Genomic DNA, 144,179 nt, shown 5'->3' with positions numbered 1-144,179 from the left:
ACCTTTTTTTTTTTTTAAAGACTTTTTATATGGCTTACTATATGATCACATTTTATAGAATTCCTTGAAAAGAACATGGGTTCTCTGCCTGCTGGTTCAAATTTCTATGCTTCTATTATATGAAGCTTGTTAATTGTGCTATTTGAATCTTCTACACATTTCTTTCTTCATTTGATCCCTTCATTTTTGAGAAAAGTATGGTAAAGACTTGCAGTATGATTTTATAGGAGTAAATTTCCTGCTCTGCATCCGTCTTTTAAAATACTGTTGTCAGGTGCAAAAAAAAAGTAGTCACTATTAACATTTTCTTGTAAATTATACTTTTTATTAATATGAAATATTGATTTGGCTTGTATTCAATGTAGTCTTCTATTAACATTATTACCACAATGGCCTTCATTTTTGACTCGCTGCTGGTCTTATGTCTTTATTTCAGTCTTTGTGTGCCATTTTTAAATTGTACCTCTTGAACATGATAGGTATTTGCATCGAAACAACTCATTCTGAGCTTCTGACTTTTAACGTAAGAATTTAATGCATTTACATTTCTTTTTCCGCAGACATGATTTTATGTTTTTGAGTTACCATGCTCCTTTCCGCCCTTTCCAGACTTTTACTGAAAAGATTGGGTTTTCTTTGTTCCATTCCTTTTTCTTTTCCTAGCATTTGGAAGCTCTGTGTCTCGTTCATATCTATTAACTTTCACCCCTTAACCGCAGTGTGTATATTTAAACATATAGCCCTGGCATCACTAGAATGGATATTTTCCTTCCACACAAGACAAGAACTGCTGTTGATTTGATGTGTATCCCCGCAGAGCCTTTCCTGGGCATTTATACACATGTGGATAGTCTCCTACGAGGTAGACAGACGTCTGAGAATGACCGCTAATCACCCTTTTCCTATATGCGCCTTCTGGCCTGCGATTGAAACCCGCCAATATGGTGAGCTATCATTCCTACAACTGTGTCCCCTTCCATGACAGAGGGAGGTTACCAGGGTGGATCTAACCTAGTTACGTGAGCTTTTAAAAACAGAGTTTTCTCAGGCCAGTGGCAGAAGACAGATCTGAGGCACAAGAGGGATTTAATTTGCTGTAGCTGATTTGAGAATGGAGGGGACCCCTGGCAAGGACCAGAGAGCAGCCGCAATGAGCTGATGTGACCTCCCAGTTCAAGACAATAAGGAAATATGGGTCTTGGACTAAGAACCATAAGGAACTGAATTCTGCCAATAACAGAAATAGCTTGGAAGAGGACCTGAGCTCCAAAGGAGAAGGCAGCAGGCCAACACCTTCATTTCAGCCATGAGAGACCCTGAGCAGAGAGCCCAAGCATACTATGTGTGACATCTGACCTACAAAGCTAACTTCTTCCTTCCTCCCTTCCTCCCCACTTCCCTTTCTCCTCCTCTCCCTCTCCTTTTCCTTCCCTCCCACCTTCTCTTTCTTCTTTCTTCTTCCAAGGTCACATTACATAAGACACCTAGACCCCAAGGTGCTATTAAAATGCTCACAGCTTGGGAGGGGAGGTCCCAGAAGGCACACTCAGGTGCCTACATTAAATGGTACAAGACAACATCCTCCAGCTTCAAAGCAGGTGGGCCTTGACTAACCAGGAGTGGGGAATGAAGATTCTGGTCCATTCAGTGACCTGCCTTTTGGGTGTATCCATCTGGTAGAACCACAATACCAAAGCACTGCACGCTGGCAGCTTAAGCCACAGAAATGACGTCTTCCCGGTTCTGGAGGCCAGAAGTCTGAGATTAAAGTGTCAGTACCAGAGAGGCCTGCAGGTGCTCTGGGATGGCTGATGCTGCTTCCTGGGGTGGGCGTTCGGTGCCGTGAAAAGCTATTTGAGGTATGGTCTCCTGGAAGACACATGGCTGACCCGTCTGACTCTCTGTCCTGGACCCCCGGGGACTGGCTTTTGAGTTGTTTTATGGTCCCTTCTGTTGAAGAAATACACCCAATGTTATGTCCTTAATAAGGATGCTTCTAAAGAAAGCTTTGAGTAAGGACGTTCTCCTCAGATCTGAGCTTCCTTCTCTCCCTGTCAACTTCAGCTCTTCAAGTAGGTGGATAAAGGGGGTTTTCCTGAAAGAACAGGACTCTATGAAAAAACAAAGCCACTCTTTGAACACTTTGAAGATCTGTCTGGGGCCAAAGGCAAGGCTCTATCTTGACGTGAACACGCAGAGGTGTGTATGTGTGTGGGGGTCATGGCCAACCCACTTGGAAAAGTCGAAGTCCCAATTTTACAATTTCTCTGGTGCGGGTTTTACTTTTGAGAGTATTATACGTGAATAAACTGACATACAGCGAGGAACTAATAAGGAAAATGAGGTAAATTAACATAAAAGATCAATTCATAATAGGCCTCCATTTCACAATAATGTCTACGCACAAAGGCCCCAGGTTAGAGCATTCATTTTGAATTTGTTACTCAATAAGAATAACCTAGATGAGGCTTGAATAATTGAAAATTCCCAATTACAGTTCCGACGAGTGGGGTTTTCCAGCCTCTCGTGAGTGACGTGCGAGACAGTCTTGCTAAGCCCGGTCGTCGCGGGAGAGGGAGATGCTATCCGTCCTACCTTTCTTCCTGCGAACAAAAGCCATGATGGCTTTGTCAGGTCCCACTTGGAAACACAATATCAATCTTGCCTGATCCATGTTATTGATGGGTTGTGGGTATTCTACTGTAATTATGTCAAAAATGAAATATTTCAACATGTGATTGGCAGGCTGATTACAATAATGCATGTGATTAAAGCCAGGGCTTGCTTCTGTAACTAAAGGGAGACTGTCAGTGGCAATTAACTGTATTTTCTTTAAAGTTTGCCAAGATTTCTCTTGTTTTTCATTGTGTCGTTGGGAAATAACCCACCGAGGCACCTGGCGGTAGACACACTCAGTATTCTTCCTTGGAAGAGCCAATGGGATTGGAGGCAGCGACAAAGGGACTCCTTAGCTCCTGTCTCCGTCCGGAAACTTGTACAGCCTCAGGAAGGGACTAGAACCAGGGAAAAAGACCATTCAAATTCCCTCTCCATCTCTCTCTCTCTCTCTCTCTCTCATTCTCTGTCTCTCTCTTTCTCTGGGTCTTCATTTCTGTCTCGGGCTCTCTTGGAGTCCATCTGTCTCTTTCATTATCTCTTTTCCTCATCTCTTTAGTTGGAAACCCTTGGAAAATGTACTCACTGGGTTTATCAGTGAGTATAATGCATCAGGTCCAGCTGCCCGCCATTTTGCATGATGCACCATCTCCCTCCTACTCTCGTCCATCGCATTGGCCACGGATGCGTGGACGTGATGAATAGGTCCACAGCTGGCAGGAAGGAGCAGGTGGTCTTCGTGAGCTGTGCAGACACTCCTAGGCCCCGTGGAGCCTGGTGACCCCGGGAATGGGCTGGCCTGGAGTTCAATTCTGCTCTCATTTCTGTTCAGGAAACACCTTCAGGGAACCTACCAGGTGCCAGGTTCTGATCTGAACGCTGTTGGGCTTAGAATCCATGTGCTACAAACCTTCCCTGCCCCAGGGAGTTCATATGGAATCGTGAAATCACTAGGAGTCCTTGCTGACCTTCTCCAAGCTTCCAGTTGTTCCCTCTGCTAACAGGAATCCCTGTGTAGAAAAAGGATTCTTGTCTTGGATACATCTTGCCACTTGAGGTTTTATCTTGAGATGGAAGAGCATGAGTGAAGTGCCAGAATCCTCCAGGGGAAACATAACAGTGGGCCTTTTCAAGTGGGGAACCTGTCCCTCACAGCCTGACGGGTTCCTCAAATCTGCTATGTCACTTCCTCGCGGAGCCTGCCCCGACCCCCTGGGCTGGGGGAGGTGCCTCTTCATGGCCACTTTTGCACCTGAACTGGTTTTGAACTTAGTGTGTGGCCTTGGGATGAGGTTTTCTCTTTGGAAGGCCCTTGAGTGCAGAGGAAGGGGTGTGTCTCGGTTGTCTCTGTGTATGAGACCTGATGTGTAGAAGAAACGGGGAACACAAGTTTATCAAATGAATGGCCCATTGTATGCGTTTCCTCTGGCTGCCATAACAAAGTACCACCCACTCGGTGGTGTACAACAATAGAAACTCACTTTCACGCTTCTGAGGCTGGGGCTCTGAGGGCAAGGTGTCTACAGGGTCATGCTTCCTCTGAAGGCTCTAGAGAAGGATGTGTTCTGGGCCTCTGTCCCAGCTTCCTGTAGATCCTTGGCTTGTGGCAGATTAACTCCACTCTTTATGTAGCATTCTCTGTGTGGTGACTATGTGTGCATATTTCTGCTTGCTTTCTTATTTTCCCCCTTCTTCTCCTCCTCCTCCTCCTTCTTCAGTAAGTAGGCTCCACACTCAGTGCAGTGTGAACTTGAACTCATGATCCTGAGATCAAGACCTGAGCTGAGACCAGGAGTCAGATGTTTAACTGACTGAGCCACCCAGGCGCCCCCATACTTCTGCTTTTCTGCAAGGATACCAGTCACATTGGCTTAGGGGCCCACTGCGCTCCAGTATAACCTGATCTTAGTGTAACAAATCACCTCTACAATGACCCTGTTTCCAAAAAAGGCCATCTTTCTAGGTACTGGGAGTTGGGAATTTTTTTTTTTTTAAGATTTATTTATTTATTTGACAGAGAGAGAGAGATCACAAGCAGACAGGGAGGCAGGCAGAGAGAGGAGGAAGCAGACTCTCCGCAGAGCAGAGAGCCCGATGCGCTCGATCCCAGGACGCTGGGATCATGACCTGAGCCGAAGGCAGAGGCTTTAACCCACTGAGCTACCCAGGCGCCCCCTGGGAGTTGGGACTTTAACATGAATTTTGGGAAGATGCATTCCAGCCTGAACAACCCTTAAGGAAGCTGATCTCAAGGCTCCTTGTCCTGTACAGAGCGTTTGCAACCTTGCCTCTCTGCTGTGTTCCCACAATATTCCCGAGACAGGTAAACAGCTGTCATGTTACAGAGACCCTTAGGTTCAGAACCAGAACCTGAATTCAGCTCTCTTGATCACAGAGCAGGGCCAGGGCCTCTCTGGGTTTGGCCTGGTAGGGAGGATGTTCTCTGCAAGGTCCTCTGGGACTGTGCTTCTCCCTCCTGCAGAGGTTCCCCACCCCCCTGCCCCCAGTCCCAAGGCCTCTCTCAGCCCCTGCATTTCCAGTACAGAAAGCCAAGGTGAAGCTGAGCTTTGCCTTTGGCTATGCTAGGCTGACTTTGAGCCTTGGGAGGAGATGAATGGCTTGAAATTCCCCCAAATACCTTCCTTGAAGGGAGGTTTTTGCTGGCTTTGCACTGAGGTCTTGGATTTGACCCAGGAACATAAGAAAGTGCTGCAGAGATGATCTCACCGCCCCGACTGACATGCTGTTCTTGCTGGGCTCCTGGAATTGCACTAAATTCTTATCAGCGAGATCCACCTACTAATAACACTTTCCATATTTACATTGTGTTCCTTGTCCAATTGGCCACCGTCCCTACACCTTCAGAATTGTGGCCACAGAGAGACTCATGCCGGAGTGGAGGTCAGAGCAAGAAGGAACTATGACATAGGAGCTGTGTCTGAGAAGTGTGAGTACATATGTGTGCACGTGTGTGTGCACATGTGTGCACTACTTCCTATTTGTTTCAGGATATATATATGTACATATATATACATGTATATATACACAGGATATATATACATGTATATATATGTACATGTATATGTATATGTACACATATATGTATACATATGTGTGTGTGTGTATATTATTTTACTAGATCTGATGCTTTGAGCTTGTCCAGTGCTCTATTTAGCTCTTGCTGTGTAACAAACCACCCCAAAACTTAATGGCATAAGACAATAGCCATTTAATTAGATGCACAATTTTGTGGGTTAGAAATTGGGGCAGAGAGGCATGCAGGACAGCTGGTTTCTGCTCCACGGTGGCTCGGCCTCAGCCCAGAAGACTTAAGCAACTGGAGATCGCTGAGCAGCTTGACTGGGGCTGTGGTGCTTGGCCTTGGTCCTCCCCGCTGGCTGGGTTCCTTTGGTTCTTCACTTTGTATTTACTTGGGCTGGATTATCCAAGATGGCATCTGTCCTCACATGTCTGATGACTGGGCTGGGGTGACTAGAGCAGCTGGGGAGGCCGGCCATCATGCTCTCAACACACAGCTCCCCACGTGGCTAGCTTGGGCTTCCTTCCAGCATGGCCGTCCTAGGGGAATTGGACAGCTGGTCTCCCTCCAGAGTGAGTATTCCAAGCAGGCTGAGTGGAAACACCAAGGGCTTATAAGGCCTAGACTTAGAATTCACATGCTGTCCCTTCTTCCATGTTCTATTGGCCGACCAGTCACTAAGGACAATCCTGGTTCAGGAATGTAAATGCCCCCACCTCTCAGTGAGAGGATCGACAGTGGATCTGCAGCCATCTTTAACCCCTCAAGCACCCCCTACCTATTAGCCATTGTCCAATGCTTTAGTTGTCTTTCCAAGCCCTTCTCCATGGGGTTTCAGAGCTATCGTTCTTTTTTCTTTTTTTTAAGATTTTATTTATTTGACAGACAGGGATCACAAGTAGGCAGAGAGGTAGGCAGAGAGAGAGAGGAGGAAGCAGGCTCCCTGCCGAGCAGAGACACCGATGCGGGGCTCGATCCCAGGACCCTGAGATCATGACCTGAGCCGAAGGCAGAGTCTTAACCCACTGAGCCACCCAGGTGCCCCAGAACTATTGTTCTTAATCACAGATCTAATGATGTTGTTCCCCTGCCCCTTCACACACACACACACAGACACACACACGCACACACACACACGCACACACACACGCACACACACACACACACACATGAGCACACACACTCATAAATATGCAGCTCTTTACTTCCTCTGAAGGATTCCCACGCTCCCTGGCACACATGCTAAGAAAATTCTTCATGGTCTGGCCCCTCCTTACTTTTGTACTCCTTTCCCCTCCTCCTCTATTCTCCATCCTAATTTTATTACTTGTCATTCCAGAAATCCCTTTATCTTCCTCCTGGGCCTTTGCACATGCTGTCTTTGCAGTATTCCTGCCTCCTCTGACTGTTTCTTTGGGCAGCAACTCATTCAAACAACACTTTCCTGACATCCGCCCTGCGCCCTATCCCACCCCACAAGGTGCACATTTATCCTATGGGACTTGCCACTCTGCATATAATTATCTGTTCAGGTGTCTGTCTTCCCTTTTAGACAATGAGTTCCTTGGAGCCAGGAGCTGAGTTTGGAGGGTGTTCTCTTTGCCTCGGAGACACATGGGAAGCCGAGAATGCTCTGTAAATATGGAATACACATGTGAAAGAATGCTTTGGGAATGGACGGGTGGTGTGGCCCAAGGAATGGCTTCATAGCGAAATACCTGAATGAAGTATTGGCGGGGATAGCACAACTAAGAAATAGCAGGAAAATTCCATTTCTGCTCCTGAAATCTTGGAGCCTTGCTCCCCAAGTGTGCTCTGCCCTCCATGAGTGCTGTGGATCGGTGACAGAGGTTCCGTGGTGGAGTTTGGGAAGCCCATATTAAACAAAATGAATTTTTTCCCTTTGACTATAAAAGCTAATTGGAGATCTCACAGAAAGTATAGCATGCCATGCTTCCCAAACTTATTTCACCCTGGAACCCTGGAAGGGCCACTGGTCCGTACTACATTCTCCGGGGAACGTTGTTCAGTTGCTCCGACTTCTCGCTGCTCTCTGACCACAGCTCCTCTCGGGGACACCCCTGCCTTTAGCCCCTGACAACCAGGGAGTGAGCCAAACGTCCCTCGTGCTCAGCTATTAGCAAAGCTCGGTCAGTGGCCGAGAAGTGCTAATCATATTCCTCTTTTCCATGGCAGGTGAGTGAGCTGGAGGCTCTCATGGAATCATGGGTGCAAGGGGCCATATTGGCCCATGCACAGCACGAGTGACCATCACGATTCTGTGACATACTCAACTGTCCCTTTACAACAAGGAAGCGGGGGCTTAGAGAAGGGAATGACCTGCCCAGGGTAAAGCTGAGAGATTGGTGGTCTCTGGGCTCCAAGTGTGGGGTTCTTTCCACTACACCATGGCTCCTGGGGGGACTAGGGTTAGGGTTAGGGTTAGATATTGAAGAAAGCCTCCGTTATTGAAGAATCACACCCAGCAGGACAGGGACCCCACATTCACAGAGCACCTATCTGTACCAGGCTTCTTAGCACCTGTACTCAACTGACCGCTCACGGGGACACTGGGAGCTGGTCCTGCTAAACTTACTTTGTAGATGAAGTGACCCGGGGAACACACTGGAAGTGAAGGGGACTGAGAACTGGGACTCTGGGCATTCCGCATGGCTGGGTGTTTTTAGCTTGAGCACCGTGCTTGAAGAAGCTCATTACGGTCCCGCCAGAATGGCTTCAATATCTGCAAACGGGCGCACGGGAAGTGTGTCTCACTCCCTAGCTGCAGGTCCAGCCCCGCCATGGGATTTGCTACCGCATGGGCTGCTTCCAGAGCGGTCTTCTGGGGAAAAGGATCAATGGCAAAATTGGTGGATCCAGCAAGGCATTTGCAATAAAAGCTCTTTATGCCTCTTGTTCAAAGCGTTTAAGTGCCTTTTAGATCACAGATTGAACCATCGACATTATCAAGTGGAGCCTTTTAATACCAAAATACACTTCCAGAGTAAAATTCCATTATGGGAAAAAGCATTTCACGGCACCGGGCTAGATAATAATTCTCTCACGTGTAATAGGATGTATGAAATGTTTGATGATAAACAGAGTTTCTCAGCATTGTAATAAGACGGCTCACACAGCAGAGTGTGTGTGTGTGTGTGTGCGCGCGTGTGCGTGCACGTGTGTGTGCGTGTGTGTTGTATACACATAACAAGACATGTCTCATTCCGGATACCATTTTCTTTATCTGTAAAGAGTGGAATTGGACTTGATGGGTCCTGAGGTGCTTCCTGCTGTCAGATTACAAGGAAAAGCCACTTTCCACTCCCAGCTTCCATTCCTCATCCTTAAAATGAAGGCTTTTGTATCAATCAGGACACTTAGTTGCAATGACAACTTAAAGTGGCTTCAGACACCACGTGGGGACTAAGCAGCTCTTGTAACCACGAATCTCGGAGGTGTTGTGGGTTCAGGCAGAGGTGTGTCAGATGCTCCAACAGGCGTCCCAGGACTTGGTTTCCCTCCCTCTCTTGACATCTCAGCTCCTCAGACACACAACCTTGTGCTGCCCTCCCTTCGCTTCAGGCTCACATTCTCACGTGAGCAACACCAGCAGAAGGAGAACTTCTTTCTCTCAGTATTTTCAATAAAAACCCTGGGACTGGATCTCACTGGCTCTGATAGAACCACTCCTGTCCCTGAACCGCTCCCCGTGTTCAGGGTGCAAACTGCCCCGAGAGCTCAGACCCAGGTCACAGGCCCACTCGGGGGCAGAAGCAGGAATGGGGTCAGTCCCTCCCCACCGTAAAGTCAAAGTTACAGAGAGCAGCTCCCCCTTGGAAGAGAGAGGGGCTGCCCTCAGTGGAAGGGTGAAAAGTTGACAGACCCAACACCGGACACCTGCTGGGGAACTGAACCAGGTCTATTTGGCCCTGAGGCTTGCACACATTCTAGAAGCTGATGAACAACAAGGCAATTTTGAGATGATTAAATTCAACATTTTTGTTTCAGCTTGAGGAGACTGAGGGAAGACGTGACCTGCTCAAGGTCACTTGTTTTTTTTGTAGCAGGCCTATCCCTAAGACTCAGGTCTCTAACCCTCAGTTCCTGGCTCTTTGCTTCTCCTCTCTGAACTATGCAGGGAGGGAGGCCTTCTGGGAAGGGTCAGCCCAAGGGAGCCTTTTGGCCGAGTCTGGCGAGGACCTCGCTATTACCACTTCCTTCCACCAACAGCAAACCTTTGGCACAGCCAACACAGGATATGCCAAACTGGATGATGTTTCCAGGTTTTCTTGTGCAGAATCAGGACTCCTGGCTGTGGTTTCCGGTTAGGCTGCTGAATTGCTGCGTATTTTTGCTCAAGGCACTTAACCTCTTTATGCATCGGTCTCTCAATTTGCAAATTTACCCTCCTCCATAATACCTCTCTCCCCACATACACACCCTGGGATCTCTTGTGTTCTTAAAAAGGTGAAATATGCATCTCTACAATCTGGGGTTCTACAAAGGCTTGTGTAACCTCTGTCAGGAAGTGTCTGCATTTTAGCAAAGCGGTTTAAAGAATATGGCGACTCTCAGGATGCCTGGATGGCTCAGTCGGTTAAGGTCTGCCTTCAGCTCAGATCATGATCTCAGGGTCCTGCAATTATATCCCGCGTTTCGGGCTCCCTGCTCAGCGGGGGGGTCTGCTTCTCCTTCTCCCTGTGCCCCTCCCCACTGCTCATGCTGTCTCTCTCTCTCTCTCAAATAAATAAAATCTTGAAAAAAGAGTTGGGTGACTCTCTAATAATAGGAGTGTTTCAGGCAGTATGGCATGGGATCTCGCTGGCTTTGGAGAGGACATACCTAAGGTCAACCTTGACTTCAGCATGTGTGTGACCTTGAGCAGCTGATTTAACCTATTTGGCCTCTGTTTCCTTCTTTGGAGAGTGGAGACCTTGCAGAGTGGAGGTACATGAGCCCCTCCAATTTGGGGAGGATGCGTTGCAGCAGAACATGCCCAAAGCACCTGGGGGGGGGGTGGTCAGTGGGCAATTGTCAGAGCAGGCTCCTGTCTTGATTCCATTAAAGGGACTGATGGCAGCAACATTGGCCATGGCTGTTGTAGTGGGTTCAACAGTGTTCGCCCCACATATATGTCCAAGTCCCAACCCCCTCCTGGGATTGTCACCTTGTTTGGGCATAGGGTCTTTTTGCAGGTGTAACCAAGGTAAAGATTTCAAGATGAGATCGTCCTGGATTTAGGGTGGCCCTAGGTCTGATGACTGGTGTCCTTAAAAGAGGAAGGAGAGGTCGATTTTGTAGACACCGAGAGAAGGTGGCCATGAAGACAGATGCAGACATGGGGTCTATGCAGCAGCAGGCCAGGAAATGCCTGGGGCACTGGGGGCTGCTAGAGACGAGGAAGGATTCTCCCCTGGAGCCTCCAGACGGGAGCACAACCCTGCGCACACTTTGATTTGGGACTTTCGGCCTTCAGAACCGTGTGAGAATAAATGTCTCTTAGGTCACCAAGTTTGCGGTCATGCACGTGGCAGCCACAACCTGTTTATGATAAAACAGGAACTTCAGAAGTTCTGTAGCATTGACTCAAACTGCCTTTCTGACTACCAAAAAAAAAAAAAAAAAAAAAAAAAACTTATCTCTGTCTGTCTCCCCCCCACTCAGTCTCAGCATGCCCTATCTTTATGTTCAGTCTGATTACCCATGGAAATTTTCCCTACTGAGCTGATTAATCAAAATACTGAGTCATTCCTATTACGCTTAGAAATTCCTGATTGTGCTTAAAAATAATTGGTAGCAGATATGTACAAATAAGCCCAGCTACAAACCAGAGTGTTTATTGGTGATTTAATTCACTCCAGGATCATAAGGGGGTGTGTGAAATTACATGGCAGGAAGGCATTTTTAATCATATGTCTTCACTAATAACAAATATATTAATGCATTATACACATGCAGGCTTTGGTGAGTCATTTATGTGTTCCACAGGTACGTGTTGGACAATGTGTCAGGCGCCTGGCCAGCCCTCTGCTTGTAGGGAGCTTTGGTTCAGTGCGAGGGACGCTTAGCGATGTCATCGGGTGTTGAATTTGGTGACGAGTGCTTTAGAGGAAGGACGTGGGCTGCTTGGGTTGAGGGCTGAGTGCGTGGTTGAGGTTGAGGGCTTGGGTTCTGGAGCCGGGGCCCCTGGGTTTGAATCCTAGCCCTGCCTGGACAAGCTAATGACACGGTGGGGTCTCTGTTTCTTAGCTCTCCAGTCCTTGAGCCTCGCCTTTCTTCTCAAGTCACGGTCTTTTGTGAATTTCAGTGGGGGGACAGTCTGACATGTTGATCACATGCCGCCAGCTTGGTAAGACTGGAACCCCTGACTCAGTCTCCCCTGTGGTGGGCAGCAGCTGAGATCTCTGCCTGTTCTTCCCGCCTGCCAATTGTGCCCCCCACCTTGGGCTTCTTGGAGTCTTGCTCCTGCAGGTGGAATTCATCAATCAGCCAAAGATTTCAGGGGTCTTTGTATGGGAGTCTTCAGGCTGCCCCTGTGGCTCTATTCTGCCGTCCTTCCCCATTTCCAATTACTCCAGCGTCCAGATTCCATCCTCTGACTCCTCGGGCTCGTGAGATTGCAACTTTCCTTTGGAGTTCTAGCCACCTCGTGCTGTATAGACCGGGTAATGTCCTCAGCGGAAAGGTCAGAAAATAAACACGGATCTTCCTTTTCTTTCCAGGATCACATCCCCTTCAGTTTCTGCCTACTTTTGGCTGCCATCCCGCGGGAGGTTAGTATGCAACAAGCTCCTCCCCATTACCAGCAGAACTGTCTGACTTCCTTCAGTCTATACTCGCTCCTTAGGTTAGTTCCCCTGTCCTCACAAATAACCCATCCTCATTTCTAATGAGCCAACTATGTGCTGGTGACCTCCAAGTTTTTATCTCTACCCTCTGAAATCGGTGTGGATTTGAACAGAATCTCCTTGAAAACTCAGAAATTGGAGCCAAAGAAATGCTAGCAAAAGGCACAGAAAAGAAGTTTTCAGAAAAGGAAACCGAAACCAGGGCCGAAGTGTATTCTAGACACCAAGAGGAGAAAATGCCTCAAGAAGAGGAGATGGCAGGTATGGGGGCACTGCTGTGAGGAGGCCCAGTGACCTGAGCAATGGTCACCATGATTAGTAACATGGGGTCATTGCGACCATCACAAGGATGCTTTTGGTGGCATGAAGGAGGCAGAGGGCATCAGAGAGGGGTCAGAGAGAGGGTCAAACAGGAGATGAAGGAGCAAAGACATAGATGTAGAGAGAGGGCCACAGGTAAGGAAGGTGTAGTCCATGGAGCATCATAAGACAAGAGTAGCTTTTTTACTGTTTCTCAAAAGCACCAAGCCTCATACTCCCATGCCTTTGCATATGTCCTTCCCCCTGCTAGGAATTGCCCTTCCCAACACTGTCTGCTTGATTCATATCTATACCTCCTTCAAGACTTCATTCAAGGACCCAGGGATGGCTACTGTCCTACTCTCCCTGCTTGGTTAGATATTGCTATTCATTCATTCATTCATTCATTTTTATTCTCCTTCAGCTCCTCCTGCTTACCCCTGGTCACAACTACTGGAGTTCAGGAATCTAGTGAACTAATGCCCCATTTCTTTTCTTCTGAAATAAATTAAAATATAGACTTAGGATCAAACAGATGAAGAGCAGGGTGCCACCTTTACAATTGGTAAAGCTTCCCTGGAGAATGCGGTTTCACCTGGGGACTTGTGAGCTTCCTTGAGACTTTGGTCCCCAATCTAAACCTTAGCTTGAGCTCGCTGAGCTGCAGACAGCCAGATGCCAAGGGGTGGGGGGTGGTCTCTAGCCCACACCTGTTAGCCTCAACAGAGAGGTTCGTGCTTCCAGCCCTGAGTCAAGAAGGCAAGGCCAGCTAGGACCTGAACCTTCTCCCTCCTTGGTGGCAGGAGCAGTCAGATCAGAGAGAAAGGCCCCGAGCCCTATCTTCGTGCTCAGCGACTTCTGAGTCTACCCATCCGATGAGTCCCTTCTTATTTGCGAGGAGTCAGTTGGGGAGAGGGCTGAAATTCCTTCCTATTGCTGCTTTTCCTGGGATGTGGGATGGAATTGTCCTCATGGGAATTTGAGGGAAGGAATAGCAACCTCCTTTCCTAATGCAGCCATCATTGTCCTGTAACAGTCACTTTGTGTCCATCTGCCCCAGCAGAGCATGGCTTCTTGGGGACAGCAATCTCATTTTGTTCCTCCCCATCCTGAGAACCAACACTGTGCCTAGGACATAGTAGGAGCTCAGTAAACTTTGTTCAACAATGCGTGTGTAATGTTAAGCAGGCAGTTGCATCAAAGGTATGCTACAAATGGACGCCAAATGTCCTGAGTCCTCTTAAAGCTGCTTGACAAATTTTTAAAACACCTGAGTCCTTATCACTGCGTTCACCTAAGACCAATGACAGTTGGGGGGAAGAATGATCACATTCACAAATTATCCTTTGGCTTGTATTTTCATTCCCAGAGATAAATGTTACCACAGTTAAGTCATGCCTTATGCTTCTGTTGCAGGTGTTAGCTTATGAAAATACTGGCTGAGCTCAGCTCCCTGGTGTGAAATGCAAATCCGGGGAAATTCAAACATACTGGTGGATTGCAGCCCGAGCTTCTTTTATTAATGGTCACTAATGGTCTGCAATCAAGCCACACCTGCTGGCACAAAACGATTGGCTTGTTTGCTTGAAGTGAGTATAATCTATCAACCTGCTGATTCTTCATCTCTCTCAAGGCATCAGCCAGAAAAAGAGAAGAAAAAAGTCTACTTACCTCGTTTCAGTGGGCGGTGTGAAGTTACCATAGTTCTGGAGTCAGACCGTCCTGAGTATAAAGCCCCATTCGGTCACTAACTAGCTACAGCCACAGTCAACAGGTCGTGCCTCATGTGCCAGGTTATGATAATCACACCTGCCTTTCAGGGTGGAGAGTAAGGATTCAAGAGGTCAACACCCTCTCAAAGTTTCCCTTAATAGACATACGACGCGTTTCCATTCCTGGGCCCTTCTGCTATTTTCCCGAAATCCTATTTGTCTAGCTTACATCTGAAAGCACACTTGGGCCGTCATCTCTCCCTCCGTTCACACCTTCGGCCTCATAGAAGTTTCCCTCTAAACAGAGCAACAGGAAAGGAAGCACAGGCGCTTGGGTTGGTGGTCAGCGGGGTTGCTGCACCTGCTGGTGCCCAGTAGAGACAGAGCGCTAAGCCCAGAGCCGGGTCCTGGAACCTCAGGAACGGGCAGGAGAAGTACCCTGGTGCTGCGGGATTGGCAGCCCAGCTCTGCAGCTTGAGGGCTTGGTTACAGTGTGTATTCATTGGCTTCAGCTGCTGGAGCAAAACACTGCAGACTGGCTTCAACAGAAGAGATGTATTTGCACTGCAGGCCCAAGATTAAAGTGATGACAAGACTGCTTTCTTCTGACGCCGGCCTCCTTGGCTTGTAGGTGGCCCCTTCTCCCTGTGGCCTCATGTGGTTGTCCGTCCGTGCTTGTCTGTGTCCTAACCTCCTCTTCTTACAACACCAGTCGTGGTGCCTGGGTGGCTCAGTGGGTGAAGCGTCTGCCTTTGGCTCAGGTCATGATCCCAGGGTCCTGGGATTGAACCCTACGCTGGGCTCCATGCTAAGCCTGGAGTTTACGTCTCCCTCCCTCTGCTGTTTCTCCAGCTTGTTTATGCTCTTGCTCTCTCTCTCTCTCTCAAATAAATAAAATCTATAAGAAAAAGAGGACACCAGTCATATTGGGTCAGGGCCCACCCATATGAACTTATTTTAACTTAATCACCTCTTAAAGACCCAATCTATAAATAAAGGCATATTCTGAGATGCCAGGGGTCAGGGTTTCCAAATATAAACTTCTGGGGGACCCCTAAATCAGCCCAGAGCACCATGGAAGCAGTGTCCAAGATCCAACAAGCAGCCCAGGGTTTGGGAGACAAGGTGGGCTCCCATACCTTGAGGCACATCAGATGTGTCCCACGTGGGGTTCTAACACACTCACTGTCTGGGGTCTTGGGAAGGGGCAGGGCACACACAGGACCCTTCTCAGGGACACCTTGGCACCTCATCCTTTCGCTTCCCTCTTCCTTCTCTGCTTCCTCCACCCTCAGTGTTGGTCTTACCTCCGAGACCTTGACCTTTGACACTAAAGAACCCAACCTTTTGAAACTCACAAATCTTTTCTGAATTATATTGCTTCGGCCATGAGTTTCAAAAGTTAAAATTTTAAAATTAAAAAGCTGAGAATTGCTGTCTCCGTTCTCTGGCTCTCTTCCTTGTGACTTTCTGCCCCTGAGGCAGAGGGTACAGAGAGATTAATGGGGGGAGGGAAGAGGAGTAAAGGAATTCATATTAACGACATCCAGCCCACTGTACTCGGTTTTCTCAAAGAGCCCTGGCTCACTCAGATTTCTCCTGCGGCTGACCTTGACATTTACCTCAATGACCAGATCCCAGATTTCTGAAGGTCAGGGGCCCTGTGCCAGTCTACACTATGAGATCCCACATTCCCTTTGACATACAGGAAAAGCACAAGCATTGACATTGTACAGCTGAGTTCAAATCTGCCTCCATCACTTACTAGCTATATGACTTTGGGCAAGTGGCCCAACTTCTTTCTCCAAGACTCAACTTCCTTGCCTGCAAAATGAGTTAATAATGGTACTTACCTCACAGAGCTCCTGGGAAGACCAGATGAGATGGGTATATATTGTGTACTTAGGACCATGCCTGGCACAGGGTAACTGCTAAAATCTTTCAGTTATTTTTTTAAGGATTTATCTATTTTATTTTAGAGAGAGTGAGTGAGCACATGCGTGTGTGCGTGTGTGCAAGTGGGGGAGGAGCAGAGGGAGAAGGAGAGAGAGAATCTCAAGCAGGCTCCCCACTGAGCACAGAACCCAATGCAGGGCTTGATCAGGACCCCGAGATCATGACCTGAACCGAAATCAAGAGCTGGTTTCTCAATTGATTGAGCCTCCGAGGGACCCCATCTTTCACTTAATATTATTGAAAAATATTTGCCTATAGATTAATTGACAGGCTCTGGGTTTAGTTAAAGCAAGGTGGCGGTGATGGTGATGATGTGTGGAAAATGGGAAAAAATGCATTTTCCGGGCAATGACTACATTGGGAAACAAGTCTCTCCAGTTCTTTTGTGATAAAATGATTTTGTTTTGCTCAGGGCCCCTTTGAGTCTCATAACAATACTCACAAATAGTGTCTTTTGTTCTGGAATCTTGGAGCAGCCCTGAAATCAAAACATAATAAGAGTTGGATGGTTGAAAAGAAAAGCAACAATTTGCTTTTGTTTTGGAAGAGCACTCCTTCCTTTCCTAGTTTGCAACCTGGCAGCTGATATGAACATATATGTGTATTGGACTTGAGTCTGTGGCTAGTCACCGGCAATCAGAGATGACAGCCTCTGGCAGGGGTTCCTGGAGGTGGACCTCCTGAGGTTTAGAAGGAGAGAAGTAAGAGAGGGATGAACAGGAGAAGGAAAACAACTTTTAACGAGTGGCCAAGGAGACATGAATTTGGCAGGCACTGTCTCATTCAATCCTGACAACTACAAGCAGTTCCAGGAGAAGAAAGAGGCTCAATAATAATATCTACAAGGTCACACAGCAATTAAATGGCGGAAGGAGGTTCCAGACTCCGCTCTGTCTCAATCACAACACCCATGCTACTATCATCTTACCACCCTGTTTCTCTAAGGACATTTGTCTTCACTTTCAGAAAGTGTGGAGTGGAGAAAGGAGGAAAGCTCATGCCCCTGAGTGTTTGAGAGCGTCAAATTCAGTGTGCGATGTGGGAAGTGGAGTGATCTAGAGAGAAGTTCTAATGAAGCAAGCACCGGATACCCTGGAATTTATTCAAATCCACCAATCATAACATGCCCCATTATTTTATATGGAACTGGTAAAGAAAAAGATGAAATCACTGCCAATTACAATTGGCATTGATCATGAGACATATTCTGGTTTCAGAGATGTTAAATAGTGAAAAGCCTTCATATTAGAATTGATACGAGAGGCCCATTACCAAGGCCAGCTCCTGTCCTGTCTTAAAGTTTAACACAGGACACAACAACCATTCAAGGTATTTTAAGCACAAAGTGGTTTTTTAAAAAGATTTTATTTATTTATTTGAGAGAGAGAGAGAGCACAGAAGGGGAAGGGTCAGAGGGAGAAGCAGATTCTCCACTGAGCAGGGAGCCCAACATGGGACTCGATCCTGGGACTCCAAGATCATGACCTGAGCCGAAGGCAATCACTTAGCCAACTGAGCCACCCAGGTGTCCCAGCTCAAACTGATTTAATACAAGAGGTTAGTGCTTTATAAGATTTCGGAAGGGGTGGACTAGCAGAACTAGCTGGAACTCTGCAGAACTGCCTTGCCAGTTGAAGAGGGGAAGGATGAGGAGGATGCCATTGGGGCTTGCAAGTTTAGATAAAGTTGTGAGTTCTAGCCAATTCATGGTATACTCATGGGTAGGATACAGATTAAAATTGCCAAGGGAATGAGCAGAGTCCAGGATTCCAAGTGTAGAGCATCAGTTGTCCTCTTCCCATGGGATTAGGAAAGCATGGCTTCCCAGCATCAATATGGGATCATACTGTTAGTTTTGCCTACCAGACACCCAAGTCTCAATGTCCAGAGTTCTTATTGGGGCTCAGCCCCAAAGTGTGATCGATGGCCCACATGGCTGATCTCGGTCTCTAAACCTTCTGGGGGTTGACTGATATTGCATGACCCAAGGCACCTGCTGTAAGTTGTGTTGTTGGTACTTCCAACATGACCCTACCCTAAATCATATTGTTGGACCATCTGGTGACCCAAGGCTCCCAGGCAAACAGAGACACTCCTATCAAACGTGGCATTTCAAGGTCTTCAAGATCACCTCCCAGAAGCTGGGATGAAGGTCAGAGCTCTTTTGGGCAAGGTTAAATTCTTTACTACACATACTCAGAACTGTAGCTGCCATCCAGGGATCAGGAAGCTGCTCCTGCCACCAGAGCAACCGCCTTCTGACACTTGTGAAATAAGACACGTGGGATTGGAACGTGGTGGCATGAAATCCCAAGACTCCATGACTGGGTTGATGCCTCACTCTTGACCTCCAAACCTTCTTGAGGAGTCCTACACATTTCGAGGCCTAAACACTTAGGGGGCTGGGCAATGCAGGTTTGAGCTTTGCAGCCTCTGTAGTAGGAAGGGGCAGCAGATGATGGTAGATGTGTCTGCTGAATGTCAGTGACCCTATTTGTCACTCCTCCTGAGTAGGCAGACAGTAACGCATCTACCAGCGTCCTCCACTGAGAGCTGGTGATCCAGGACACTGAGAAGCAGCACAGTCGTTCTTGGAGGTGCACACATTAAAATTTCCTGTACCATTAATCTCTCAGAACTTGGGGAAGACAAATAATTATGGTGTCTTGAAAACTGGCTGAGGAGATAGAAGCACATGAAATAATAAACGGTTGGTGCGCTGCAGGGAGGTGGTTAAACATTCAGTCTTCTGAGTTGGTTGAAACCTTGGCTTAAAGTCCACTGGATCACTCACGAGGTCTGTGAGCGTGAGCCAGTTGCTTACCTTCTCTGAGCTTTAGTTTCCTTATCTCTGCAGTGGGGGAGGGACGGGTAATACTAACCTCTAAGGGCTATTGTGAAGATTTCTTGAAATTTGGTTGGGAAAGTATTAACACAATTCCTGGAAAATGCTTAAAACCATGAATGGAAGTGGTCATCATCCCCATTACCTCCATAGTCATCATCATCAGGATAAAGACAAGGAGGAGGAGGAAGCAATTTCCCAGGCCTTTAAACGCCCCCTTGTCCACTTCTGACCTTGGAATAATCTATAATCATCAATTATTGTGTCATTAAATCCAAAGGACCTGTTTCTACTGTGGTACTCACCAGATTAGTTCAGTAGAGTAACTAAGTCAGTGTCTGTCATCTTGTTTATGGAGCTTGGCAGAACAACGTGCCCTTCTTTCTGTGTTCTCCCTGCAGAGTCTGCGTGCCACCAGTAGTTAGTCCTTACATCATTACCCTTTCCAGTATCAGCAGCTGTAACTGCTATCAGGATGAATATGGAGTCAGACCGCTCTATTGGTCAGCAGCAGTGACCTTGAACAAATCAGTTCATTTTTCTGGGGCTTTGTCTCCTCACCTGAACACTGGGGATCATATTATGCACCTCTCAGGGTTATCGGGGGTAGTTTTCCCACACATAATGCATGCTCATAAAGATTCATGGCTCCTAGAATTTGTAGACATGTCTGGCTTTCCCACTGGATTATAAATTTTTTAAGGAAACTTGTGCCTGGCACATGGTAGACGCTCAAAAGTCCTTGCTAAAATGGCAATAATGGCTCTGGGAACCTGGGATGAATGCAGACATTGAAACCAGGGGCAGGGGACGCAGAAGACCCTCATACACATTCTACCCTTCCCTCTTCTCCCTTTCCCCTCCTCTCAGGAGGTAATATTCCCTGGGGTTGTTGTTAGGTTGCCTATATTAACTAATGATGCCCCAGCAGCTTTGTTCTAAGTAGATCAAAGTCCTCTCAAAGTACTGGGGAAGGCAGAGAACTGGTTGGCCCAGGATGATTATTCCCATCCTACAGATGAAAGCAACAAGGACCAGGACTCATGAACTGACTCATGAGCAGAACCAGCGACTGCTGGGCAGCCTGCCAGGGCAATGTTTCCTCTTGGTGACTATATTTGTTTGAACTTTGCAGACCTTTTCTACCATGGTCTAGCTAATACCAACATTCTCTCTCATCGTCAAAGTGCCCTGCTCTACTGTTACCTTTCTGTGCCTTTGTACCAGGGTTACAAGAGCTGGCAGGTATCCTGGAAATTCAAAAAAAAGGGGGGCAATCTGGGGCATGGCTATATGGCAAATCAATAAAGATCCCATGCCTAGATTTTTGGCTGGTCTCCCTTTGCTAGGACGCTGGAAAATTTTTATTCATTAAGCTGAGCCCACTTACAGGTCACCCTGCTTTATCTATGATGATCTGTGAGCCAGGAATTCTATTAACTGACTATGACAGCTTTTTGTACAAATCTCTATTCCTGCATTGAAAATATTTCTGTCTAAGAAGTTTCCTAATACATACTGGGGCTGTGCATAAGGAGGCAGTGAAAACAATACTTAGTAGATTCAGGGGACCTGGAATAATTTAAAGTATTGGAGATATTTTTCCCCCTTTAAGAACTGAAATAATGGATGTGAAAAAGCACAGTGTCTAACAGGTGATAGAGGCTCCTTAAACATTAGTTAAAACAGAATCCCTAGAGTCCCCAGAGGTTAGCTCATACCCTGGCTCAGAGTAAGAGCTCAGTAAGCATCTGTTTGGACTGTAGATGATTTTTGCATAGATGGGAGGGTTATATTCATGAATCTGTCCTCTCTAGTTCAATTCTGAAGTTCTAAAACCCAGCCATAGCAAGTTCTCATGGGTCAACTTTCTGCGCAGCCCTGATCTTGTTACCAAGCTACCAACTCCTCAGAGTTCAGTGATGTCCCAGGGGTGTATCCCCATCTACAGCATTTCAGACACACTGTCTCCATGACGGCATCTTGGACTGCTCCCTTGCCACGCTCTGTACCGGAAGGACATCTCAGCATGTGTGGGTGGTGTTGGAGGTGTTAGCAACTGCCCTGGAACATAGCTGCACTAGAGTAGCATTTAACAGTAAGCCATCCAACTTCGGGTGACGTAACTACAAGCTCCAGAATAAGTATATTCCATTCTCACCTTGGGACACTCCAGGCACTGCTGCTGGCCTAACTGTGCTTTAAGGCCAGCCAGTTGTGAACCCAGCATGGAAGCAGGGACAGTCCTTCTGTGTGTGTATGTTGAAGTTAGGGGAACATGGTCACAGTGTGACAGATAAATCCTCTTCCAAGTCTTAGTAGAGGAGTGCATGTGCGTGTGTGTGCATGTGAGTGTGTAGAGTGTAATTTTCTCAATAGATTCTGAACATATTGTCTTGCTGGGGAATTCCACACTCATGAGATGTGTGATCTTGAGACCTCTTTGGTGACAAATATTTGAGTGCTCACCTTGTACATGTGTTTCCTTTGGGGTCTCAACAGAAAGCAGATGACACGTTTGAGATAAGATGATCCGAGGAGGGTTAATTTGCAAGGAGACTATTAACAAAAGTGTGGGTGTGGCAACCACAGGGGTGGGACAGTAACTTGTGGCTCAGAATAGTTGTGGTGCTTGTCTGCAGATCTGAGGCACAGAGGGAGGGAGCTGTCATTGTAAGCTGGAGGGGAGGGCCGGGGATCAGTGACCTTCTGCTGAGGCACCCAGCCAACTGGAGGTGCCTTGCCAACAAGGATCCAGGGGAATACCCATCCTCCTCAACAAACCTCCTCACCAATATCCTTCTGCCTATGGCTTTGGTGATTTTGAGCTAGAACATTGTTCCAGTCCGCAGTGAGCTTACAGCCACATGGTTGATGGAGGTTTAGACAATTTATTGTAAATATAAAGGAAACCATGGCCTAAGATAATTATAGATGAGATGATACAGAAGGTTAGGTAGACATTGAAGTAGGCTTTGAAAGACAGGTTTTAGATGTCTGACAGTGGCTGGGCAGAATAATATTAATACTATCTACTATTTATTGAGCACCTACAATGTGCAAAATACTGTCTATAGATCATCTGATTTAATCCTGACAAACAGGAAAGCAAGATTTACAGGGGTTAAGTAACTTGCCTTAGGTCACAAAGCTACAAAGTGAAAGAGCTAGGGTTTGCATTGCGCGGGCTGTTCTCTTCCAGATCCAGGCCCTGGTGCACTGACCCAAGCTTGGGAGATGGTGGGGTAGGGGGGGGGGGCGACGAACCTTCCAGGGTGCTGGAGCAGAAGGTGGGAAAACGCGAGCGCAAGTAGGCAGAGGAGACCCTTAGTCCACGGGACTATAGGGCTTCTTTTACATCCGCCCTTTGCAAACACACTTACTTAACAAATCAAGCAGCTGCGAACACTGGCAAGACTTATATCGATTCCAACAGCATTGGAGGGTACAGTATCTGATTAGGACTGACTCACAAGCTGTAAACCACACTTCCCGGAAGCCCAGGCGGGCGAAGGGACCCGGATCGCCTTGGGCCTGGGAAAGACTCCATTTCCCAGCATACAGTGGGAGCGCCGGCCCACAACTCCCGGCATGCATGCGGAGGCGGCACGGGCTGGCGCGGGCTCCGCCCCACTCCGCGGCTGCCCCGCCTCTCCCGCTCGCCCTCAGCCAATGGGAAGGCTCTATACTGCAGGGTGTGACGGGGCCGACGCCGCCGTGGAGTTGCAAGTCGGCGAAAGCGGCGGGAAGTTCGTACAGTGCAGAAGGCGACGCATCTCCGGCTCGGGGTAGGGAGGCCGCGGGCGGCGGGGTCCGAGAGCGCGGGCGCCGAGCGGGGGCCGCGGAGGGGCGGCCGGAGGCTGGGCCGGCGCGGGGCGTCCGGGCGTCCGTGACCTCGGGCGGCGCCGCGCGCGCGTCCCTTCCTGCCGCTTCCCCTCAGGCCCAGCGGCGGCCCCGGCTTCCTGCACCTGCCAGGCCGCCCTCTTCCCCTCCACCTCTCCCCGCCTGTTTGCTCGCTCTCGCGCGCTCAGACCTGCCTCGCGTCCTGGGCACTGGGGGCTCGGTGTCAGAGCCGGGGACCAGGGGCCAGCAAGGACCGAGGAGGTCCCTCTGGCATCATGAAGTTCACATTCGGGAGGGGAAACACCGAATAGAAGCAAACGCTGCAGTTTGCAGACCCCGAAATCTCCTTTGAAACCAGGACAGGCGATTGGAGGCCAGAGTGATGGGGGTGAGGAAGGGCGTCCCAGAGGAGCTGAGGGTTGACTGGAGAACTGAGAGGGGGGAAGGAGCCTGTGCCCCTGAGGAGAGCGTTCCAGGCCCGGGACACTTCGGGTGGGAGACTGGCTCCTTAGCACCCTGTCAAGGTCCGGGGAGGCCGGGTAAGAGCTTGCCTGGGGGGCGTGGGGCCGGGCGTGGAGCTCCGTGGGTCGTTTACATTCTAAGGGATTTCGTGTGCCTCCTGCCCTGGCTGACCCGGGGCAGCCTTTACTGATGCAGTTGTATCCGAGGGCACCCCACAGTTTTTCCTACCGCCGAAATAGTTTTTGGTTCTAGTCTCAGAGCGCTTAGGTGCTGCAGTTCAGTTCCCCGGACAGGACCAGAGTCGTTGGACTGAGAGGTAGAGAGAGGCGGACACTAGGTTCCTCTTGAGGCCATCCATTTTTTTAAACCTCTTTTTTGTCAAGTCACTCATTTTTGTTTTTCTTTGTATCGACTCTTCCTTTCCTCCCCCCAACTCCCTTTCTTATAACAACTTGGAAATAGCAGTTTTGCTGTTGGAGAGGCGGTTTTAGGGAGCTGTCGAAGAGCCTCCTTAATCCACCCACCCGTCCATCTATCCAGCCATCCATCCTCTCTCCCCGACTGCCCCCTCCTTCCTTCCCGCCCGCCTCCCTCCCTCCCTCCCCGAATTGCTTGTCTGTTGAGTCTGAACGCACAAGAGGGGGGAAAAAAAAGTCATGATTTATTTTTCAGAGTTCAGAATCAAGCCACCTTTTTACCATATGCTGAGCATCTCTTTGGGGAGAATTTAATCTACAATGTTAAAGCAATTTCAGAGGAAAGCTAGGGTTCTTTATGTAATCATTTTATTTAGATTATGCTGTTCAAAATGGCGTGTAGTGATTGGAATTAAATTTCTGGATAGATAAGGTTATGTTCATCTACCCATAGAAGGAATGCGACTTAAGTAGTCACCTAATAATAGCTTTCTCTGCTGAAGCGATCCCAGATGGTTATTCTCTGCGCATCTCAAACATTGCTGATCCGATTCTGTTTTAATACAGTAGAACAACTTGAATTTAATAATAAAAAGCTCGAGTGAAGTATCACTGTAAATGTAGTGCTAGTATCTGTACAGATACCAGGTTTATGGCTTCTTGTATAGTACTGCAGAAATTATGAGAGGGTATTTGTTAAACAAATGGGATAATGGAGTAACGTGTGGAGCATAGAACCTGGCATAGAATAAGTTACTAAGTGCCCAGGAAATGGTTCTGTGGAAAGCTTAGTCTAAGTTCTATTCCAGGAAGCAAGTGTATAAATAAAACCAGCAGTACATTCCAAATGTTGACAGACCTTAACATTTCTTAAATAGGCCACTTTTTTTTTTTTTTTGGGTATTTGAGAACTAATATGAAATAATGAATATATAAGTGAATGCCTAAATGTCTAGAAAAGAATACGGTTTTTATTTTGACAACTGTGTATTTTGCCTTAAAGTCATCGTAGTAACAGTGTACTATGAATAGAATTTTGAATTTTGAAAGGATTTTTGATTTGAAAACTAAAACTTACTGGAAGCTTTAAAATTTACTTTATATCAAATGAAGGGTGATTCCTGAATTTATGCAAATGTGCAAATGCTGATAACACCATATATCAGGCAGTGAACCTAATGGGAGTTAAGTGCTGCCCCTGGTGTGTGTGGGTGAGGCTTTCATGCAAATTGGTCTTCTTGGGTTATGAGAGTGGATTGATAACTGAATAGGACTGGAGGATAGTTTTTGGAGTTGTAGGATATTTTCCACGCTTGCCGAGGTTATTTTTCAGAGTGAGTGGAAGTGGACTCATCGATTCACCAGACATCCCGTACCTGCTCACACTGTATGTCGAGAACTGGGCTAGGAACAGTCTGTTCTTGACATTGGAGAGTTGTGTTTAAACACTTTATTGTTTGTTTGTTTTAAGTTAATAGAGGTCATTTTTTTCATTTCAGTTGTCTAGCATCCAGCACACAAGAAGTTATTATATGTTAATATATTATATATTTTAAAAACTACATTCTTATTGATAAATTTAGAAAGTATGGAATTTTTAATAAGGATATAATTTTAGTTTAGAAGGTGGCAATCTTGACAAAGCACTTAGCTAGGGTGTGTTTGTAATCTAGAATACGTTTGTCCCCTTGACTGAAACGCCTGTGAATATGTTCTTACTTGGCACTGTAAATATGAGAAGAAGGCCAGACCCTTTCATTTTTTCCCAGCTTGGTTCCTGAATGCTGTTTACCTAGCATTGAGGTTGCTGTTTTGAAGTAATTTCATTCACTTTCCCAATTCCTTCTGCCCCACCTCTCCCAGTGTCGTCTTTCATCTCTGCACTCAAACCAAGGACAGTCCACTACAATTCTTTTTTTTTTTTTTTAAAGATTATTTATAAGATTATTTATTTATTTACTTGGCAGGGAGAGAGAGAGAGAGAGAGCGAGCGTCAGTGAGAGAGGAAACACAAGCAGAGGGAGTAGGAGAGGGAGAAGCAGGCTTCCCGCCAAGCAGGGAGTCCAATGCGGTGCTTGATATGGGACTCGATGTGGACTTGATCCCAGGACTCTGGGATCATGACCTGAGCCAAAGGCGGATGCTTAATGACTGAGCCACCCAGGTGCTCTAGGACCTACTACCCTTCCTTCAAAAAGGAACGCTCTCTAGAGAGCCTAGAGAGGGATGAGATGTGTCCTTCCCTCCCAGTAGGAGTTAGATTTTTAATATTCATCAGTAAATACTAATGACAGAAAAACTACTTAATAGTAGCATTCTCCAGTAAATTTATTAAGACATTTGTTAGCCACAGCATCTTTCTCAACTTGGAAAAAATACAGTGTGAATCATATTGTTTCTTTAGTCTTCATGTAGATACATGGATTTTGATGATTCTTTGCAATAATTCCTGTCTCTCCATGGGTTTCTGGCCTATTGGATGGGAACCAGTGCTCTAGGATTAAATTAAGATTGACACTGTTCACACTGGCTGATATTTAGGAGGAATATTAAACATACGCACATACCAAGATATTTACCAATAAAGCCATATACATTAAACGCGATGATGTCGTAGGTGGAGTCATATAATTAAATTGCAGGGTTCTTAGGTGGGAGGTTTAGGAGTGTTCCAACCTCTACCTTTTAAAGAGATAATATACTTTATTGGAAAGGCACATTTGTCTTAGGACCTCACTATCTAGTAGGTCCCACAAGGGACTGAAGAACTGGATAGTCATTAGGAACAAGGACAACAGGCCCCCCCCCATCTCCCACTCTTTCAGGGGAAGTTAGTTCTTTCTGTGCATTTTTTCCATCTCTTTGCAGGCTGGCTGTCTTGCTGCTGTTTGCACGTGGATGTCTCCTCTGCAGCTAGCTCCTTGTTTTAAGAACCCAAAAGAGACTCCATTATCCATCTTTGGCAATTATATTTCAAATTTTAAAAAATCATGAATTTAGAAATTTTACAGCTAAGATAACTATAGCTTTATTTCAGATTAATTGCTTTTTCTCAATTGTTTTACCAAGTAACAGCTGAACAAGTGCCATTGTTTGATGATACTATGTATAAATGCATTGTGAACACATTTCACAATACTAAGAGTTGGAAAGTGCTTTTAAACCTTCAGTCTTCAAAAGCTATGTCTGGAAGACATAGAAGCAAACTTGTACTGTTTCTGTTGGCAATATCGCCTTTTTTTCACTCCTCATTGCAGCTTACTATATAATATGGCAACAGAGCTTGCTAGCAACAAAGGGATCTTATCTAAGTATGAATTTTTTTATGAGAGGTAGTAAAGAAAAGCCTTTTATTTGTGAATCAAGATAAAAGTTTTAAAAATTCATTTTTTACAAACTAAGCTCAGGTTATGACACTTTAGAGGCTTAGTCTTCCTGGTTTTTCAGGCCTTTAGAAAGTATTTTAGAAACTGTGACTTTGCAAATTTGTGTTACCTTTCATGCTGCTGGTAGGAAAGTAAAATGGTACAGCTGCTCTGGAAATGAGTTTGGCAGTTTCTTTAGAAGCTAAACATACACTTAACAATTGCATTCTTGAGTATTTATCCTAGAAAAATGAAAACTTTTTCACACAAAGACCTGTACATGAATGTTCATAGCAGCTTTTCAAATAATAGCCAGAACCCGAGAACAAGTCCACCTGTCCTTCAGTGGGTAAACAGTTCAATAAAATGTGGTCTAGCCATATAACGGAACACCCACTCATAATAAAAAAAGGAACAGTATTGTCGACATGTGACAGTTTGCGTGGAGCTCAGCCGGCATTGTACTACTGAGTGACAAAAGCCAATCTCAGGACCGCCTGGGTGGCTCAGTGGGTTGGGCCTCTGCCTGCAGCTCAGGTCATGATCTCAGGGTCCTGGGATTGAGTCCCTCCTTTCTCTTCCTCCTTTGAGCTTCCTCCTTTCTCTCTCTACTTGTGATCTCTCTCTGTCAAATAAAATCTTAAAAAAAAAAAAAAGCCAATCTCAGAAGGGTGTGTGACTATCATTTTGTTTATATAGTATTCTTTAAAAAAATTTTTTTAAAAAAAGATTTTATTTATTTATTTGACAGAGAGAGAGATCACAAGTAGGCAGAGTGGGGGGAAGCAGACTCCCTCCCCGCTGAGCAGAGAGCTCGGTGTGGGGCTCGATCCCAGGACCCTGAGACCGTGACCTGAGCCAAAGGCAGAGGCTTAACCCACTGAACCACCCAGGCGCCCCTGTTTATATAGTATTCTTGAAGTGATAAAATTGTAGAAATGGAGAACAAATCATTGTCTGTGGGGTCAAGACTGGTGGGGTGGTGTGTTAACTCTGAAGAGGTAGCACAGAGGAGTTTCTATGTAGTAACAATTCTGTTATCCTGATTGTTGTGATGGTTACAAAAATCTTTACACATGATGAACTGTTCTAGGACTATATATACACTCAGAAAAAGAATGTAAAAACTGAAATTCACATAAGTAGTTTAATTACTAATACTGTATCAATGTCAATTTTCTGGTTTTGCTAATAGTACTGTGTGTGTCCAGTATATGGCTCAGTCACATTTCATTTAACTGTTAACCCACTGAAGGAGCTGTGGATTGTTTCTGGTTTTTGACAATTACAGATAAAGCTGCTAAGAACACTGACAAGTTCAGGGTTTGGTCCGTCCCCCCTCCCCCAATTTATTTGAGTATAATTGACACAACGTTACATTAGTTTCAGGTGTACAAAAGTTATGGGACACATTATGGATTCCCTTGCCTGCACCACACATATAGCTACCATCTGTCAGGATGCATCGCTGTTACATTATTAACTATATTCCTTACAATGTGCCTTCCTGTGACTCATTCATTCCATAATTGGAAGTGTGTATTCATGTACAGGTTTTAGTGTGAATTTAAGTTTTTATTCTTCTAGGATAAATGCCCGGGAGTGCGAGTGTTGGGTTGTGGGGTAAGTGAGTGTTTAACTTAAGAAACTGCCAAACGTCTCCACTATAGCTGTACCATTTTACAGTCCTATCATCACTCTATGAGAGATGCAGTTTTGTCACATTCTCGCCAGCATTTGGGGTTGGCAGTATTTTTTATGTTAGCCATGATGATAGGTGTGTAGTACTATTGCATCATGGCTTTAGTTTGCATTTCCTAGTGGCTAATGATGTTGAACATCTAGCTTTTTTGGTGACTTGTCTGTTCGTATATTTTGCCCATTTTTTGTTTGGATTGTTTGTTTTCTTACTGTTGATTTTATTTTATTTAATTAATTTATTTTTTTAAAAAAGATTTTATTTATTTGTTTGACATACAGAGATCACAAGTAGGTAGAGAGGCAGTCAGAGACAGGAGGAAACAGGCTCCCTGCTGAGCAGAGAGCCCAAGGCGGGACTCGATCCCAGGACCCTGGGATCATGACCTGAGCCAAAGGCAGAGACTTAACCCACTGAGCCACCCAAGTGCCCTTTATTGTTGATTTTAGAGTGTCCTTTGTATATTGTATATTCTGAATACGAGCGCTTTGACAGATAAGTGATTTGTAAATCTACTCTCTCAGTCTGTGGCTTGTCTTTTCCTCTATTAATATTGTCTTTTGTAGTCCAAAAGATTTTAATTGATGAGTTCCAACTTATTGATATATGAATTGTGTTTTTGGTATCATGCATGTGTCAGAACTCTTTTATCTAATCCTAGGTCAGAGAGATACTTGGAATTTGATGTCTTACATTTAGATCTGTGATCCATTTTGTGTTAATTTTTGCACAGAATAGGAGGTTTATGACTTTAGTCTTTGTTTTTCTTTTCCTTTTGCCTGTGGATGTCCAACTGTTCCAAAATCATTAGTTGAAAAGACTACACTTGCCCCATTGAATCATATTTTACCTTTATGAAAAAAAATCAGTTGGCCATACACAGTAAACTTCATACCAAAATGAAGATAGGGAGTGAGTGCGCAGTGAAGTATGAAAATTGATACAGATTTGTGTAAGTATGGCACAGCTTGAGTCTTAAGTGTGTACAGGTTTGAGAGGAGCGGGAAAACACTCTGAGAATAGCGTGAGCAAAGACAAGTCCTAGAAAAAATAAGAACTGGCTGTTTTTGCGAGTAGGCAAGTGAAGGGGAGGAAGGAAATGGATAGTTTTTCAGGAATGTAACTGTTGGCTAGATTATAGTGTCGCCAACTGGTTTCATTTGATCCTGTGGGTTCTTGAGCAGGAAAATGATACAGCAGAAATGGCATGCATAGAGGTTGTTGTAGACCCTGTGTGGCGATAACAGGTTCACAAAGAACAGGGTATAACCATGGCCCTTGGCTTAGTGCTTTGTGTCACAGCTGTCTACTGGAAAGCTCGAAAAGTGGTGTAATGTCAGAGTATGAAGTCCCTAGTATTTTCTGGAAGAATCCTGGTAGATTTCAGACTTTTGCCACTGTCTTTGGCAAACAGAACTCTGCTGCACTTCCAAACTCTTTCAAATTAATGCTACTTTCGGTACATTTCAGTGCACGTGGGAGGAAGAGTAGTTTCTATTGACTCATTGTTGACATGGTTGACATTTCTTATCAACCTGAGGGTCCTTGAGGTGAGCAACTGAAATGGTGAAAACAAAGAGTTATTAATAAGTTGGTCCAATGAGGAGAGCTAATGGCACTGCCTTTATTTCATCATGGCAGAGAGGAGACTTGGTTTATTTGGTCAGTGTGTCCTGCCGCTTGTATATGAAGAGCTCTACAGAGAATGAGGGCCAGCAATCCTAAATTACTGAAGGCTAAACAAGGACACGTTTCAAATTGCAGCATCAGGATGAGTTATAGGTCAGAATCTGGAAGAATTTCCAGACGATTAAAAACATTAGATACTTCATAAAAGCGACCCGACAGCTCCTTAAGGTCAGAATAGGAACCTCCCTGTACTTCGGGAGCGTTTTCCTTGAGTCAGGAGGATGTGACAGGGACAGGCCATGAGCCCTCATTTGTTAATTTGTGACCCAGATTACTCAGTTTTTGTTTCTTAGCACCCGTGTCCTTTCTTGATTTCTTTATCTAAACAAATTATACCCCCCCATCCCCTGCCATTCATCTGAGGGAATCTCTTTTGGTTTCTGCTTTCTTTCTTGCATTTAAAAGATTATCTTGGATATTGATTGGACTTCTGTCATTTAAAAAATAATCACCCAACAAATAAATCTTAATCTCAGGCAAATTGCCAAATATCAGTGCATTTCTGCTTTTTTTTTACTTAGAACATGGAAAAGCATGTCATCCCATTTTCTAAAACAATGATGACTTCTTGAGCAAGAATTTACTGCCTAAAAGATCACTGTGACGTGTGTTAATGAAAGATTGGCAGTGTGAAAAGCTTTGGTGCAACCGCTTGTCTTCAGAGTACCTTTCCTGTTTGATTTAATTTCTTTAGTCTGATTTTTTTCTACCAGTCTAGATCTTTTTCCCATTGAAGTGTTGAAATTGACCAAGAATATTTCATTTGTGATTGCAGCCCTTCAGTATTGTCACGGAGGTTTTTTTTTTTTTTTTTTTTTCTTCTTCTTTCTTTTTCTGCAGAAGAGCAAGCTCTTACAGTGCTATGCAAGCTGCCCATTTAAAACTATCATTGCTTGGCACCTATGCCCTAGTGACAGTTTGACCAACATGTGAGCAGGCACACTGCCATCCTGACAGATGGGCGGGCGTATAGGCAGCCAAGAAACCATGTATCTGCATCTAGTGTATTTGTTAAGGGCAGGATTCCCAGTCGGGGATGTTCAAACGTCTGTCCATCCTGAGCTTTCACGCCTATGGATAAAGGGATGTCATCATTAATTTCAGCTTCTGACTGAGATTCCATGGGTATATAAGAGCTTCTTGGCTCTTACAGAAGTAGGCAATTGGGGACAATCAGGATAATTGTTCTCTCCTTCATCATAGGACTACTACAAATAATCCTTTCCTCTTTCTTCTGGCCAGCTAGGTTTGCAGTGAGTACAAACCTGTTCAGTCCCTATACTTCTAGAATATGTGCTATTCATTTATTTTCTAGAGAACAAAAGCTTTGAAAGTCATTTAATATTTGTGCTTTGGACAGCAAGGTATGTGATTGAAGTCAGGTAGATCTGGGCTCAAATGTTAACCCTGTATGACATTAGGGCCACCTGATTTCACCATCAAATCAAGGTAAAATAATACCTATTTCGCCTGGCTGTGATCATGAACTGTGAGATGTGTATTTGAATTACTTGGTATAATGTCTGGCCCACAGTGTGTGTTCGGTCAGTGTTCATCATCACTACCATCATCGTTGCTTTAACATACCTGAGGGAATTTTTCTCTGGAGAATTTTTTGGAAACAGGAAATCTTTTTTTCAGCTTATCTCCCACCATTTTTTAAAGTCATGTATTGGATATTAGTAGATTGGTCTATAATGGAATGCTTCCAATGACAGGGAACTCACTACCTCTAGAGCAGGTTATTCACCCACGGCATTAGTGACATTTTAGGCGGGTCATTCCTGGTTGGGGCAAGGAGTTCTCGGAATTGTAGGCTGTTTAGCAGCATCTCTTGCCATGGGGACAAAATCATCCCAGGTTGAGAATCCCTGCTCTAGAGACAGCCTATCCTGTTTTTTGTTGTTTTTCTGAAGGTTTTATTTATTTATTTGAGAGAGAGCAAGAGAGGGAGAAATTTCAAGATGGGGATCAGAAGTACAAGATCAGAGGGAGAAGAAGACTCCCCCGGAGTGGGAGTGGGAGAAGCCAACGCAGGACTGAATCCCGCGACTCCTGGATCATGACCTGAGCCGAAGGCAGACACCCAACAGACTGAACCACCCAGGTGCCCCAAACTGTCTTGTTTTTAATCAAGTTAGCAAGCTTTTTCTTATATTGAGTGGAAATCGTCTTTCTGATTTCTGCTCCCCAATTCTGTCTTTTGGAGACACTAGAACAAGTGGCGTCTCTGTTCTGTGTAATGTCTTTTCAAATACTTGAAGATGGTCATCAGGTTTGGCTGTGTGAAGTCTTCTTGAGCTGAGACATCTCTAGATCATTAGCTGTTCCTTACAAAGCATGTTTTTGTGTCATTTCACCCCATTGGTGGCTTTCCTTTGATTTAATTCCATTTTTAGACTGTAGTGCATAGGATTGAATGCAGTACTCTGGGGCTGGTTTGATCAGTAAAAATAGAGTCATATCTCTTGTTTTAGATATAGCATTTCTATAAACTTGTATTACTGTGGGGAAGAATAATACCTTTCTTCTACATCCTGTGTTCTGATTATCAGCTATATAATAGCTTTGATGACCACATCAGTCATCGAACTTGGATGATGTTGAGTAGATATATCTAAGCTGTATCTTTAGCCTTTTCTCAGGCATTAGTTTTGGGGTCCAACACAGGAGCTTATGTGTATCCTGTTAAATTTTTTTTTTTTTTCAATTGGATTTAGCTAACTACAGTATTAATTCTTGGTTGACTTGGAAATTTTTTTTTAAAAGGAAGTAGGTGATGATGCCATCAACTAAGATTGAAAATACAGGAGCAGGGCCTTTGTGTTCGCATGTGTGTGCATTTGCGCATGGAGATTGAAAGGGGATTAAGATGGAAGCCTGGGGAACCCTGATACTAAGAGGCATCTGGGAGAAAGGAAGGAAAAAAGGCTACCAAGGGAGAGGTGGGTAGAAGGTAGGATGAAAATGAGAGGAAGGGCGCCTGGGGGGCTCAGTGGGTTAAGCCTCTGCCTTCGGCTCAGGTCATGATCTCAGGGTCCTGGGATCGAGCCCCACATCAGGTTCTCTGCTCTGCGGGGAGCCTGCTTCCTCCTCTCTGCCTGCCTCTCTGCCTACTTGTGATCTCTGTCTGTCAAATAAATAAATAAAATCTAAAAAAAAAAAGAAAAAGAAAATGAGAGGAGTGTCTTGGAGGCTGGAGTGGCTGTGTGAAGTACAGTGGTAGATACTTGAATACAAAATGAATAGGAGTGGTCTGCTTTCTCTGCCCATTGGTATTTGCCCTGTCATTTAACTGTTCAGTTAATGGCATTATCTAGTCAGTTATAGCTGGAAAATTAGAGTCATTCTTCATTTCTTCTTCACACTCTCGCATCTATTTGAGTTACCAAGTTCTACTGATTAAAAAGAAAATTTTTCCCCCTGAAGTATAATATACATACTGGAAAAAGCACACATATTAAGGACCTAGCTCAGTGACTTTTTTTTTAAACAAAGTGAACATACTAAAATCACCACCACTCAGAGCAAGACATTCACTCTTCACATGCCCCTGTAGTGCCTCTTTCCAGTAATTGCTCCCACCCAAGGTAACCAGTAGTCTGACTTTATAACTATAGCTTAGTTTTGCCCGCTAAGTGAGATCTTACTGTATATAGTCCTTTTTACCAAGCTTTTTTCATGCAGCGCCGTGTCTGAGGTTCATCTTTGCTCTGTGTAGTTTGTTGTTTTATAGCTCTGTTGTTCTGGTTATCTTTTACTGTACAATCATTAGTTTTGGTTTTTGATTACTGCATAATGCACCACTCCAAACTTAGTAGGGTGAAACAGCAGCCGTTGTGTTGGCTCACGGATTCTGTGGGCTAGGAATTTGGTGGGCATAGCTTGTCCATGCGCTGCGGTAGTTGCGGTCTGGAATCGGTTAGAAGCTCCTTCACTGACATGCATGGTACCTTGTCTGGGGTGTCTCAAAGATGAGGTTCATGTGGGATTGTTGACCACAACAGCTGCACGTAGAATTCTCCACCAGGCCTTGGGTTTTCACAGCATGTCGGCTGGGTTCCCAGAGGAAGCTTCTTGAAAGTGACTTAGCCTTAAAAGTCATACAGTGTCACTCTGCTGTACTATTGGTTGAAATAGATATAAGCCTGCCTGGATTCAAGAGGAGGGAACATAGACCTCATGTCTTTCTGGGAGAGGTGTCTGAAATTGTGGCCATTTCTAAAAGTCATCACAAATTATATACTACAGTTTATCCACCATTTTGCAGATGAATTTGAGTAATGACTACTTTCGAGCAGTTATGGATAATGCTGTCTTAATAATTCTTACTCATATCTTTTGGTTCACATATATATTCATTTTAGTTGGGTATGTGAGAGTAGAGTTACTGACCATAGTGTGTATGTATTTCAGCTTTGATGAATATATACTGCTGACAGTTTTCCAAGGCGGTTGTACCAATTTCTATTCCTACTGATAATGTATGTGAGATCTAGTTGCTGTGCAGTCTTGCCTCTACTTGCTACTGTCATTTAAACATTTAGAACTTTTTTTGAACCGTTCCTTGGTTGTGTAGAAGATCTTAGTGTGATTTTAATTGGCATTTCCTTGATAGGCGTTTTGCGTACTTTTTCATATACTTGTTACTCATTTGGTTATTCTGTGTTGCAGAGTGACTGTTCAAGTCTTTTGCCCATTTTAGATAAGTCGGGTTGTCATTTTCTTATTGAACTGTTGGAGTTTGCATATGTTCTGGATATAAATTTTGTGTCGAATATGTGAATTGTAAAAAATCTCTTCCCATCCCGTGGCTTGCCATGTCATTCTGGTAATGTGTCTTTTGATGGACTAAAATTCTAAATTTTAATCAGTTCCATCTTACCAGTCTTTTCTTTGTGGTTTGTGCTTTTTGTGACCTGTTTACTTTGGCTACCCAACAGTCATGAAGTTTTTTTTTAAAGATTTTATTTATTTATTTGACAGAGAGAGACACAGTGAGAGAGGGTATACAAGCTGGGGGAATTGGAGAGGGAGAAGCAGGCTTCCTGCCGAGCAGGGAGCCCTATGTGGGGCTCGATCCCAGGACCCCAGGATCATCACCTTAGTCAAAGGCAGAGGCTTAACGACCAAGCCACCCAGGTGCTCCGAAGATTTTTTTTTTATGTTATCTTCTACTGGCTTTATTATTTTACCTTTCATATTTAGATCTGAGTCTCCAGGAATTGATTTTTGTGTGTTATGAGTTAGGGAGGTCAGGATCCTCTCTACCCTCCTCCCCCTGTATATTTAACTATACAAGTAGTAGCCAGTAGCATTGGGTCAGGTGGACACAGCTGGGAATTAGGGTTCCTATATTCCTAGCCTTAACCTACCTTTCATGCACCTTCTGAACTCTGGCTTATTATTAAACCCTTCTGGCCTTAGCTTCATCTGTAAAAGGAAGGATTTGAAAGAAATGTGTTCTGATATTTTTTTCTGACTCTGGTTTATTAGATCATTCTGTGTAGTTCTACAGTTTTATTTAGGCTTGTTAGACTCTTAGATCTGAATTCTATCTGATGTGTTCCTGGTAACTCCCAGCTTTCTGCTATTGCCAGTAGTGATGAGTATGCCATTTAGAGCTTCATCTAAGCTACCGATGAAACACAGCTTTCTGATCATGTTGGCAAGTCACTGCCCAGACATGGTCTTCTGATCTTCTTGGTATTTTTTGTCCCTTGCCAGGAACTCATTATTCTGTTTTAGTAAGCCATGGTTCAGGACACGAGTTCAATTTTTGAAAGCCTTTTGCATATACTATTCCTTATGCTTGTCCCTTACTTCGGTTTCTACTTGAACTTCTAAGAGTCACAGATATGGTGTAGAGTTTCATGAATCATCAGAAGTCATTTGTGACTGGTGAGTTCTAATCTCAACAGTCTCCCTCCCGAGCATCTTGCATATGTGCTTCTGGAAAGTGGTGTGCCTTTGAATGTCAGGTTTATGCACTGTAATTGTGTCCTAAGTAGAGTAGTCAAGAACCACCTGGATGACAGAACAGGAAATCTGTCATTTGCTGGTTCCTTTGTGTTCTTAGGGCACTGCTTTGGGGTAACTTCTACCCTTCTTTCAGGAGGTAAAGTTTTGTTTCTACAAAACAGTGTAACTCCAGTATAGATATATTGTTCCTTCCTTCATTATCCTTGATACTGCATTTTTCTTCTCATTAACTTCTTTAAACACCTTTATTGAGATGTAGTTCACATAACCTACGATTCCCTCATTTAAGGAGTATTGTTCAGTGGTTTTTAGCATCTCCCCAGGACTGCAACTATCGTCATAATCTAATTGTACAATATTTTCATCAACCTTAAAAGAAACCTCCTACCCATTAGCAGTCACTCCATTCTCTCCTCACCCCCCACAGCCCTAGGAAACTATTAGTCTGCTTTTGTCTCTGTAATGCCTATTTTGGAAATCTTGCATAATTGGAGTTGTAAAATATGGGGTCTTTTGTAACTGGTTTCTTTCACTTAGTATAATGTTTTCAAGGCGCATCCATGTTGTAGCAGGTGTCAGTGCTTCATTTTTTATTGCTGGGCAATAGCCCGTTGTATGGGTGGAGCACGTTGTTTTATTCATTCATCCGCCCAAGGGCATCGGAGTTGTTTCCGAGTTTTGACTATTGTGAATAATACTGTTATGAACACTTATGTACAGTTTTTTTGTGGATGTAGGTTTTTATTTCCTTTAAGTTATGTGCCTACCAGTAGACATGCCGTGTCTTGAGATAACTCTATGTTTAACATCTTTAGAAGAACTGCCGATTGTTTTCCAAAGTCAGCTGCACCATTATACACTTTCAGTAGCACTGTAGGTGGGTTCAGATATCTCCATATCCTCACCAGTGCTTGTTACATTGTCTCTTTTTGTTAGAATCTTTGTGAATGTGAAGTGGTATCTCACTGTAGTTTGGTTTTCATTTCCCTAATGACTACCATTGTCCAGCCCCTTTGTGTGTGCTCTTGGCCATTTGTACATCTGTTTTGGAGAAATGTCTGTTTAAGTCCTTTGCCCATTTTTAAATTGGGTTGTCTTTTTATTATTGAGTTTGTTAGCCTTTTAACGTTTAGTTTGATTTATTTGCAACTAGAAATATTCTTTTGCCTTGGTTTTCTTTCCTTTGTTTTTCTTTCATTTTGTTAAGGGACCATTCATTCTTTCTGTAGTAAGGGGAGAGGGTTAAGAAGGTTTTCAGGCCTTTTGCATTCTCTTGGCAGCAGCTTCCCTTGGCAACCTACAGAATTGTGGCCTACCTTAGACTGGAAAATGTACATCTCCTGATTATTGGAATAGATCCTTTATAGTTCATACTGGTTCTAAAATGAACCATGCTTCTTTCTGTACAAATCAGTAGGTACAACTCCCGGCTTAGATTTTAATCCAAGTAATTTTACAGGTGAGGAAAAAAGACCTGGAGAAGTTGGATCATGTCTAGGTCTATCACAGCAGATAGACCTGGAGCATAGCTTTAATTCAGTCCGTTCTTAAGAAAAATCTGTTGGTTTCTCACAAGGTGACACTTCACGTTAGACTTGGGATACCAGGGCTAGGGTCTTTAATTTCCAGATTCTCACAAAAAATGTCAAAAGAGCGTGATATATATACAATTAATGGTAATACAGTGTCATAGTGCTGTGAAATGTGGGGTTAGTGCTCTTTACACCACTCAGTGCTGAAATTTGCATTTACTTTCCTTTGCATGTAGGTAAAATTAGATTTTTGAATTGTTGATTTTGTCTGGACCACCTAGTAAAGAATGGTAACAAGAGTGCCGTCATTCAGATGCTGAGTTTGCGGGAGAAACGGACTTTAGAATGTTTTGGGTTTTACACTGGAATCTGAAGATAGTCTCATCAAGTACAGTGTTTCTATTCATATACCATTAACTTTTTTTTTCAAATACTCTGCAGTGGTTTATAACATTTTCCCCCCCTGAGTTTATGTCAATATTTTATGTTAAAAACAACAACTAAAAACTTCTTTTTGAAGATCTTTACATCAGCGATTTATTTCATTACTACTTTTGTTCTTTTGATCTTTGGAAGTCATTCTTTTTATTCAGAGTTGGGCTGGGTATTTATAGTAACATGTGAATATATTTCTCTTTTATTTTTTATATTGTTTTGACGGTGTTTATAATAGTATTCGGTTTTAATATTAAAGCAAATATTTTACTACCTTAAGACTTCTTGTTTTGCAAATGATTTATTCCGTGGTATGTGCTCTCTTTTAATGCTTGTGTTAAGTAACCAAAAGGCATTTTTGCAAAAATTTTATTTTTTATACACGTGTTTTGAATCTCGGTTGGCCCTCTTAACTTACTGGTTGTAAAAGCCACGGACAAATTATTTAACTTTTCTTATTCCCATTTTGTTACATGCAGTCAAGATAATGCCACCTGTGTTTTGTGGTTATTTTAAGAGTCAGAGATCATGCATTTAAATTAGTCAACATAGAGCCTGCCATATAGGTGCTTAATATTGAGGGTAGCTGTTGTTACATGTTAGTTCATTCCTATGTAGGAACTGTAATTAATGGTTAATTCTTTCTCGTATAGATTCAGTCGTCTATATTTTTACTCATTTAGGATTACTTGGGCAAAAGTAAATGATCATATTAATGTAAGAACTTCATGTCCGTATTCACTTTTGGTCAGTAGTCTTTCAGATTGTGTTGCTCTTTAAAGACTGACTTAGGCTTTACCTCAAAACCATAAAGGTATTGTCTTGTCTGCTAATGTAGGCACTGAGAGTTGTTTCTCTACATAATTCGATTGCTCTGGTTTTAGTTTGAAGCTGTGGCTTGGCTGACTTAGGCAGATTTGAGTACAGGCAGATTCCAAAGTAACAACACTAGAGAGAGCTACTTGGTATTTTATGTAATACAAGTTCTTTCATTATTCATGAAGAATGCCTTAAAAATATTTTAATTGAAAAATAAATGTAGAGAATGAGAAATTTAGACAATATAGGAGGATAAAGAATGGAAATGAAACCTACCATGAAAGCATCTTTCCCCTATTGATTATATAGGGTACCAGTAATATGCTGTCCCCAAGCACGGTGCGTTGTTGCACAAGTCCTGGGCGTGCTGGTCATATATAGTCAAGCATGCGCAGCATACGTTTTTCACTTAACTGTATCTTGGAGGCTGTTCCATACTGATGTATATAGGTTTACCTCATTTTTTAAGTTGCATGTTCATTTTGTGGATATGACATCATTCACTTAATAAGTTCCCTTCTGTTGTAAATTAAGGATGTTTCTAGTCTTTTGTTATATTATGCTGCAGTGAATATCCATGTACATGTTAACCTTAAAATAACATTTATTTTACTAGCAGAAATGGATTCTTTCAGAAGTAATTGTAATTCAGGACAAGCAAACTATGGCAAAACCAGAGGGTAGTTCCACAAAGGAGAGGAACATTTTACGGAGAAGAAAGAGGAAGCTGGCAGAGGTTGTTCTGAGTGAAAGTCCGCTGGAGAGAAGCAAGGATTCTGGGTGCTGAGGTTCCTCATTGGCTGAACTGGGCTGGTGACTATTTCTTGTGGGAGATAGAATGCATGTCTATTCCTGTGGGGTCTGTAATTGATGGTTTTTTCTGTTGACCATTCTTTTGCTGGGTCTCTCATGGACAATTCTTCTAGTAATTGGTGTTGAGTGGTATGGCTCCCCTTCTAGCCCCTGACTCCTCTTCAGTGAGATTTCCCTTCACTAATTTTCACACACATTTGACAGGATGTGAGTGTACCTATAGGATAAATTGCTAGAAGTGGACTGAGCCATAGGGCTGTGTATGTAACATTTTGGTAGCTAATGCTGTAAAGGGATGGGCCTCGTACTCTTGTCAACCCAGTGTATTTTCTAACTCTTTGAATCTGGCTAATCTGATAGCTTAACTATGTGATTTTAGTGCTAAATTAAGTCTTACTGTAATTTTATTTTGCATTTTATTAATGAATGAAGCTGAGCCTATTTGCTATTATCTTTAGGATATAGTGTTAGTAAAAGAAATCGTGATGATAGACAAGGTATATAATATTTTGTCTGTTAACCTAAGACACAGGTGATACAGATAAATGTATTTTACTTGCTGCTTAAAAAGAAAAAATGAAGGATAAACTAAAAACTAATAAAAACAGTTACGTGGAGGGAAAGGACAGGAAGGCTGGGGAATGGAAGAAGATTTCTGAACACACCTTGTGTTGTTTCAGTTTTGGAAATGTAAATGTTTTACAAAATAACAAAAATTTGAAAGGAAGAAATATGTATCAGTTAAGTATTTAGGTTAATGTTTGGAATGAAGAATTTTGACACATGAGAATAGAGACAGATAGAAAGGCAAAGAAGTTAAGCAAAAACCCTTTAATCTTAAATTTGAATAGAATATATCAGTATAAACTTGTGTTGTGTTTTCTCGCTGAACAGAGTTCTTCTAGCTTAGTCCACTAAAAAGATCTAGAAATAATGAGAACCTGAGACCAGTGAATATTGTAGGGCCCAGATTTTGGTTTCCACTAAAATTTGATTGATTTTAGGTTTGGGACAGGAAAATGTGCATGAGGAACCTGGAGCATCTTATTCTAGAAAGCAAGGAAAATATCCAGGACCGTTGGGGTTGAATCAGAAAGATACAGTGGCCAGCTCAAAGGGCTTCCATTGTTCAGTGCAAAAAGGAAAGAGCAGGCCTGGCCGCAGAAGCTGCCCGACATTCACAGACAGGCCATGTTGTCCTTGGGTTAAATGTAAGCAGTCTCACAGAATACCTCAGACAGGGTTTCACTCACGTTATGATAAAATGAAACCAGGCACAAAGCCAAGGTCTCTGCGTCATCCACAAAATTCTTGACCAAAATGAGTGATGGCTACTTCTTTACCACTTACAGCCTTATCTTCATTCTAGTGTCCCCTCCCTGACATAGGATTTATGGAGATACCTTTCATAGAATTACCGCACTTTCTGACATCTAATTTAGGGAAACTCCTGCTTCCTCATATCCTTCCCCAAATTACCCAACCAAAGCCTGAATCCTATAATAGATTCTTTTTAAAAAATTATTCATATATAATATATTATTTGTTTTAGGGGTACAGGTCTATAATTCATCAGTCTCACACAATGCACAGCGCCCAGCACAGCACATACCCTCCCCCGAGCCCATCACCCAAACACTCCATCCTTCCCACCCCGCTCTACTACAGCAACCATCAGTTTGTTTCCCGAGATGGAGTCTTATGGTTTGTCTCCCTTTCTGGTTTTATCTTGTTTCATTTTTTCCTCTCTTCCCCTATGATCGTAGGTTTCTTTATAACATAATCTTACTGAGCCACCCTGGTGTTCCCTGTGGAATGTGTTCTCTCACCTTCTTTCACTCTAGGTGTGTTCCTGGTATTCTTTTACCGAGGGGCTCTGACATCAAATAGATGGCAGAACAGTTTGTGCAAAGACAGTAACAAAGGATAGGGGGGAACACAGTGACAGTAGAGGGACCTAGTTAGCAAAATTCACAAAGGGGGAAATTTTACAAAACAAATGACAAGGGAAGGAAAAAAAAATAAAAGAGGGAGGTGGCATTTGTCCATTAAGGAGATTGAAAGGCTCTTTTGCCAGATGTGGCAAGTAAAAAATAGCTATAAGAAGACACTTCTTGGGGCACCTGGGTGGCTTAGTGGGTTAAGCCTCTGCCTTCGGCTCAGGTCATGATCTCAGGGTCCTGGGCTCTCTGCTTAGTGGGGAGCCTGCTTCCCCCCCACCCCCCACCTCTCTGCCTACTTGTTATCTCTGTCTGTCAAATAAATAAATAAAATCTTAAAAAAAAAAAGACTTCTTGAGACAATTAGAGAGTCTCTGAACTTGGTAGTAGATCACATTACAGAATGATTGTTAATTTTGTTAGGTGTGGTGATATTTATTGACTATATTTTTAGAAAGTAAGTTAGAAGAATTTGCGTATGAAACGATGTAATGTGTGTGGGGTTTACTTTGAAACTGTCTGGAGGGGCGAGTGGATTGGGTAAAGGGAAGAAACAGATTAACTGTGTGGGTTTAGTTGTTGAAACTGGGTGACGTGTATGCGGGAGTTTATCATACCCCTTCTCTACTTTGTATGAATTTGAAAATTCTCATTGTAAGGAGTTTCTAGAAGTCTTTTGTATTTGTTTTTCTGTGAATTTCTGTCTGCACATCACTTCTCCATTTTTCTCTTGGATTTTTGTCTTTTTTTTTTTTTTCCTTAGAAAGTAATCTTTAAATACTAGGAAAGTTAGCCTTTTTTCATGTTTTACAGATTTCATAGGTCTTTCAGGTTTGTTTATGCTATTTTTAACCTGTGGAGTATTTTTATTTTGTCAAATATATAAATTTTCTTTATGGCTTGACTGTTTTATTTTGTTGTCTCAGAAAATCTTCTTGTCTCTGGGAGTCTTTAAAGCTTTTCTTTCATGTTTTCATGAAGACTTTTTTAGTGACTGGACTACACTTCTAAGATGCTTGTACTATTTGGTCATCCTAATTTCCTTTCTGAGTATTTGGAGCTATTCTCCCCTTAAGCCCTGCTGCAAGAATATATAAGGAAAAATGTGCAGTTGCTATCCAGTGTAGATTTAAATGTGAACATCCAGGGAATTAACTCTAAACAAAGCTTGGTTGTTAATTTTGCCCCCAGACCAGAGGACTAATGGGAAATCTATCATTACAAAATTCCCAAACATGCTAAATGCTGTATAAACATAAACAGTATACAGTAAATAGTTCCAATTTTAGAACAGTTTCAGTGTTGGCTTAACATATGGAAGCATTCCTTTTAGTTCCTTTCGTAGGGCCTGTGGCTCACCTACCTTTGAAGTCAGCATCTTCACACTTGCTCCCCTCTTAGATGCCGTGCTTTATTCTGGGCAGAGCAGGACGTTCCCAGCATCTGCTCTCTGTAAGATGAACGAATATTACTGTAAAGTCTTCTTCATGATTGGTTCCTGGAGACCTGTTAGGACTCCCAGGGATGGATCTTCTGACCAGCACATCTAAAGTCAGAAAGAGACCTCACCAGACCTCACCAGACCTCACCAGACACAGCGAGACCTCACCAGATCCTTTGCTTGTCCGGGCAAGTGTTGACAGCAAGGCTTCCTGAACTTGTGTTTGAAATTGGACCGTCCTGTGTATTCTCACTTGAAAATTAATTCTGCAGTTAGTGCTCCTCTTTTAGAACTTCTAGAAATCATTTAAAGGAAATAAAAGTTGAGGAAGTACACTTGATATACTGTATTTTAAACATTTGCTATACTAAAAAATGTTATAGTGTAATGTAAATCAGTTTCTCAATACAAGTAGAAAACATTCTGACTAGGAAGAAATTTTTCTTCTCTGAAAATACCCACTTTCTTTCTCAGAATTAGAAGCGTGAGTCTTCACCTAGTTCTTTCCAGCGTAGGTGTGAAAACCTGACTAGTGTGACAATTGCTTCCAAAGATGGTGTCACAGTTTGAGTTTAGCTTAATGTTTTTCAGGAATAAGTCTATGAATTTATAGGATCATTATCTCTGGAGGTTCACTTCTGTATGCTCATGGATTGTTGTGCTGTAGTTGACTCTTGTTTTGTTAATGTCCTTACAGATACCATACAGCGGTGAATCCTTTTGCAACTTAAGTTGGTATGCCTAGTTCTCAGAGTGACACCTGGGGACTGATTGATTGAGTGTCCCTAATAGGAACTCAACAATGAGCTTTTCTTTGTCACAGGTTTTTATGTTAAATGGTATTGGTAATAAGTATAATTTTATTCCATGGATATCCTTCCAGTTCAGTCTCAGCCATAGGATTTGTGGGAATAAAAAAAGTAAGTATATGAAGACCATTGGTATGATTGGGAAGGGGTTATATAAACTCAAGATGCTGTATTTTAGTTTTTAGGTGATTTCTTCATGGTAATCAAATGTATTAATCAACTTCTGATTAGCTGGCTCATTTGTAAGAGAATTGTCTTTAAATATATTGCTTTGAAATTGTTCCTGAAGTAATTTAGCAAAAGAGGTGATGAAGTTCTTTGTTGACTGATTATCTGTTTGCTTTTATTCTTTGACTTACTGTAGTTTGGCGGGAAGCCATTTATACCAAAACATGTAATTACTTTTTAATCCCAACTAAGTTTGAAGTGTAAATGAGTGATCTTTGATTTGGGATGCGGTGGGAGGGGAAAAGGGTGGTCTTTTGGGGAGCTCCTCTTGAGTCCTTCATTCACTAATTTGTATTTTTTTTCCAACTTCTGAAATGAACCAGAGGGAGCCTTTATTGACATCCTCTAATCCGGTAGAGTTGTGTGTAACAGAGCTAGTGTGTTGGACATGAGTGACTGAATGAAGAAAGGAACATGAGCTGGCGAATCTAGATCGGTGGTCCAGTCTGTGCGTCACCTCTTCTGTGTGGCATTTCAACTCACGGACTCACCAGGGCTCTTGAGGAAGAGGGCCTTTCTGGTGTCAGAGTTCTGCTGGTAATTACCACGCGTAGCCAGGACTGAGAGCTACTCCCTCACACCGTGATACTTATGTAGTTTGAGTTGATAATTTTACTCTGAACTTACTGGCACTAGTTGAAAAAATGAGAAAACAGGTTTCAGAGCTCTTACTGTCTTAAAAACTTGTACCCTACTGGAAGAGGTACTTTCTCCCTGCCCTGAAACCAACAGAGTTTGGTTCTGTAGAGTCTACGACTGCTCACTGTCTCTAATAAATAGTTTTATCAGAGGATTCAGAACATTCTTTACCTGGAGGGCTTTTTATTGATCCTTGTTTGAAGCTGATGATATAAAAATCCTAACTGTATGAAGGTGTTTCTGCATGAAACTAAGTGCAGCTTCTTGAGGCCAAAGGTTGCATTTTATCCATGCACATTTCCAGCTCCACACATCAGTTTTGGAGGTGTTTTGTAAATGCCTTTGGAATAAAGGAGTTCAGATATTTGATATTCTGGTGAACTACTTTGTTGTAAAGATCAAGCTTAGAAAATCTAGAGTAAGAGATGATTAGCATGCTTCCTAGACCATCTGTCACTAATATCAATTGTTTCTACTTGGCACTGAAGACTTGTTTGGGGGTAGGGGGGTGGTAGCTGGTGTAAAGTTTAAAAAAATATAAAAACGTCCTAGGTTATTCTGGACCCCTCTGTTTGGTGGTTAAAAGTCAGTGCAGTGTTTAAAAAATTGACATCCTTATTATCCAGGAAGGATTAATGCAGTCATTGGTTTTTCCAGTAGCAACACCATTGTAATAAGTGGTAGATGTTTCTGCTTTGCCCCCTCCCGATCTGTTTGATGGATTCACCAGAGTGAGCCTTTGGAAAACGTAAGCCAGAGCATGCCACTTCTCTGCGCAAAAGCCTTCCCTGGATTTTGCATCTCCCTGAGAGCTAAAGTGGGTGTCGTTACAGTGAGTGGCCTGTGTGTTGGGTGTGACCGCCAACACTGTGCCCTTGTATATCTGTGACATCAGCTAAAGCTCTCCCCTGGCCGATTCTTCTGCAGCTGCCCCCACCTCCCTGCTACTTTGGCTTCCAGAACAAGCTAGTCATACTCTTGCCTCAGGGCCTTTGCACTTGCTGCTCCCTCTGTGTGGGGTGCTCTTCCTTTAGATCAACTGCATGGCCAGCTTCTCTCACTGTATTGCAGGTCTTTGCCCAAGTGTCATTTTCTCCTAAGGGTTTGTCAGATCATCTTTTAAATTTCACTCCCCTCTCTCATCCCCTCTCCTTACTTTATTTTTTTTCCTTAGCACTCATTACCATTGGACACTGAGCATGTTTTAATTTTTAACAAGTTATCTTTTTTTTTTTTTTTTAAAGATTTTATTTATTTATTTGACAGAGATCACATGTAGGCAGAGAGGCAGGCAGAGTGAGAGGGAAGCAGGCTCCCTGCCAAGCAGAGAGCCCGATGCGGGACTCTATCCCAGGACCCTGAGATCACGACCTGAGCCGAAGGCAGTGGTTTAACCCACTGAGCCACCCAGGCGCCCAAGTTATCTTAAATTTAAAAAAACTTAATGAGGGCTGAATTCTTTGAAAAAGATTTTATTTATTTATTTGACAGAGAGATATCACAAGTAGGCAGAGAGACAGGCAGAGAGAGAGGGGGAAGCAGGCTCCCTGCCGAGCAGAGGGCCCAATGCAGGGCTCAATGCGGGGCTCGATCCCAGGACCCCGAGATCATGACCTGAGCTGAAGGCAGAGGCTTACCCCTCTGAGCCACCCAGGCACCCCGAGGGCAGGAATTTTTATCTGTTTTGTTCACTGCTTTATCCTTGTGTTCAAGAACAGTTCCTGGCACAGAGTATGCTCAACATAAATATTTGTCAGCCAGGTGAATTAATGAAGCAGGCACTATGCATTAGAATAATACAGAATTTCATGGAACTCAGTATTATTTTTATTTGAAATTAGGAGGTGTAGCATGGTAAAAATTTTTGTATTTCCTGTCAAAAAGTTACAAACCATTTACTCTAATAGCACTAGTAAGTTACTTAATGTTAAAGGTAAGGGGAAACTAGGGCTTTGTCCTAGGCTCTACTTTTTAGGAATGGAAGCTGATCCATTATAAACCCATTCCTACCTTGAGGTGGCCTTAGTGACAAAGGCACTAAGATTTTGAATTTATATCGGGCTTACATAGTTTAGCCTATGGATAAAGTGGATTCTGAGAATGGAATAACATACATTAGCAGAAACTACCAAACATATGAAACCTTCGGTGAGAAATAGGTCAATGAGAGAATTCTTGACTCGTGTTCAGAATGTGATTTTTATTTTGATTGAAGTATTGTGAATTAAAGTGCAGGCATAATACATGTCCCCAGATCTTGAAGAAGTACATGTCGCCTTTTGCTAAAGTCAGAGTCCTTAAGTGGACTGCAGGCCTCTGTTGGAAGCATTGCTCCCGTGACCCCTGGCTATCCCCTCCTCCCACCAGCTCCCCTGTTCCCGCGTAAGCCACACCAGAAGCCTTCTTTGTTCCTGTGGCCTGCTCTTACCTGAAGATCTTTGCACTGCTTGTCCCTCTGCCCACAGTATCCTCGCAGTCATAGCTCCTGTGAGTCTGCTCGGATCTCCCCTGCCTTCTCAGCAAGGCTCCTGTGCCCCCTGCCGCCTGCTCTCCCTGTCCTCTACCTTCCTGATCTCTCTTACGCTCCTTTCCGTTTTTTCCCTCTAAAGCACAGCACCTACATTTTATAAAATATAAAATATATAAAATATTATATAGTTTACCCATTATGTCTGTCTGTCTTCCTTTCCTTCCTTGCCCTTTCCCTTTCTTTCTGTCTGTCTGTCCTTTTGCTAGAATATGTGTCAAAAGAACAGGACCTCTGGGGCGCCTGGGGGGCTCAGTGGGTTAAAAGCCTCTGCCTTCGGCTCAGGTCATGATCCCAGCGTCCTGGAATCGAGCCCTGGGCTCTCTGCTCAGCGGGGAGCCTGCTGCCCTCTCTCTCTCTGCCTACTTGTGATCTCTCTCTGTGTCAAATAAATTAAAAAAAAAAAATTAAAAAAAAAAAAAAGCAGGGCCTTTGTTTTGTTCCTTGAGGTCAAGTAAGCATCGAGAACAGTGCTTGGCACATGGCATATATTCAATAAATATTCGTTAAGTGAGTGAATGAATTAATGCAATTCATAGAACAAATTCATATGATTCCCAGTTAGCCTTTATTTACTATTGTGGTAGCTAGTAGATTTCGCTACAGGCGTACCTTGGAAATACTGTAGGTTCGGTTCTAGACCACCACAATCAAGTGAGTATTGTGGTAAAGCACGTCAAATGAGTATCTTGGTTTCTTAGTGCAAATATGAATGTTATATTTACACTGTTCTGTAGTGTTTTAAGTGTGCAATAGCATTATGGATAAAAAACAATTATATACTTTAATTAAAAAATATTATTGCTAAAAAATGCTATCATCTGAACTTTCAGTGAGTTGTAATCACTGATCACAGATAATAAGTAAAATAATAATGAAAAAGTTTGAAATACTGCGAAAATTCCAGGATTACACAGGAGACATGAAGTGAGGAAATGCTGTTGGAAAAATGGTGCAAATAGACTTGCTCTGCCCAAGGTTGCCACAAACCTTCAACTTGTAAAGAAACACAGTATCCCTGAAATGTGATAAAGCAAAGTGCAGTAAAGGGCGATAGGCCTGTAATTAGCATCTGTAAGAACAACCTTTGAAATCACACCAGTTGTAATGCTTTCCCAATTCTGAGTGTGCACATGCAGGGGAAGGGTGATTTCATAGTCTCCAAGAATATATTGGGGTTGTACTATGTCTGTTTTACCTTTTGTGTCTATAAACTCTTCATTCTTTTTTTTTAATTATGGGAGGAAAATAACAACATAGAATCACAAAATTTTCCATCCTATTTTTTAGTGTACAGTTCAGTAGTGTTAGGTATGTTCACACTCTTGTGTAACCAGTCTCCTGAACTCTGTTTATCTTGCAAATTGGAAACTGTACCCATTAAACTATAGCTCCCTTCTTCCCCCTCCCCTCAGCCCTGGCAACCATTCTATTTTCTGTTTCTATACCTTTGACTTCTGTAAGATACCTCATATTAGTGGAATCCTACAATATTTGTCTTTTTGGGGATGGGCTTATTTCACTTAGCATAATGCCTTCACGATTTCACCCTTACTGTAGCAAGTGTCAGAATGTCCTTCCTTTTTAAGGCTGAGTAATACCGCAATGCATGTACACACCACATCTCGTTTATTCACCTGCCCACAGACACTTGGGTTGCTTCCACCTGTAGCTCTTGTCAGTACTGCTGCTGTGAGCAGGGGTGTGCGACTCTCTGAGACTATGAAGTGTTTTCTTGAGATCTGTTAGCTTACAGGAAAGGCCTATCAACCGGTTCTGTTTTTGTATATGCCTCCATCTTCATTTCAAAGCCTTAATTTTATTTCTAAGATCTTCAGTTTTTGAATAACATATTTTTTCTTTTATGTAATTTACTTTCACATTATAAAATGTGTACTTTGGTGTAAGCTAGGGAAGTGTAGGTGGTCCGCTTTTTTAACACGATTCCTCCTGGAAAACTATGTCAAAAAGCAGGACAAACTCCCTGAAAAAACAGGCTGTTACTCATTGTTGTGTTTCCCAAATTACCTAGACTGTGAGTGGCCTAAACCATAGAATGAGCCCCAGGATAGTATTGTGTTGTGAAGCGAAGGAAGAGACTGTTTCCGGAAGGAAAGGATGAACAACAGTGTCACACCTCCTGAGCAGGCAGATGGGAGGGTGTCGTGTCATTTGCACTCAGTGCCCTTAGCAAGAGCAGCAGGAGCAGATCCTGAGGACACAGTGGGCAGGGAACGAAGTTTGGCCCCAGGGAGGAGAACAGAGATGGTAGTAGGGCCACATGATCACTGAGACATTTGCATGAGAGGAAGAGGAAAGTTAGGATGATAATGGGAGAGACTAATTAATAGTGTAAGTCCTGAGAAGGTTGGAGGGGATGGGATACAAGAAAGAGGTGAAGGGCCTGATGTTTGGCAGAGGAACAGAGCTTCCCTGAGTTGTGATGGGGGGACGGAAGATACAGAGAAATGCCCAGGTGGGCCTGATGTGGGGGCAGGTGGTATGCAGGTTTTGGTCTTAGAAAGATAAAAGAATTCCCACTTAAAGCTTCAGTTTTCTCTCTGAACTGGGAGATGAGGTCGTCTGTTGAAATTTATGAGTTAAGAAAGGGAAAGATGGTTATGAGGAACATAAGCAGTGTTGGCATAGTCATCGTAGGGAGTGGGAAGAGATGTCTGCTGCCAGGCTTGTGGGAGGGGGGCAGTGTCCATTGCAGTTGAGGGAGGTACAGTAGGCATAAAGTTAGACATCAGATACTTGAGAAGAAAACCCCTTTTTGCTGTTTAATTTGACACGTTTATTGAATTCCTACCTACTGCATGTGTTGGAAGATAGTTCTTGTACCTAGGGAGCTTAGAAACTTGCAGAACATTTATTACAAAAAAGAAGAGGTGACAACAGTCCTGAAACTTCAGAGATCAGATCTGATTGAAGAAGAGAGAGCTCTTTGGGTTTGGAAAAGACTGGAGTCAGTGTAGATGGGGAGGCTGAGGAAGAGCTTTAAGCCGCTGAGTGGAGAGAAGAGTCCTTAGGTACCGTGTTAATGGATGGAATAGTGAATAGTCCAGTTTGTTCGGAATTTTCCCTGAGTCAGTGTGTCTCCATATGCAGTTTAGAAACATATCAGAGAAGCTTATGATCTAGAGAAGATTCCGTAAAAGTGTGTGGACCCCACTCCCCCCCCAACGCTCCAGGGGAGCTTCTGTGCATATCTGTTGTAAGGGAACGAATGACTAGTTGTCCATGTATGGCAGGCTCTGTTGCTGCACCGTAAATTCCCAGTTTGGATCGGATGAATTTGTAGAGCTCATCAAGTGTAAGTGGTACTTTTCGATCCATTGGAGTTTTTTTTGTCTTGAAAATTCCAGATTGGAATCCAGGACTTGAAAAATGTCAGTTGTCTAAATACAGTACTATATTGTGATAAATATAGCTATTGAAATTAGAAAAAAAAATCTCTTCACAAAACTTTATTTTAATATTCACAGCAGAACTTTTTTGGGAATGTTATCTGAGAAGCAGGACCATTTTATTATCAGAGCTGACTATTAATTAGGGTATTGTTTCAGATATAAAAGTTGATCTGCCACTGAAATTCTATTTGAATATGTATAGTTCCAAGCTTGCTTTGTGTATTTAATAACTTTAGTACCATAATTACTCTGTTTACAATTAAATTTTGGTGAATATGCTAATACAGAATGCGGCAGTGATTTCAGCAAAGGGCAGGGCTGATTTGCATCTTGATGTGCTTTTCACTTGCATCTGCATTTCATTTACTATCACTGGGAAGAGAAATGGTCAGATTATGTAATGGATTTTGTGACAGTGAAGTTTTCCTTTTCTTTGAAACCTGTAAGCTACCACGGTAGTGGATTTGCTCTGTTCTGAGTGGGCAGAAGTGATGCCGAAGGGTTGAGTCTGGTTGAGGTTTGTGCCCTCCAGCGAGCTGTTTAATAGAAACCTAATGTAGGTGCGGACTGCATTATTAGAAGGAACCTGTAATGTATTGAGGTGATTGTAGAATTCACATTCGTATTGTAAGTTCTTTAGGAAAGTCACTGAGGAGCTGAGGCAAATGCTTATGGTTGTAAAACTTAATAGTCTTTGAGCAGGGGCGTCTGGTTTTAATACTTAAAACTCTCTTCTTTTCAGAAATCACCTGGAAAGGAGCAAAGAGATTGAGAAACACAGCTCTCATATTCTCTGAAACTAAGAGACTTCTGTGACCCTGAACCAGGAAATCAGAGGGCTGGCCAGACGCTGTGCCAGTCAAATGCGGGTGTGGCAGGATGTGGAAGGGGGGCGCGCTTGGGGCTGAGACCCAGATCTTGGACCAGGCGGGCGGCAGAGGGGTGTTCTTCAGAGCGAGTGGAATACAACCGGTTGAGGCACAACCAGTAAGCCTTTGTTTAGAAGAACAGGAAATTTGTGTTGGCAGAACAACTTTATATGAAAAAAAGAGAAAGAAAGAAAAAAATAATAACTGTGTATGAGCTTTTTTTTGTCCTTAGTTTACTTTGGCCGTGTGGTATTTTTAAGTGCCTCGAACCCTGTGGATCTCCCTAATGTGCATGTGTGACCGAGGAAAAGAAAAGAAACTGGATAACCATTTGGAAAATCCAGGATTCCTACCTCTGATTATCTTATACCAGTATAAGTGTAAACAAATCAAAATTTTACCAGCAAAATATGAAATAAAGTGCAAAATAACTAAACCGTAATAAGCCATACAATAACTAAAAGAAGACATGATATTTGCAAAGAATAATTTGGGTGGGGACTTTCCAAGGATGACATAAAGTCCAAAAGCTAAAAATAAACAATATCAAAAGACAAACAGGGAAGACTATTTGCAATATCAAGAGCCAATTTCTTCACTAGAGAATATATACGAAGTGCCTATAAATAAAAAAGCAAAAGGCAACCGATAGTTCTTAGAAAATGAGGTACAGATTTTACTTAGGACTGTGTGGGTGTGTGTGTGTCTGTCTGATTGGACAAGCTCATAAAATATGAAAAGATTCTCAGTTTTGGTCCCTTGATGATTGTTAATTATAGGAACAGCAGTTTTTAATGCTTAAAACTGTAAAATATTTCACAATACAGAAGACCTTATTAAGCAGATACAGACTTAATGAATTATAAGGTACTGTTAGAGCCACCACCCATGTCATGAAATAGAACCACTGGTCTGTCCTCATCACAACTTCTTTTACTTCCTGAAAGTAACTTGTCTTTTATGGCAATCACTTCCTTTTCTTCATCTGTTTACCACACAAATGTGCATCCTGAAACACCGTGGTACACATTTGCCTGATTTTGTTCTGTTTTGGCTGTGTTCTTTCAAGTCGTTCAGCATCTGGCTCTCTTCTCCCCCATCTCTTCTTTTTTTCCCTTTATCTGTTGAAGAAATGGCATTATATGTACTCTAGGGTTTCTCACCCTTGGGACTTCGCTGACTGCATTCCTGTGCTATAGTTTATCATGTTCTACTGTTCTTTTCATATCCTGTGAATCAGGACCAGGCTTGATCAGATTCGGAGTCTATTAATTTTTTATTTTTCTTTTTTGGCAAGATTACTTCATAGGTAATGGCATGGTCTTTTATCAGGAGATGTATAATGTCTGGACATCTCTCCTATTTTGATGTTAGTAACTATCAGTGCTCAGTGTCTGGATCCACTAATTCATTCGGAGGGGGATATGTGTTAACCTAAAACCATCCTTATTAGCTGAAATTTTTCCATAAGGAGATTTTTCTCTTCATCTAATATTTGGTTACCCAGTGGTACAATTCATGTAAGAAAGAGGGTAAGTGCTTGATTCTTTTCCTTCCTTTTTTCTTTTCTTTTTTTTTTAAAGCAGCTTTCAAAATTGAGTGGTTTCCTATTATTCTCTAGTGGTGACCACTTAGGTTTTCTGGCTATTATAAACTCTTGGATTTACTTCCATTTTATGTGTTTTAATCCATAGTGGTTATTATCTTTATTGACTCAAATTGGCCCATCTTTGGTCAGTGGAAACACCTAAGTTGGCTTCTTAGACATATCTGACATCACTCTAGTAGTTTTTGATAGCTTCTTTGACACCTAGAAATGACAAGATGTTCCAAGTCTGTCTTGTACGTATCTGGTTTCACATCTGGAATCAGTCCTGTCTTCAAGGAGTCTGGTTCCTTTTACAAGAAACTGTAGTTTTAAGAATACACTTTGTTACTAGAGGTACTCATTACTACTAGGTTGGTTGGTTGTTTCTAAGCTTTTTTGTGGCTCGGGCTAGGAAATGAAAGCGGTGTGTGTGTGCACATGTGCGTGGCGTGCATGTGCATGTATGCTTTTTTAAAAGATAAAATAACTTCTGAATTAAAAATACTTCCGAATAAAGCATTTTTAGCTTTAGCTCTTCTTTCATTTCTTTCCCCTTTCTTTTGTATTTGAATCTCGATTTCTAAGGATACAAGGAGGTAACTGAATTAAAATATCACGGAATTATTCACTTGTATTATTGCACAGATATGTGTACAGTAACCTTAGTTTACAAAACCAAGTATCACTTACAGTGTGACTATTGGAGAGTTGGGTTTTTTGGCATATGTTCTCCCATTTTTTACAGTCGTATTGTATCTACTTCGTCAGAGCATCTACCCATGATGTATTCTGTCCTCTTTTTATAGTCCTTGTTGAGTCTCATTCTACAAATCAGTGTCTGCTTACTGCCCACTACCAGTTCTCACGGTGACGTTTCTTTAGGCATTTCGGATATCTAAGGCTTGTTCTCTGATGGATTCTTAATTCCCTTTTTCTATGTTGAGAACGCTCTGGTCTTTATACTTGAAATTTGACTGTGTATAAAATCTTACGGTTCTTGTTTTCTTTGTCTTAACTATGTTGCTTCCCCTTTCTTTTCTGGCATAAGTGTTGCTGTCAGAGTGATGACAGTCTGATTTATTTTCCTTATAAAAGATGTGTTTTACTCAGCTCAAAGAATACTTCTTTTCCATGGAGTTCTGTAATTTTACAAGGTGGTATTGAAACGTGGGTTGTCCTGGGCTGATTTCTCTGTGTATGGTGTGAGATGTGAGCTTTCATTTTGTAGTTTTCCTTTTTTATTTTGTTTTTTAAGTTTAGGAAAGTCTTCTTAGATTAAAGCATTTTTAGTATTTTGTTCTCTTGCTTTGATTTTCTTTGTTATGTGTTCATTGGCTTTTCTTTTTCTGCTTTCTGAATCTATGAAATGTTTATCTTTTTCCACCCTTTTTGATTTTTAGAATTTTTTCCTTTTCATTATTTCTATTAAGTCACTGTGTTTCCGTTGCCTTCAGTCTGATGTTCTTTCTAGTTTAGTTTTCCTCTCTTAAATGATTGTGAATAGTTATTTCCTTCTACCGCTTAGTCTCTGAGTTTTTCTAATTCTGATCTGTTAATCTTTCTATATAAAAAATTTAAGCTTGTATTGAATTATTGGTTCAGAGCTCTCAACTTTTTGGCAAGCCTGTTTCATGTATTTTTCTGCAGGAACTTTTAAAAAAATTCAGTTTGCACGGGACTAGGTTTTGTTCCTTTTCTGTTGCTGCGTTCTTCAAGCAGTTATTTTTCTTTTATGTGCAATTCGTTCTAGATGGTATAGTTCAAGTTGACTTTATGCCATTTTCTAGAGCCTCCTCTTCTGTTTTGTTTTGGTGTAGTGTTCCAAAACATGGAGGCTAACTTGACATATCTACCTTTGTATTTGAACCTTCTTTTTCCTTTCTTTGTATTTTCTTTGTGATGCTCATTTTAGATTCTGTTCCCAGCCCTTTCTCACCCACCCCGGGAGGTTTTGACCTGAGAGCTTTTCCACTGGTTGGTCCTGCGAGCAGTGGAGGGCAGCCTGCTCCGGCCCCTCCAGCAGAGCCCCACATGAGCTCACGGCTGGAGAACTCAACGGCTGGAGTGCGCACGGCCCTTCCCGGCTTTGGCCACTGTTCCTGCGTTCTCTCTGTGCTTCTGAGAAGTGACTTGGGGTCACTTGGGGATTCTCAAATTCACCAGAGACACCACCCTTGCTTCTGCTGCTTCCCTCACCGCTGCCGGTCGCATGTGGGTCATCTTGCTCTCGGCGACCTCTTCACCCACTCCCATTTTGCGGTTTCGTAGAGAATAGTGTCGCCTAGTTTTGTGGTGGTTGCTGTCCATTGGGTTTGAATCCTGCTCTCCAGTTGTCCTGTTTGGCTTTATGGGGGAAATCTAGGGAGATTAGACGTGTGCACAGCCAGCCCTACCGTCTTCAGTGGCAGCGAGACTTTGGACGCAGTGGTATGTTCAGGGATTCGGCAGACTCACAGTGAGGGCTGACTCCGTGGGACTGCTTTCAGGAAGGAGGAACAGTTTTTCCAGACTGCGTTAATTGTAGCAAGTAGGCTGTAGCAGAAAAACTCAGAGTAAAAGCTAACCACTTAATTTGGAGGAAAAACACACTTTTTGTTGACTACAGTTTATATTGAGTGGAAGGTGAGCTAGCATATTTCTTGAAATATGGTCACTTTGGGAAAGAAATTCCAGTAAAACAGAAAGAGGGAAAAGTTTTTTTTCTTTTCTTTTTTTTAAACGCATTTTAAATTGTCTTGGCTTCTATAAGGAAATCATCAAATAGGAGATTACTCTGGTGATTTGTTACAGTGGGGTAAATTCAGAAGGCATCCGTTTTAGTATTTAGAAGTGCTATGCCTTGGTTTGTTCTTTTTTTTTCCTTCTTCTTCTTCTTTTTCTGGTCTTGGTCATTTCTTGCACTCAGTCTACAACCATAGCTATAAAACTCACCTTGTCCGGTCTGTTGTGGTTTACACTGAAACTCCATTCAGGAAGATTTTACAGTGATTAAAAATACACATTAAGAGAACTGTTTGCTAGGAAGAAATAATAGCCACACTCATTTATTTTGAAGATTTGTTATTTATTATTTATTATTGTTAGAGAAGATTTCAACAATGAAAGAGGATTGGCATTCTATAGGAAAAATTAAATTTAAAAATCCCCAATAAGTTAATAAAGAGCATTTGCATGTATGGAGTTTATGTATGTGGTGTGATAGCGGGTGGAGATTTGCTAACAAAAATCCGCATCCAGTATTGTGTGTGTGTACTTAGGGTATCCAGGCTCCAAAGCAAACCACCTTACGTATTGTAAGTTGTCTCGCCTTAACAAACCTGTCTTTGACCTGATGAGCCATTTCAGGTGTTGCAGACTATAGCCTCTGAGAAAGTATTTGTTTCAGATTATTTATTTGAGAGAGAAAGAGAGAGTGAGAGACAGCACGAGAGGGGGAAGGGGCAGAGGCACAGAGAGGAGCAGGCTCCCTCCCTAGCAGAGAGCCCGTCCCCAGGACCCTGGGATTATGACCTGTGCCAAAGGCAGGTGCTTAATCGTCTGAGCCACCCAGGTGTCCTCGAGAGTGTATTTGTTTTAAATCTTTTTTAATTAGTAGTTGTAGAGCTGAGAGTTCTTTCTCAGGGCAGTTAAAGCCCAGAGAGAAGGGACTTGGTGACGGTCACCAGACTAACTGGTGTCATAGCTGCCCTGGAATCTGGGGCTTTTGCTTCTAGCCCGGGGCAGTTTTCACTACAACACACTGCTTTCTCTCAGTGTCACGTTCAGCTTGGCTGTGAGTGAGCAAGGTGGACCCCGATTCACTGCCGAAAGCGGAGGGGTGAGAGGGGAAGCCTGGAGCGCTGGGTGTCGCCAGCTTTGCCTTTTCTGTGAAGCCAAATGACCGGACAGCCACCATTCCCTTGTCGCTGTTCGGGAACGTCCTCTCCTCCGCTGTGGTGACTTGTAACGAAGGCCCGTGGCGTTGAGGCCGTGGAGTCAGGTTAGTCCTCGGAGCAGGTTTCTGTTGCTTTGCCACCTCTAGGCACAGAGCCTCGGCCAGCCGGCTAAGCTTTGCCGAGCCTTCCTTTCCTCATCTGTGAGGCGGGAGGGTGATGCGATCTTCACGGAGGCGCGAGGATGGCTCGGGGGCTCTCGTGTCGCCCGGCCTCTTCCACGTTTGAGCAGTGCCTTCGTGGCACAGCTTTCCTTAGTGTTCTCAGCACTTCGAGGATTGTAATTCTGAGTGTCGCTTTCTTGCGTTTTACAGTGAAAATGCCTCGCGTAAAAGCCGCTCAAGCTGGAAGACAGGGCCCTGGAAAGAGACGACTTGCGGAAAACTTTGCCCCTGGGGAGGTGATCACGGACATGGCGAAGAAGGAGTGGAAGCTGGGCGCTCCCGTTGGCCAGGGCGGCTTCGGTTGTATCTATCTCGGTAAGCGTAACCGATTCTCAAAATAGTTTCTCAGTTGGGAGAGGTTCCTAATGAGCTGCATTCAACTTAATATTGTATGATTTGGCAAAAACGTATCAATAACACAGGAGTGGACAAAAAGTTCGTTGATTTAGTCACAGTAGAAAAAGAAAGTGATGTACCTGCAGTATTGTGCTTTAGATTTTAAAGATACTGTGTGAACCTGCCCTGGTGCCGCTCATTTTCAGGCTCGTTTGGATCCTCACTGCGGCAGAGACTCTTCTCTGCTGGGTCTTGTCCCTTTGCATCCCCCCATTGTCCACGCTGTGGCTTGAGTGACCTAGCCTAGTTGAATTTCCACAATGGCTCCTCCCCCGCCCCCGGCCCTGGGGATAAAGTGGCAGACACCAGAGAATGGCATAGAGACCCTCCCTCTCGTTGGTTCCTCCGTAGCTTTAATCTTCATCCCTCGCATTCCCTCAGGGTCTGCGCTTTGGCTGTCCCGCTGCCCTTTGCCTCTTGATCTCCATACGTGATGCTTCTCTGGCTTCATGTTTCCCAGGCTCAGGCTAGGGCAGGTACTGTCAGTTTATAGGCCCTTGTGTCAGCCCTTTCACAGTCCTTTCCACGCTGTGCTGAAATTACTTTTCCGTCTCAGCAATAGGGCATCTCTTCTTACTGTGTTCCTAGTGCTTGATGTATTTTATAACATGACGTTTGAATGAATTATCAAGCTTCCTTTTACCCCTTTCCTCATTTGAACTGTGCAGTATTATTGGGATACTATCCTTATTTTGTACACTAAATGCTTATTTAAAAAGTTCTAATCTTGCTGTATTACTAATCAGCCTCTGAATGATGTGTCTTGGAGCTCACACCTTTCCATCTGCCCATGGTAGTTGTTTTTGCGACTTGGTGTTCCTTCTTCTCTCTGAACTACTGTAGCTGCCATTTCTTCAAAATCCTTCTGTTCCCAGTTGGTTGGTGGTTTCTTGTTTTCCTTTGCCGTTCTCCGTCTCTTCACATCTAATGTGAGAATGCCTTAGGACTCGGGCCTAGCGTTTCTTCTTTTCCCTGGTACACTTACACGCCCTAGGGGCTCTTCCAGAGTCATGGCTTTAAATGACTAGTGTTTCCATGTCAGTGACTCTCAAACTTCTTTCTCCAACTTGGGCCGTTCTTCTGAACTCAAGACTTGTATATCCATTGCCTCTTTAGCACGTGAACTTGGATGCTTACCAAGCATCTCAGACGTAAGGCTCGCCAAAGCACCAGCTCTTCCTGCAGCTTCCTCCATCTTAGTAAGTAGCAACTTCCTCTTTCCAGGTGCTGAGGCTGTAAACCTGGAGCCCTCCTTACCTCCTTTCTACCTTTTGCCCTCCTATCCAGTTTATCAACAAATTCTGTTGGCTCTTCTTTGAACATATGTCCACAGTGTGACCACGTACCACCACCTTGACTGCTACCGTGTCTCGTCGTAGCCTGGCTGACCTCCTTGCTTCTGCCCTTGCCCTCTGCACTCCGTTCTCCACTAAGAAGCCTGAGGAATTCTTAATTCACAGTCTCGTCTTGCCAGTTCTCTTCTTAGAACCTTCCCGTGGCTCTCCAGCTCAGTCATAGTGACAGGCTTATGTCACCTGTCATGCTGGTGTTTGGTCCCTGCTGCTTTTCTGATCTGTCCCTTGTTACTTTCCACCTCACTTACTTTTCTCCAGCTGCTTTGGCCTCCTTGCTTTCCTCAGACTTGCAGAGGCTTCCATGTCAGGGTGTTTGTGCTGGTTTGCCTGGAATGTTCTTCCCAGGTATTTATGTGGCTTATTCCCTCATTGTCACCTCACTGTCACAGGGTGTCAGCTCCAGGGACACCCTGTCACATTTCTCTTCGGAGCTTGCAGCACATCTTCCTGCCTCGTTTTCCTGCTATAGCACTTACTACACCATTAAGCATTCTTTATATTTTAATTGTGGTTTGTGTCCTACCACTGAAATGTTAGCTTCATACGAGTAGTAATTATATCTTCCTGCTCGTTACTAAGTCAGTTTCCTAGAAACTGGCATATCATAGGTACTTGGTAAAAATACGTGTTTTATGAATGTGGGCAGTCTTATGTTCCTGACTGGAATACTGATTCCAGGGCATCTGTGCTTTATTTGCATGAAATAAAATGATAGCCATGTGACAGTTATGGTGGGCAGTTCAAAGTTCTAGTGCCAACATCCTGAACTATTGATACAGATGAATTTCCTCTCCCAAATTAGTGCTTCTGGAACTTTAGCTCCCTTTTACCTCCCCTCCGCCCTTCTTAGGAAAGTTTCCTGGTTTGTGAAATTTAAGAAATGTTATCAGTTATCATCCTCTTTGGACTTCACAACCTACATTAGCATATCAAAAGCCATGAGTACGTTTAAATTAAGGAAATCTTTAACTCAGAGTTTTCCATATTTAATTGATGATCGTATTGAAGATACCAGCAATTATAAAAATGCATTCCAATTTCAGACATGTTAAATCATGAAAAAAAAAAGTCTTCAAATTGATGAAATATACTGTAATGATATGCTGAGACACATACTTGGGAACTGAAATTTATTCTATCAAGGAGTTGTAGATATACAAACCTGAAGATTAAGAAAGGGTTAGTAACAGACTAATCAAAGTAATGCTACTTCTTGTTCTGATATTACATATGTCACTTTTTCAAACAGCTGATATGAATTCTTCAAAATCGGTGGGCAGCGATGCACCTTGTGTTGTAAAAGTGGTAAGAAAATATTTTAGCTGACTTTCTTTTTTGTTGAATGGGTGTAGTGTTTATTTTATAAGGATAAAGGATATTTTATATCCTTTTTGATAACTAGAATTAATTAAACATAAGGTCCTACATTTTTAACAGTGTTTAATAAGACACAAAAGTATCTTAATAGTTTTAAATAATTTGAATTCAAAAAGTTCATTTCCTCTCTTTTAAATTAGAGTGATCCTAGTATTTGGGGAAAAAAAATGAACGTAAGTATGGAGGTGTACCAATGTAGAATAAAAATATTCAGCTCATTCTTATTATTTCAGCTGTATTTACAGTAGATGAGATACTTTCTTATTTATATCCCACAAGATCCTACTACTTTAATGAAACTTTACTGTATTTTATCTAGCATTTGCTTCTGAACTTCCACTTGGTCAATCTTTTTTCATTTTATTCCCAGTTTTCTTCCCTTTTACATCCATTTTAGTGAATTACATATTTAATTGTGATCACTTTGAACCTTCTTTTTGCTCAACTAATGTTGAAATTGGTTTGTAATGAGTTAAGGTTAACAGCATCCCATCTGATATGAGCATACTTATACACTTATACAGCTTATACACTGGTGCACTAAAAGGCATTTTAACTACTGTTTTTTGTTAAGAATATATTATGCATCTTTCTGCTTACAAACTTCCATTTCTAACTCTTCTCTCAAAGTTCTTTACTTGTGTGAAGAATATGTTTTTGTTAAATAATAGGAGAGATAACAGGGTCTGTTATTGGGGCAAATTACTATCATAAGTTCCCCATTCGTCCTTTTTTTCTAAGGGCTACAGAAGTCAGAATTATCCTGAAGTTTTGTATGTTGGTTTGTTTTATTTCACGTTCTTTTAAATGAGGAATATATTTGATCCCTTGTGAATTAACTCTTTTGGACTTGAATTGTTTTAGTGATTGTTTTTAATACTTTTTTTTAATTAAGCCATAGTTTTTATAAGGAAAACCATAATAGATATTAAATAATTTGAATACTTTTGACAGGTGCATATACCTGTACAGCTTCCACCTGTATCAAAATATACAGCATTTCTCTCAACCCAGAAAGATTTCTTATATCCTTTTTTGGTCAGACCCCTATTTCAGGGACACTTTGAGGTTTTTGTTTTGTTTTGTTTTGTTTTGGTGCTGTGGATTAGTTACTCTTGTCTAGAACATCACATCATATAAATGGTATTATACAGGGTATACTGTTTTGTTTCTGACTTCTCATGCTCTGCAGAATGTTTAATAGGCTCATTGGTATGGTTGGTATATCAGTCACTCATTCAGTCTTACTCGTCAGAATATTATATAGACATAGTTTTTTTTTCTCCATTTCCTGTTGATTGTCAGTTTTTGGCTATTATGAATAAAGCTTTTATGAAAGTTTTTGTATAGGGTTTTTATTTTTCTTGGATAAATACCTGGAAGAAGAATTGCTGGTTTATAGGGAAGGTGTATATTTAAATCTATAAGAAAGTACCAGACAGATTTCCCAAGTGGTTGTGCCATTTTGTACATCCACCACTGACGGAGGAGAGATCTGGTTGCTCAGATTCTCTGGAGTGTGTGGTTGTCGGGTGGGTTGGAATGTTTAGCCGCCATGATGCTGTGTGTGTAGTAAGGTCTCAGAGTTTTACCTGATGGCTCACTTGGATTAGTTTTTCCAAGTAATTGTGCTTACTGGCCATTCATGTATTTTCCTTTGTGAAGTGCCTCCTCAGTTTTTGTTTGCTTGAAAGACCTAGGTAGTTTTACTTGTTATAATTGAGTAGTAAGAAAGTTGTTCTGGATGTGGGTCCTATTCCAGATGTGTGCATTGTGAATATTTTCTCCCCGTTTGTCGTTTGCGTGTTTGTTGGTTGAATGCTTTTTGTGCACCTTTTGAGGTTGATCATAGGATTTCTCTCCTTCATTCCATTAATGTGGCAGTAATATCGACTGGTAATTTGAGTGTAAGACTTGTATTTTTAACATACACACCACTGAGTTCTGATGTATGATACTTTATACGTAACGCTGGCATTGATTTGCCAGTATTTTGTTAAGGAATTTTCCATTTTCAATCGTGAGGGATATTGGTCTTTGTTTTATCTAATATTTCTAAATTTAAAAAATGTCCAGTCTCATTGTTTGGTTTTGGCATCAGGGTTATTGGCGCCTGGTCTCCTTTTTGCCCTGCAGAACCCTGAATCGCCTCCTTTTGACTCCTTGTGCCTCTGTGAGGAAAGCGGAGGCTGGTCTGGGGCTCACTGTGTTGGTTCTCCCCTGCCTTTTTAAGATGTTATTTATTTATTTACTAGAGCGAGAGAGAGTGTGTGTGCAAGCGGGAGGCAGGGCCAGAGGGAGAGAGTCTCAAGCAGACTCTTTGCTGAGTGCAGAGCCTGACTCCGGGCCCAGTCTCGGGACCCTGAGATTGCGACCTGAGCAGAAACCAAGAGTTGGCCGCTCAACTGTCTGGGCCACCCACATGCGCTGATTTGTTTCCTAATTTTTATTTTATTTTATTTTATTTTTTATTTTTATTTTTATTTATTTAATTTTTAAAAAGATTTTATTTATTTATTTGTCAGAGAGAGAGAGAGGGAGAGCGAGCACAGGCAGACAGAGTGGCAGGCAGAGTCAGAGGGAGAAGCAGGCTCCCTGCAGAGCAAGGAGCCCGATGTGGGACTCGATCCCAGGACGCTGGGATCATGACCTGAGTCGAAGGCAGCTGCTTAACCAACTGAGCCACCCAGGCGTCCCTGTTTCCCAGTTTTTAGAGGTCACAGTCTCTACTGCCTGTTCTGTCTAATGTCTGAAAGGAATGATTCCATCTGTTTGTCCAATTTTTACATTTGTTTGCAGCAGGGGGCTAATTGGCTCCCAGTTACTCTGTCAGGCCTGTAAGTAAAGTTGATACCCTGATCGGTGTGTCCTGGCATTTTGCTTTTCTTTAAGCCCTTTCATTTTGGATTTTTCTCTCTCTTTATGGACTAATATTTCTTTTGAAATATTTACTTGCTGCTCTATCAGAGGAAGGAAAATTCTTACTATTAAATTGGATTGTTTATATGGAAACGCAGAATGTTATCTGCATTTGCCTTTGATATGTCAGATTAAAATTAAAATCTAAGGGCAAGACTACGTTCTTCTTAGGATTTTTAAGAAGTTTCCATTGTGAGAAGAGAGCAAGTCCACTTATATATCTATGACTTCTCATAATCTTGAGGTTCAAAATATGTGGTTGGCTGTGACCACCTTCAGCTGGCTAACCTGCGCTGCCCTCCCCAGGGCCGCACCTTATGGGTAGGACTGGTGGGGCCCGGTCTTCGCTCTGGAGAGCCCGAGGTTCTCCCAGCCATGGTTTGGTTTAGAATGAGGATGCTCTTCTTTATTATGGGTCATTCTAAATTTTTTAGTTGTTATTTAATGTAACGTCACTTGTACTACGTGTCTTACAGAGTCATGAAAAAAAATGGGTAGGGGTAAGTATTTTCTAATTGCTTAATAAGGTAGTAAATTACTCTCTATTTCTAATTTTAAAGGCTTTTGTTATCAAACCTAGTTTAGCGCTCTGCATCTCTCCTGTCTCCTAATTTAGTTCTGTTTCCATTGGCTGGTATTACTCCTTCTCTTTGTAATGAGGACAATGATAAATATTCAGTCAATTTCTCTTTTGCATTTAATATCTCAGTAACATTTTCAGTGCGGTAGTTTGTCTGTGATCCTGGAAGAATGCCATAAACAAATCAGTGTTACTGACGCTTCCTTTTCTCTCTCAGGGAGAGCCCAGTAGCTGCTAGTGCTGATTCCTTTCCGGATCCTCATCCTCTCTGAACTCCTTGAAACTCTAGTAGCATTCATTCTGTTTACATTTATTTTTACCATTTCAGATGTTAATATCCTTCCCAGACCACAGTTGCTTTTAATCTTGGAAGTGTTTTTTTCCTTAGCTGGATTTCAAGTTGTTTTGTTTTGTAAACTTATTTTGTTGTTCTTGTTGTAAACTTGTTTTCTTTATGACGTTTATAAATGCCTGCTTAATTCTGAAAACTTTGTAACCGTAATATCCCAGCACCTTTTGATTTCTTGGGGCCACCCACTTTCATCTGTGGTCTGTGTCTTTTCAAGTAGCATTTGCCTTCACTTGTGATGTGCTATGACGTAGCTCTGTCCACAACTACTCTGTAAGTCTTGGCTCTCAGAGCTTTATAATATTAAAGGTGGAAATGGTTTGTCAAACACAAACCTGTAAAATGAGTGTCAGTTCTTTCCAGGATGAAAATCAACTGCTTATGAACATTTGTCATTTGAAACATTAGGGTCTATTAAAAATCATGTTTACAAAGAACGGGTACTACTCTTTGGGGACATTTCATAAGTAATTACTAAAAAAAAAAAAAAAAGCAAAATACAAAACTATATGTAGTATGGAGGTAATTTTATAAAATAGCCATATCTGTGAAGAAAATATGTCAAAATATTTCCAAATTTTCTAGCATAAGCACATATATTTTCTTTGGAGAAAAATCACCTTAGCAAATGTTATTTTAAAAATAATGGAAGACTGGGGCACCTGGGTGGCTCAGTTGGTTAAGTGTTTGCCTTCAACTCGGGTCATGATCTCGGGGTCCTGGGATGGAGCCCGCATAAGCCTTCCTGCTCAGCTGGGAGTCTGCTTCTCCCTCTCCTTTGGTGCATACGTGTTCTCTCTCTCTCTCTCTCTCAGATAAATAAATCAATAAATCTTAAAAAAATAGTCGAAGGCAAGTTGATTTTTAATGTGAAATTAGACTTAATAATGCAGTGGCATATCAAATCAAACAGTGGTTCTCTACTGAGAAGTAGCGTGTATACCGCAGTGGTAGTGCGCTATAATCAGAATCTCCGAATGCAGAGCCTGGTTATCGGTATTTTTAGTAAAGCTCCCCAGGGGATTCTTTTGTGCCTCAAGGTTGAGAACCGCTGGTAGAGTGTGGTGCACAGAGCACCTTAATTATTTTCCGTGGAATCATGCGTGCTCCTGTGTACCTTTGGGGATCCTTTCTTTCAGTGGAGGCAGCAGGTACCTTGTGCTTCTGTTAGGGCTTCCCCTTCGGGTGGAAGATTTGTCAGAAGACGTGGTGCTGCTAATACGGGGCCCTGCTCCGTGAAAGAGCCTCGGATGGTTAACCCGCAGATTGCTACATTTGGTCTGGAAATGAAGTGATGACAGACATATTCAAGACAGATGTTCAGGTGCATGCTAAGTATTTTCTTTCTCCTACCAAATGACCGCTCCGGTTTTGCTTAGGGCCTTAGTCTGTGTTGACTTGGGGAGCAGCCTCAGAGCCATGGTGCTAAGGGCACCAGAGATGGGAAACTCGCATACTCGGCCCTTAGATAACCGAGACACCCTGTATGTATTTTATCTCAGGAAAGATGATGTGCCTCGAGAAATGGGAAATTGGTAATAAGTTGGATAATGCAAGAAGAAAAAAATACTCTTTTGTGTTTTCTTGTTAACAAATTAGTTTTCAGTTATACTCTCCTTTTGCAGTCACGTCAGTGAGCGCAGAGCAGAACTGAGGGGGAGGGCGGACTTCTGGGTCTTGTACCCCAACAGTTCTTTATATCATGGTCACTTTGAATGGACATAAAGTCTTTATTTCGAAGTTCCGTGGAAGAAGTTTGCAGACTGATGTTTAATTTCTTTCACTGACTTTATGAGAAGTGGCCTGAATTTTCAATTCATATATCATAATTTTTTGGTAGGAAGGGGAAACTTTATACAGCTTCATTTTTAAATGGCAGCCAGTTGCTTTTAGAGGGTGCCATTGAAATATATCACATTTTAATTTTTTTTCTGTTGTCATCTTCATTTTGACACTTAGAAGTCTTAAAGAAACGTTTAGTGATATTCTAGTTAAAATGTCAGTCCCAATTTCTTTTCTAAATCTTGGCTATTATAGAGTTGGCAAAGTATTTTAGATTTGAAATATGTTAATAAAATTTTAGTTATGAGTTAAGGTATTTTCTTCCACAGAAATAGCGAGCTTTGGCCAGAGTGCAATGCCAAGGAAGTAGCTCCTTTATTTTGTTATAATGGAACCTTATTGGATTAGAAAAAAGTATGAAATGAGCTCAAAGAGCCTTCATTGTACTGGGGCTTTCATTATAATAGTCTGATTTATATAGGTTGATTCTTATTATTATAAGTTTAATAAATTATTGCCCAAAGGGAAGCTTGGAAATTAAAGTTGATATGACATAGGTTGAAATGGAATGAATCAGAATTTTATACTGATGGTAATAAGCCAGGATTTGTCTTAGGAAAACCCCTTTCAAACCTGAATTATATTAATAAGCTATTCTAAAAGTTAGCCTTTGGAGAGTAACTTCACCAAAACGTCTTCTCTTGAATTTCCACTACTTTCTTCATTTCTTTCACTGAGACTGCTGCTCCTGCTGAAGGCCTGCTGTGGGTCCTGAGCAGGAGCAGGTGTCTGTCCGGAGAGCATCGATGCCACAGGTTATGGTGAAGCTTGATTACTGAGTCCAAAGATGAGGGACTTGCATTCACAGCTTATGTGTTGGTTAGTTTCTATTTCTTAAGAGGTGATGAGATGCCAAGCCCTGTGTACCATTCTGTTTCAAGGCTGGGCTGACAAGTATACTCACCTGGAACAAGGCACGTTTATTTTCAGGTTCTGGTCCATGTGTTGGTTATGCATGTTGCCTGTTTGCTGTTGACTGCTTGTTCTTAGCTAGTTGCTGCCCAGTTCCTTGCAGATTGGCTGACCCATCTTCCTATACGCACTTTAACTGGGGATTCCTGAAGCTAGTGGGCCTCATGGTCATTTTTTCTAACGTTCTGCTGACCTTGCAACTCTAGCTACACGGCTCTTCTGTCCAAGATAACTTTCTTCCTGTATTTCCTAAAGGAAAAGCAGTCCTATAATTAGTTTAGAAATGTTAGCTTCCTCATTCAAAGGTTTCACTGCTTTTCAGAATTTTCCTTGGGTTCTTGATAAACAAGATAATACCAACAGAAATGATCAACATGACACACAAACCACTTAAAAAAAAAAAAGATTTTATTTATTTATTTGACAGACCGAGAGGGGGAAGGGAAACAGGCTCCCTGCTGAGCAGAGAGCCCGATGCACTGTGGGGCTTGGGATTACCATCTGAGCTGAAGGCAGAGGTTTTAACCCACTGAGCTACCCAGGTGCCCACAAACCACTTTTGATTCAGATACAATTTACTATTTAAGAAGTCCACAAAATTGTAATATCTTTTTTATCTTTCCATGTCTATTTAACAAGGTGCAAAACTCCCAACAGGCTGATATTTCTTGTTTGTCCATGCCTTTTTGTGCTATATATATAATTCTTTACAAATCATTTTAACTGTTAGTAGCCTTTAAAATGTAAAATGAATGTAGTCCGGTAAAGTTGGTGGGAAACCGTTATTACCGAGCCCTGGTTTCCTCTTGACTTTGAATTCTCACGTGGGAAGGTAATCGTGGGGCTCCTTAGTTTGAAAAAGGCAGGAATCAGCGTCAGCAAGGAAGGGATGCCACTAAGTACACGGTGCTTGCTCGGGGCTCTGGAGTTCCAGAAGATTCCCTTTGTGACAAGGTTGGTGTCTGCCAGTCCTGATCAACTAGATACAACTGTACTGAGAAACAGGGAAAAGAGTTGGATTTTGCCACCAATTGGCTAAGTCAGGTATTGGAATTTTATTGGATCTCAGAAACATCTGGTAGCCCCTTGGTTCACATGGTTGCCAATCATTGCTTAAGAGAAAACTTAACAAAGATGAAAATGAGTTTAAAGATTTTTCTTAAACTTCTGCAAAGACGGAGCTGTTTATCTGATTTTGAACATGTTATCACTTAAAGAAATGGACTTTGAGGGACGCCTGGGTGGCGCAGTTGGTTAAACGACTGCCTCTGGCTCAGGGCGTGATCCTGGAGTCCCGGGATCGAGTCCCACATCAGGCTCCCAGCTCCATGGGGAGTCTGCTTCTCCCTCTGACCTTCTCCTCGCTCATGCTCTCTCTCACTGTCTCTCTCTCTCAAATAAATAAAAAATAATAAAAAAAAAAAAAAAAAAAAAAGAAATGGACTTTGAGAAAAATAGAAGATTCATGGACTCCTCTGAGAATATCTAAAACGTTTTGAAAGAGTGTGTGCCATAAATATAGTTACAAACTTAAGTATCACAATTACATTGGAAAGAAACATTGACATTAGTGTTCTTTGAAGTTTCATTGAAAATGACTCCATAATGTTAATGACTGCTAGCGCCAATAACCTCTTATGTTTTAAGGAGCCCAGTGACAACGGACCTCTCTTTACTGAACTGAAGTTCTACCAGCGAGCTGCCAAACCAGAGCAAAGTAAGGAACACAGCACATATATGTCTACCTTGTTCAAGTGACCGCTACTTGTTGTGTGAAGTCAAGACAAGAGCACTGGATCTGATATTATGATGCTTTGTTGTATTTATTTTTCACTTTTTAAGTAAATTTCATTTTAATGAGATTTGTATGAAAGAATTTTGATCTCTTATTGGGTTTGATATGATAAGATTTCATTTATGTTGATATAGAATAAAGTTAGTTACAGGATATAGGATTTAGGAAATATCATAAAAAATTGAGAAGTAATCCTAATTCATGCATGGGACTCCCAGTCTTTTTGAGAATTTTTTCTAAACTTTGGAGAACCTAACCTGGGTGGAGGGGAGATGCTGTAATCCATGACTTAGAACAGCCCGCAGGGAGGAGGGCAGGACCTCTTCAAGCTCCTACCACCCCTTGAGCGTCATTTCCCGGTCACTGACCTTTAGAAATGAGGTAAACAACTTCTAGGTTAGGTAAAGAGTAAGTCTTTCTGGAGAAGTGAGTAACCATTTACATCATTAGAGCTTGTAACGACAACTGGCATGCTGTGGTTGGATTTTCTTTTTTTTTAATGCCTATCGGAGATTTTTCATTTTAAAGACAATGTTTAGAGCACGATAAAATTTTATATGTTAATAAAAATGCTTTGATTGAAAGGTACTTGTTATTTGTTATTATAATGTATTGTTCACTTTTTTATGAAAAAAAGATGAAATCTTATTACATGTACAAGTACATTCTGCTCTTAATGATTTAAAAAATCATGTAGAAGAAAAGTGAAATCACAAGCCTGTGTTTTTAACTTGTAGTTCAGAAGTGGATTCGTACCCATAAACTGAAGTACCTGGGTGTTCCTAAGTATTGGGGGTCTGGCCTACATGATAAAAACGGAAAGAGGTAAAAATTTGCATGCTTTATGTTTCTTCTCCCTCTTTTGAGCACTCACTGTCCACAGTTTACTGAGCACCTGCGTTTCTGCTGGATCTCCCTCTGGGCTGTGGGGCACGCACTTGGCAGAGACGAACAGGACATGAGCCCTAGTCCGGAGGACTTGTGTGGAGCACTGGCACCTGCCTGGAGCCCAGCTGACGAGCAGGAACAGAGCAGATGCACCCTGCGTTTTCTCCTCTTATAAATAAGCAAACAGACAAGAACTCCCATGTCATTTATGGGAAAGGGAGCCCTTCAGGTTTCAGTTTGGCCTTTTGTGTTAGATACACGATCTGCCCACAGCAGCGTCCTCTTTATGATGTTTCAGTGTAGCTGGTGAGAGAAGACAAAGCACGTATGAGACAACTACAGCCACGAAGTGCTACTAAACTCTGTGACTCTGATTTGTTCGTGTCTTAGGAGTTCTGAGATTGGAGAGAGAACATTGCTGGCACTGCTGAGTTGGAGAAAACCTCCCGTGCTTTGGTGCATGATTGACATTTTTAAAAATACTTGCATGAATGAATGGAACTTCCTGGAGTAAGGCTGGCAGCCGTCCGAGGAGTAGATTTAGTTCGGCCCTGGGGGTGTATTGGTTAGGGTGCTTTCAGCTGTAAGTAAAGGAAAACTTTGACTCTGCTCTCTGCTGTGACTGTCAGGGGCCCAGGTTCCTTTATCTTGCCCTTTTGCCCTCCTCCTCTTGGCTTTGTGCTGTATTAATTCTCCACTGTGTGGCCTCAGGTGGCTGCCCCATTTCTGGGCATCACATGCAGGCAGACACAGCAGCCCACGGTAGTAGGAGGTATTGCTTGTTGTGTGTTTTCCTTTCCTGGCAGAGGAACCTCCCTTCCTCTCATGTTTCGTGGTCTGGGTTTTATCGGTGCTCATTGTTAAACCTGCCACGGGCAGGGGTTGAGCGATCAAGTGACTGGCACGGTGAAGCACGTGGCCGTGTGGCAGAGGATGGACTGCTTGGATGCAGTTGCTGCTCCATTGAAAGGGGTGGAGAGGAGAGGTAGTTGCTGGGTGGGCAGCCCGCGCTATTTTACGTTTGGAAGTTCTTATCCTGTATCTGTATCTCTTAGGAAATAGGATGAATTTCCTGAAATGACAGCTTTTTTTTACATATGGTTTTGCTGGGACAAGTCTCTATAGTTTTTATGAAAATTTCTGGAGAAGTAGGATAGAACCGGGAATAATTACACAGATAGCAGGGGTTCTACATCCGAAGTAATTAGAGCAGTGCCGTGTGCAGAAGGCTTCAGTCCATGCTCACTGTTGTTTATGATGGTCATCACTCATCTTAGCCCAGCTGGAAGGGACATTGTGAATGTGGTCTTAGTTTTTACCGATTTATGGAGTGATTTAACCAGACGAGTCAGAATCTGGAAGACTGGATAGAGATAAAAGTGATCCTCAGAGCATACAGTGAACTGTGTTACTGGAGTGAGGTGTTGCTTTTCGGATACACATAGAAATGGCACTTATGGTTGTCGAATGTTGGAATTTGAGTGCCAGAAAAGACCTCAGCACGCATGAGGCCCCACGCTGTCATTCAGTACCTATGGGAACTGGGGCTTATAGAAGTAAAGTGACTCGGCCAAGGTGACATAGTGGGTTTGTGGCAAAAGCAAAAATCTGCCCATTTCCCCAGGATATTTGTTCTTCTTCCTTTGAATATTTAACATACGGCCCCTTTATACCTTTTACATAATTTTATGGAATTGAGTTATTGTGACGGCATCTCTTTATAGTCTCAATTTTAGTAAAATGTTAATACTGCTAAAATGTACCCTGAAAGTAAAGAAAAACAGTCACAGACAACGAGCTAAATGCAGAAACATAAATTAACTTCGGTTTGGGGAAAATCCGTGATACCAGTCTTCCACGGATTGTTTTATCTTTCCTGTGAATGAATCTGCCAGCGTCTTGTCTGTGGACTGATCACCTCCCGTTGACCAGTGTCTCAGGAAGCTCCCTGGCTGCCACCAGGAGGAGGCCCTCAAGGCAGCACCGGGAAACACTCCCAACTCTTGAGATTTCTAGTTGGAAGAAGGGGTTTCACACATTTGTCATTCTTTCCTCCTCTCTCCTTTCTTTCCCTTTCATTCTGCTCTCCCACTAAACATGGCCTTGGAAAAATTACTGTCAAGGGAGACTGGTCACCGCAAAGTAGGTTTTTTCGAGTTCTGTTTAGTTCGTTGACTTTTCTTGTTTGTCTTTAGTTACAGGTTTATGATAATGGATCGCTTTGGGAGTGACCTTCAGAAAATATACGAAGCAAATGCCAGAAGGTTTTCTCGGAAAACTGTCTTGCAGCTAAGCTTGAGAATTGTATGTGAGCTACATTCCTCTTGTTTTAATCCAGTAAAGGCGAGTTGTGTTGAAGCTCGGTCCTCTGCTGGCTGGTGTTAGGTACTGCATTAATTTATTCTATATGATGCTTTCATAGCTGGATATTCTGGAATATATTCACGAGCACGAGTATGTACACGGAGATATCAAGGCCTCAAATCTTCTTTTGAGCTACAAGAATCCTGACCAGGTAGTTTTATTAACTTTAATTTCTACTATTTAGAAGCTGTTGTTTGAAAACAAATATGGTTGCTTTGAACTTTTGAACTTGTGCAGAAGTTTTACTTTTTGGAGTAGATATGGTAATAATAATATTTCTTCTTGACACTTTTATCTAGTTAACATTCTACACTTTTGATGCGATTTGTTGGCACTTTATCAAGTTGGCTATTTTGCCCTAAATAATATTCAGAAGAAGTGCTTGTGATACAAAATGAATTTCAAATAGCTATTTGGGGGTGGAAGCTTAAAATTATATAGTGCACCGATGAATTATGTTTGCCTGTCTGCTTTGTCATTTTTTTATTTCCTTTGTTCAAGAAATCCATCAAATATAAGTGTTCTGTTACTTGGAAAATTTGGTCTTTAACATGTTGATTATTCAAATCAATTGGTTTACAGAAATATCTTAGCTGTCTAAATTTGTATACCCTTAGTGTTTAGAATTCAAATGTGCATTTTTTTTTTTTAGTTTATTGCATTCACTTTGTAATTTTTACTTTTTAAGGAAAAGAGAAAAGCTAATGTTATTATACCTTTATTCAGATCAGTTTAGTTGGAATAGAGGGGTTTATACAATTTTCTTGAAGCTGTTTGCACAATTTTGGTTAAAGTAAGGTTTGGTTGGCACTCCTGGTCAGGCCACTGCATGGGATCGGTCCCATGTGTGTTCTTGTGTCTTATTGATGCTGTAGAAGAAAGGGTTGTCTACATATTTTAAGTGTGTTTATGTTGACATTCCATTTTATTTTTTTCCCTCAAACCAGTCTTTAACTTTGTCTTGCCCAGCTTTCCCTTTTTCCTTCGCCTTCCCTTTTTTTCCTACCATCTCTGGTATTGCCCCCATCCCCTGTCTCTGTCATGCTGGCGGTCAGGGATCTCCATGTACAACAGAGGAAAGTTGCTTACCTCTAGCATGCTCACAGGGAAATCTTACAGGCACTCACAGGACTCCTAGATATCTTGTGTTAGATGTTTTTAAAAAGGTTAAAAGCGAGCGAGCAAACAAACAGGACACACTGAGAACCTGAACCAGGATTCCATTAATTGAAATGAACTGGAGGTATACAATGTAATAAATAAAAATATAGTTCAGTTTGCAGTTAGCTAAAATATGCTGCCTCTTGTTTATAGGAAAATATTTTTGCAGCTCTGTTATCCTTCGGGCATATGCTTTGGATGGGATTATTTTTCTGGTGTTAGATGTGTGTGCTAGATCCATCCCCATATTTTTACTTCAGTTTCCTCTTGTGATCACATGCATACATTTCTGAGACAGTTACCCAGAATTGGAGATGTGGTATGTGACTATGGAGTAGAAGAAAGCCAAATTTACTGGCTTTGTATGCTCATCAGACCCACACGTACATGCCCACAAATATGTGCTATTAAATATTAAAATTTAGTTTCAATTATGAAGCTTGACTTTTCAAAAAAGTTTTATTTATTTATTTATTTATTTGACAGAGAGAGAGAGAGAGAGAGAGAAATATCACAAGTAGGCAGAGCAGCAGGCAGAGAGAGAGAGGGAGAAGCAGGCTCACCACTGAGCAGAGAGCCCAACGTGGTGCTTGATCCCAGGACCCAGGAATCATGACCCGAGCCAAAGGCAGAAGCTTAACCCACTGAGCCACCCAGGCACCCGAAACTTGACTTTAATATATAATATTTAAATGGAGATAAGAGCCTTAGCTGAAGGTTATTCAGATCATTATGTTATCTGAGATACTTTTGTGAAATGAATTGATAAACTGATTATTTCATAAGTGGAGGAGCAGAAGAATAGAAAATAATTAATGTATCATGTGTCATCTAAGTCAGTAGTCTTATACTTGGTGTGGGGCTGTTGTTTTGCAACAAGTATTGGTTTCCTCTGTGCTCAATTGTGTTTTGGACTCTGAAGAAAAAAGTATAAGATTTGTAGACTTTGCTCAAGTTAAGGAAACGGGATTAATTACAAGTATAATATATTTACCTTAAAGAAGTATACAGAGTCAGGTGATATTATCTGGACTATAGTGATGTAGGCATTCAGCATTTTTCTTGAAGTAAAAGGTTTTTCAGAATTGGGTGGCAAAGTCAGTTAATTGTCTGATCTTGGTTTTGGCTCAGGTCATGATCTCAGGGTCCTGAGATCAAGCCCTGCATTGGGCTCTGCACTCAGCATGGAGTCTGCTTAAGACTCTCTCTTCCTGCGCCCCTCCCTGCCTAGGCACTCATGCACCCACTCTTTCTCACCCTAAAAATAAATAAATAAATCTTAAAAAAAAAAATCTTTCAGGATTAAGTATTTGCTATTTTTAGCATATTGGATTTCACTTGTTCGGGGTACAGCGTTGTGGTCCTGCAGAGGAATCCACCCTTGAACGAGAGTATTTTGTCTCTGGGCCATAAAGGAGTGTATGTGCAATCATTTTGACTTTGATTTTTCTTGGTGCTTGGACATTTGTAGGTGTACTTGGTAGATTATGGCCTTGCTTACCGGTATTGCCCAGAAGGAATTCATAAAGAATACAAAGAAGACCCCAAAAGATGTCACGATGGCACTATTGAATTCACCAGCATCGATGCACACAAGGGTGTCGGTATGTCAACAGTGCCTGACCAAGAAATATGCTGCTAACATTTCCGTTGAAGTCCTTCATAGTTCTTAATTTTGTACAAACAAACAAGCAGATAAATCAGAATTGCAGAGGCAGGATAAGGTGGGGAAAGGGTGGGGGCAGGAGGCTGGATCCTGGAGTTGCATAATAGGGCCAACAGGCCCTTTCCCTGGTGGTCTTCTGTCCTCGCCTTCAGCAGGAAAGGTGGTTCGGTCAGCTCACTGAGGATTTCTTTTTGGTTCTGTTTAGCTCAGTCAAATGGAGGGTGTTTTTTTCCCCCCCTTAAAAGTCTGTCAGTTTCTTATGCAGCCACAGTTTTGTAGCAGACAGACTGACTTTGTCACCTCTGAAGTCAGCCTGTTCCTTTAGCAGGTGTTTTGCCTTTCTGTGCCCAGCGCTGTGGAGGAGCCGAGACCCCCAGCTCTCTGGGCTTCTCTGTAGCTTATAGCATTTTAGTGTCTTTGAGCTTTCCAAGGACAGTATTAAATGTGTCTCTGTATAATAATTTATTTCCTAGACCAATAGTCTTAGTTTGCAACTCTAGAGTTTGCTAGTTGGATTTTTAAAGTAAGTCATTAGTTGGATGTAAATTCATATTTTCATATTGCCCAATATTTATTCAATACTTTTATTAAATACAGTGATAAGTTTTGATGAAAAACAAGACTGTAAGATTGACGGTTTTACCTTACTGGTTTATATATATTTGAGACTATACCTCAAAGTGATTTTGGTGTTTAACCCGTTTCTTTTATATTCATAGCCCCGTCAAGACGTGGTGATTTGGAAATCCTTGGTTATTGCATGATCCAGTGGCTTAGTGGCCATCTTCCTTGGGAGGATAATTTGAAAGATCCTAACTATGTTAGAGATTCCAAAATTAGGTAAAGGAAAACTTATAATAGATTATTTTGGGCAAAATCTTGATAAGGTACATGTATTTAAGGCAGAATTTCTTGATGGATACTACGGTTTTAACTGCTCCTAATGTAGAAATAAGAAAGTACTTGCTACATAGGAAGAGTCTTTGGTCTTCTGTTCAGTTTGTTTTAGAAGAAAGTCTGTAAGCGGATTTAGGAGGTAACACAGCGCTGTTTATCGTGCTATTTACTGTTATTAAATATTAATAAATTTCCATGGAGTAAACTTTGAAACAGTGACTCATTCTTTAACTTTTAACAGATACAGAGAAAATATTGCAGATTTGATGGACAGATGTTTTCCCGAGAGAAACAAGCCAGGTAGGACTTCTTAAATGCTCATATGGGTTTCATTTTCTGTGAAAAAAAAGACTAAAAGTCATGATGTCTACAGCATTTCCTATAATGTGAAAGCTTGGGTGTTTGCAAGTGTGATCCTTGTAGCGGAGCTGTTCTCATGACCACAGCAGTTCCCTTTCCAGAGGTGGGCTAAGGGGGTCCTTGAACTTCTTAAATTATTATTCAGCTTTCAGGAGAGAAACCAGATTTCTTTCATTCATTCAATGATTTTTTTTGTTGAGGCTTGATTGTGTGCCAGGGAGCATTCTAGGCACTGGAGATAGACCAGTGAGCAAAATAAAGCAAAATTCCTGTCTTTATGAAACTTGTGCTCTAGTCGGGAGCGAGGGACAGTAAACACGTGAGTGAATTGTGCAGCATATTATGTGGTTAGTACTACGGGAAAGAAAGAAAGCGGGGGTTAGAGTTAGTGGGTGTGGGATGAAGTGAGGAGTAGAGTGGGCGGGAGTTGGAGTTTCACATACAGTGGCCAGGATGGCCTTACTGAGGAGGTGACTTTTGAGCAGTCGGAGATCGGGAGTCAGCTGTGTGGAAGTCTGGGGAACAGTGTTGGAGGCAGAAGGCATATAAGCTCCTGGTGTGCTTGCGGGGTGCCTTCTTTTAGGGCATCCATCAGAAGAGCTTTGGTTTTTACTTCGAGCAGGAGTGTAAGGTTTGGAATAGAAGAGTGGCCTCGATGTCTGCCGGGAAGCAAAATCTCGATCTCCTGTCCTGAGCAGAGACTGCCAAGGGAGGAAGGCAGGTATGAATAGGAGCAGGCTCAGAGGGCCCCCCAGTAATCCAGGCAAGGGGAGTAGCACTGGGGGTCTCGAGAAGTGGTCACTTGTCATATTTTCAATGTGCTTTTAAGCCTTTGCTCATTTGTCTCCTTTTCAGGGAAGTCCACCCTGACCTCATGCTGTTTAAGATTACAGTCCTGCCACCCACACAAGAAATGGCACCGTATAGGCTTCTCAGAGTCCCCCCTTGTGCCTTCTACCAATCACAGGCCTTTCCCGCTGGCTTAATAAATAACTAGCCTAACTCCCAACCCCAAAGATTTGTTTTTGAGCTATGTAAAAGTGGAATCATAGAGTGAACAACATAAAAAAGAATCCCTGTCCTCGTGACATTAACTTCTAGCTCTGTTAGAGTCCTGTTTCTTTTACTCAGTATTATATTTGTCATTGTTGCATGGCTTTTTTAAAAAACATACTTCTATTGACTTTTTTTAACTTTACTGATGAATATAATTGTATACATTTAAAGTGATTTGACTTACATTTATATCGTAGAATGATTAACAAGATCAAGATCATTAACACTTCTATTATCTTACAGTTAGCTTTGTGTGTGTGTGTGTGTGTTGAGAACGCTCAAGATCTGTTCTCAGCCGCTCTCCAGTCTGCAGTACCAAATTACGAACTGAGGTCCCCATGCTGTGCACGGGGTCCTCCTGGGACCATGTTGTTGCACGTTTAACAGGGATGAGTTCGTTCTCGTTTCTAATAGTATTCTGTGGTATTTGTATCCTGTTACCTGTTCTGTTGTCGGCTGTTCCCAGGTTTTGGCAATCACAGACCACCAGTTACACATACAGGTGTATAGCTCCCCCCGTAACTGATGATCACGCCTTACATGAAGAGGGGCTCGATTTCTTCCCCATCCCCATATTTATAAACAGTTGTTTATAAACAGTCCCATTATTTCTAAACAGTTGACCCAGTAGCTTTTCTTGAAAGAAACAAGAACAAAAACCCGCTCTTTCCATATGGTGCTACCTTTGTCTTAAATCAGCTGTGGATCCGTGGATTGGTTTCTGGACTCCTTTCTTACTCTTATTACTTTTGCCCCTTCTTGGGCTGCAGTGTCAGAACGACTCTAGCTTTACCGTGAGTCTTGACCTCTGGTCATGTAAGTCCTCCAGGACTGTTGTTCTTTTAACTTGACTTTGCTGTTTTGCAAATCTTGACCCTTTGGGTGTCTGTATACATTTTCCACGCACATCCCGTCCCTTTCCGGGTTGCTGGAATTTTGAGTGGGGTTGCACTGACTCTAGATCGGCTGACGTCCTTACGCTGTTGAGTCTTCCGATTCACTAATGGGGCATATTCTCCACTTCATTTCTTTCACTGCATTTTGTAATTTTGTCCGCAAAAAAATCTTGCCCGTCTTCATTGTATTAGTTGCCAGGTATTTGATGGTTTTTCATGCCATTGTAAATGATCGTTATTTTATTTTAAGATTTTATTTTATTAGAGAGTGCATGCGCATGAGTGAAAGGTGGGGCAGAGGGGGAGGGGAAGCAGACTCCCTGCTGAGTGTGGAGCCTGCTGTGGGGCTGGATGGATCTCATGATGCCGAGATCATGACCCCAGCTGAACCAAGAGTCAGGGCTTTAACTGATTGAGCCACTCAGGTGTCCCAGAATTTTTTTTTAAATTTTATTTTCCAATTGCTTGTTGCTAGTACCTAGAAAACAATTTTTTAATATTTACTTTGTATCCTGTGACCCTGGTAAATTTACCTATTAGTCCCACTAGTTTTTTATGGATTCCTTAGGATTTTCTGCATACATTGCTGTGTTTTTGAATACATCATTCCACTCTTTATGCCTTCTTTGTTTTCTTGTCTTACTGTACTGACTATTGCACTGAATGGAAGTGGTGAACGTGGATATGCTTCCCTCTCAGAAGGAGACTTTTCCATATGAGACCACATAAGGTGATGTTTGCTTTAGGTTTTCCATAGATTCCCCCTTATCAGGTTAAGAAAGCTAAAGGGAGGGATTCTCATTTCTTTTTTCCCTCATCTTTCTCAAGTACCTAGAATTGTGCCTGCTGCTGAGTAAGTGCTAGTCAGTGAATGAATGGAGGGGTGTGTGTGTGTGTGTGTGTGTGTGTGTGTAGCACTGACGCGATCTCTCGGTTTATTGCATGTGGGGTGTGGGAGGAGATTTCTGGCTTGAGGAGCTGGAAGAATGGAATTCTCAGTAACTGGGGTAGGGGAAATCACAGGGGAGCAGGTTTATGGGGAGGTCAGGAGTTTGGATTTGCATCTGCTGGGATTCCAGAGGACAGTTAGAGATCCAGGAGTCCGTGTATGAGGCCATGGGCACACAAGTTCCTAGAAGCTGGTGGAAAGGTGAGGCTGGGGAATGTAGGAGTTGTTAGCCCAAACAGGGATTTCTGGTGTTGAGGAGAATCGATCATGACTAGTAAGATTTCTTTTTAGGGGAGTGGTCCTGCCTCAGTGTACAGTGGGCCTTTCATCATTCAGAAGCTGATTTTTCTCTTTTATGGGAAAACTAGGTCTTGCTTCTTTCTTTCTTTTTCAAGCTGGTTTTGGTATGTTTTATTTCCCATTTATACGAAGAATACAGCTGTTTTCTATAGAACTAATGGCTTTCATAGCAAAAAAAAAAAATGGACTGTGATATTCCTTGTACTTTAGTATCTTTTACTTTATAATCTATTTGAGGTCCTTTCCTGTTTTGTTTTTGTACCCTTAAAAGTACAGCAGTTATTTCGTGCCTGTTTAAATTCTAGTAGGTCTCTTATCTTTTGTCCCTTTTACATAATATCTCTTATATCTTATCTTTTGTCTCTTTTACATTATATCTCAAAATAAGTTTCTTATTTCACTTACCTGACAATTCCTGACTTCAAAAGCATACTTTCCATTGAAGAACTGATTTATGTAAAAAACATGGTCTAACAGGATACACATTTGCATTCTAATGTTGCTATAACCGTGAGTTATTTTCTTCAAAGAGATAAATTTGTTGTATTTGTAATTAAAAAAATTACAGAATAATTGTGTTACTCTTTTAGATGAGATTGCTAAATACATGGAAACAGTGAAATTACTGGACTATGCCGAGAAACCTCTTTATCAGAACTTGCGAGACACTCTCCTGCAAGGACTGAGAGCTATAGGAAGCAAGGATGATGGCAAGCTGGACCTCAGCCTCATGGAGAATGGAGGCTTGAGAACAAAGTCAATAACGAAGGTGAATTTTGTCCCTCAGTTATCCTTTGGCTTCCTGTGATGATAATTGCAGCAAACACTAATTTTAGGGAAAGAAATGAGTAAAGAAAAGTGTGGCAGATTGCTTGGCAGTTACATATCTGTCACCGTTAGGTAAAGGAACATTCTTTACGAAACATGAAAGATGTAGACAGTTGTAGAAGAATAAATAGCTATCTTTTTCTTTTGTCCGGTAGCAAGTTTGTAAATTCCTGGAGGAGTCTAACTTGGCATACAGACATCTGGCAGGGTGAATTGGATGGGGCACTCCATTCATAGTGTGGGTAATTTTTCCTCCCAGGCTACCTAGAAGGGATGGTCTTGTCTCTTAGCTCTTCCTCCTTTGTTGGTGGGCTCAGAGCGTTTAGCATTTGAAAATTGGTATTTGAAAGTTACTATTTGAAAATTAGCGTTTGAAAGTTACTGTGTGAAAATTAACATTCAAAGGTTTCCTTGTTTGGTGGTGTTTACCATTTGAACGTTATTTTGCTCTTTATAGAAATATTATATAAAGCTATGTATCTGCATATAAAGAGGTTAATTTATCGGAGAGATAGGTTAACAGTGAACTTTATGGGCAAATTATGGTGCAGGTATAAATAACTCCTGGTATCCTTTAAAATTTAGATTTTACAGGTATGCATTAACTTATTGGTTATTATTAATAGTTAAATTATTGATTAACTCAGAGATTTCCTTGATAGTCTGAAATTATTGAATAAAACATGCTATCTGCTTTTAAATGGGAAAGAACTACTTTTAGAAGAAAAAAAAATATATATTTTAAAGATTTCATTTATTTATATGAGAGTGGCAGTATGAGAGAGAGAGAGCACAAGCAGGGGGAACTGCAGAGGGAGAGGGAGAAACAGGCTCCCTGCTGATGCGGGGCTCAATCCCAGGATCCTGAGATCATGGCATGAGGAAGACCAACTGAGCCACCCAAGTGCCTCAGAAAAATATTTTTTCTACAATATTGACTATTTTTACTGTCATTGACTTTGTAAATTCCAGTAGATTCCTTTGGAAATCTTGTATTCTGAACTATGAGAAAAAAAGGTTTAAAAACAAATTTTCTGTCTTTAAAATAAGAGGCAGCATTATTAAAATGTTTCTATAATTCTTTTTAACTTAGAAAGGAGATCGGAATTTTGAAATTGTATTTTGAATTTTACTTTTTGGCAAATAATAGGTATTTTTGTAGTTTCGCTCCAAAATCTGAATTAGACACATACATCTACATATACATATTTTTTTTCTTTTGTAAGTTTTGTCTTAATTGCATCGCTCCATTTTTGTGGTCAACAAGTGTGCTGAGAGCCACATCCAGCTCTGAAATGAAGAGGATAAAATGGCAGCCCGAGTGGAACTTTTCAGTAAGGTAGTGGACTTAGAAAGTTTGCATGTATGTATAAACATACAGCATGGGTCTTCGTGCTCAGGACAGATTTCTGTGCATTAATATTTATAGATAGCTTTTGTGGTGTTTTCCTTTAAAATTTTGCTGATTGAGCCATGAAGATCTCTGTTGCATTGAGAACTTGTCCAGTGCCATACCCCCTTACTTTGCAAATCACTGTTATTTGGACTTAGATGCTGGAGAAAATTTGGTTTCTGCAGCTTGGCTGACTTTATAGCTGAATAGGTCAGTCTGCTGCAGAGCTAACATCTGTGACCTTACAATTCTCCTGTGTCCTTGGGTAGTTCAGAAGGCTGAAAATTTCCTGCTGGATCATCCCCTATGTGTATAAAGCTTTATTTAGAGGGGGAAAAATAAATAACAAGTGAACTATTAAATTTCCTTTATTAGTTTACTGCCCTCCCCCCATAGCTGACACAGGGCTAATTCTTTGTATTAAAAAGAAGTTGATAAAAGTTAAGATTAGGTAAGATCATGAAGCTGCTTGATGGTTATGTAACTGGTGGGGAGTTGGTAATTTGGGGGCCTTTTGTCTTGCATTTTAATGTGGAAGAGTTGGACGAGGCCAGTTTTCATTTTTAAGAGTGAGTTAGTTAGTTTGTTTGTTTCTTTTCTTCTTCTTTTTTTTTTTCCAAAAGCCCCAGAACATTTTCTTCGAATAAATTGTAAATACTCCACATTTAAAGCAGGTAAAAGCAGAGCTCCACCAACCGAGAAGTCAGGGGCTCTCTGCAACGAAAAGCTTTTCCTTTGATAAGTTAGTATTCCCTCTCTCTTTTTTTTTTTTAAAAACAAGGGGAAAATAATCAAGATGTCGTTTTTTGCTCTGGTTGCTAGGAAGCTCAGAGTTCATTATGATGCTTAATCAGAAATTGTATTAATCCTTATAATTAGCATATATTCTCCTTTCCTTTTGTCATGATGTCTTAAAACTTTCTAAGAACATGTTCTTTGTATTTATGACACTCAAATCTCTTTCAGAAAGGAGGGATAGTTTTAATCAGTTCAATAATTATTTCTCTTTATGTTTCTGAGTGTTGTCCATTATGGTGAAAACCTATGAGAATTAATTAGCAGTGGACTGAAACAAGGTTTCTATCCATTTTCAAATAGCCATGCTTGCTTATGGTACAGTAAATTTGGGAACTAGAGTGAACTATGAATTTACAACTTAAAAATATTTTCAGCCTCAGTAGCCCAAGAGTTTTATTTAAAGCACAGGATCTTGGGATGACATAAGGCTGAAGTAGAAAAAAACTAAGTATCAGTCTACCCTTAGGAAGTACATAGCCAAAGATTTTCATTGTTGGTTAGAACTGAACACTTGCATTAGAATTGGGCAGTCTAGTTCCACCAGTTATTGGATTCAGTGTGTACTCTTAAACCAACATTCAACAGTATAAAGGTCTAATTTATGTACCTGGTCTAGGCTAGGTCCCTGGGGCTATAAAGATCAATAGCATGTAGTTCCATCCTTAAAGAATTCCTCCCTGTCCCATCTGGGTTAAGAACAGCTTAATTTACTGGAAAGAACTCAGCAAGTTAAAAGGACATTAATACCTCCATTAGCTATTTTCTTGTAAGGTTTTGATTAAGTTGCTTGCCCAAGCCAACAAAAAGGGCTGTTCATTAGAATTTCTCGAGTCTCATCCCTGGAGATTCATTGAGGAGGTCTGGAGTGTGGCCCTGCGATTTGCATTTTTTATTTTCAGACAGTATATACTGTTGTTTCCTATGAATGCCTCGCACATACCCTTCTCTCCACTCCCACATTTTTTAGTTCTTTTAAGTTATATTATGCTAGTTGGCCTTCCTAGAGTTTCTCTGAAAAATGATTAACCATTAAATAAATCCCTGCTGGCACTCAGCCTGGAACATGGTACAAAGAGACAAGTAATAGTAAAGGCCTTCCCTTGCCAACCAGTGGCCTGCAGCTGCTCTGGTGGACAGCTTCCTGTCTCTTGAGGAGACGGCACCCCATGCGGCCGGTAGTTTCACTTAGATAGCCCCAGATAAACCTTACGAATTCAGTGAAAGTCTAACTTGGTTAGCACACTGGAATAATAGAAACAGTATTTTCCTTAGATTAATTTAGATGGTTGAAGTCAAGGCGTTTCTTTGTTTTCTGATGGGGTAAATTTAGCCTTAGTTTTCTATGAAAGAGGATTCATTGTTTACTAATGATTCTTTCCTTAGGTGCTTGAGCTCTCTATTTTAAAGCTTGTTTTATTTGGCTGGATTTCAAATCAGGTATCTTTTTTCCCCATGTATATATATATTTTGAAAGATTTTATTTATTTATTTGTCAGAGAGAGAGAGAAAGCTTAAGCGGGGGGAGCAGCAAGCAGAGGGGGGAAGCAGGCTCCCTGCTAAGCAAGAAGCTTGATGTGGGACTTGACCCCTGGCCCCACAATCATGACCTGAGCCAAAGGCAGATGCTCATCTGACCAAGCCACCCAGGCGTCCCTTTTCTCTATATTTTTAAGTAAGATTATGACATATGTAAGAAAAATGTACAAATAAGTGTGCAGTTTGAACTTTACAAAGTGAGCGTACACATTTAAACATCCCCCAGATCAAGAGCCCCAGAAACCTCTCTCAGGCCCCCTCTTGGTCTTATCCCTTCATTAAGAATAACTAGTGTTATTCTTACAACACTGTAAATTAATTTTGCCATTTAAAGAAAATTCATAGTGGTAGCACCATACAATGTGTACTTCTATTGGGTCTGGTTTGTCTGAATTTCCATGCTGTTGTGTGCAACAGAAGTTTTCTGTGTCTTGTTAACTGTTCAGTATGGCGCTCCATTATGTGAGTGTGGCATAATTCCTTTATCTCTTCTGGTTGGTGGATGTTTATACTGGTTCTGGTTTCTGACATTGTAGTAATGCTGGTTAAGAACATTCTTGTAATTTCTTTCGGGAACTGCATGTATTTATTTCAGGTGGGCTATATCCGTGGCAGAAGTACTGGGGTAGAGGGCTTACTTATGTTTAGCTTTCGTAGGTGCTGCAAGCAGTTTCTCCCGGCAGCTGTCCTCGTTGATGTTCTCACCACCAGCGTATGAGACGTTCATTGCTGGTCAACACTAGATGTTGCATTACATTTGATTTTATCCATTGTGGTAGATGTGTACTGGTGTTTCTTTGTGGTTTTAATTTAATCTCCTTTATAATATTGATTTTGAATACCTTTTCATATGCCTCCCCGTTTCCATCGCCCTTTTTCTGTAAGGTGCATTTCAATTCTTTTGTTCATTAAAAAGGGGGAGGTTGTCAGTTCTCTTTTGATTTGCCAGACTTGACTACTTTGTATATATATAATCTATGTATTATACATATATATATATATTTTTTACAGTTGGTAGTTTATCTTTTCATTCTGTTAATGTGGTAATATTTCTTGATGAACAGAAAGTTCTTGATTTAGTGAAGCCTAATTTATCAGTCTTGTTTATGGTTAGTATTTTGTATTCTATCTTGGGAAAATTTTGTCTACCAAGATCGTAAAGATATTCTGTTATTATCAAGAAATATTATCTTTTGTATTCAAGTCTGTAATTTCACAGCAGCTGATTTTGTGCATGGTATAAGTCTATGTTTATTTACCTCCTATGGATAACCAGTTGATTTGAACTATTTATTAAAAAGTCTGTAATGTCCCCACAACAGGTAGCAGACTTTCAGGTAACCATATGTGTTTGGGTCTGCTTCTAGAAACTCTGTTTTTTTTTTGTTTTTCTTTTTTAATTTTTTTTTTTAAATTTTTTTTTTTTTTAAGATTTTATTTATTTATCAGTGAGAGAGAGGGAGAGAGCGAGCAAAGGCAGACAGAGTGGCAGGCAGAGGCAGAGGCGGAGGGAGAAGCAGGCTCCCTGCCAAGCAAGGAGCCCGATGTGGGACTCGATCCCAGGACACTGGGATCATGACCTGAGCTGAAGGCAGCTGCTTAACCAACTGAGCCACCCAGGCGTCCCTAGAAACTCTGTTTTGTGCCGCTGCACTGTTTGAACTACTGGCTTCATAATGATACCATTATGATGGTGTAAGTCCTCCAACTTTGTTCTTCCTTTTTTTTTTTTTTAAATATTTTATTTATTTATTTGACAGAGATCACAAGTAGACAGAGAGGCAGGCAGAGAGAGAGGAGGAAGCAGGCTCCCTGCTGAGCAGAGAGTCCGATGCGGGGCTCGATCGCAGGACCCTGGGATCATGACCTGAGTTGAAGGCAGAGGCTTAACCCACTGAACCACCCAGGCGCCCCGTTCTTCTTTTTGTCTTAGCTATTCTTAGCCCTTCAGCTTTCCATATAAATGTCAGACTCAGCCTATTAATTTCTATACAAATAGTTCTGGGATTTTGATTGAGATTGTATTGACTCTATCAATTTGGGAAGAATTGACATCTTCACAGTATTCTTTTCTGTCCATGAATATGGTACACCTGGGTGTTTATTTAGGTGGTCTTTCATGTATTCAGTCATGTTTGCAGTTGTCCCTGGCAGTGTAGAGATCATAAGCATCTTCCATGGCTATTTTTTTGTAAGTGCTTAATTCTTTTGTATTATCTGTAATTACCACAGAACTTCCCTTCATGTCATTTGGTTGTCAGCTCTGTCTGCTGTTTTTTGATGTTTCTAATATATTTATGAGTTCTGTAGTGATTATTATTCTATTTATTGGCTGTGCAGTTTCCTTGTAACCTCTTCATTTTCTTTTTTAAATTATCATTTCTCATTTACTTAGTTTTTAAAATCTTTTTCTTTTTTTTTTTTTAAGCCTCCAGTGCATGTTATAAGATTTTCTTCTTTTGGGACTACTGTGTTTTCTTTCAGAGTGGAATCTTCAGCTGTCTTTTGCATGCTATGACCATTTATTTCATCTTCTCTTTTTGTCCCCAAGGATTCTGACTTTGTTGGCATGCTTCTTCTCTGGATTGTATTAATATTGAATACAATAGCTTTACATGGACTTAACAGATTATTGTATTTGTGAATCCTTGGGTTTGCCATTTGATGAAACTGTTTTGTTTTTCTTCAGAGATTGGGTTTGAGGGTTTGGCATTGCTAAGGGACTTTCCTTGCCTGTAGTTCATACTCTGGGAGGATCTGGAGAGCCATGGCTCAGCTGGTACTGCAGGTCAGATTACGTGTCTTTCCTCAGTACCTGCTCCATTCCCTTCCCGGCCAGACGATGCCAAAATTTGGTAAAATCTAAACCCAAAGTAAGAGAAACCCCGTTGGGGATTCTTCTCTTAGCTATGCTTTACTCGTTTTCTCTTTTGTAATCTATTTTGGTAAATCATTGTTTATTGCTGAAAATAATTAGTCTTGAATGATTGTGGTTATTTGGCCCTCTTTCTTCAGGCTTCTGCTCCAGGGAAGAAACGGAATCACAGGTTCTGATTTCGCGGAGGGACAGTGTGGGCATAGGGAAGGTCTTTTCCAGGGGCTCGTCCAGTCTTTCTTTTCAAGCTTCCTGTTTATATTCTGTAAATTGAAGGTCAGTGGTGAAAAATTTCTGAATGGTGTTTGCTCATGTTCTTTTCCCCAGTATGGTTCAGGGGTGCGTAGGAGCCCCATGTTGCTTTCTAGCAGTGTCTGACTCTTCTTGACCACCAGTTCCCAATGGTTATGGTGAGAGGCTCTGTCACTGTTGCTGCTGAAATATTACTTGTTATTTTGTGTTCATTTCTTCAGAGTTTAGGTGAGGCAGAGGTTGAAATACTACCCCCCAGATGTCCCTTATTTTTACACACAGTTTAGCTTGTTTGTGGGTGTGACATATCGGGGCCACTGGAATCTCTGCCCTTCCCCCACAAAAGACCGCGCGTGTTTGTACTGTCACCTTCTCAGCTCCTCATAGACCGTCTCCCACGTTACAGTCCCCTGTTAGTTCACTTCTGTACACGTGCTAGCATTAACTCATTGTCGGATAACAACAGTAAATTCTTCATTCCTCGTGGTATCTTAGGAGTGGAGAACTTGAACCAGTGAAGAACACAGTATTCCAAACTTTGTTAGTCACATGTGGAAACATTTTCTTTGGCTAAACCCTTTCCCCCAGACCTGTTAACAGTTAGCGGAATTCACGAGTTGTACTTGCTTTCCCTACCCCCGGAGTAGATGAGCGACACGTGTTGACAGGACATCTGAACGTAAGCAAATAGCAACAGCAACTGCAGATGAAATGAAGTCCCGCATGGGCTCCATTTACGGTGCGTCGATACTGTACCACATGGCGTTCGTGCACGTGGGCTTACCTTGGACGCTTCCTTACGATGATTTGCAGAAGCCTGAAGTGATTTCTTCCAGGACTTAACAGTTGTAGAAACTTGACGTGTGTGTTTAATATTTTGATAAAAACTAAGATTACTCTTTTGCTTGAATCTGTTTTTTTAGCATGCATTTTTCAGCTTGAGAATGCAGCCTGTGACCTTGCCAGGCACACAGTAGGTGCTTAGTAAATATGTGGTGGGTTCTCTGCCCTGGCAACGTGAAGGCCTGTGTTACTGCGGAAGGAAGTTGTAATAGTCATGATTCTTGTTACAGCCTTTATCACTAGAACTCATTTAAAATAATAAATCACTTTAATGCATTCTAGCAGAATATTTTTAGATTATTCTCCAAATTAATCTGCTCTTCTTTTTAAGTCACTCACTTCCTGACCCGCTTCCCATCTTTTCATTTCTCCTTTTTCTGATTATGTCTGACCTTTTCCTGCTTTTTCTCAAAATATATCTGTAATGACTTCATGTGCACTTAAACGTCACACAGGCTGTAGAAGGCTTGGTGCGAAATGGGAAGTCATCTCTTCATGGTTACAACACTCGTTGAATGGTTGCTCGGCAGCTGCAGCCCCGTAGGTATTTCTGTGTAAACTACCATGCTAGGCCCCATGGGAGCTGCCCAGATGAGGAGCCGTCGTCCCTGCCGTCTGGGAGCACGTGCAGAATTGGGAAGCAAGAGTGCGGCCGAGGCTCTGCTCGGTGGATTCTCCTTCTTTCGGAAGCGAGGCACTACCGTGAGAGCACAGCCTCCAGGAACTGTAAGGGGGGCGGCGTCGGTCTGAGACGGCCCCTGGAGCAGGAGCAGAGGACTCTGAGTCCTGGTCTCTCCCACCGCAGCTGAGAAACACTGAGCCGGTTCTCTTAGGCTCCTGCTGTCTCCAGCCTCCGCGTTTTCTGCCCCCATTGTGAATTCTAACTAGGTCCACTGGTTTTGTTAGTACTGTGTACCGCACCTGCCTGCTTTGCTTTCATAGAAGATATGTGTTCTGTGCTTTTTTAGTTACTGTCGAGTAACAAATAATGGTTTTTTGGTTGCTATTAATGAATGTAGGAACTGAAGTAAATAATGCTATTAGTTTATAAAGTATGTACCGTTTGCAGGGTGACCTCAGGTGGCCTTAAGTAAGTAAATAAGACAGACTGGCGCAGTCAGTCTCTAAGTAATTGTATTTAGAGTTCTCTGTTCGTCGACACGCGTACAGTACCAAACATTTGGAAATTTGAGGCTGTATATTCAGAGATTCTATAATAAACATTTGTGATTTTTTAAATAAAGAGTTAAAAACCAACAACAGTCCTAAATACTACTCACCTTTGATATAGCCGTGGATCTGATTGGCTTTTCTTAGAGGCTGTTGAAAGCATCTAGAGGTGATCTTTTGATGTGTGACCTGGGAAGCAAAGAATGAATGGGTCTTTGGTTTTTGCCTCACAAGATTTTTATTCTTTGTCCTGTTAAAACAGCTTTAAGTCTCTAAGTGGTCTCTAGTCAGTGTTTAGACTATTAGTAAATTATCAGTCCAAATGCATCTAGCTGATTTGTCTTCCTGTTTCTAAGCTGGAAGTGAGAAGCTGCTAATTAACTAAATTTTAGCCTAGCATATCTGAACACTTCAGAAATACAATGTGTAATACATACGCTAATGCCCTTTGAAATAAACCTCATGTTCTGCAGATATTTTAGCTGTGCTGAATTAAAAGAAAACTCTATTCTAAGTTTATAAGTCATTCTGGTGTGTCGTATAATATTTTGATTTCATTTATAAATGTAGAGGCACTTTGTGAGACCTGGTGTGGAACATGACAGAGTCAGATTCACGTAGTCCTTTTCTGAAGCCGTTTTCTGTTCAGAAAGAGCCAAAATATGCACGATCTGAAGCCCAAGATGTTGACAAATAACAAAATGAAACATTAGGAGATAATCAGGAGAAAGAAACTGCCAGTGGATTGTTTGGAATTTTACTCATTGCCTTATAGAATCAGTAACACACTTAGATGCTTTTAAACATGAAGGGTTTTTTTGTTTTGTTCTGTTTTTTTAAACTGGTCTTTTCCTAGAGACATGGGCCCCTTTTGTCAAAACTAAATACATTCTTAGAAAAGTTGGGCAGGAGATACCCAGCTGGAGTGTGTTCTAATGAAATTCAGTGCTTTACCTATTGCATGGATGCTTAAAATACAGGTGTTTGTTGTTGTTGTTGTTGTTGTTTTGGTTGGTTGAATACTGGCTGATTTTCATTCCTATGTAATTTACTTGCATGGAGATTAAGATAGCTCTTTTTTATTAAATAAGCTTGAGAACAAGATGAATGCACTAGGTTCTTAGGTAGAATGTATTGGAGAGCTCCCTTTATAATGAGCATTTAAAAATCTGCCTCCTTAAAATCGGAAAATGCATTCTTTCCTGTATGGAATGCAATATAGTAGTGAAATATTCCTCCTTAATTTTGGTCCGAATGAACAAAAGTGTCTGTGTTTATTCCTGCCTAATGCATCACAAATCTGCTGACATGCTAACCTTGGAGTCTTGGCTGGCGTTAATCAGGCCTGTGCACCGGCAGGAAAGATGTACCTAATGCACTCCATCAGTGCAGTTTGCATATGGAAGTTCTCACAGGGGAGCTGCCCTGTGCCAGCTGAGGGTTACCTGCCCACTGCAGTTATTGTATGTAATTATCGAACCAATCTGTTCAGCCCAGCAGGGTCTAGATGGTAATCATGAAGCAACACTTTGGAAAAGAAAGATGTAAGGCACTCTCCCCTTCTCTCATCAGTTATATGAAGTTACAGCCACTCTGAACAGCTATTCTTGAGAGGCAATACCTCCATATACAAATCTGCTAAATGAATGCCTTTGAAGGTTTCTTAAGGGTTAGTCAAGTTATTTTTGTCTGGGTGAAGCGTTTTCTTAAGGAGCATGGCGGGGATCTTGGAGTTCTGGTCTTTCCACGGGCACCTTAAGCATATTTTGAAACAGTGGGATTATTTGTAATATGTAGATAATAACAGTTCTGACCATTTGGGGGTTTTAAGGTAATGCGGTTTGAGTAGAGTGGAGCTTTTCCTTGCAGCTCTCTGTGGAACAGAATCCGCGGTCGCCAGCAGGCAGGAGAGCGGTGCGCGGTCAGCAGGCAGTGCGCAGAGTAGCCCGAAGCAAGGGAGAGTCTCAGATGAAGTTCGACTTAATAGCAATTGTTAGAAAATAGAAGCGAGGACTTTCTGGTGCATCGTGAATCTGAAATTTGGGACAGATGAGAGGATTTCCTAAATGAAATCTGGGCAACCCAGCGAAGCTTTGAGTTATCATTTGGATTTTAACACATTTAAATTTGAGGCTACGTGGGAGAAAGCTCTAACAGGAGAAATGCAAACTTGTAAAGTTATTACTGGGTTCTTCCGTAGTCATTCCTACACGTAGGTGTGTTGAGTAATTTAAAAACTTCACACAGGACTGAATTAGTTAGAAAATGTCGTCGTGGTAGAAAATAATGAAAAGAAACTGAACGAGCTCTTGGGAAGGCTGGCTGCTGACAGACTAAGCGTTAACTCCTAAGTAACCCTTCACTAGAAAAATAAATAGAATGTTGGAAAAGCTTGAGGGGATCGTGGAAAACCCACCCTGTTTTTGAGATTTTAGGAGAGCTGTGTACTTTTAAGACTCTTCCTCTACAGGAAGGTGTCCCCCCCCCCACTCCTTAAACTTTTAATGAGAAGTATACCAAACGAAGACATTTATTGGAAGTTTTTCTTTATTGATTCATGTGTAGAATTTTACCACTGATTGATAGGGTATAACCAGTGATATACTATATGGACAAGGTGTATATTTTCCCATTATCAAGTGGATTACCACGCCTCCCCCCGCATACGCCACACACATTGTTAAATGGGGAGAGTAAGTGTCATCGGCCTGAGCGGTGAAACCAAATTTGTTAAATGGTTTGCTTTTAAAAGAGAGTTTCTGTATCATCAATTCTGCTGGTTAGGCTGTCAATGATGAACTATAAGAAGGGTAAAAAGTTCGAGGTGCTTGTAACAAACAAGCTGATGTTCAGACTAACTGTACAGTTGAAGACTCTCTTTATCCCATTTTCTTCATCCACAGTCCCTCCCCCTTAGGTAACTACCACACTGTAGTCGTGTGTATTCTGACTGTGTGTTTTGTTATACCCACACCTTGATAGATTTGCAAATATACTAGTATCTGGCAAGTTTGTGTATTTACTTATTTGACCATCAGACCGAATCTCTCTTTCTCTCTCTTTTAAAAAATCTCTGTGTAACAAGCGCAAGAAAGGAATTGAGGAGAGCACCAAATCCAGTGTCGAAGATATGGAATGCTCCGATACACAGACGGAAGAGGCCACAAAAACCCGTAAGTTGAACAATCTTGCCTATTAGCTTTTTCCATATATAAACACACATTACATTTCCTTCTACTAAGTAAGAGGTTAGCTTATAGTCATAACATTTTGATTTTATAATAAAACATCCTACAAGAAGATCTTCTATTTGTATAGTATCATCACATGTTCTTTGTACGTACATTGCACTGTTTACTGTTCACAGTTATCACAAAGTTGGGGTGGGGAGCTACTCTGATTTTGCATTGAGGGAGCCCAAGACACGGAGCCCTTAAATGGCAGAGCCGGAACTCTTGACCTCTCAGGCTACCGTCTCTCCGTTTCTGCACATTGATCCACTTTACAGGATCTGAGGGAAGGTTCGGATCAGGCGAGTAGTATCTGGGCTTATGTAGCTGCCTGTTCTACTGGCCTGAGCCACCCCAGTGCTCCCCACTGAGTCTGCAACCTCTTCTTTTCTCTCAGCAAGTTGGGACTCAAGGAATTAAGGCCTCAGTCATCACTTTTCCAAGCCCTTGAAGTAAAGAGCAGAGTGTAAAGTCATTTCTGAGATGGCTCGTAAACTGCTGGTGAGGCCTCTTCCAGTCCGGAGCCGAGGCGACATCGACAGCAGCAGGGACGCACCTGCCAAGGGCACAGCGGGGTGGGGCTGGGCTTCCTGCCGTGTGTCCACTTAGGGGATGGCCAGGGCAGGACGTGTAGGTACACCTTTGGGTGGCTCCGAAAAGGGAAAACAGTTGCCACGTTTCCTAAGAGATAATTTCTTTGACGTAATGAAGAGATTCAGTGCTGGCTGCTGTACCATGTTTTTCTTTTTCCAGATTTCTTTTCTGTCTCGCTGCCTTTTCGTTTATTTATGAAACATTTCCCACTTTGTAATAGAGAAGGCTCATTTTTGGTAAAAGTTTCATTAAAGCCCAAGTGCCCTGTTGAATCAGGCTAGGAAGGTATTTTCCCTTTCCTTTGATCGTGTCACCTGTGCGTGTTTGTGCAAGACTAACATTTGACTTTCAAAGAGAATCTTCTGCACTCAATTCTGTTAGTGTGGTCTTTCTTGTATAGTATGACTAGAACATCCTTAGGTTTACATGAATTCACCGCAGAGAATCCTGGGGGTATCTAGAGAGGGAGGATAGAACTTTACCCGGGAGGCTGAAGGTTTTGAAGAAGTTCCTTTTTCTCTCCTGCAGCCATTTCCCGAGCCCCACTGTTCTCCCGCCTCCCTTCTTGTTCGTTTTGTTACTAGGAAGTGAGGAGTCCCGAGGAGCAGTGCATGGAGGCCTGTCTCAGCCAGAGGCTAGCAGCAGCAGCTATGACAGTGAGTGGGAGCAAAATTAAGGAGCATTTGTAAAGATAGAGCAATATTCTTACTTTAAAAAAATCCCTTATATTTTAAAAAGGGCAGTTTTAGTTCAGCAAAAAGCCCACATTGTGGTAGTAAGGTTGATACCCATTTAGATCAGAGTGAATTTACAGCTGTGCATGGAGAAGACTCATGCTTCTTTTGATGCCTGAAGGTCATTTGTTACCTGAACTTTGCTTTAGTGAGCGTCAGTTATTTGTTTTGATACATCAGTGATTTTAAAATTGGGCTATAATTATGAAAAAATACTTTTTATACCTAAAATTTTAATTTAAGGTCCTTACGTTGCTGGTTTTTATGGGGAAAAATATATTAGTATTTTCATTTTATTTATTAATAACAAAAGAAGAGTGTGGACCCCATTGCATATTTAAGGAGAACAATCCAGATTTTTTGTTTCAATTTAAACAAAAAGAAGATAGAGGATAATTGAATTCTCCCTTATTCATATAAACTCCAAATTGCTCTATTTAAATGCTGTTTCTCTTCTTACTATAATTTTTCCTTTCTCCTAAAGTTCAGGGCTAGTTAAAGTATTTTACTGTCTAAATATTCATAAATGAGAGAAATATTACCTGAGATGGTAAAATGTTATTGCTTCTGGGAAAAAAAAAAAAAAGGCCAGTGTTCATGAAATTTATATTTGTATTCATCCTTTTAAAGTAACTCGAAGGAGGAGGCGCATTATTATGTTTGAATTTTGTTTTAAGGAAATGTATAATACAATTCAGTGACTTCTGTGTTCTAGAGCTTTAAGATTTTGTGTCATAAACGTGTTTCAAGAATGGTTACCTCTAACAGCAGCAGCTTTAGAAATGTCAGTTTCTTCATTAACAATTTTATTTTCAAACACAATTTATGGTTTACAATATGGTAAGAGATTTTTCTCACTGTGTGATCTTTCAGAATGCTGTGCCTGGCAAAATGGGAGCAACTTTCCTTTAATATCTATTTAGACCATTTTAAAAACGCGTATAATTTTCTTGATACACCTAAACTCATTTTGACTAGTTGGGGGTCTATTGTGTAAGAACACATTCTGAAAGCTTTCAAAATGTGTATTGTGTAGGTTTTCTCAAAGAAAGAGAGGGGGTGACGGGGTGGTTTTCAAGAAGAACAGAGGCCTCTAATCCTTTTATTTTTATGCAAGGCATAATTTTTACCAATTGAGAAAATTTGGTTATTTGCTGCAAGTAATTTTTTCCCCCACAAAATGATAAGCCTTAAAAACCATGCATATTCTGGCATTTCAGAACTGTCCCAGTACTTCAGAATTGTACTAAAAATTAGTTAATGTAGCCATGATATTTATGGCTAGCTGCTTTGTCCCTTCCGTTCATAAAATGGACAGTAATCCACAACCTTCTCTTGTTAATGTTATATTTGAACAATCTTGAATTTTGGTCCATTCTTGAGAAATCTGAGGGAAGCAGAATTGACAGTTACCTCTCGAATATCTATGATCCGGTCACAAAAGGGATCTTTTTAAGGGCACACTACAAAGACACTTCCCACTTGTTCTAAATTTTTGCATTAATAAAATTATACAAGAGTATCCAGACTTATACTTTTCCTTTTTCAGATTTTAAATTTTACATATTAGTCTTTTACATTTATGAAATGGGTACATTTTACATTTATGAAATGGGTACGTTTTCATAATATATGAGAAGAGGAAAAATATTTTTTCTGCCACAGTTAGAATTATTAGAGAAAATACTGAATTGATACGTGCAGCAAAGACTCCACATTGTAGGATCCTGATTATATAATAAATTCCAGGTAGTGTTTTTAGTTGCAGTGAAAAATTTTAAATCTAGATTGCAAGGTATAAGCAGCAGTGTTATTTAAGAGTAAAATGACAAATTAGGATGTTAATGAGAATAATACTCCTTGAACATAGTGATAGCTATTGTTAAGTGTCCTTTGTAATGTGACGATAGATTTCAAATTTTATTGAAAGGAAGATGTACTATAGTACTGATTACTGACCTGGAATTTGTGATACCCTACTATACCCCATCTTAGGCCATCACAACATTCCTAGTTTTCTGTGCAAAATTAATTTCAAAATTCTTGAAATAAAAAATTAGAAATCTACCTTAGGATATATTTTTATCTATCACAAAAATTGAAAAAAAAGCTCAAAAGTTTAAACCATAGTATAGGCTATGCATATCAATGGCAGGAAAAAAATGTCCATGTAAATTTGAAGTTTGCTTTAATTGAAGTATATGGCAATTAAATAAAAACTGGAACTTGGAAAAATAAAAAAAAACGCTAATTTTTAAACTGATCTTCCACAAGGTAACTAAGTCTGTAAACAGGAAACCTTTAGAATTTATTATTAGATGTACGGTAAGTATTTTGTCCTAGATTCAAAGAATGTTTTGTACGTTTCAGGAAAGAAGTATTGATCTGTTGTTTAGTGCATTCATTGATTAATTATGGGCGACCACGCTGCCCCTCACCCTGGTACTGTTGCTCTTTTCCTGACCAAGGGAGTCATGAGGCGGTTGGAAGGCACACTTGGTTTGCCAGCGCTAGGCAGCCGTGATCAGGCTTACACATACTCTTCCGACTCTGTGCTTGCCTTGGGGTAGTGTGGGGGTGCTGGGTGGGAACAGAGTCTCCTTGGTGAGGTAGAATTCCTGTGTGGAATTCCCATTCAGAGCTCTGCCCCCAGTAAAGAATCACTGATTTATGCCAACTCAGGAGTAGTTGGATAGAAACTGTCATAAGGTACTTAGACCAGGATCAGGTGTGATGTTTCTTTAGAAGGCTACTCAGTTGGGGTCTCTTTAACTCCTAGTGGAAAGACTTCATGTCTTGGAATGGCCCAGTGCTGTCCCGCCTAAAGAGTATAGGTAACAGGCTTTAAAAAGCAACACATTTTATTCCTTGCTTCTCAGAAATATGCATTACTTCATCACTTCCCTCCCAGAAATGAATGCCTGTCTTGTTGCTATAGGTTACATTAGGACTTACTGTTTTAAATTGCAAATAAAAATTTGGGGGAGAAATATTTCAGTGCCCTTGTAAATTGGATGTGTTTTTCACCTTTGGGAGAGTTCTGTTGTGACTTAAGACTGAAAGGTAGATGTTAGCATATTTTTTGACATATTAAAAAATTGACACAATTTCCAAAGATTTTCAGGCTATTAACCCTTACTTTTGTGTGTGAATTTTATCTCCACCAATCATCATAGTCAATTAGATTTTTAAATACAAATAAGTATATATGGAAATGCTTATATTTTTCTTCTTTAGCTTTTATTAAGTTAGTGATTGGAATTTCTTTGTTTTTTCTCTTCAAGGTTCAAAAGCCAGAAAGAGAGTCCAGAAGTAAATCAAATGCTGTAAATCGACTTTTCTTCCTGTCATTTGACTTACTCCTCTTTTTCTATTTTAAATGTTATATTTTCATGTGAGTCTTTGAGGATGGGGCTGACCATGAAATAACTATGTCTTTGAAAAATATAAACTTTTTTTTTTATTAAGTAAATACTGTGTACAATTTATTAAAGGCTAATTTATAAAATTGAAAATCTTTAGGTCATACTCTTTAAGCTTATCCTGAGCTGTATGTGTTTGAGGCTCTGCAATAGCTGCAAGAAAAACCACCATGGTGTTACTTTCTAATCACTGTCCGTTGTCCCGAGTGTTTAGAAATGCTTGGCAAATTCTACATCTTTAAGCAGATATACAAACCTTAAAATAAAAGTCTCTTTTTGTGTGATACAAATACACCATTTGTTGTGGCCATAAGATTTGGATTGCATTGGTTCTGTTCAGTTCCACAAGCATTTACTGGGCACTTGCTGTATGAAGCAAGAGGAACAAAGAAGGGAGAGGGTTAAGAAGGCAAAAGCGGGGTAGTAAGTAGGTCTGTGGGAGAGCAGACACAGGTATTGAAAGTTAGATTGTAGAAGGACCGCGTAAGTGTCCAAGTGGCAGGAGATGAAAACAGGTGATAAGGTGTTGGGGGGCAGAGTGAGTGCAGATTTATAGACGGGCTTCGTTGAAGGCGATCCTGTGAAACAAGTAAAACAAAGCAAGCTCACTCACAGGAGGTTATTAGAAGTGTTGGCTTTTTTTTTTTTTTTTTAAGATTTTATTTATTTGACAGAGAGAGAGAAATCACAAGTAGGCAGAGAGGCAGGCAGAGAGAGAGAGAGAGAGAGAGGGGAGGAAGCAGGCTTCCTGCAGAGCAGAGAGCCCGATGCGGGGCTCGATCCCAGGACCCCGGGATCATGACCTGAGCTGAAGGCAGAGGCTTTAACCCACTGAGCCACCCAGGCGCCCCAGAAGTGTTGGCTTTTTGTGGCATATGATGTCTGTGCAGTAAACCAAGCACTCGAGAGTTTTAATGATCAGACATTTTTAGATTGGGATTTTTTATAGTTGCCCTGACAATAAAAGCTTTGGATTTAAACCTTTATGAACAATTTCAAGGTTTACTTTGTTGCAGAAATTGAAATTGGGTTGGATTTCCTAAAGGGCCATCCATCTCACTGCTTAATGGCATGTTCCATGTTTGTAGATGGTGTAGAGACGCACTTTTATTTCAGTATTTAAGCATTAAGCATGTCTTCTAATATGTATTCAGAACCTAAGTAGTACAGGGAACTAGTGATTTCTCTTTTGCTTAGGACAAGCCTCAAGTAGGTATTTCTGTTTTTTAAAAAAATGCGTTGATTTAAAGAAAATGGCAAGTAATAGTGCAGGTGGGACGTCGACATACCCCACATTTGTCAAGGCGGTGCCACATTTGAGCAGCTCTGAGCCAACACTGGGACTTGAAAACTTCGGCCCCTAGTGCGGGTGTTTAGGTGTAAACATGCATGGAACGCGTGTCACTGCCGTGGTCAGATGCTGAAAAGTGCAGACCAGATCTGCAGTCTTCCCTTTGAAAGTTCATCCTTTAAAAGCCTCCTGAAGTTCTCGAGCGTGTGTCTTTGCAGAAGCGAGAACTAGATTTTGGGCAGAGCCTCCTCCTGTTTTCTGTAGAATGTTGGATTTCTGTGCTCATCAGTGTTATGGTCCCAAGTTTATTTGTAACACCTAAATCAACTCTCAAGTTCTGTTTCAAACACATTGATGCTTAAAATAGGATAAAATGTGTGTGGTGTGTTTTTGTGTATATGCCTTAGCCTTTTTTATTTTTCAGAACACAAAAACATAGCAAAACCTGTTGGTTAAATATTAAGAAAACAAACATTTCCTCACATATTGTTTTTAACAAGTGCTGGCATCTTCGCGAATGTTACTCTGTTGGCAGGGCTGCAGAAATTAAAAACTAGTAGCCAGAGTAGCCAGTTGGATTCATTGGCTGCATCTCCTAATTCCGCTGCTCTTCTCCTTCCTACCTACACTAGGCTTCGTAGGCTCCCTTTGTTTTAAACCAGTGATCAAATGGCCTTGTTATTCGGAGTTAGGCTTTTTTTGTTCCTGGCCATTTTCAGTTTTGTACTTACTGTTTTTATTTTGCATCATTTCTGTTTCCTTTCCAGTCCGTGTTTCAGAGGACTTGGCCAGTCTCTGTTCGTTCATAACCCAGCGTCCACGTTCTGACAGGTGTTCCTGGCACCACGCGGTCCTGCCTTCTCTGCCGTTTTCCTCGGTCGTTAGTGAGCTGAGATGGTCTGGTCTCTGGAGGATCGATACCTGTGCCAGGCTCTTGTCCTTCACACGTGGGGCAGTATGTGCTCTAGATGTTCTAGAAAGCAACCGATACATCTTTGGTAACCAACTGAGCCCTGAAGTAAAACAGCTTCTAGGTAGTTTTCAGTGGTGACCTCATAAGACAAATAAAATGCTAATAGACCAGAGCTATAAAACTCCAGTTATTTTTTCAAATTACTAAATTAAATGTGCATATAAAGGCCCAAGTTACATAGCAGTAAATTAGTGGTGGAAATACAAATAAATTATATGTATTTATGTGTATGTGTTTATATGTGGTTGAGCAATCTGTGCTTGATTATCCCTTAAAATGCTGTTTTGTTGGCTATGTTCTTGTGATTACCAAAGTTTATTCATAATACCTGGTCACTGTAGGAAATTTGCAACACACAGAAAAGTATGAAAAGACAAACTAGCCATATTACTCCCACTCACAGGAAACCACTGTGAATGTTTTGACACATTTTCTCCCAGGCTTTTCTATGCATTTTTATCTTAAAATAATTATTATACTTTATATAAAACTTCATATATTGCTTTTTAAAGCTAGAATTAAATACTTTCCATGTTAGTATAGATACTTTATGGATATAATTTTTATATTTCTGTAATATTTTGTCTTGTGGCTTTATGACACTTTCCTGACCATCTCCCTAATGGTCATTTGGACATTTAAGTTGTCTTTGGTATTGAGATATTACAAGTAATTTTTAAAATTTTTTTAATTTTTTTTAAGTTCCTTCAGGTAATCTCTAAACCCAGCATAGGGCTCGAACTCATGACCCCATGATCAAGAGTTGCCTGCTCTGCCAGCTGAGCCAGCCAGGAGCTCCTGTAAGTAATATTCTTGATTAAACTAGGCAGGAGTCTTTGTCCACATGCACGAAGATTTCCTTAGATTTTCAGAAGGCAACCACTGGGTCAAAGACTATGAAAATGGAAGATTACTGATGCAGATTAACAAGTTGCTTTGCAAAAATCCACCAGCCAGAGTACACAGCTTAGAAATGTCATCCTTGAGTATTACTAATTTTTATCATTTGATAAGGTAAATTTTTTTTTAATTGTTAGTGAACCAAAGCAATTTTTTATTTATAAACAAATCACTGTGTTTTCTCCCTGGTGTATTTGTTTGTACTGTTCGTGTAGTGATGATCTTAATCCTTGGTTATGTTTGTTGCTGACTTTTTCCCATTCGTTTTTGTTGATGGTAGTGTTTTTTATTTTTGTGAAATTTAATATTTATGGTTTTAATCTTTTGATCTTTTTCATTGTACTTTCTACCACTTTTTAAAAAATATTCCCCATCCTGAAATCAGAAACATTTACCATGACTTTTTCTAGGCTTTTTGTCTTAATGCTTCTAAATTTTTCATCCATATGGAATTAATTTTGGCACATGTATTCCAAGAGGTGAGGATCACAATTTATTTTTTTTCCAGGTAGCTAACCGGTAGCTCCAGTACCGTTGTTAAATAAATCTTCCCCGGCCCCTTATACCCTGGTTTATGATGCCTGCCTTATTCTGTATTAAGTTATTTTACCACTGTCTGTTCGATTTTATTGATCTGTCTGTCTGTCCTTATGCCAGCACCACCCTGATTTAATTAATGCCATTTTACTTATTAATTCTTACTGTTTCCCAGGTCGCATAACAGAAATCAAAATGAAAGGAAAAATTCACTTACGAGCTTACTGCACTACAGAAATCAGGCTCTCGTTCTTTGGCTGTGGTATCTTTTAAGTCCTGCTATCATGCCTTTGTTATTTCTCGCAATTAACAACAGTTGAATAGATGAGGTTTTGTGAGTTTTGGTTTCTTTTAAAGTTCCACGGGTATTCTATGCCCCTCATTCATTAAGCTTTGCGTAATGAGGATAAGGCACTCTGAAGACTCAGTACTGGAGAAGGGGCTCGGGGTACACATGCCGCGGCCTCGCGCATTGGATCAGGGATCTTTGCAGTGTACCGCTGACCGGATGGTTTAGGCAACTCCGTATTCCTTGGGTGTGCTCTTGCAAATAAAATGCTTACCATTTCCACTATACTAAGTGTGTCATTCATAAAGTGGTGAGTCTTCTCTTATTATGACAGAAGTTGTGCAATTTATGAGTAGTGTTCCTGAATTTTTGTAATTTTGGCTCAAGTTAACCTATAATCTTTCTGCATTGAGCAAATTTTTGTTTTATTTAAGTAAGCCACCATAAATGATCTTTGAAAAATTCTTTCCTCTTTTTGATATAAAGTGCAGCGCTCATTAGAAGTCTGAATTGTCAGAAGGATGACTGGAGATGATCTGTAAGGTAACTTTTGTGCCTGGTGCTCGGCAGTGGGAAGAAGTTCTAAAGGCCAGCTCAGAGTTTGCAGGGGGAGGAGAGGGGGCAGTGGTCTCAATCTGTTTCTGCTTTTCTGTAGGTTGTCTTTCTGCTGCTAGTACCTTTTAGGAGTGAGTGAGGAGTGATCATAGTTATATACATGAAAACTTTGTAACACTCAGGCTAGTTTGTTTAAAAACTGAAAAATTGCTCATTCAGTATTCTTTCTGAACTTGAGACAAGAGTCTTAGTACAGAAGTTCACGCTGATCCTTCTTGGTATATTTCTGAGATGGGAGCAATGCCCCGTCATGCTCTCGCAAACTTTCTTCATGAGTCCAGTTGGTGACAGTACTGTCTAAGCGTCCGAGTGGAGCCACTGAAGGGTCTGCTAACTGAACACTGGAAAGTTCAGGGCAGTAGATCACAGGGAAGGTTACAGTTGGGTAGTACATACTGATTCTATTGATTCTGTTCCATTGCCCAGTGACAAGAGAGGAAGAGTTCTTGTACTTCCCTAGATAGAGAGATGTGCCCAAGACCCTAAGAAGAGCTCATCGCCCCCCAAAGTGGGGTAAGGAAGTTGTGTTCTTTTGTCTTCTTTTATTTCGTTAACTATACAGAACATTTTGGGGCTAAGGCATGAGCCCATTGAGCTGGAGAAGTACTGTGCACATCCCAGTGGGTTTAACACTAGTTGCAAAGCTGTGTGATCTGGTCCCCCCGGCCCCTGCCCCTGCCCCTTTAGGCTTCTAGTTCAGAAATCCTTGGCAGAGATCGAAGAGCTTAGGACAAAGATACGTAATTTGTCCTACCATTTGTAATTTAAAGAAGAATCATTTAGACATTTCTTAAGATACATACATAGTTGTGGTGGGCTTTTTTTTTTTTTTTCCCCTTTTTAAAAAAGTTCCTAACCAGGTTTTTGAAAGAAGTTGTCTGTATGCCAGGTGCTACAGCCCCCAAATAAGTCTTTTTGCTCTGCCATGCAAAGTGTTCAGAAAGCAAAGGTGGCTGAAATTACATGAAAATGGTTCCAAGGCCCTGTCTGTTCCTGTAGAGGTCAGAGACAGCACAGCCTGCAGAAACACAATTTGAGGTCAAGAATCCCAGACCCCTGCTGTTCCCAGTGAACTGTGTGATGCACATAGAAAATGTTTGGAAGCAAGGGTCGAGCTAAGTGAACAGTCATGATAATACCTGGTTGGTCTTTTAGCAGCAAAATTGGGGGGAAATATGAAACTTTTTAAAATGGTGGCTTATTTTTTATTTTTTTGGTGTTATTGTTGATATCCCTATTTGAATGTAAAGTCCCTAACAAAAGAAGCAAGCTGCCTTTAGACTGCATTTACTGCTCTTGATGACTCCAGTTGTGTGTAAATATTAGAAAACAGCAGGGTCCTACATTCCAAGAATCACTTGAGCAGTGCCACGAAGACAAGTGTCCTTACTGGTATTGTAGTCATACTCCCAAGCTCTCCCGCTGTTTCTAATCTGTGCGCACAGCCGTGAAAAAACTGGACTGACATTTACAGGCACAGCAGGGAGACACTTGACTAGGGAATGTTAAAGACTCCAGTACCTCCGATTCAAAGTGGCCACCACACATGATAAATCTTCACAGGAGAGCTAGTCTGCACTTCAACTGATGCCATAATGAGGGTATCTGTAATGAAGCAAAGAAGTAGAACGGGTTTTTTTTCCCTTAAGCTCAACTTTTTAGCAGTCATATTTATTGTTGTCTTTTTCAGACCTAGCCATCTACAGGGAGACTCTCCTTCTGGGTAGACGAAGGATCTTTTCCTTTCGAACTGTGCTTTTTGGAGGGCTTCTGCCTTCATCCTCCGTCCTCAGTCCCAGCCAGGGCTATATAGGAACTTTCCTCAGTGAAATGGCACTTACCCATCAAGTGTGAATTAAAAAAAAAAATTTCCCGGAATCTGCTCTAACTGGGATGTAAAAGAGGGTCAGTTGCTTTCTGACTCAAGTTTGACAGACTTTACTCCCGGTTTTGTCCCAGGGAGCTGCCAGATTTGTATGCCGGAATACCGGTAATGCAATTAGGGTTGCTGCACATTGTCTGGTTGACTTCTCAGTTAAGAGTTTCCTTCCCTATGGGAATAAGACTAGACAGACGGTCATTTGCTATTACTAATTCTGCTTAGCATTATCACTGGAGCTTTTTTTTGTAATTAGCTATCTTAGTTGGCTCTTAAATTTTAATAGCCAATTGAAGCTACGTTTTAGCCAAGTTCCATATCTAAATTGCATTCAGTCCATTAACAAAGTTGGTTAAAAGGCTATTAAAGCAAAAGCCAATATATGGTGGTTCACATTTCCATCTCTGCAGCCGCAGCAATGCCAGCCTCCCGCGCCTTCTCTGAAGGAATTCTCCTCGAGCAAAGTTACGCACAAGCTGGACTGAACTTGCAAGTGGCAAGAAATTAATGTCGACAACATTTGTGTTACGTTCACGTATTCAAAAATGTCACCGCTCATACCCGGTTCCTTATTGTGAGGGTTCTTTTGGGGTTGAGCTTTATTTGCTTGGTGGCTGGCGACAGAGGGGGAAAAAGGGGGCATTTTGTATTGCAACTTAAAATTGACAGTTTTTGAAAGTGAATAATTGAAATGGTGTTTTTTTCCATTTCAGCTGATCAAAATTATTAGCAAAACCATCTGAGGCACCTTCTGGTAGAATTGTACTCTTGCTGGGTTTAGTTTGTAGAACATTCTGCCAGACATTAAAAAAAAAAAAATTGTAGCCGAGCCAGCACATAGGCTCTGAGCGCCCGTTGCCTAATTGATAGTCCCCATTGTCATTATTTTTAAATTCAGAGGACCATTTCTAACCCTTACACCCTGCCCTTTGCAGATTAGTTTATGGTGATTTTAGTTTCTACATGGAATCTTCCTCCTTTCAGATCGGAATGGTGGGTCTGTGTTCCGTGTTCAAAGATGCTTGATTTCAGAGATGTGTATAATTTGTGAGGCAGGCTGTTAAGAGGAATTAGACTGGTATGGGGCGTGTTCAGTTGACATTTTGTCTCTGAATCCTTGGAACCCCAGGAACAAAGATCTGGGGAGAAACCAACAGGCAAATGAGTCTGTCACCTTGACTGAGCCAAGTGCGCCTGAAGCACTTCTCCACCCCCACCCCGCCCGTTCGGCCAGTGTCCTGGTTTGAAATGAACAGGTAGTTTTTCTGCTTCAAAAACATGTATTAAGAAAAAAAAAACCCAACAACTCCAAATAGCGGCCGTTCAGAAGGTATTGGGAGTTGTAGTTTAGCTTTAAAGTTTTTAAAGCAGTGAGTGGGTTTGAGAACTTTCCATTTCGCAGTGTCTGGCCATTCTCCTTGGCTCTCCGCGGCCCTCAGGACTACTGTCCGGCTTCCGCTTGGCTGGTGCCGCCGTCCTCCCCGGAGGCCGCCTGGCAGGCAGATTCTAGCGAAGGCCAACTGCTCCTCATACTTGGGTTTCCGGGTGAGAAGCCCCAGTAGCCTGCCTCACGTAGCCGCCTTTGTCCTGACCTGCTTCTCCAGCCGTTGGCAGAGTGGCCGGGGGCACCCTCCGTGGAAGTGTGGCCTCAGTGACAAAGGTGAAGAGCTTCACTTGTCCGAGCAAAGGACAAGCCGGAAATGCTGGAGGGCCTCTCCGGTGGTTTTTGTTCTCTGCCAGAAGCTGATGGAAGAAGGCAAGAGAGGCCATTTTATCCGGCATTAGATTATGTGTTGAAATGAAAATTCACACACTGTTCAAAAGGTGTATGTGACTGGGGCGCCTGGGTGGCTCAGTGGGTTAAGCCTCTGCCTTCGGCTCTGGTCATGATCCCAGGGTCCTGGGATCGAGCCCCGCATCGGGCTCTCTGCTCTGCGGGGAGCCTGCTTCCTCCTCTCTCTCTGCCTGCCTCTCTGCCTGATTGTGATCTGTCTGTCAAATGGATGAAATCTTTAAAAAAAAAAAAAAAGGTGCATGTGACTAATTAGCCTTTAATAAAGATGGAACTGGCTCTGAAGATTAGATCACAGACTCTAAAAGGTCAGGGCCCAATGGCCGCTCCCTTGGAAGACTGAGGTCAGGACCAGCCCTGCTGCTGGCTTTTCAGGAACTCCTTGCTATTTATGGGTGAACTTTGAGGGCTTTAAGCGAATGTCTGGAATGTATGTTAGACCTCACCTGCCCATACATCATTTGAAACTAATCATTAGGAAATTCCCATTTTTTGAATAGGTAGTACATGTATGTGATACATGTACACATGATACAGAAATCAGTAGGGGGAGAGCAAATAGTGAGACGTCTTCAGTTGAAGATCATGGCGCTCCAAGGGGTCTGGATGGAGAATAATCCTGTTTTACTTGTTGCATTAAAAACTGAAAGAATCTATGGCAGAAAAATTGAGACCTTTTCCTTCCCCGTAGGACCAGCTGCCCTCTGTTACAGGCTCGGATAGCTTTCCAAAGCCACGGTCCATATATCTGTGTGTGTGTGTGAGAGAGAGACAGACAGACCGAGATGGAGGGAGAGAGGCAGGGTGGGGGTAAATGAAAAAGAAAATATATTTTCTATGTTGTGGTTTATTGGAGAAAGCCTTTGAGTCAGGGTATAGGGCCAAATGCCAGATTTTAATGTAACTCCTGGTGATGTTGGGGGACATAATTGTCTCATCATTTGGTCTCAGTTTTACATCATTATCTTTGAAGATCTCTTAATGACCTGTCAACAGAGGTGACTGGCTTGGCCTGTTCACACTGGAGACAAATGGCTCTGGAGCCCAGCGCAGACCATGGGCAGAGATTCGCAGAGCCCCCACGTCTGTCTGCACAAGTCTTCCTGGTCGCCTTCTCCCCTACCTGGGGCTTCCTTTGCACATTCTGTGTGTGGGATCTCCTGTTTCCTGGGCCAGCGTGTTCCTCTATCTGGGTTTACTCCTCTTAGCTGGTGGGGCACTTCCTCCATTAGTCGCTTGAGGAAAAAGATGTGTGGGCGGTAATTGTTTTGAAATCTTCAGGTCTAAAAATGTCTTTGTTCTCCCTTTCCTCTTGACTGATAGTTTGACTCACATAGAATTACAGATTGGAAATCATTTTCCTTTGGTGTGTTGAAGGCATCACTCTGATGATTTCTGGGTTCCAGGATTGCTGTTGAGCACCTGTCTGTCTTGTCCTTCTGGAAGTTCTGTTATGCAGATGTTGGGAATCCTGGGCTGATCTCAGCCCTTGTTTCTTCTCCACCTGCCCTCCCTCCCCCTCACCTGCTTTCTGTCGCTTTTGTCTCTTTTCCTCTACTCCCTGGGAGATTTCTTCAATGTTTTCTTCAATTCTTCTAGTTCTTAAATTTTTTCCAGGCACTCCTTAGTCATCCTGCTTTCTTTAAAATGTCTGGTCTTAGTTTATAGATGCAGGATCTTCTGACTCTGAGGACACTAATTGTAAGATCTGGAAGCTTTCTTGTCCTTACCTAGTCTCTTGTTCTCCCAAATTGCATTCCCACTCCCCTTGTTTGTTTGCTTTGGTCTTTGTCTTTCGTTTGAGATGGTTTTCTCAAATGTCTGGTTTTCTTGGTTGTCTGTTCATATAGAGCCACTAAAAAGGTTATTGGGAGTCCAAGTCTGTGTGATGGGGAGGGGTTTGGAGCTGTCATTTATTTTTGGCTTCCCTGTAGCGTGGGTTGTTTTTAGAAGAACCCTGTTTCTTAACATGGTACCTTCAGAAAGCCACCCCAAGAGAAAGACTTATGTGCGGGTGGTTTATTGTGAATGTGGTCCCTGGGAGAGGTGAGGGATAGGCAGGAAGGGAGCCCAGGTACAGGGATACATCATCAGGTTGGCTGTGAACACAGAGTGACTGGCACTCAGACTTTGTAGGACCTTCTAAATAATGCAGTGAAATGCTTCTCACAGCCTTTCTTTGGGTGCTAACTTCCCACAATTCTGAGTTGCATAGGTGGAATGGCCACCGTGCCTGGCAGGTGTTCTCTGCAAATTCCAGAGAAGGAAACAAGAGGGGCTATCAGGTTATCCCCGGGAGCCATTGGAAGCCTGTGCAGAGTCCATTCCTGGAGCTTGGGCTGGAATGAGAGGATTTGAAGCAACACAAGAGGGACCCCATGCCCTGCCATCTGATTATCTTAGTCTTTGCCCTTGGACTGGTCAAGGTTCTCTGGAGAAGATTCTTCCTGTCCCTTGCTCAGAAGGTGGAAGTGTTAAGAGAGCCAAACTGTCTTACCTGAGGCTGCTGTGACAAAAATGTAATAGACCTCAGTGGCTTATAAACACCACAAATGTACTTGTCATAGTTCTGGAGGCTGGAAGTCCGAGATCGGCGGGCCAGGATGGTCAGGTTCTGGTGAGGGTTCTGGGTCGTAGGCTGCTGACTAGTATCCTCCCGTAGTCGCAAGCAGGGAGGGGAAATAAGCAGTCTGTCTCACAACTCTTACAAGGGCCCTGATCCTATTCATGAAGGTTCTACCCTTGACTTCATCTCGCTCGCTCTCGTTTCCTCCCAAAGGCCCCACCTCCTAGTACTATCACACTGGGTGCTGTGAGATACATTTCAGTGGGGGTAATTAAGAGGGCCCGTGAGATTTGTGTGCCAGAGTTCCAACATGAATCTGGGGGACACAAACATTCACCCTTAACACCCATCCAGTGTATCCATTTTTGCCTTGAATGCATTGTGCCATTGGTGTCAAGTCTAAGAACTCAGCCCTACATTGAAAAGATTTTCCATTTTTCCTAAAAGTTTTATAGTTTTGTGTTTTTTTTTTTATATGTACATCTGTCATCCATTTTGTTAATTTTTGTTTAAGGTCTGACTCATAAGTCAGGTTTCAATTTTTTTGCCAATAGATGTCCATTTGTTCCAGGACGATTTTTTGAAAAGGCCACCCTTTTCCCATTAAATTGCTTTTGCACTTACGTCAGAAATCAGTTGGACACATTTGTATAGGTCCTCTGTGTCAGGATTTTCTGTTCAGTTGATCTGTGTGGCCATCCCTTTGCAGCTGGGATTCCTGTAGCTATATGTCCGCCTTCACTTTAGGTACAGTGATTCCTTCCACTTTCTCCCCTCCCCCCCTTTTTTAAAGATTGTTTTAGTTATTATAGAAATTTTGCCTTTCTGTGTAAAATTTATGTATTAAAGGTTTATTTATCAGAGAGAGCAAGAGTGACTGCATACAGGTTGGGAAGGGGCAGAGGGAGCGAATCCTCAAGCAGACTCTTAAGTCACGCAGTAAGGAGCCCGTTGTGGGTCTCAGTCCTGCAACCCATGGGATCATCACCTGAGCCGAAACCCAAGAGTTGGACGCCCAACTGCCTGAACCAGCCAGGACCCCTGTAAATTTCAGAATAAACTCATGTATCTTCAAAAACAATGTGCTGAGATTTTGATAGAAATTGCATTAAAACCATAGATCAATTTGGGAGAATTGCTGTCTCTGGTTTGTTGAGTCTTCTGATCTGTCAACACCATATGTCTCTCCATTTACATAAGTCTTGATTTTTTCTTCAGATCTAAAAATACAGATCCTCTACTTAATTTCCTTAAGTGTATACCTGGGGCTTTCCCCTCACTTCCGTGAAGCAGTTGTAAATGTTGGTGTGTATTTACTTTTGGTTTCCACATGTTTATGGTGAGTATAAAGAAACACGATTGAGTTTTGTCCGTTCATCCTGAATCTTGTGACATTGAAGAACTTACTGTCACACTTAACACTCTCATATTGTGTTCTTGGTATGGTAGAGGAGCTCGTAGTTCTTTTCCCTTTTCCATCCTCTCAACACAGTTGCATTTTTACATGAATTGGTACTTGGTGTTTATATTATTTTGGCTAGGTAGTTATTATTTATTTCAGTGTACTGGGAAAGTTCCTCTTTCTTTTGTAAAACTTTGTCTCTGTTGGCATTAAAAAGGACCTCTCTAAATTTTGTTATTTTCAAACATTTCTACATAGTTTTGATCCTTTACACTTATTCCATCGACCCATCATAAGATCTGTCACTGGTTGTTTTCTTTTCTATGCTCAATCATATCAGAAAATCCATCAATTTTCTTTATTTTCCTTTTTTAAGTTGGAGGCTTCCTTCCTGCTCCCTCAAATGTCAGTGAGCCCTGGGCCCGCACTGCCTCCACCCAGGGCTCCCCTCCCTGCACCACTTGCTCCTCTTTACCCCTTGACTGTATTGTGTCTTCTGTTCCTTATTTCTGTAGCTTCTTTCTTTATTTCCTCTTTTGCTTCCCACTAGTCTATCCTCCAGGAGCTTCCTTAAAAACATGCATGGGAGGTTCTTAATTTTTTAATCCTTGCCTGTCTGAAAATGTCATCTTTAGTCTGCCTTCCCATCTGAGAGAAAGTTTGGCTTGGTATAGAAGTCTGGGTTGAAAATTTTTCCCTTTCAGATTTTTTTTAGTGTTGGATCAGTATCCGCTAGCATTTGATGATTGCTGAGAGCAGTAAGGCATTCTGATGCCCTTTGCTCTCTCTGGTGGCCCTTTCAGACCAGAGGACTTTGTTTCTCACTTCCGAGAAATGTTCGTGCATCGTAGATTTGTTTCCTCCCTCCTGATTTCTGTTCTGTTGTTTCTGAACCTCTTAGCCCTTACTTCTGTTAGACCTCTGTTTTATTTTTTTTTTTGTCTGTATTTTGAGAAATTTGTTTTAAACTTCCAACATGTTGAGAGATGTCTTTAAATTTTTTTGGAGCTGTTAAGCCATGCTGAGTGGGGAAGGCAGGCCAGGGTCCCCGTGAGCACCCTTGTTTCCACCCTGCCCCTTTCCTCGCAGCTCCCGGGAATGGGGGTCCTGTGCTGACTGGGAGCCTCTGCTCTGCTGGGTCAGTTACCACCTTTCATCCTCTCTTCAAAAACTTCACTTACTTAACAAATGCTTATTTCATACCCACTATCTTTTCCACTGAAAGGATAAACAGAACTATTTGTGTATTAATTCGTTTCAGTTTTCCTGGTGGAAACTTTTCTTAAGGGATGCGCCAAGCTGAAGAAAAGTACAGACTTGAGAGGCATACACTCCAGATGAATCCCAGGCACTGCCCTGCCCTGTTGACCCCCCAGTGGGCAGTGAGGATGTCCTAGTGCGTGGTGGCAGAAACAATGTTGGTGATTTTTTGAGAAATGGAAAAAGTGAAAAACGTCAGAGAATTGGAATGGGTGATTCTCCAAATTTGGATTTAGTTATTCAAATTGTTGATGCTAACCTTTTTCTTTTTTGAAGCAAGTTTGCTTTCTGTCCTTTGTTCCCTCCTCCTTCCTTGTACACTGGCTTTGCTAGCATTTAGGAGGAATAAACAGAGGGAAGCTCTGTTTTAGCAAGGGAGGATGTCCTGGAAAAAGTGCAGAAAGATAGACCTTAACGCTGTCAGAAGGAGTCCTAGCGGGCTGATAGAGCTCAGCCAGAGTTCCCTCCATCCTGCTGTGATTCTCAGTCCTTCTCTCCACATTTTAATTGTGTTTTATATAAAGACATAAAAATCTGCTTATTGTATTTACAGATAAAATAGTTTACTAGGACTAGCAGTTTATACTTTGGATGATTCCAAGAGTGTAGAGTCGGGGCAGTACTGCTGATTGCTGAGGAGTCCCCGCAGCCGCCGGGGAGCATCTTGTCATTGTGGTCATTATAGCCCCAGTGCCGAGCACAGTGTTTGGCACATGGTCGATGGGGGATGGATATTTGCTGAACGAATGAATGAGTGGTTGGAAGACAAGGAAAACCGGGAAGTGAAATTAATCCACCAGGCATTTGTATTAAGGGGAGGAAGTGCCTGTTACCTAAGAGCAGGACGAAGGAGACATGGCCCAGTAGCAGATGCCGGGGGAAGGGCAGGGGGTTTGGTTGATCGCCATCCCCTGGGTGAGGTCAGCAGAGCGGGATGGCCACAGGGAGGCTCCTTTATGATCCACTAGTCTGCACGCGGTAGCACATCTTGGTGCTCCAACCTGCGTGGCCCTGGACAGATCCAGGGGCTTCCAAGAGAGGGTCCGTGAGGAATCGCTGGAAAAGCCAGGACTGTTCACTCTGGAGAGGACAACAGAAGTGGTCACTGGATGTGGAGGAGAAGGTCCGTGTGTGCGAAAATGTGAAAGTCTGTGCTGTGAGAGAATAAGACTTCACTGAGTCGCCAGAGAAGCAGAACGAGGGCCTGAGGAGGCGGGAGTTAAAGGGAGCTGGCCCCGGGCAGGGAGGTGACCAAGGGACGCGGTCCAAACAGCACCAGCAGCCCTTGGCGGCTTCCCATCGCGCCTGCCAAATGTAGTGCATGGGGGAGGGTACTGTCAGACCCTCGTCTTGAAATAATAAATACGAAGACATACTAACCTCAGCTCACTTTCACGGAGCGCCTCCCGTGTCCTATGTATCTGCGGCATCCCCTGTAATCTTCGTAAAGAGCCCATGACGGGTGCCGTCACTTTCCACGAGTTCGATGCTGAGGTCGGGCGGCTCCCAGAGGCACAAGTAGGACTAGTACAATGGGGTATGAGGCGAACCTTGTCCAGAGCCACCCTTTCTACTACGGCCCCCGGTGGCCACCATCTCTGTGAGTGACCCGATACCCCATGCTCAGCCGTTGTGCCCTGGCCTTGCGGCCCCCAAATGTTTTCAACCCTGCTTGTGTCAGTCAGTGCGGCAGAGGTCATCCTGCAGCAGCAAACAGTTCTGGAATCCCAGGGCCTTAAAAATTTGTCCTTTCCCATGTTTTAGGACCCAGGCTGCCCTGGAAGGGATGTCTGGAAATACGTGGTGACTGACAGAGGCTCTCACGTTGGCCAACAGGAAGTTAAAATAACAAATGATTGGTGTCAGAGTGCGACCTAAAGGTCATGAATATTACCTAACGAGATTGACGGGTGGCTCCTGGAAGGGGATCTTGTGGTTTTGTCGGTACAAAGGGACTGTGGGGACGTTCCTTCAGCAGCTGCCTGCAGTGTAGGCATTGGCGGCTCATGTAGTCTGCAGAGGTGTGCAAACTCGCTTCTGCACCCAGCCTTTCCCCTGCAATTTGGTCTGAGAACACTGGAGGAATCAAGGCATTTTCCGTCTGCAGCGGAGGGCAAGTCCTGTGCTACACTGGGTTTCCGCTTTCCCTCTGCCTCCCTCCCTCCGCCTCCCCTCCCTGCCCCGCCTTCCCAGGGGTGGCTTAGTCCTGATTGTGCTTGGAAACGAAGGCACCAAACCCAGAAATAAACTGCCTTGTGAAAGGACAGAAGTTCTCATCTTGACTCAGGCCCCCTCCATTCTCCGAAGGGCGTGGAGAAGGTGCAGGGTTCGGGCTAACTACTCCTGGGTCAGGAACTGAGGTCAGTTAGAGGACATTCCAGATGGCCCATGCTGTGTTCGACGGGAGCGGTTTGGGGCACGTTTTCCTCTGTTTATTCCCCACTGCTCAGTGATTCCTCCAGAATTTATGATTCAGAGCTGGGAAGTTCAATTTCGAGTTGAGAATGTTGCCGTACTCCATCTCCCCCCACTGGCCACAGTGTACAGGGGTTCCGGTGGCCCAGGGGACCGCTGACGATGACGCACGTCTCCGGTGACATAAAATAAGGGGATGGACGGGCACAGCTTTGTGTTGAAGCTCACAGGTTTCAGGTTTCTCTTACTCTTTTTGATTTCTGAAAGTTCCCTAAAATTTGGGTTGCCAGGTAAAACAGGATGCCCAATGAAATTTGAATTCCACATAAACAAATAATTTTGTAGTAAAAATATGTCCCAAATACTGCCTGGCGTGTGCTTTTCCTAAAATCATTTTTCATTATTTATCTGAAATTCAAGTGTAACTGGGTGTTCTGTGTTCTGCTTGCTAAACCCCACCCGAAACACAAGTGCTGCTAATTCTTAAATACTCTGAGACCATTCAGGAAAGCACATTGCCAAAGAGCTACACGGAAGCAGTGTCTCCGACTTTATTCCCGGTACACGTGGTTTGGGAATTGGTAAGGCACATGAAAGAATGCTGAAGACCTGGGCTTTCATCTGCTTCCAAAAAGGCAGGAGTCTACGTCTTGGGTTACTGGAAATCCCCCTGCTGACCCTCCCCAAGGAGGGAACTCCGTAGCAAATGCACGGCCAGGTGATGATCAGCCCTCCCCCGAAGCTGGACGAAGGTAGAGGGGGCAGAACTAATCTTTTTTGAAGCCAGAGTGTGACACTGAAACCCAAGACCCTTCCTGACGGAACAACCAGCAGCCTAACGGTGGGACACACAACAGAGTGGTTCTAAAGACGAGGTCTGATTTAACTATCTGTCCGTTACAAGCCGCTCCTAGCATTCTCGATTGTCTTCTGTTTCTGGCGGCAGCCGAGGAGACTTTGGTGAGTGGGGTAGCTGGCTGGCCTTTCTGTCCATGCTGTGTGATCACCGGACACACTGTGGAGCCACCAGGTCCGGGTGAATAAGGAACCCTGTGGGAGCACCGTCCGGGAACTCTCCACTTGTGTGCAGAGAGACCGTCTCAGGCTGGGTGCCAGCTTGGAACCTTTTGTTCACTGGTCTCATTCATTCCTTGGGATAACCTGAGATGATCTCCATCATGTAGATGAGGATGGGCTGACGTCTCTGGCCGTGCTGGGATGAGATGCATTTTCCATGACCTCACCGACACCCTGCACACCCACATTCCACGTAACACGGTCCAGACTCACATATGTAGGCCAAGCCTCTCACTTGAGATGCAGAAACTAAGGCTCAGTGAGATTAGGTGGAATACCCCAATCCCCGAGGTTGAGGCAGGGCTGGTTTAAAGAGGGGCCCCCCTGAGGTCAGCTGGCGCCTTCAGTTGGGTCCCCAAGAAACAGACCCTGAGATGGGGAGGAGTCTTGAGCTCAGGAAGCTTAGTGAAGCATGTCGCGGGGCCGGCCGCATGGGCAGCCGTGTGCTGTGCTGGTGAGTGTTTCCTAACAATTTCCTGGTGGGGAAGAGTCCTGTCTTGTGGTTTGCCAATTCCATGGTGTCAGTTCTATGGTGGCCGAGTCCTCATTACCAAGCTGCCCTGACGGCCAAGTTGGGAAGGGGGGCCTAAGATTGGCTCCTGGCAGCCTGCGGGGGAAGAGAGGGACACTGACGGGGCAGAGGGGACGTTCCACTGCGGTGCAGGCACCATGGAGGGAAGCTGGGACCATCCTGCAGGTGGTCCCACACTCAGGTGAAGGGCTGTGCCTCTGTCCGCCCTTCTCCCACTTCTGCCTGCTACTGGATTTGGGCTGCCCACGGTGCTCCGAAGAGCAACCCACAGCACTTCACCTGTGGCCCTCGTGAGTGCCAAGGCTGGGTGGCAGTCACGTCCAAAGCTCTTCTTACCGTTCGTCGGCAAGAAACACTTAGCTTCTGATTCCCTGTCCCCCCCCACATTTTGGGACATGTGGCTAGTGCTTGGCGAGCACTGGATGACGATAGATGGGGGAACGTGGGAGCCAGGAATGTTCAGTAAAGGTCTGCTGACGAGCTCTGTTGAGCACAGGCTCCTGGCTGGATTCTGTTATGTGCTCTTGACTCTTGTGCGACATCTCGTTCTCCCACAGGAGACTGTGAGACCCTGGCACTAACCCGAGCCCTCGGCTTCTCCTGGGAGCCACAGAGCTGCTCGCCTCGCTAGCGCTCACTCTCAGGAGAGACTGGGTGAGTCTGGGAACCAGGGCCTTGGCACGATCAATACACCGGATCAGGAATTGCCCTTGGGCAACTTGACTTTTTGGAAGCATTCTGGTTTTATATTTCCCTTTGGAAAAAGATTGGGAAATTAAGAAGTTAAGAAAACAGCTCCACGTTCCTACAGGGTTACGGGATTCCAGGGAATGGAAAAAGGCCTGGAGGGAAATTGCATTGTGTGTCGTGTTGGGGGAACTGCAGAGAAGCCGCGTTTCTGGAAGGCCGCAAGAGGCTGAAGTCGTCTGCTCCCCCACAGCCACAGACCCTGTCCCTCCTGAGTGGACACGGGGGGTCTGGAGGATTCTCTTGAGTCTGTGACTGGTGATTCACGGGCCGCGGATGACTCTGGCTCTGCGGTCACTCCTTTCTGACCAAGTGTCTGCCTTTATTTCTGGGTTTTCTCGCCCAGGCCCCTCAGTCACTACTGCCGGTTCCATCCACCCCAATAAGTGGCCCGGAGCCGTCCCCGACAGCCTGTGGTTTTGTGTGCGTGGGGCACCTCCTGCCGGGCGGCGGGAGGGCAGAACGGAGCCCTTTGTAGAGGTGGACCTGAGTCTGCCATTTCTGCCTGTGGCGGTCGGAGGCGCTTCCTGCGGCCTGCGGATCCGCGTTTCACCGGGATGTCCGAGAGCCTCACTGCCCTCACGCCCATCCGTCTCTTCAGAAATCTCTGTCGCCCTGGCTTACGGATTTCTCTCTCCAACTGGCTCCCTTCTGAAAAAAGTATAGACTTCCGGCACTGATTCACGGTCCTACCGAGGGAAAAAGAAGGAAGACCCGAGGAGGTGTCCTATTTGTTGTAGAGGAAAACCAAGCCGAAGCGAAGGGCTTGCTCGTCCTGGTCCGTGTTGGTGCCGGCATCGTGAAGGAGCACAGCGCAGGTCCTCCAGTGAGCTGCCCTGTCCTGCCTCCCTGCCTTTGCACCCGAAACTGCGTCTGCTCCAAAAGCCCTTTCTCCTCTTTCCCCTTTAACTACTTCCCATTAATCCTTTAAGAGTCAGTTCTGCTTCCTCCTGGAAGCCTTCCCTGATACCACTAACCTGGCTTAAATATCCTGCTGGTTCATTGTCTATTAAACAGCCATTTTTATATTTGTATCTATAGGTTGTCTTTTTCTAAAAGCTTACGGAAATACTGAAGCAGTAATTGTCTGCTGACTTGATCCTTAATGCACAATGTCTGGAACATAAGGGACACCCAACAAAATAATTTTTACTGGGGTAAACGAATTACGGTTATTTTAAGGGAATTGTAGTTGTGCTTCCAAAGGCATTTGATCCTCGAATGATAAAAACCCCTATTTGCAAAGTTTGGGGCACAGAGAGACTGGATACCAGGAACGCAGGAGGACATGATGGCGGGTGTGATGTTCCCCATCTCTTATTTAAATATCTGACTGAAATAGAAGTCAACAAAATATAATTCATTCAAATAACACACTATGTATGCTTCCAAGCCTAATGGGTGAAAGTTATACCTCCCGAATTTTCATAATGAAATTCAAGGACAAAGAGTAAAAAAACAATGATTAGTTACATTATTTAAGTATGAAAGGAATACAAAAGATTCTAATACAAATGACGTTTTCATGCTATTTTTACGGAGGTGGCCTTATAGGTAATAATGTGGTGGGGGTGAGGGCTAAAGGTTTCGCTCTTTCCTATGCAGCTGGAGCCAGCCGAGGTCTGGCGGGTCTACACAGCTCCACAGTGTGCTCCCCCTCGTACGCAGCCCTCGGGTTAGCTGCTCAGAGCAATATATGCTCTTCCATATCTTCCCAGTAATTAGGCAATTTTTATGTACGAGGTGGTTTATAACATGCACACCTACATCATTCTGACCTTTCTCCCGTTTACCTGCAGCGTGTGGTATTTTGGGAAGTGAACTTTTCTCGGTGAGTGACGGTGTCGCACCGCTCGCCAGCTCCCGTGGAAAGCCAGCCGCCCTGGTCGCCCTCAGGAGCAGGAGCCACAGACCCCGCCGGGGCACCTCCATCTGTAATTCCCAGCCCAGAAATGCCAGTCCTTCTCTCGGATGCCCTGTGCGGGCCCGGGGTTTTGTTTTCAATAGTTCACAGCATGTAATTCCAAGAGCCGAGGCGGATGCCGTAGGACCGCGGCGTCCTCCTTGAGGTGATGGATCCGGGCCGGGGACCCCCACCACGGCCTGCGGGGGGGGGGGGTGCCCTGCGCATGAGGACAGGCCCTGAAGGAGAACACTGTGACTAGCGTTCTGGTCTGTGAAATGGGCTCTCCGCTCCCATCATCTGTCTGGGTTCAGAGTCCTGCTCCCTTGAACAAGATTTTGCCGACATTTCTAATGGAAAATGCTTTGCTACCCTCCTAGCATTGACTGCGTGCGAGGTATGGCTTTTAATTAATCATCAGAAGTTTTGAAACAAACATTCCACATTGTTTGTATCTTAATGAGTATGTTGTCTCTCAAAACAAGTGGAGCCTTTTTTTTAAACTTTAAAAATTTTATTAGAGTGAGCAAGAGAGGGAGAGAGAGAGCGAGCGAGAGCAAGCGTGCACGCACAGGAGCAGGGGGAGGGGCAGCAGGAAAAGGAGAAGGAGACTCCCCACCAAGCTGGGAGCCCGACATAGGGCTTGATCCCAGGACCCCGGGATCATGACCTGAGCCAAAGGCAGATGGTTAACCGACTGAGCCACCCAGGTGCTCCAGCGGAGCCTTCTACATTCCGAATCTCAGGGTCCGTGGTGGGTTTGCTACCCATGGGTTTTCAGGGTCCTTGACCTCTGGGCTCCTGGTTCCCTGCCCAGAGTTGCCCAGCCCATGTTCTGGAGCCAAGGGTCAGACAGAGATTCCTTCCCCCAGGCAAGGGTGAAGAGGATGACACACAGAGGGACATCTTATCTACAAGAGTGGGTCTCTTTGAACACAGTGCAGAGGCCATCCCCAACCTTTGGGGCCAGATTTGACTTTTGGAGATAGTTCAGATGCTCTGGAGGCAGATCTAGCAATGGAATGGGCAGTGGTGCTGAGGAGTTCAGCGCTGGAGAATCAAAAACAATGTATGGCCATAAAAACAAAGCCATTATATGCTTTACAAATGGGCTCCAGTGGCAATTCCAAAATAAGAATCCAAATGAGGTTGGAGCAGTGACAGTCCCAATCAAACGAGTATGTGGCTTCTCCAGGGGACATCCTAAAAGGTCCCAGGCAGGCACAGAGGGGGATGTATTTGCCAAGCGATTAGGTAGCCCACAACCACAGAAATGACAGACGTTGAATCAAGGTCAGGGTCTTGCGGTCAGTCTACACTCTGCCATGCCCCGGGCACACGGTCCTGGAGAATCTCTTCCTCCCCTGCAGCAGGCACTGTTTGCTGCTCTAAGTCGGGTGCTTTTTTCCCCCTTGGCCACCAGGTCGGCTCCTAGACATACTTCAAGACTCAACTTGACTTTCCCTTCCTCAATCCCCGCATAATCTCTGCCTCATTTTGCATTTGTGTACATCTCCATTTTGTAGCCTCTCCCAGTGCATTGTTAAAATTTGTTTGCTTTTTGTCTTCCCGAACGCCCGCCCCCAGACTGGGCACATCTGAAGGCAGGTGGCGGCTGCCTTACTCACACCTGTATTTCCAGTGCTTGGCCTGTAGCAGATGTGCAATAAAATGCTTTCTGAATGGCCGCTCCAACTTTGGTGAACCCATTGCCTCATTTATCACGTGTCCTTCTAAACTTGTAGGATCTTGTAGAATGAGAGAAAAGCTGTGGGAATTGTGTGATTATGGGCGTGGTTGCTGCGTGCACAGGCACGGGACCCCGTGATTGCTTTACACTGATACTTGTGTGAGTGTATCCCATGGGCTTGTGTTTCTTGAGCACTGATGTGTGGCAGGCACTGTTGGGGGTGCCCTAGATCTACAGAGCTGGTTCCCCTAATGAAATCCACCTCTAGATCTGATGTGCAGCTCAACCCTGCCAGAAATAGTCCCATTTAAGTGCGATATGTAACAAGTAGTATTTGAAAGTCAATTACCAAAAGGATACCACTGCAGAATAAAAAAGAACTAACCGTGGAAAATTAGAAAGCTATGCAGAATAGTCTTTAGTCTCAATTAGCCACATTTCCCCGTCTTCCAGCAGCTGAACTTGGAGTGTCATTTGAGCGGGGGCTCGGGCCTGGCAGCTCGCGGCAGTCTTGCTTCTGATGTCCCCAATTATGCAATAATGGTAATCACGGATCGAGGGCTCAGTTGAGAAATGTCTGTTTCCCCGTGTCTAGAGCTCCGTAATCATGGGGGAGGAGGACGTCGGAGCAGAATTCGTTGATTTCAAATTATTGTTTGAGAAGGCAGCGGGGGAGACCAGCTTTCACCGCCAGGACTGCGAAGTCTGAGGGGTGGGAACGCCACACTCAGAAGGATGCCGCGGGCACAGGGAGCTCTGCCCGCCTCCTGAAGAAGTCGGCCCTAAGCCGGGGCTCCCTCCCCATCCTCAAAAGTTCAAGGACCATTGGAGATGGAATGTCTGGCATCGTCTCACTTCCTGCTCGAAATGACTGGGTTTTGTCAGCGAGGGCTGGAAGCAGGAACACGGGATGGGGCGGCTGGTTTTCTGTTACTCACCCCGGGAGGGCTTCTAGCCTTTCGGCAAATCTGGCCATCGGCAGAGGCTTTCTGAATCCCCGTGCGATGTCTTTAGCATTTCTGAAAAACTCCAGGGCTGCGGTAGGTTGCGCAAATGGCCACAAATTCTTCCCCTCTCATCAAGGGGGGAGTCGACCTCTCTCCTTGAAGTGCGGCTGTCAGCGTGGCCAGTTGTGGCCGGTAGGGTATGAGCAGAATGACGCAGGCCAAAGCTTGGCGCGTGCTTGCTCGTCGGGGGTTGCTGGCACTCTCGCTTCTGGGGTCCCTGCGCCTGCCACCAGGGCAAACAGATCCGAGCTGGCCTGCTGGGAGGAGGGGAACTCGTGGGGCCCGTACCCCTGTCACCCCGGCGACATCCAGCTAACTGGCACGTGAGCCAGGTCCCGGACCACCAGGACCACCAGCACGCACAAGAGTGAGGCCAGCCCAGACCAGAAGAGCCTGTAGCGGGGGTCAGCCCAAACTGCCAAAGGACAGAATCGTCAGCCGGACCAGTGACTGCCACTTTAAGTCCCTAATTGTGGTGGCTTTGTTATGCGGCGGAAACTAACTGGTACGGGCTAACGCACAGCGGTTATTCTGTTCCGGGCACTGTTCTAAACCCCGCAGGCAGGAGCCCCTTTCATCCTCCAAACCCTGGGAAGGAGGTTCTCCTGTCATCCCTGTTTTCCGCACGAGGGCGGCGAGGCTAAGCGGCTCACGCGGGATTGCACAGCCGGCCCGAGGCTGCTCCTCTGCGGACCTGGAGCCCGTCACAGCCCGGCTCAGACTCGCCAGCTCAGGGAGGAAGCCGCTGCACTCCTGGGCGTGGGATGGAAGACGTTCTTGATTTCATTCGTCCAGCAAAGCTTTTACCGGGGTCTGCGGGATGCAAGCACCGTTCTGGGTACTGGGGTGCAGGAGAGAATACGCCAGCAAAGCCCCCGCCCCTGTGGAGGTTACATTCGGCTGGGGCGGAGCAAATAGTAGGTTGGAAGGAGAGAAGTGCCAAGGGCCGGCGAAGCTGTCTGCTCGTCACATGGTTTCACAGAGGGAGTGGGAACCTCACCCCCTCATCGGCTGCAAGTGGAGCGGGAGATGCCAGGAGGGGAGAAGGGCTGCAGTTCCCGTGGGGCGGGTAGGGGGCCTTATCAGAGCCTTGAACACAGCCCGGCCCGCCATGGCCTCACTTCCACCCTCTTCCCACTTCCAGCCGGGGGGAGGTCTGCGGTTCTCCCAGCCCGCTTCCCTTTGGGACACCACCTTTGCCGCAGGGGCTATTCTGCCCCATCTCTCTCCCTAGACTGGGCACAGAGGCGGGTCAAGGAGGCCGGAAGGAAGGACGGATGAGGGTTCAGGGACGGATGCTCGGAACCTCGCCTGGAGGTCCAGGCAGAGGATGAACATGGCAAAGACTCTCCTGCTGGTCTGGGTACCAAGCCTGCCCTTGTGGCCATTCCTGCCTCGCCCGGGCGAGTGCCACTATCCGACAGCTCAGAGCTTTGCGGTGTGAGAAGAAATTTGCCTCTTCCCTGGCAGGTGCTCCCCTTCCCCCTCCTTGACAAGGTACAGAGCTAGCTTGACCTTGGGCTCCAAGTCTTCAGAATTTCTTCTGCCTCCCTCTCTTGGATGGAGACTTTCAGGGGCACGTGGGGGAAATAGGCAAAGTGTGCGAAGACAAAGTTCTGGAGTCTCAGCCTCGTCCTTCTGAGCTGTGTTTCCCCAAGCTAGAGAGCTCCCTCTCTGAACCTCGGCTTTTGCATCTGCAAATCAAGGGCAATCATGCCTGCCTTGGCAGGTGGTCATGAGGTCGAGTGAGTGCCGGGAACACACTATAAATAAATGGGAATTCCCCCTCTCCCCGACCCCATTCTCCTTCCCACTTTCTCAGAGCCTCCTGGCAGTGGTCAGAGCTATGAGGACTAAATGAGCGCAGCAGCCGACGTCTCAGTGTGTGCGAGGCCCCCTGGCTTTCCCGCTTTAGCTCACGTTGTTACGTATTTAGCGAGCTGCTCCACTTTCCCCCACTCCCTTTGTCCTTCCCTCCACGTGGACAACCATTCCCACAATGTAAAATGAGAATACTGCCTTGATTTACATAAGCAGGTGCGTGTGCACACTCTGTCTGATGTTTCTAGGCATGTGGCTCTCCATGGTGCCTGTGTCTCGTTCTCCCCGTTGTTCCCAGATGGGCTCCCAGTCTTTAAGTACCGTCTGAGGGACCCTAACAGGCATGTTCTTAGTTGTTCTAACATCATGAAGTTGTCTGGTCCCTTGTGCCTGCTGTTGGCCACTGTGACACGTTGCCCCCACCCGCCTGCTGTGGACGTCACAGCACGGGTGCTGGGACCACCTGTGTGGGCGGCTGTGGCCTGAGAATGTCGGGCGCTGAAGGCCAAGCACTCTTTCAAGAAACGCTCGTGATTATTGCTGTGAAGGTAACGCTGTTTCGGAAAGATGGGCAGTGCCGACGCCCAAACCTGGCACGTGATTGCTGGACCCGGGTGGGAGGGAGAAGTAGGAAGACTCCACTCTGTTCCACGAATCCTCTCTTTCTTCTGTGAGCCTACGAGCAGAAAATGATTTCTTAAAAAGAGCTGTGTCTAAACAAATCAAAAAGAGCCCTTTCGATGAGTATAAAATTCCTAACTAATAAGAAAGCATTTTGTCATCAATGGCGGCCATTTGCCGGTTCGTAGAGAGACCCAAGACTGGTGCTCCTCGGAGTACCTGACACTTGGCTTCGGGAGAATGCTGTAAGGTCGCGGCGGGTGGCCTCGCAGGGTGTGTTTGTGTTGTGGGGCTTATAATCTGCCACAGCCCCATCTTCGCCAACACCTGGCGTGACTCGGTGTTCTAATTTTTACCAGTCCAGTATGTGCTATGTGCTGTTTTAAATAGCACTTCTCAGATGACTACTATGTTCCAACATCTTTTCACATACTTGCTGGTCCCTTTCTTTTCTTCCTCTGTATGTTGCCTGTTCTTTCTTTTTGCCCGATTTTCTATTAGGTCTGCTCTCTTTTTCTTCTTGATCTGTGGGAATCTCTTGCATGTTCTCGCTGCTAACCCATTGCAGGCTCAGACCTTAGGAACATAGTGTTCCCCTTGTGCCCTGGAGCTCTTTGGAAATGTTGGTGTGCCTGGTCAATTAGAGGTCTTCACTGTCACATGGAAATGATGACCCTCAGCTTTCCGAATGACCACTTGGCCATGGCCTGGCCCTTCAGTGCACCTCACCTTCCTCTGAATCAGCTCTTCCAGGTGCTGTATTTTGAGGGAATACACATGAGACCCACTTGCAGCGGCAGAGACCAATGCCACTTAACTGCACAATTACCTCTGTCTGCACCCCTGGCTGTCTCAATCAAGTCACTATTTTTTGAGCATCTTCGAGTAGAAATTAGGCTCTGGGCTTTCAGGGACAAAGGAGGGGGAGCTCAGGCATGACCAAGGCTTACAGATCCACAAAGAAAAATGTGAGAGAAGCTGCTCATCACCTGCCCCCAGGGGACAGAGCAGGGCTGGGGAGACCAGGAAGGCTTCCTGGAGGAGACAGCATTGGGATGGTGCCTAGAGGATCAGAGGCATTTCTTGACTTTCTGCCTTCCCAAACTGTAATGTCCTGAGGGCAGTGACCATGTTGGGTAGTTCTGCTTCTTCTGAAGATCAACCATGACTCCCATGTAGAGAGAGCCCTACCCTTTAGAGGTGGCCAAACACAAGAACAGGAGAGACTGAGGCCCACACCCAGCCCTCGGAGATGACTCTGCAAAGATCGAGCTGAGTCTCACTGGGGCTCTTTTAAGATCAGTGACTTTCCTAAGGTCACTCACTCAGAAAATATACTCTCGGGACACCTGGGTGGCTCAGTGGGTTAAAGCCTCTGCCTGCAGCTCAGGTCATGGTCTCAGGGTCCTAGGTTCGAACCCTGCATCAGGCTCTCTGCTCGGCAGGGAGCCTGCTTCCTCATCTCTCTCTGCCTGCTTCTCTGCCTACTTGTGATCTCTCTCTGTCAAATAAATAAATAAAATCTTTAAAAAAAGAAAAAGAAAAAGAAAATATACTCTCTGCACGCACCCCCAGACTCTCTGGGGTGCTGGAGCGACCCCTGCTCTCTTGGCCAGAGCAGGCCTTCTCTTCAATGGGTCTGAAGGTCCAGAGTCACCAAACCCCTGAGCAGGCCTTCTCTTCATCTGGTGCTGAGGGTTCAGGGTCACCACACCCTGTCTGTCCTGAACCTGAGCACACACAGGCCCCAAGACCCAACACTTGGGATAACCATGAAGACTGAGCCTGCGCTCTGGCCGCTGGGGGACCTGTCCCCCTTAAGCATGTGAGCAGAGGAGAACTGGGGGTTCGGAAGGTCTGAGCACAAACCTAGGAGAAAGAATGAACTCCATCCCATGCTAGTTTTCCCTTCTGAGAAGTCAGACAGCTTGGAGTTTAGCATGCATGCCATCTCCTCCTGTAATACCGTGGTAGAGAAAAATTCATTCACGTTAAAAAAAAAAAAAAAAAGTTCCCAAAGATACGCAGTGATAGAAAACACATTCCTGGGAATAAAAAGAAAGTAATGAATAACATTCCACATAATAGTGACTAAAAGCAAAATAGTCTTCAGCTGAGGTTACAAGTTGAGTTCAAATTGGAGGTGCTTGGTAATACTGATAAAACAGCTGTCCTTTCTGAGGGGAAAACATTGTACTGTATTTTATCAAGTGGTCCAAAGAGGGGGAAATTAAACAGGAGGAAAACAGCTCCCAGAGGACGGGGATACAGGAGGGAAACAGCTCCCGGAGGACGGGGATACGGCAGGCGGGTGGACAGAGCCCTGTGCCTGGGTCAGTGTGCTGCTGATTTCAGACAGAAGCCACTGCAGAAATGCAGGGTTTGACCTGAGGGACGGTTCTTATTCACTGCCATCTGCTTTACCTCCGTCCTCGCACTTCTTCGGATGGCGAGGGGAGCATCTCTAATCTGACCTCCTGGGCTGGCTCTGGGACCTTCCAGCTCACTCCCCATGTGGCTGAGCCACAGGTACTCTCTTGTGGTGTGGGAAGCTGGGACACAGGTCCCATTTCTAGTTCTCTATAAGCCTCATGCTGCACATGTCCCTTCCAGCCTTGCCTGGTGCCCCTCTGAGGTGGGCCTGGACATCTCCATCATGCAGCCTCCAGGGTATCTCACTTCAGGGTTGGTTTTGAGTAAGGCTTTGTGGAAAGCCTATTCTATACTTCCCCCACCCTTGCTTACCTTCCATGCTAGAGGCTCAAAAATCCCGTTATTCCCTTAGCCGGACTCCCTTGTGTTGTATGTAATGGAGTAGTTCTATGTTCCAGTTTGGGATTATGAGATGGACAAGAAAGCTTCTGGGAAAGATTTTCCTGTCTGACATGAAGAGGGAGGTATATATGAGGAGTTCCTTTTGCTAGAGTCTCCTTTTTGGCTTCTTGCTATGGCTGCTGCAGTATGAAGATGTAATGGTTGGGGCTATGGCAGCCATTTTGCAACCATGAGGAATAATTCTAAAAACAAAAGCCAATTCACTGAGTGTGCTGAATCCCACACTTGGGGATTTATGCCTCCTAAATTTTTGTCCTTATGGAACTTGCATGTGTCCTTGTAGGGGCGATGGGAAGTAAGCAGCCCCTTCACCTACACCCATCATCTGAGACATTCCCCTTTCGGCAAATGTGACACAGTTGAACATGGAAACATTGGAAGACTCACACTGAGGGCAGAATAGCCCCAGTGTGGAAGGACCCTGGGTCCCCAAGTCACACTTCGGAGAGGAGACATCTGCCAGCCAGAAGCCTGCTGTGGACTTTACAGGACTGAACAATAAGCCTCTATTATACTTGGATCCATGAGTCACTGTGGGTTTGCTTTTGTTTGCTGCTAGGATTTCTTTAACTAATCGAGTCTTCCTGGAGTTTACCTTTGAGATCAAGGCCATTCAAAATGGAGCTTTGGTTTAATGCAACCATTAGCATCCCAAGTGGTTGGATTTTGGGGATCTTCCATTAAGACCCTTGGGGAACGATCTTAGCGAGCAGTCCTGGAAACCAGAGGTCTCCCACCACCCTCCCTCCACCTTGACCCTAACACTCTGATTCGAGGTTGGTATTTGAAAAGCAAAACGTAAGTCCTTGTGGTCTCAGTGAAGGGCATGGCCATGGGAGTGCAGGACCCCAGGTTTGGGCCAGGTGGCCTGGAGTAGCTGGAGGGGCAGCTGTCAGAATGCCTCCAGAATCGGAAGGACTGTCCCCTTGGGTCACATGCATGGCTCAGTTGATTAAGCAGCGACTCTTGGTTTCCTGAGCTCCACGCTTAGTGGGGAGTCTGCTTGAGATTCGCTCCCTCTCCCTCTGTCCCTCCTAATCCCGATCGTGTGTGTGCTTGCTTGTTCTTTCTTTCTCTCAAATAAACAAATAAATAAGTAAAATATTTTTTAAAAAATATTTTTATTTATTTATTTGACAGACAGAGATCACAAGTAGGCAGAGAAGCAGGCAGAGGGAGGAGGGGAAGCAGGCTTCCTGCTGAGCAGAGAGCCCGACGTGGGGCTTGATTCCAGGACTCTGGGATCATGACCTGAGCCAAAGGCAGAGGCTTTAATCCACTGAGCCACCCAGGCACCCCATAAATAAGTAAAATCTTTAAAAAAAAGAAAAAAAAAGAACAAAAATCTTAAAAAAAAAGAAAAAAAAAAAAAAAAGACTGTGCCCTCAAGCCCCAGGCAACCCAGGAAACACAAAACTTCCCTAAAGCTCAGATGGCTTCCTGGCATTGCCTCGTAAGCATCCCTATTCAAGGGTGATGGATCTCACTTTGCTTCCTGCTGGTGCAGGGGCCATTCCTCCCCAGCTTCTCGGGCCGTCTGAGCCAGCTCCATTCCTGCTGTAGGTCCGGCTCATCTTAAACTCTTCAGGGGCTCTCCAGGCTGAGGGGTCAACCCCAGAGGGCACGGATTAGCTTGGGAGGGTCTGGAGACCAGTGACTTCAGGTCCCTCTTCTCTCACCTCAGAGCTGGTGACAGATTGCTTTTTCAAAGGTGGTCACTGCAGTTTCTCCTGTCTCTGTCTTCTAGAACATTTCTACCTTCATTCCAGAGATGAAGTCTAATTCCCTTCCCCTTGAATCTGGCTGGGCTTATGTCTTAGTTTTCTAGAGCTACCATCAAAATTACCATGAACCAGGAGACTTAAAACAACAGAAGTGTGTTCCCTCATTGCTCGAGGTTGGCAGGACCGTGCTCCCTCTGTGGGGCTCAGGGTGGAGCCTTCCTTGCCTCTCCCTAGCTTCTGGTGGCTGCCACAGTCCTTGACCTTCTGTGTAGCTGCCTTGCTTGAGGCTCTGCCTCCATGTTCATGTGGCCTTCTCCCACTGTGTCTCCTCTGCCCCTGGGTCTGATTGTCCTTCTCATTCACAGATACCAGTCATACTGGCCCGACCTACTCCCATATGACCTCATTTAACTGATTCTGCAACAAACCTATTTCTAAATAAAAGGGGCTTCTGAGGCTCTGGGTCTACCTGGCTTTTATGGGGACCCTCTTCAATCCGGTACAGCTTGTGATTCAAAGAAGGTGGTGGGAGGGATGCTCTGCCTGCTTGCCCAGTGTCACCCAGCGGCTGACGTGTTAGCTGGATCGCACGTGCTGGAGCTCCGTGCTGTCCTGGGAGCAGCCCCAGTGTCTGCACCAGCCCAGACCCATCCACGTGGACAGATTTCCCAGAGAAGTCTTGAGACTATGAAGACAGAGAGAAATGCGCTGCTGGCCCCCAGAGGTTCCAGCCCTCCACCAATCCAAGTCCAGCTGCCACCATCTGACTGCACCTGCAAGAGAGACCCTTAGCCTGACTGTCCAGCCGAGCATTCCCAAATTTCCAGCCTGTGGAACCAGTGGAAGACAAGGTCAGGGGTTGAGTTTGGCCTCTTCCTCCAAATGTGCATGTGGCAGCCCTGACCCCCAGTACTTTAGAATGTGGTGATCTTTGGGGTTAAGGGTTTTAAAGAGAAAATTAAGGTTAAATGAGATCCTAAGGGTAGGTGGGCCCTAACCCAATCTGGCTGGTTTCTTGGTAAGAAGGGGAGAGACAACAGGGTTGCAGATGCATAGGAGAAAGGCCATTGCAGAGAGAGGGCAGCTGTCTGTGGGCCAAGGAGAGGACTTGGGAAAAACCAACCTTGCCAGCACCTTGATCTTGGACTTCTACCCTCCAGGACTGTGAGAAATCAATTTCTGTTGGTTAAGTTGCTCTCAGGCTATGGTGGGCTACAGCAGCCTGAGCAAACCAACAGAGACAAGAAGGTGATTGTCATTGTTTTAGGCTGCTATGTTCTGGGGGTGTTTGTTACACAGCAACACTAACCTACACAGAACATATGGAGTAAGAGGAGCTAAGGGCAAACACTTGGCAATCTGGGGTTCTGTTCCTGGCTCTGCCACCACCTCCCTGGTTGACCTTGGCCAATTCTTTTCTCCTCTGGGGGGACTTGGTGTCCTTATCAGTAAAATGGGCACATCAAATGATGTGTAAGTTCTCTCACAGATCTTTCCAGATGAGCTCTGGGAAGGAGTGAGTTCAACAGGGAACCAGATTTGCAGCTGTGTTCCTGGAGACTTGGTTGGTTCGGGAGACATTTGCTGAGAGTCTCAGTAATCTAAGAATGACGCCTCCTGTCTGAGAAGCTCGTTTTGTGTCAGATCTGCAGTGATCTACATACATTTGCCCATTTAGTTAAACCATCAGAGCTATGAGGTCACTCCACAGGAAAGGAATTCTTTTTATGCTAAGACAGTCAAGCGGAAAAGTTCAGTGACCTGCCCAAGGTCACACAGCAAGTACGTGAGGGACTAGGGTCCTGACCACCGTCTGTCTGACTCCGGGTTCATGTCATGTCCTCAAGTTGACACTTAGGGCCAAGGTGGGCGAGTTTCATCTGTTGCCCCCATTAAAGAGGTTTCTCTGCCTGCAGGTGGTTTTGTCAACCCCACTGGCCCATTAAAGTGGCCGTCCCCGGCGCCGCTGACCCTCCCAGATGGGGGGCAGACACGGGAGCAGGCGGTTGTCCAGCCATCTGTGCAGGGACGGGACATAAAGGCTGTTATTGTTTCTTCACTAAGAACAGATAGGATCTGTACGTCAAGGCCAAGTGAGGGGAGAGCTGCCCTTTGGGTCTTCCACGGGCCAGACCCAGGACAGGTGGCAAACTTGTCACTTGATATGGAATTAGGTCAAGTCGAAGTTCAGGTTGAGAGACTGCGGTTCAAGTTTCCATTCAGCTGTCGGGAAAAATGAGCATGCTTACTAAAGGGCCCCCCGGCCTCCCGGCCACTGGGTTCCCCTTTTCATTTTTAAGAACAGTTCTGTGTCTGATCCCAGCAGCTCTCTTCAGTTGGGTGATTTATGATTAACTGGCTGCCCATACAAAACGCTCCTTTTATCAGGGGCCGGTGTTAGATGTGGAAGACAGTGTCTGTCCTGGAGGGGTGGGAGCGGGGCCCGCATGAGAAGCTCCTCCCAGCAGCTCTGTCCCTGCCTGATCTCGCCGTCTGGGCCTCGGGGGTAAAGCTCTGAGCCCCGAGCCCCGAGCCCCGTGAGATCCTGAAGACTAAGTGCTGTCCTGGGACCGCCCCAGATAGTAAGTGCTCATTGAATTCTAACTCCTTTCCCTCCCACTCCTTCCCCTTGGGACTGACTTCTTCACATCTGCACTTGCTTATTCGAGAGGAATTTGCTGAGTGCCAACTGTGTGCCTCACTGGTGCACAAGACCCCAAATTCTCCCCTTCCGGGGGGAGGCAGGCCACAGACAGGTGAGCAGGGGAGGACAGCTGGAGGTGGTGAGTGCGATGGGGGGTAAGAAGAGGTGAGAACAGGTTAGAGAGGGCTGGCACCTGGCCTCTTCTCGGAAGTCTGATGCTCTAATCTGCGGGACCTCCCACAGCAGAGCCCATGCCCATTCCTTCCTGGAAGGGCTTTCTTAATCTAACAAGAGCGCGTCTGGCACTTTCCCTCACCTCTGTCAGGAAGGCTCTTTTTTTCCCTTCCTACACCTGTTCCAAATTTCAATTACACAAAATATCTTTAACACACAGTTCCGCCAGATTCCTTAGGAGGAGGGGGAAAATGGTGCTGTAAGTATTCATAATGTGTTTGCATTATGGAATAATTATACATAATTGCTCTGCCTTGTAAATAAGTATAAAACATTTACCAGTCTCGACAGTGGGAGAAACCGCGAAGCTGCCTTCTCCCACAGAAGACGCCCAGCTGGGGACACGTAGGGACGTGGGCTGTCTTTGCAACTCACTGGACACTTTGGTTTTCTTCCCAAAGGGGAAATCTTAGGGGTTTTTCCTAAGCCTGTCCAAATTATGCTCCCGGATTGGTTTGTTTTTATGTATTCTGCTTCTCTCACTTACTCCCACACATGAGTTAAATGTCCACGATGGGCCAGACGGTGGGGACCCACGACAGTCATGACTCGTGCTGCTTGCTGAGGGCACGCACACACCTCACAGGCTCCTCTCCTTTAATTGGCGTGGACACGCCGCGGGCCAAGTACGGAGATTTTATTCTCATTTTACAGAAGAAGCCACCAGGGCTCACAGGGGCTAAGACAATTCCCTAAGTTCAGAATCAGTAGACAGTAGGACAAAGCTGGTGCTTCAACCCCTGGCAGAGTGTCCGTGCCCTTGACCTCCCACCATGGTAAGCCAACAAATGCCACCCCTGATTCTGCTTGAGCCCGCACCCACCTCCCCATCAATGAATGGTCGAGTGGCTTCTGGAAGGATCCATGCCCTCCAGTTGTTATTCCAGTGTGTGGGTTGAATTGTGTCCTCCCGAGTCTGAACCTCCAGGACCTCAGCAGGTGATGGGGTCTTTACAGAGGTAACTGAGCTAATGGGGTCCTTAGGGAGACCCCTCAACCCGTATGATGGGTGTCCCTTATAAAAAGGAGAAGCTTGAATTGAGAGATGTCCCCAGAGGGGAAGTATGTAAAGATACATGAAGTATGTAAAGATACATGAAGACAGCTGTCCACACACCACGGGCTGGAGGCTTCCAGAAGCTGGGAGAGAGGCCTGGAACACTTGCTCCCTCCACCGCCTGCGGAAGGAACCAGCCCTACTGACGCCTGAATCTCCAACCTCTGGCCTCTGGGACTGGAGACGTTACATTCCATTGTTGAAGCCGCAGTGTGGGACTTGGCTAGAGCAGCGCTAACTGGCCAGCACCTGCTGGGACCTGCCCCACCTGCCAAGAAGGGAAACGTCACCATGGTGACTGGACTCAGAGCGTCTGTCTAACACACACACACACACACACACACACACACACACACACGGCCCTTGGTGGATGGCTTTTAAAGGCCTAACACTAAACTGATTTCTCAACAAGATGCGTGGCACATGGGCCTGTGGACACCCAGAGGGGGAAATGACAGACCCATGCCGGCCCAGCCCAGAATGGGGGCACCGGGGTGGAAACCAGCCTCATTCTCCCCAGTAGCCGCTGTTCGTCTCTCGTGTCTCACGGGCTGTGCTCTGCTCCTTCCTTCCTCCTGCAGGGGACGCCGCTCGGGGAGGCCACTATGCCCAGGCCAGAGTAGCCAGCGGTGCTCAGAAACAGCTGGCCTTGACATATCAGATAAAGGGCCAGTGTCCAAAATCTATAAAGAACTTAACAAACTCAACACCCAAAGAACAAATAATCCAATCAAGAAATGGGCAGAGGACATGAACAGACATTTCTGCAAAGCAGACATCCAGAGGTCAACAGACACATGAAAAGTGCTTCACATCACTCGGCATCAGAGAAATACAAATCAAAACCACAATGAGATCCCACCTCACACCAGTCAGAATGGCTAAAATTAACAAGTCAGGAAATGACAGATGCTGGCGAGGATGCGGAGAAAGGGGAACCCTCCTACACTGTTGGTGGGAATGCAAGCTGGTGCAGCCATTCTGGAAAACAGCATGGAGGTTCCTCAAAATGTTGAAAATAGAACTGCCCTATGACCCAGCAATTGCACTACTGGGTATTTACCCTAAAGATACAAACGTAGTGATTTGAAGGGCATGTGCACCCGAATGTTTATAGCAGCAATGTCCACAATAGCCAAACTATGGCAAGAACCTAGATGTCCATCAACAGATGAATGGACAAAGAAGATGTGGTATATATACACAATGGAATACTATGCAGCCATCAAAAGAAACAAAATCTTGCCATTTGCGACAACATGGATGGAACTAGAGCGTATCATGCTTAGTGAAATAAGTCAAGTGGAGAAAGACAACTATCATATGATCTCCCTGATATGAGGAAGTGGTGATGCAACATGGGGGCTTAAGTGGGTAGGAGAAGAATAAATGAAACAAGATGGGATAGGGAGGGAGATAAACCATAAGTGACTCTTAATCTCACAAAACAAACTGAGGGTTGCTGGGGGGAGGGGGCTTGGGAGAGGGGGGTGGGGTTATGGACATTGGGGAGGGTATGTGCTTTGGTGAGTGCTGTGAAGTGTGTAAACCTGGTGATTCACAGACCTGTACCCCTGGGGATAAAAATACATTATATGTTTATTAAAATAAATTAAAAAAAAAAAAAGAAACAGCTGGCCCGGCGAACAGGTTTGCTTGTTCCTGGTGGTTACGGTGTGACAGATGCTCTGAATAGTGGGCAAAGCCCAGTCCCCACTCCTGGGGGGCAGGTGGGTCCCATGTCGGCGGGCCGGCTGCAGTGGCCCGACAGGGCGTATTCATTGCCCGTGGCTTCTGCCACAACTTACCACAGACTTGGTGGCTTAAAACAACGAGAATTTGTTCTCACAGACCTGGGGGCTAGAAGCCCTAAATCAAGATGTGAGCAGGGTCCAGGCTCCCTGTGAAGGCTCTGGGGGACGCCACCTCGCGTTTTCCAGACTCTGGGGGCTCCCGGCCTTCCCCAGCCTGGGATGGTGTCTCTGCAGCCCGTTTCTCTCCCTGTGCCTTGCTGGCTATCGGGCCTCTCCCTCAGCCTTTCCCTTATAAGGACTCCAGTCCTGGATTTAGGGCCCCCCCAAATTCAGGATCTCCTCACATTGACAGCCTCAACCTAATTACATCTCTGAAGACCCCCAATTCTAAGTAAGTTCCCACTCATGGGTTCTGGGGCTTAAGACTCAGACATCCGTTTGGGGACACAATCTAGGCCACCACACAGGGGCCACTTAGACTTGTTCCAGGACAGCCCAGTGTTCTCTCACCCTGAGGTCCCCAGACTGCCTCCGCCGACGGCACCCTCCATGTCTCAGGACTCCCTCACAAACCCTTCTGCCAAAAGGAATACCCGATGGTTCTGTTTATGAAGTATTAGGTCCAGACGACCTGGTACATATTCATGTCCTAATGGCTTAGTGACCATCTGAAAGAAATAATACATATCAATTTTAAAAATATATATTCTTATCTTATTCTTAAATAATCACAAACACCTCCTTTGGGACTGTGTGCCCCGACGCGCCCCACACCATGTGCCAAGCCCCGTGGGCGCCAAATTTGCATCTCCTCATGGTTGGCGAAGCAGAGCATCTTTTTTTTTTTTTTTTTTCCGGAGCATCTTTTTATAAGCGTGTGGCCTCCTGGTGTTTCTTCTTCTGGGAGAGCCCGTTCAAAGTCTTCCTTCCTGGATCCTTTCTGTCTTTTCCTCACTGATTTGTAGATGTTCTTTATATAAGCTCTGATTCTCTCCTTTGGTCATACGCGGGGCAAGTACTATCTCCCAACCTGTCCTGTCTTCTTGCGTTCTGCCGGCGACGTCAACACTGAGCTCAGTGTGGGCTCGTTCTTCTGGCACTTGCCCCTGCGATCAGGTCGTGCCCCTGCTAAAGCCCTCCGCCCCGACTCTTCCCCAGCCCTCCCAGCTCTCCGGTTCCTCCCTCCTCGAGGCTCACTGTGCCCTGGGCACGCTGGGGTGTTCCGTTCCTGGACGCCCCAGGTCGCTTTCATCTATGGCCCGCGCACAGCGCACCCCTCTTCATCCCCACCTTCCTCGCCAGCTCCCTCCTCCCCTGGATCTGCCCCTCCTGGGAGCTCACCTCTGCCCACTCCCTTTTCCCTCCCCACTCTGCCCTTCACCCTCCGCTGCAGCCCCCCCCCTCTGCCCTTCACCCTCCGCTGCAGCCCCCCCCCCCCCGAATCCTGGCTTCTATGTCATCGTGTTTGTCACCATCCTTGTGATTAATGTCGCTTGTTACCTGTTTGCCACAGCGTGTCTCCTCCACCCACTCCAGGACAAGGGACCATTTTGTCTGCCTCCTACTCTTTCCCCAGTGCCCGGAACAGTGCCCTGCATGCAGCCAGTGTCTGCCCTGGGGTCCCGGCACAGCCTGCAAGCCACACCCCCGCCACCACCACTGGCACCCGCTGCCCAGGAGCAGCCCTGCACCCCTGTGTCCTGCAGGGTTCTCAGCCTCCAAGCCCGCACATCCCGTCCCACACCCGGACACACAACTGAAATACGTCAACTCACTTGTTGCCGAGCGGGAGGAACGGGCAGCCTGGGGCCCCGTGCTTTTCACGGCTGAGGCCTGGCAGGGGAGACCTTCTCCAGGGGCACGCTGGTGGCAGGGAGGGGAGATTGTGTGTACCCCCACCCCAGGAGGAGGTTGGCTGGCTGGGGGTACATTTGCTTGCAAACTAGGCATGAGGGGAAATGAGCAGGGGGGACAGTTGTCCAATGGGAGGTCTGGGATTTGTCTTCAGCAAATTTTCTCTGATTTCCCCAAACACTTGAAATTAATTAGGTGGACCAGAGACTCTGGAAGCCCCTCTCGGCTGGAGTCTCACCCCTGCCAGGGCTGAGTTTGGCAAGCCTACCACAGGAGCCCCGGGTCCTCGCGCTGCCCTGGTCTGTCTCATGCCTCTGCCTGCCCCTCGCCGCTCTCCTCCCACGAAGGGCTCCTGGACACCTGTACCTGCCAAATGCACAGCAGTCGGGCGGTTCTGGGCTCCTGTCTTTCTGGGGCCAGAGGGCAGGGCTGTGTCCCTGGTGGGAGCGGCTGTTCCCGCTGTTAGACATCCCGCAGAGAGCCCCCCCCCCTTGGGGAGGACAGGAGGGCTGGAGAGCTGTGCTGCCCACTGAGGTCTTCGCTCTCCCTGGGCTTTCTGAGAGGTGGGGCTGGGCTTGGAGGTGTGGCGTGCTGTCCCCCAGTGTGGGCCGGGTGGCCCCCGCGCTTGCACTCAGCAAGGTCGGTGGCACCAAGGTCCCGCCAGCTCATAGCAGATCTTCAGTTATCTCTGTTTCGCCTGGGGCTTTCCTGCCCCCTCAAAAGAGTCAAAAACTTGGAATTAGCTGTAGTCAGATGGAATCAAGACAGGAGCCCATCCCCGAGACTGAGGACACTGTGAGCAGTGACCACCAGGGGGAAAGTCTGCCTGGAGGAAAGTGACCTCCTCGATGCTATTGGCAGCCACAGCTGTGACATGGTGGTTTTCCTGGGGCCCCAAAGAGGCATGACACAGCAGCTGAGAGCTTGTCAGAAATGCTGGGGTGTGCTTGTGGCGTGTGTGTGTGTGTGTGTGTGTGTACAAGTTCCTGAGTGAGTATGTGCCAGCTCAATGTCAATTTTAACGAAGGTTTATTTTTTTTTTTAAAGATTTTATTTATTTATTTGACAGACAGAGATCACAAGCAGGCAGAGAGGCAGCCAGAGAGAGAGAGGGAAGCAGGCTCCCCGCTGAGCAGAGAGCCCGATGCGGGGCTTAACCACTGAGCCACCCAAGCGCCCCTCTAATGAAGGTTTTTACAAAATAATTCAGAGGTGTTTTTTGGGAACAGGTCACGTGTTTCCGGTGGTCCCACATTCAAGAGGTACCTGGAACCCGTGGTATTGCGGGTGCAGGCAGAAATTCTTAGAGCCGCTCTGGTATCTGCATCTACCTGTCACCCCAGGTGGAGTACGGTCCCCGAATGACCTCTTGTCCCCAGCCTCACTGAGAACACCTAGGTGTTGGGCATCCCTGTCCTCTCCCTCTCCCTCTCTTTGATCACAGTGGAGCTTGGGCCCTTGCCAAGAGCAGCTATAGTAGAGTCAAACATCACAGGAGGGAATATATAATCGTGAAAGTCCAGAAATAACCTAAATGCCCACAATAGAGAATATAGTCAGTAATTTATGACATGAGTTGAAACAGCCACTAAAAATGAGGTCAAAGAAAAAAAAATAAAAGAACCGGTCCGTGATATTTTTATTACAAACTAGTACTTAACGTGTAATCCCACTTACCAATAGAGATCTGCGTGTAGAAAATGTGTCCTGTAGAAACGTGCGAACCCTGCCCCTGGGGTCCTCTCCAGTTTTGCTGGAATATGGTCTTTGATTACAGTTTCCTTCCTCTCTTGCAGCTTCAGTTCCCACCAATGCTCTGAGGGCTCCCCACCCGGGCTCCTTGCTAAGGTTTCAGTATCTGCCAAATGGTCACGTGATCACTGCCTTCTCACGCCTGCTCGTTCTCTGTGCTGCTGCCTTGGTTCCACCATTCCACCAGACCCTTGGAATCATCAGGGTCTCTCTGTTTAATAAATATAACCAGTTAACCAATTTCTTTGCTTATTGTTTCTAACGTCCTTTATATCTGTTCTTGCTCTGGATCACTTTCAGCACCTTGTCTTGGCCCTTACTTAACCATTTCATGCCTGGAAGACCGCAGCAGCCTCCTCCCCAGTCACCTGCCTCCACTCTCATCAGCCCCATCGATCGCACACACTGGTGCTACTGTGCAGACCTGATCACTCACTTTCAGCTTGAAACCTTCCAATAGTTATTGACCACCTTGGACATTCCAAGCTCTTACATGAGATTTGAGCTGCCCCCGCCATACCTGTGGACTCATCACTTCTTGTCTTACTTCTGTGCCCACCCATTTATCCCTCATCATCCCCTTATCCATCCACCCCCATCCATCCGTCCCTGACCCATCCATTCCCCCACCCATGCCTCTATCTTATACCTCTCCATCTTCCATCCATCTACTCTCCATCCATCCCCCCATCCATTCATCCCCCCATCCATCCATCCATCTCCCCACTCACCCATCCCCCCACCCATCCTCCATCCCCTACCCATCCATCTCTCATCCATCTATCTCCTCATCCATTCCCTGACCCAACTACCTATCCTCCATCTATCCATCTCCCCACCCATCCCTCTCTCTACCCATCCACCCATCCCTCTCTTCATCCATCCATCCATCCGTCCATCCATCCATCCTCACCCATCCATCCCCCACCCATACATCCCCTATCCATCCATCTCCTCATCTATCCATCCCCCCACCCATCTAACCCACATCCATCCATCCCACACCCATCCATCCATTCTCACCCATCTATCCCCCATCCATCCGTCCATCCATCCATTCCCCTACCCTCCACCCATCCATCCTCCATCTATCCATCCATTCCCCCACACATCCATCCCTCATCCACTCATCTCCCCACCCATCCATCCCTCATCCATCCATCCCCCATCCATCCATCTCCCCACCCATCCCCCCGTCTACTCCCTCATCCCCTCATCCATCCATCCCCAATCCCCCATGCCCCATCCATCCCCCATTTATCCATCTCCCATCCATCAATCCATCCATCCAGCCACTCCCCACCCATCCATCCCCTGCCCATCCATTCAGCCCCCATCCACCCATCCCCCTTCCCACCCTCCGTCCTTCCCTGCATCCCCTCATCCATCCATCCCCCATAACTCCATCCATCCACATCCCCCCCATCTATCCAACTATCCAATAAAATCCAATAACATGTCTTTATGTATCCACCTGACTTGGGGTATAAAAACATCACTCTTCATCTGGACAAACAATTCTGGAGATCCCATATGTGAAATTAAAGACAACAAAACAAAGCAATAAGGGATTCGCTCTCCCTTTCTTAATGTTTCCTATTTTTGTGGCCTCTTGAGTTAATTTTTCATAATGATACCTCTTACCCACTCTCTCTCTCTAGCTGTTTGCATTTTGCTTGGGGTAAAAATACAGTCATTTGCACTGGAGACCAATATGAAATCTGCTCTTTTGGTGCTCTTGTGAAATGTCTTGTGATGGCCTCCTCTTAGTAAATTGGACCGTCTCTCAAAGTGCTCATAGAAATATTTGTACAAACACACAGAGGCAGAATCACAGAATCATTTTATTCTGGAGTGCGGGTTTCCTTGATCTCGGTGAAGTTAAAAAAGAAACAAACAAACCGTGAATGGGGGAAGAAGAGGTCACAAAGGAAGGCCTTATTTTATTTTAAGCTTATTTATTATTTATTTATTTTAATGATGGAAAACCCCATCCAAGGAGCCCTAATGAGAACTCACAGCATCAGGAGTGCTCCCAGCATTCCGCCCTCAGCCTCGCGCGTCCCGAGGCTTACTGGCATGCATATGCCTCATTACGGACACATGCCCTGTCATGTGTTATTCCTCACTTAGTGACAATTTGTCACTGTCACCCTTGACATGTCACTCCTCGGCAGACGGATTTGACTCAGATGCCAAGTCTGACACTCGGATGAGAGGCAGTGGTAATCTGAATTGAAATAACGGGTCGAGAGTGGCTAATTTCACTCTGACATAATTCTAATACCACGTAAAGAGAGAGAAGTGCTGTATTTAAAGGGGAGGGTTTTTTTTTTTTTTAAAGCTTTTTGCCCCCTCTTCTCTCTTGCTCTGAGACTGAGTATTCCATTATTCCTTAGGATAATGCTTTTATTTTTGAAGGATTAAGTCCTGCGTTTTAATAACATGCATTTTCAATTAAGTGCACTAAGATCCATGGATATAACTATTACTTAAACTATAAGTAATGGTTGCATGTAAAAATTAGGAAACATTGTGCTTTAGATAAATTACATTCAAATTAGTTCTTATTATAAATGAGATAGAAAATGGATTTTTTAGCTCTGGCTGGCCAAAGAGCCAACATTTGTATCTACTTCATTTGTTTAAATATATTTCAAGCCAGATTGAAATCCATACGGCCTGACATTAATTGAGTGCTGCCACATCAACGTACTCGAGTCTTATAAACCACAGAGGAGTGCGGTTTTACTGGCTTGAATTAGAAATATTCCAACCCTCTTACACTAAAATACTATTGTTTATGTAGTGCTTCTTTAAGCCATCATTAAGTGGTATAAAACTTAATAAAATGCATCTAAACAGAACATATGCAGAGTATGATTGGGTTTTTAAGGAGCTGATTTTTTTTCCCCCCAGAAGAGATGATTGTATTTTCTTCCCTGTGGGAAGAGATTCTTTTGTACAATATTTTAAAACACTGCTTTCCTTTTGCAAAGAGATGAGAATGCGATGGAAGGTTGGTACAGATATTCTCCCCTTCCCACCTTGCCTGCCTTTCTTGGGAATGGGAGGAGACAAAGGGAGAACAAGTTCCATGTTTGTCCTGGGAGAGAGGATCACAGCAGGCAAACAAGGAGACAACGCCCTGCAAGGGAGTCCCTCTGTACTTCGTTCTGTTTTTATGAAGCCAGAATCCAATTTGCTAGTTTACAGTAAGTATTATAAACAGTGATGAGGGTCAGAATTCTTGGGTTCTCACCCAGGTGTTCTTTCTTATAGGAAGAATTCGCGGGAGAGGCAGAATCATCATCAGAGGGTTGTTTGGTGATCATGGAACCAAGCAAGGGACCTACAGAAATTCAATGTCCGGCGGCACCAGAGCAGCACAGCCCAAGTGCACGCACCTGTGCAAAAGGCGTTTGCTGATGCATCAAGTATCTAGTGAGTCCCTGTGCAGTGCAGGGTGCTAGGGACACTGCAGGAAAGGGCTGAGAACCGAGTAAGGCTGGTGTTATTTGGAGAGGAGCGGATGAAGGAGGTTGATGCCAGGGAAGTGCAAGGCATTATGGGAACCCAGTCAGAGTGGAAGGGTAGGATGGCATTACCCGGAAGCCGCATCCAGGTGGAGACTTCAAGCATAGGTAGGACAGCACAGATGTATGAAAATGCCTGGAGGTGTTTGGGGTAAGCTGGAACAGTAAACGTCAAGGCTGCGTGCTAGGCGTCCATAGGGGTCATGGAGGAACTGGATGAGGTAAGAGGGACCAGGCGTTCAGACGAAGCTCCCCCATATCGACTGACTTTCCAGGCTGTGGGAGGCTCTGCCAATGGCACTGACCTCTCCTTGACTACATGTCAATGGGCCTGAGCCACAGGTCTAAAATATGCAGGCTCTGATATCACCTGTATATGATGGTCCCCATTTTATGTGGCGTGTTGGGTTCATGATAAAGAAGCAATGTCCATGGAAGAAGTTGGAGACACCTGCAAGGAAAAAGACCATTCCAGAGCTAAGAGGCTCTTCCTGGTCTCCTGGCTGCCACGCTCCTAGTTGTTCAGTCCTATGAGCTTACCTTTTTAAACTATTTTTTACTCATCACGCCTTCATTCATTCATTCCTTCATCACACAGAAAGTGCCAATGCTATGTTAGGCACCGGATAAAGTGGTTGGCTCTCAGGCACTAACTGAGTGTCCTTGGAGCCTACAGCCTCGTGGAGGTGTGTGATGGTGTCATAAAAAGAAATGCAGACTCTGTGGGCACAAAACCCTAGCGTAACTGATATGAAACTGAAGCCTCAGGATGCATAGGGGCCACAAGACAGGGTGGGATGGGAGCTCGGCAGGTGGAGAGGAGAACATCTACCAGGTTCTGGAGAGGAAAGGACCCCTGACAATCTTGGAGACAGTAGACAGCCTTCCAGCCTGAACTCTAATAGGTATCTGATCCTGAGTGGGTCGGCTGACATTAAGCACTTGGTTTCCATATCTGTAGAATGATGAAAATAATCATGGTGGGAGCTGAATGGGAGAGCACCCATGGCCTAGAACCCAGTATATGGCAGGGCTCAGTGCTAGTCAGGGAGCCTGACTCTAACCCTAAATTTTCTATGTATTTATATGATGTCCAGTCAAATGGTAGAACGATATGTATTGGTTGCCAACATCAACCACCGTAGCAAACTGCTAGGCGAGCTATATGCCATCATCCCATTTCACAGGTGAAGCAACGGAGGCTCAGGAGGAAAAGCAGCTTGCTTGGGGGCACACTCCGCTGGCAAGGAGGGCAGCGAGGATCTCACCCTCCTGTCTCTGGCCCCATAGTCTTGAGGGTGCTCGGAGCACCCTCAAGATGCTGACAGTCTAGACCAGCAGTGCTCGTTCAGGAGCCATTCTGTCCCTTGGGGACATGTGGCAATGGAGGGGGGCATTTTTGTTGTCATAATGTCCGGGAGGCACACTCAAAACAAATGAACATGCAGCCCCAAATGTCAGTAGAGTCAACATGGAGAAACTCCGTTCCCGCTAGAGAGACGCCACAACAAACGAGGTCAGGTCTCTGCAGCGGACATGGTGCTGATACGAGCTATTGTGGGGACAGAGTGAAGGGGACTTAGACCCTGGCCTGGCTGCACTGGGGGAGCAGAGGGCTCAATGGGGGAAGCTTTCCTTAAGGGGGTGAGACCTCAGGCCTGGGGAGGAAGGAGCAGAAGGATATGAGAGAGGGTGTGGCCGAGTCTTGAAAGGGGAAGGGATAGGAGGACCACCACAGCTCGGCATTTCCTGAGATCAAGTCTGAGGAGGCACGTGGGGATGCTGAGAACGGGTGTGCAGCCTGAGGTCTCTATTACCACCAGAGGAGCTTGAGCTTTATGCTAAGGGCAGTGGGGAGCCATCGAAGGACTGTGAGCACGGAGGGCTGCCATCAGTTGTGCATTATGCTAGACTGAGAGGTCTTAGGAATTGTTGCACTGCACTCCTGATGAAACCAGAATGTTTCGGAGAAGTAACCCTTATCCCAGCCCAGCTGGGAGGGGCTTATTTCTTTGCAAATGCCCGTGGGCATCCCTAGGGATCCCTTTTCGGCTTGGCCCCAGTCTTACCATGGACCCACTTTCCAGCCAGCCAGCAGACCGTTGGAAGACACGGTCCTGTAAGCCTCAGCCTCCAGGGTCACCAACAGTGCCCTGAGTGACTTGGAAGGGACAGGTGGCATCTTGAGGATGGAAATTGATTCTTGGCCGCTGAGGGACCTGGTGTCCACTGCTCAGATGGTGGCCACACTGGCCTTTTCCAGGGAGGGAGAGCAATTACATCATATCAATTTAGCCTTTGGAGCTGGCCTGAGAGTTGCTTTGCCACTCTGTTTTTTAAGCCTGGGGTTAATTGGGGACTGCTGTATATTTAATGGAGAGCTTCTGAGACAAAGCTGTGTGGGTTTTCTGTTGTTCAATAGTCCATTAGGCAGGGACTCGAGAGTCAAAATGGCCAGATGAATCTCTGGAGAGAGAACTCATTAATGGGACAGTAAGTTCCAATTAGTGGCATGGCCCAAAAGGACCAAGGTGCAAAAAACACAGTTCTCAGCCCCTCTCCCAAAGGGGCTCCATTATCCAGCTGCCTGCTCTCTGCTGCACAAACACGGTCACAAACAACACGAATATTTTCTCTGGAAATCCATCTTAGTCATCCACGGTGTCAACCAGAAGGCAGAAAACCCCTTCCAACCACTTAGAGAAAATCAAAAAAGCCACTGGCTTTCACGAGGCAATTTCTTCCCTCAACAAGGAAGAGAAAAAGTCCGTTGGGTGTGCCCCAGCTCCGGATGCCTTTTGGTGCAGTGTGGGAAGCCGTGGGACCCCCGTTGTGGACTAAGCCACGTCATCTAAGCGTTTTGCCTGTGGGTTCCTGCTTTTGTTCTGCCCCAGCACCCCGAGGAAGCCCCCGGTGGCACCTGGGGGAGGCTGACCCCCCCCATCGTCTGTGGCAGAGGTGGCTCTGGGGGTTCTTGCCTTGACCGGAGAAGGGGGTTTTTCTCCTGGGGGAGGTAGAGCTTTGACCTTTGACAATAGCCCAGGCAAGTCTGTTAGCCATTCTGGGTCCCCACATGCCCATCTTCAGAACAGGGACATGGATGCTTTAAGTGGCTGGTGTCCGATTGGCACTTACTACACACAGGTGAATCCACATACACACACCCAAGAGGATACACTGTGACCAAAGTCATGGAAGGCTGCCACTCTGATACACTTTCCCATCCATTCCATTGTCCCAAGAGCCCATGACTCCCATCTCAGAGGGGAAGGGAGTGAGACCCAGTAAGGGCCACGGGTTCACTCGAGACTTGTCCCGCTAGCCTCGGTCTTCACATCAGGAGGCCACAGTGGTGGTTTTGCCAGGTTCTGAGGCCCCCCACCCGCTCCCCCCCACTGATTCTGATGTTCCATGCAGGCTCGGGAGCTATGCTTCAGGAAGCCCATGTCCTGGAAGGCTGAGGGCCAGGAGGAAAGCACACCCCAAAGGGATGTGAACTCATCAGCAAAGCTGACTGAGCGAGGCAGGGCCACGACAGAGGCTCTGGGACCCTGTCGGCTGGTGGCGGGCCCTGGACCCACCTGGACTGTCACAGGTCTTCTCCGAGCACAGTTGGGGTAGCAGGACCTGCCCTGTTGGGATGTGTGAATTCTTTTTTTTTTTCCTTCTTCTTTTTTTAGGGTGTGTGTGTGTGTGAGTTCTAAACAAGCTTTTGTTCAGCAGAGGGAACCCAAGAAGCAGCCTGAAAATGGTGGCTGTCCTTCCTTCTCTGTTGACTTGGAAAGAACGGCTCAAGGGACCCAAACTGGGAGC

At 44.0% G+C, this 144,179-nt stretch overlaps 1 protein-coding gene across 4 annotated transcripts; it reads left to right on the top strand.

Annotated features, from left to right (window-relative positions):
* Positions 1 to 23,020: 23,020 nt before the first annotated feature.
* Positions 23,021 to 100,016, top strand: VRK1 (VRK serine/threonine kinase 1). 4 transcript variants are annotated; one of them, XM_044232098.1, is made up of 14 exons: positions 23,021 to 23,105; positions 57,580 to 57,805; positions 58,073 to 58,237; positions 60,923 to 60,978; positions 69,300 to 69,369; positions 70,185 to 70,272; positions 72,531 to 72,639; positions 72,758 to 72,850; positions 75,332 to 75,464; positions 76,246 to 76,366; positions 76,665 to 76,723; positions 80,575 to 80,753; positions 92,765 to 92,852; positions 99,718 to 100,016. In XM_044232098.1, exons 3-14 carry the CDS (start codon positions 58,078 to 58,080, stop codon positions 99,999 to 100,001), a joined length of 1,440 nt encoding a protein of 479 aa, XP_044088033.1. In that variant the 5' UTR covers positions 23,021 to 23,105; positions 57,580 to 57,805; positions 58,073 to 58,077; the 3' UTR covers positions 100,002 to 100,016. The 4 variants fall into 4 exon arrangements, with proteins under 4 accessions (XP_044088033.1, XP_044088032.1, XP_044088035.1 ...); XM_044232097.1 differs by lacking the exon at positions 57,580 to 57,805; XM_044232100.1 differs by lacking the exons at positions 57,580 to 57,805; positions 99,718 to 100,016 and adding an exon at positions 97,522 to 97,951.
* The last annotated feature ends 44,163 nt before the right edge of the window (positions 100,017 to 144,179 follow it).

Source organism: Neovison vison, chromosome 13 (genome assembly GCF_020171115.1).
Source record: "Neovison vison isolate M4711 chromosome 13, ASM_NN_V1, whole genome shotgun sequence".
NCBI classification, from domain to species: Eukaryota; Metazoa; Chordata; class Mammalia; order Carnivora; family Mustelidae; genus Neogale; species Neogale vison.
Note: the sequence above shows the minus strand (reverse complement) of the source record. Positions and strands in the feature narration are given on the sequence as shown.

Bases quoted from the DNA above. Each gene is read 5' to 3' on its own strand.
- VRK1 (XM_044232097.1), top strand. From the start codon at position 58,078: ATGCCTCGCGTAAAAGCCGCTCAAGCTGGAAGACAGGGCCCTGGAAAG. The intron at 60,979-69,299 runs GTAAGAAAATAT...TTATGTTTTAAG, and splicing joins CACCTTGTGTTGTAAAAGTG to GAGCCCAGTGACAACGGACC. The intron at 92,853-99,717 runs GTAAGTTGAACA...TTTCCTTTCCAG, and splicing joins GGAAGAGGCCACAAAAACCC to TCCGTGTTTCAGAGGACTTG.